General features: G+C 41.9%; 2 protein-coding genes, 1 long non-coding RNA gene and 1 other non-coding gene across 5 annotated transcripts; 2 read left to right on the forward strand and 2 right to left on the reverse strand.

Annotated features, from left to right (window-relative positions):
• The first annotated feature begins 14,993 nt into the window (after positions 1 to 14,993).
• Positions 14,994 to 15,100, forward strand: LOC119509679. The gene has a single exon (XR_005211745.1). It is a non-coding gene; the product is annotated as a U6 spliceosomal RNA (small nuclear RNA).
• Positions 15,101 to 36,472: 21,372 nt separating this feature from the next.
• Positions 36,473 to 40,025, reverse strand: RPL7 (ribosomal protein L7). Its single transcript, XM_037802899.1, has 7 exons — positions 39,978 to 40,025; positions 39,090 to 39,198; positions 38,638 to 38,804; positions 37,866 to 38,003; positions 37,620 to 37,729; positions 37,127 to 37,336; positions 36,473 to 36,821 (listed from the first exon to the last, which is right to left on the reverse strand). The coding sequence occupies exons 1-6, from the start codon at positions 39,989 to 39,991 to the stop codon at positions 37,128 to 37,130; spliced, it is 747 nt and encodes a 248-aa protein (XP_037658827.1). The 5' UTR covers positions 39,992 to 40,025; the 3' UTR covers positions 36,473 to 36,821; position 37,127.
• Positions 40,026 to 40,378: 353 nt separating this feature from the next.
• Positions 40,379 to 69,500, forward strand: RDH10 (retinol dehydrogenase 10). Of its 2 annotated transcripts, XM_037802896.1 has the most exons (7): positions 40,379 to 40,822; positions 41,597 to 41,845; positions 43,425 to 43,660; positions 63,135 to 63,233; positions 64,489 to 64,634; positions 67,205 to 67,336; positions 67,438 to 69,500. In XM_037802896.1, exons 1-7 carry the CDS (start codon positions 40,696 to 40,698, stop codon positions 67,559 to 67,561), a joined length of 1,113 nt encoding a protein of 370 aa, XP_037658824.1. In that variant the 5' UTR covers positions 40,379 to 40,695; the 3' UTR covers positions 67,562 to 69,500. The 2 variants fall into 2 exon arrangements, with proteins under 2 accessions (XP_037658824.1, XP_037658825.1); XM_037802897.1 differs by lacking the exon at positions 40,379 to 40,822 and having other exon boundaries at positions 41,427 to 41,845.
• Positions 69,501 to 72,067: 2,567 nt separating this feature from the next.
• Positions 72,068 to 120,046, reverse strand: LOC119509208. Its single transcript, XR_005211651.1, has 3 exons — positions 119,696 to 120,046; positions 72,808 to 72,903; positions 72,068 to 72,355 (listed from the first exon to the last, which is right to left on the reverse strand). It is a non-coding gene; the product is annotated as an uncharacterized LOC119509208 (long non-coding RNA).
• Positions 120,047 to 121,896: the final 1,850 nt, after the last annotated feature.

The raw sequence follows: 121,896 nt of genomic DNA on the forward strand, positions 1-121,896 counted from the left end.
CTTGGTCATGGTGTATGATTTTTTTAATGTGTCTTTGGATTCGATTTGCAAGTATTTTGTTGAGGATTTTTGCATCTATATTCATTAGGGAGATTGGCCGGTAGTTTTCCTTTTTGTAGCATCTTTGCCTGGTTTTGGTATTAGATTGATGTTAGCTTCATAAAATGAGTTAGGTAGTGTTCCATTTTCTTCAATGTTTTGAAAGAGTTTGAGTAAGATTGGTGTCAGTTCTTTCTGGAAAGTTTGGTAGAATTCCCCTGTGAAGCCATCTGGCCCTGGGCATTTATTTGTGGGAAGATTTTTGATGACTGATTGGATCTCTTTGCTTGTGATGGGTTGCTTGAGGTCTTCTATTTCTTCTCTGGTCAGTCTAGGTTGTTCATATGTTTCCAGGAAATTGTCCATTTCTTCTACATTATCCAGTTTGTTGCCATACAGTTGTTCATAATATCCTCTTATAATTTTTTTAATTTCTTCAGGATCTGCAGTTATGTCACCTTTTACATTCATTATTTTGTTTATATGGGTCTTCTCTCTTTTTGATTTTGTCAGTCTAGCTAGGGCTTGTCAATCTTGTTGATCTTCTCAAAGAACCAACTTTTGGTGATATTATCCTTTCTATTGTTTTTTTGTTTTCTATGTCATTTATTTCTGCTTTAATCCTTGTTATTTCTTTCTTGTACTTGGTTTAGGATTGGTTTGCTGTTCATTTTCTAGCTTCTTCAGTTGATCCATTAGTTCTTTGATTTTGGCTCTTTCTTCCTTTTTAATATATGCGTTTAGTGCTATAAATTTCCCCCTTAGCACTGCTTTTGCTGCATCCCATAGGTTTTGGTTGTTGTGTTCTCATTTTCATTCGTCTCTATATATTTAGCAATTTCTCTTGCTATTTCTTCTTTAACCCACTGATTGTTTAGGAGTGTGTTGTTTAACCTCCAGGTATTTGTGAATTTTCTAAGTCTCTGATGGTTATTGACTTCTAATTGTATTCCATTGTGGTCAGAGAATGTGCTTTGAATAATTTCAATCTTTTTAAATTTATTGAGGCTTGTTTTATGTCCCAGCATATGATCTATTCTGGAGAAAGTTCCGTGAGCACTAGAAAAGTATGTGTATCCTGGTGATTTGGGATGTAATGTCCTGTAGATGTCTGTTAAATCTAATTCATTTATCAGATTGTTTAGGTTTTCAATTTCCTTATTGGTCTTCTGTCTGGTTGATCTATCTATAGGAGAGAGTGATGTGTTGAAGTCTCCCACAATAATTGTGGAGAACATCAATTGCTTCCTTTAGTTTTGCCAATGTTTCTCTCATGTATTTTGTGGCACCTTGATTGGGTGCGTAGACATTTACGATTGTTTATTTCTTCTTGCTGAATTGCCCCTTTTATTAGTATGTAGTGGCCTTCTTTGTCTCTCAAAACATCCCTGCATTTGAAGTCTATTTTATCTGAGATTAATATTGCTACACCTGCTTTGTTTTGCTGTAGCTTGCATGAAATATTTTTTTCCATCCTTTCACTTTCAGTTTCTTTGTGTCCCTGTGTCTAAGATGAGTCTCTTGTATGCACATATTGATGGTTCATTTTTTTTGATCCATTCTGCGAATCTATATCTTTTAATTGGGGAGTTTAATCCATTTACATTCAACGTTAAAACCGTGAAGGCATTTCTTGAATCGGCCATCTTATCCTTTGAATTATGTTTGCCATATTTTTCCCTCTCTCTATTAATATCCTTTATTGTACCCATACCGAATCTCTTTAGTACTGAACCTTTCTCCAAGTCTCTCTGTCCTGTCTTTGTTTCTCTGTCTGTAGGGCTCCCTTTAGTATCTCCAGTAGGGCAGGTCTCTTGTTAGCAAATTCTCTCAGCATTTCTTTGTCTGTGAAAAATTTAAGCTCTCCCTCAAATTTGAAGGAGAGCTTTGCTGGATAAAGTATTCTTGGCTGGAAATTCCTCTCACTCAGAATTTTAAATATATGGTGCCCACTGCCTTCCTCGCCTCCATGGTGGCTGCTGAGTAGTCACTACTTAGTCTTATGCTGTTTCCTTGTATGTGGTGAATTGCTTTTCTCTTGCTGCTTTCAGAACTTGCTCCTTCTCTTCTATGGTTGACAGTGTGATCAGTATATGTCTCGGAGTGGGTTTTTTTGGATTTATTCTATTTGGAGTTCGCTGAGCATTTATGATTTGTGTATTTATGTTGTTTAGAAGATTTGGGAAGTTTTCCCCAACAATTTCTTTGAATACTCTTTCCTAGACCTTTACCCTTTTCTTCCCCTTCTGGGACACCAATGAGTCTTATATTCGGACGTTTCATATTATCTATCATATCCCTGAGGTCCATTTCGAGTTTTTTCAATTTTTTTTCCCCATTCTTCTTTCTTTTATGTTTTCATTTTCCATTCTGTCATCTTCCAGGTCACTGATTCGTTGTTCAACTTCCTCTAGTCTTGTACTATGAGTGTCCAGAATCTTTTAATTTGGTCAACAGTTTCTTTAATTTCCATAAGATCATCCATTTTTTATTTAGTCTTGCAATGTCTTCTTTATGCTCTTCTAGGGTCTTCTTGATTTCCTTCATATCCCGTACTAGGGTCTCATTGTTCATCTTTAGTTCTTTGAGTAGCTGCTCTAGGTGTGTCTCTTCTGGTCTTTTGATTTGGGTGCTTGGGCTTGGGTTATCCATATCGCCTGGTTTTTTCATATGCTTTATAATTTTCTGTTGTTTTTGGCCTCGTGGCATTTGCTGACCTTGATAGGGTTCTTTTAGGGTTTTGTAGACCAGTTGAAGTCCTTATCTCTAGTTTATCAGATCTACAGCTTCGTGGAGTACACTTCTCTAACTAACCAGCAGGTGGCGTCCACGAGCCACCTGTTTCTCCGCAAGCCAGATCTCCCCTGCTTAGCCTTTTTGGTGAGTGGGGGAGTGAGTCTTGTGGGGCCCAATTGGTGTCCCAGCTTGCGTGTGTAGTTGGTGTTGCCCTGCCCTGTATGTGGGGCGTGTTTCTGGGCAGTCGGGGAGGGGGGGTGGGCCCTAACAATCAATCTCCCTGATGATCCTAGAGTAGTTTAAAGCTACTGCAATAGTCTAATCCTTCAGTTCAGTCCTGCCACAGTTTGTCTCTGCCACTGACCCACAAGTCTTTGGTATTGGCGTATGGCTCCTGAGACTTGCAAGTGGGCCCCTCTTCCAGGCTGTGCACCCGGGTCCTCTGTTGAGGGATGACTGGTGCTATGTCGCAGGTGAGTGCCATCCCCCCAGGGCAGTTCTGGGCTGCTGGGCTGTGTTGGGAGGCTCCCAGTCTGCTCAAATGATGGCTGAATGGGGCTCTGTTAATTCACACTGCTCCCCCCTTCCCAGCTCTGGGACATTCAGCTGAGTTGCAGGGAAGGCTAATGTCCACGCCCAGTTTTGTGGTGTGTGCCTGTTATTTGAAGCACTTCCGTCACACTGGGTTGTCTGGGGCAGCTCTTGGGCTATGGGGCTGGCGATGGGCAGGAGTGTTTTCCTGTCCAACCAGGATGGTGGCTGTGAGCGGACACCCCCCCTTTTCTTGGGAAGTTGTGTTGTTTAGTGAATTTTCTCAGCCACTGGATTATTGCCTTTTGTCTCAGAGCTCTCTTAGTTCTGCTCTTGACTTGACGTGCCCAAATTTCAATTCTTTGAAGCTTTCTGTATTGAGCTTCTTAGAGTAATTGTTTTAGAAAAAGCAAAAAGGATTTAAAAAAAAAAAAAAAAAAAAAAAAACGGCCCTCCCTCAGAGATCTAATGGGTTATTGAAATGCTAATAGACAAAGCAACCAGGGCCATTAAGGAAAGGTGCCCAGGGCAGAGAGATCAGCCTTGCTTCGGGATTTGCATATGCGCCTCAAGGCCTGATCTCCGCCCTTCCCCTTTCTGTGTTCACCAGAAACTCCAAAATCCTCTGCTTTTATTTTGGAGTTTTTCGTGTTGTTTTTTTTCTATGCCTGTCTCCTCTCTGCTGGGCTGGCTGCTCTCAGAGTCTCTGGTGTCTGGCCTCAGTCTATCTATGGTTGGAGTTTGAATCAGTAGAATGAGTTTCCGGTAAGAGCAGCCCACTGCAATTCTCCCTTCTCCTTCCCTGGAGCTGACAGCCCCTCCTCCCCCGGGACTGAGCCTGGCAGGGAGGGGCGCGGGTCCCCTGGCCGCAAAAACTTACAGATTTCGCTGATCTCAGCAGTTCCACGTTTTCATGAGTGTTGTATGAAGTATGCCCCAAAGACAGATTGCTCTGTGGTGTCCAGTCCACGCAGTTCCTGGCTTTTTACCTACTTTCCTGGAGGAGTAACTAAAACATACAGCTCACCAGTCTGCCATCTTGCCCCGCCTCCTCCAACTGGGGTTTTAATGTTAACTGCTCAATTCAGACTGCAAATCCCCAAAAAGCAGACAGAGGCTTTTGGTGACAACTGATCTTGGAGACTCAGGGGACGTATGTGTCTCAGGACGGGGAGCCCAGAGGATCGGGTGCTATCTCTGGCCGACGGGTGAATCTGGGGGCTTTCTGTCCCTTTCTCTCTCTCTCAACCTGGGCGGCTCAGTGGAGAAAGCCTCAGCCATTTACAGCTCCTAGAGCTCTACAGTAGACAAAGCCTTAGCCATTTTAAACTCACAGCACTCTGACCCAGACAAGGGTGGAGCTAGCAGAGTCAGAGAAACAAAGAAAGTATTTATATGCAAATGACCTCTCTCTAGAGGGCATATCTTTCCAGGAGGAAAGAGGTTGGGCCCAGCTCTACTACCTGCCTTCCATTCAGAACAAGACCCCAGAGCCTGGGGGAAAACAGCCCCCGGCCACACCTCCTTACACCAGTCTGTAGTGACAGGCTGAAGGTGCCATCTGCTGGCAGAAACGCACAGGGTGTGTCAATCCCCTAAGACACACTAACAGGGAAACTGGATATTGAATATTTCCTCCTTCTGGGACCTGAGCCTGTTCTCATCTGGGAAAACCTGATTGGGGTGGCCAAGGAGGTCAGATGCCTAGACAACAGAAAACTACAACGTATACTAAAAAAAATGAAGCTATGGCCCAGTCGAAGGAACAAACTTACACTTCAACTGAGATACAGGAATTTAAAAAACTAATGCTAAATCAATTCAAAAAGTTTAGAGAAGATATGGCAAAAGAGATAAAGACTATAAAGAAAACACTGGGCGTACATAAGGCAGAAATTGAAAGTTCAAAAAAACAACTGGCAGAATCTATGGAAATGAAGGGCACAACACAAGAGATGAAAGACACAATGGAAACATACAACAGCACATCTCAAGAGGCAGAAGAAAACACTCAGGAACTGGAGAACAAGACACCTGAAAACCTACACACAAAAGGATAGAGAAAAGAATGGAAAAATACGAGCAATGTCTCTGGGAACTTAAGGACAAAATGAAATACAAGAATGTATGTATCATTGGTGTCCAGAAGAAGAGAAGGAAAAAGGGCAGAAGGAATAACAGAGAAAATAATCAATGAAAATTTACCATATCTTATGAAAGACACAAAATTACAGATCCAAGAAGCGCAGCGTACTCCAAACAGAATAGATTTGACTAGGCCTATGCCAAGACACTTAATAATCAGATTAACAAACATTAAAGACAAAGAGAGAATCCTGAAAGCAGCAAGAGAAAAGTGATCCATCACATACAAAGGAAGCTTAATAAGACTATGTGTGGATTTCTCAGCAGAAACCATGGAGGCAAGAAGGAAGTGGTGTGATATATTTAAGATACTGAAAGAGAAAAACCGCCAACCAAGAATCCTATATCCAGCAAAACTGTCCTTCAAATACGTGGGGGAGTTCAAAATATTCTCTGACAAAAAGACAATGAGAGAGTTTGTGAATAAGATACCTGCCCTACAGGAAATACTAAAGGGAGCACTACAGACAGATAAGAAAAGACAGGAGTGAGAGGTTTGGAACACAATTATGGATGATGGTAGCACAGCAATGTAAGTACACTGAACAAAGGTAACTATGAATATGGTTGAAAGAGGAAGGTTAGGAGCATGTTGGACACCAGAAGAAAAGAGGAAAGATAAAGACTGGGACTGTATAACTCAGTGAAACCTAGAGTGTTCAACAATTATGATAAAATGTACAAATATGTTTTTTTTTTTATGAAGGAGAACAAATGAATGTCAACCTTGCAAGGTGTTAAAAATAGGGAGGTATTGGGGGAAAATACAATCAACATAAACTGGAGACTATAATTAATGGAATCATTGTATTATGCTTCCTTTAATGTAACAAAGGCAATATACCAAAGTAAATGAAGATAAGAGGGGGGCATAAAGGAGGGGTGTGAGACTCCTGGCATTGGTGGTGTTGTCTGACTCTTTATTCTACTTTGATCTAAGGTTATCTTTCCTTTTGCTGCTTCCTAGCTGACATGTTTTTCCCCCCTCTTTCTTTTTTCTTTTTCTTTTGTCTCTACCTTCTTTGACTCTTCCTCCTGCTTTGTGGAAGGAATGGAGATGTCCTTATATAGATAGTGGTGAGGGTGGTGAACACATAAATATGTGACTATACAGGGAACCATTGATTGTTTACTTAGGATGGAATGTATGGCATGTGAACAAAACCATCTTAAAAAAAAAAATGGGTTGATGACGCAACCTTGAGGGTAATATACTGAGTGAAATAAGCCAGACACATAGGGACAAATATTGCAGGGTCTCACTGATATGAACTAATTTTAATATGTAAACTCATAGACATGAAATATAAGTTACCAGGATATAGATTGGGGCTAAAGAATGGGGAACAGTTGCTTCTTATGAGCAGAATGTTCAACTAGGTTGAACCTAAGTGTTTGGAAGTGGACGGAGGTGACGGTAGCACGTTATAGTGAGAATAACTAACAGTGTGCTGAATGGGGTGTGAATGTGGTGGAAAGGGGAAGCTTAGAGTCACATATGTCACCAGAAGGAAAGTTGGAGGTTAAAAGATGGGAATGTATAAAACAGTAAACCTTGTAGTGGGCAATGTCTGAAATTAACTGTACAAATATTAGAAATCTCTTTCATGAACCAGAACAAATGTATGACACTACAACTAGAAGTTAATAATAGAGGGGCATATATGGAAAAAATATATACCTATTTCAAACTGTAAACTGCAGTTAGTTCTTTCATAAAGTTCTTTCATAAAGAGTAACAAATATACTATACCAATATTATGAGTCAACAATGGAGGGGGCGTGGTTAGGGATATGGGAGGATTTGAATTTCTTTATAATTTTTTTTTCTTCTTTGTCTTTATTTCTTTTCTGGAGTAATGAAAATGTTCTGAAAATTGAACAAAAATTAATTGTGGTGATGGATGCACAGCTGTATGATGGTACTGGGGGCAACTGATTGTACACTTCGGATCTTTGGATAATTGTATGGTATGTGAACAATCACAATAAAAAAAATTAAAAAAATAGAAAAAGAAAGAAAGGGTAAATTTCAAAAGAAAAAAAAAGTTACATATGTGCCATGCAAGAGAGGGGAATAATGGTTGGAAACACAGCAGGTGCCAGATATTTTAGGGCTTTATAAGACATGATGAAGGGTTTGGATTTTATTCTAAGTGCACTGAAAATCCATCAGAAGGGTTTGAATAGGGAAGATTACATGCATACAGGGCACAGTAGAAGCAAAAAGAAGGGAATGGTTAATTCTACCTTGGAGACTCAGGAAAGGCTGCAAGGAGATGACCCTTAACTTAAGTCTTGAGAGAGAAGTACAAGTAGAGCAGGTCAGGGGAGCAGGCCAGGTCTCTCCGTGGAATGCTGTTGCTGCTCAAGCCATATGGCTTGAGTGGTGATCTCTTCCATGCTCAATCTTCAAAGAATCCTAAACCTGTATCACTAGGCCTCTCTTCTGAGCAGCAAGCATATATACATAACTGCTTACTAGGCATCTTTACTTGGATATCTCAAGGGTATCTCAAATTCAAGTGCCAAAATTAACCTCTGGCAGAAACCTGGAGGACAACACTGATACCTCTCATTTCTCCTAAATTTAGTCATTCAATTAGACCTGTTGGTCTTACCCCTAGGTATCTCTTGATCTGTCAACTCCTCTCTATCTCCACCCTATTCCAAGCTACCCTCATCTCCTGTCTGGATCACTGCATTAGGTATTTAACTGATATCCCCAAATTCATTCAAACTCCCTGTTTTGGTTTGCTAAAGCTGCAGGAATGTAATATACCAGAAATGGGTTGGCTTTTACAATGGGGATTTATTTGCTTACAAATTTTCAGTACTAAGGCCATGAAAATGTCCAAATTAAGGCATCAACAGGACAATACCTTCTCTGTAGAAAGGCCACCAACATCTGGGACACCACTGCCACATGGGAAGGCATAAGGCCGATGTTCGCTGGTCCTTCTTTCTCAGATTTTGATGCTTTCAGCATCTGGTTTCAGTGGCTTCCTCTCTCAGCTCCTCCAGGGGCTTTTTCTCTCTATGAGTTTCTCTTGGTTTCCTTTCTCTGGGTTTTTCTCTATCTTTTTTCCTCTCATAAAGGTCTCCAGTAAAAGGATTAAGACCCACCTTGAATGGGCTGGGTCATATCTCAATTGAAATAACCTAACCGAAAGTTCCCACCCACAATAGGTCTGCACCCACAAGAATGGATTAAAAGAACATAGCATTTTCTGGGGTACATACAGCTCCAAACCACCACACTCCCCTAGTTAAAAGAATTTCAAAACTCTAATGAAGGTCCTTCTCTTAGTTTGTCAGGGCTGCTATGACAAACACCACACACTGGTTAGCATAACAATAGGAATTTATTGGTTCACAGTTTGGGAGGCTAGAAGTCCAAAATCAAGGTCTCAACATGCCATGGTTTCTCCTGGAGTCTGTAGCATTCTGGAACTGCCTTGTTACAATCCTTGGGGCTCCTTGGTTTGCATCTCTTCTCCATTGCATGGTGATCTGTCACCTTGGTCTCCTCCTGTGGTTTTCTCTGACTGACTTTGTCTGAATTTCCTCTGCCTTATGACTCCAGGCATATGAATTAAGGCCCACCCTCATTCAGTTTGGCTATACCTCAAATAATAGTAACATCTTTAAAGGTCTTATTTACAAATGGGTTCACACCCACAGTAATGCAGAGTTAAGACATGAACATGTCTTGTTGGTACATGGCCTAATCCAGCATAGTACCTTAATTTTTTTTAATGACTCTTACTCTTCTCATATCTTTATTTATCTGGGGAACAGAAAGGAAATAAAGGAAGGAGAAAGGAGATGAGCCAAAACCTTTCCATCTGTTCTTGGCTCAGTTCATATGACTATGGAGTTGGCAAGCAGCCTTCTGGGCTTTTAGGAAGATGAATGGACAGCTGGATGGTTTCTTATAGAATTCTTAGATGGAAGCAATCCACGAAGCTCTTCTATCTTGGGGTAGCTTATTCAAAGTTTTTATCCCCTCAACTAGGGTGTCATCATGACAGAAAATGAGAGCCAGAGTACTAGAATTTCTATTGTAGTTGTATTCTTTGCCCAGATTAGAAAATCTATCTTCTGCTTGGGTCTGTCTACTCTTAGACCCTCAGACACATACTCTGGAAAGTACAGATGTTCTTACTCGGGTGATAATTTTCCTCTGGACACTATGCACCATGCTTAAAAACTTTTAATTTTTATCTGATGTCATCCTCAGCAATCACCTTAAGCGGTTTACATGGTGAATTTACAGGAGATGTATGTTATATATGGTTTCAATAAATACAGATAACATCTGTCTTTATGATGATCACACACAACAAGACACACTCATATAGAAAAATTTTTCCAGCATTCCTGAACCAATGGGGAAAGCCGTTGGAATCCCCCTTCTAGCTTACTCCTTCTAATTAATCCATTCTCTATACTGTTGTCGTAGTGATCCTTAAACAAAGCAAATTTCATCATGTCACTCAGCTGCACAAAACCCTTCAACAGCTTTCCATTGCTCTTGGGTTAAAAACCAAAATGCTGAACATGGCTTGGCATACAGGTACTACCTGATTTGGCTTCTGCTCTCCTCTCCACCTTCTTATCATTCCAGTCTCTCCCCTGCTTTATGGCAGCCACACCAGCCTTCCGTAATTTCATGTAGGCAGTGGTGGTACAGGCAAGCTCTTTTCTACCTCAAGGCCTTTGGACAGATTTGGACACGATCTTTTATCCTTTACTGAATTAACTCCTCATCTTTCAGACAGCAACTCAAGTGGCATTTCCTCAGGGAACCCTTACCTAATCTCTAAGAACAAGTCAGGGTTTTCTCTTATATGTTAATATCATCCTGTTGTTTTCTTCATAGCACTTATCATAGTTTGTAATCATGTATTTATGTGTGATTATTTAATATCTACCTCTGACACTGGTCTATAGGATAAAACTCCAAACTCTATTTTGTTAACTCTTTAGTATAGCATACAAAGTCCTCCAGGAACTATTTCTGACCTATCTTTGCAATCTTATCACTAGACAGCCTCCCCACCATTCCCCACCCCTCTCTATACTCTAATTCAGGAGTCAGCAAACCATAGCTCCTGGGCCAAATCCAGCCTGCCACCTGTTTTTGTAAATAAATTTGTATTGGAAAGCAGCCACACATATCCATTCATTTATATACTGTCTATGGCGGCTTTTAACCTACAACAGGAGAGTTGAGTAGGTAGAGACTCTATGGTCTATGGAGACTAAAATATTTACTATATTTTACTAAGGTTAGTCAACCCATACTCTAATTCATTCAAAAAATATCTATTGAAGCTAGAAGTAAATACCTGAAACTATCAAATGCCAACCCAGTAGCCTTGACTCTTGAAGATGATTGTATAACAATTTACCTTACAAGGAGTGACAGTGTGATTGTGAAAACCTTACAGATTGCACTCCCTTTATCCAGTGTATGGATGCATGAGTAGAAAAATGGGGACAAAAACTGAATGAAAAATAGGGTGGGATGTGGGGATGATTTGGGTGTTCTTTTTTTTTACTTTTTATTCCTATTTTTATTCTTTCTGGTGTAAGGAAAATGTTCAAAAACAGATTGGAGTGATGAATGCACAGCTATATGATGGTACTGTGAACAGCTGATTGTACACCATGGATGATTATACAATATGTGAATATATCTCAATAAAACTGAATTTAATTAAATATATATATATATTTATTGAGTACTTAGGTGTTATGCTAGGTACATGTTCTCAAATTTAAAAATATGTGTAATAAAATTTATATTTACTTCTCATCTTGGGGTTCATTCACCCTAGTTTGGAGATCAGAACTAAAACTAATAGCTCTTGAAGGATTTCATATAAGTAGTAACCCGATTAGACTTAAGGTTTAAATATATTGTTTTAGCTTTAGCAATATTGGAAGAAAGACCGGAACAAGGAGGCAAATTTGGAGACTAATACAATAGTTTAGGTGAATGGTAATAAGGGCCTAAATCAATACAGAAGCTGACTGGAAGATAAGCTGGATGGAGGTTAATAAGGTCGCATCTAGAGGACCTGGGCACTGTCTATAAGTGCTATGTTCACAACGTTAGGAAGACAGGATGAGGAACAAGTTTGAATGGAAAGGAAATTCAGTTGTGGACAAAATGAGTTGAAGGTGCCAGTGTGACATTCAGAGGGAGATGTCCTGAAGCTAGGGGTGGGTTTAGCCAAGAAATTCAGATTTGGGAGTCATTGTCATAGTTATAGCCTTGAGACTAAACAAGATTGTCCAGAGTGAGTAGAGCATATAAGTGTAAAGTTTAAAGGAATAAGAACAAATCCAAGGGCACAATATTCAAAGATAAGCAGATAATGAGTTGGCCACAGAAAAATGGAAAGGAATGGCTAAAGAGATAGAGGAGCCAAGAAAAAAAGTATCAATAGAAACCAAAGGAAAAGAGAATTTTGAGAAAAAAAGTGGTGAACAATTTCATTAGAGAGGGACATAAAGTCAAAAGAATTAGATATTTAAACATGAGAGACTCTTGTGCATGAGTATAGCTGTTGAGGATGGAAACAAATTAAGGAGAGATTGAAAACACAAAAGAGAGGGAATAATTGATTAAGCATTTTCCTGGGGGAGGTGGGAGAGATGATGATCAAAAATGCCTGCATTTTAAAATCAAAGATAGAAAATGAAAACAATGTTTCTTTTAAACAATAGTGGACAAACTAAGGAAGCACAAAACAACAACAAATATTGCAGCCAGTATAAAATATGTGTTGGAAGCCTTTTTTTTAAAAAAAAAAAGAGAAAGAAAGAAAGAAAAGAAAGAAAGAAAGAAAGAAAGAAAGAAAGAAAGAAAGAGAAAGAAAGAAAGAAAGAAAGAAAGAAAGAAAGAAAGAAAGAAAGAGAAAGAAAGGAAAGCAATGCTAGGTAAACAGACATAAATATTTATTCACCTCCCTCAAAATCAATTTCTAAAATACAAAAAAGGATAGAATAGTTATGATTGACACCTTCACAATTCCATAGCTACAGTATTATACAATAATCACTGTTGCTATTTATAGTAAGGTTTGAGGAAGAGAAAGATTCTGAAATGCCTTCTGTATCAGACAACACTAAGTTCAGTAAGGTTTTAGTATTACGTATATTTTACCATATTCTAATTTGCAAATTAGAAATTCACGGTAGCTACCTGTATCATTTTGACTTCAAATGACAGAAAAACCAAAATAACAATGGCTTAAACAAAACCGAAGATTCTCCCTCAGATAAAAGCCTGGTCAGAGATTGACTTAGCATGACAGTGCCAGGAGCTCTGCTCTCTGCTGACCTGCTCCCCAGTGAAACTGGTAAAATTTATTTTATTTTAAAGCCTCTGAAAATGGTCCTAAGGGAAAACAGCAAATGAAGAAATATCAATACAAGAAAATCTATGAAAGTTTGTTAAAAAAAGAGAGAGAGAGAGAGAGAGAGAGAGAGAGAGAGAGAGAGAGAGAGGAAGAAAGAAGAGAAGAAAGAAAAGGAAAAAGGAAAGAAAGGCCAGAGTCTGTGGTATCAGATCCAAGACCACTCCCTCCCTCCCCTCTACCAGCTCAGTGAGGTGGAGATTCCACCCCAGACTGCAGCAGCCAAGAACACAGGGCTTCCTCTCCCCTCCACCAAGCACCCAACTCCTAGAGTGGAGGAATCACTCAGAGAGGAACTTGCCATTGCTTCCATCCCCAGCTCCAGAACCCTGGCTCAGAGATTTTGCCTGAGCTTGGAAAAGCAGGCCTTAAAACAGGTATCTCCTAATCTATTTCCAAAGAAACTGGTATAATTTACAGTTCAGAATGAAGAAGTTCAAAAGTAAGGGTGCTTTCAAGAAAAATAAAAGTAGTGATGAAAAACCATTGAGAGGAGAACTGTGGCTTTAAGGAAGATACTGCCTAGACTGGTTTTCAAGAAAGAACCACGGAATAAGGCAGCTGGGAGGAGCCCTCCTGGGATCAGAACAAATTATCAAACATGATCCCAAAACTATTCCTTAAAGGAGTCACAACTGGATTATATTAATCTGTAGAGTAATTTATGCCCCAGGGTATTGCTGAAAACAGTAGAGCAATCAGCTGGCAATTAGCGGCATTTAGAAGGTGGGTGTGGTCAAGGAAAGGGAGGAAGAGAGTACCAGTACCACAGTCATCCCAGGGTGACAGTGGGCACACCCAAAGCCTTGCCTCCCTGAGGAACAACATCAGAGACTTAACACTGTGTGTGAGGGTGGGGAGTGGGGGGTAGGGGGGTGGGGGGAGTGGGAGGACAAGCCTTAGGGGAGGGAGGAACAGGACCAATACCCAAAGTTGCTACAAAATTATCTAAAATATATAGTTTCCAACAACAAGAAAATTATGAAGCATGCAAAGAAACAGGAAAGTATGACCCATACACTAGAAAAAAAAAGCAAGCAACATAAACTGCCTGTGAGTGAACAGATGTCAGATTTGACAGAAAAAAAAGACTTCAAAATAGTTTTTTAAATATGTTCACAAAACTTAAGGAAAGCATGATTAAAGAAGTAAAGGAAGGTATGATGACAATGTCATATCAAATAGAGAATATTAATAAAGAGATAGGGATTATTAAAAAGAAACAAATGGAAATTCTGGTCTTGAAAAGTACAAAACAGGAATAAACATTCACTAGAGGAACTTAACAGTAGACATGAACTGCAGGAGAAAGAATCAGTAAATTTGAAGATAGATTGTAAAAGAATTTTGCAAGCCGAGATAAGAAAGTTTGAAGGAAAATGAACAGAGCCTCAGAGAAATGTGGACCATCATCAAGCACACCAACATACATGTAACGGGAGTATCAGAAAGACAGGAGAGAGAGAAAGGATCAGAAAAAATATTTGAAGAAATAATGGTGGAAAACGTCACAAATTTATGAAAAGCAATAACCTACACACCTAGAAAGCTTGATGAACTCCAAGCAGGATAAATGCAAAGAGATCTACAAGTAAACATATACAATAAAAAAAGCTGAAAGGCAGAAAATATTGAAAGCAGCAAGAGAAAAATGAAAAGAGAAAATCTTGAAAGCAGCAAGAGAAAAACAAGTGCATCATAAGACAACCCCAATAATATTAACAGCTGACTTCTCAGCAGGAACCAGAGAGACTAGAGGCAGTGGGACAACATGTTCAAAGTGCTCAAAGAAAAAAAAAAAAACAAAAACCTGCCAATCAAGGACCCTATACCCAGCAAAACTATCTTTCAAAAATAGATAGGCAAAAGACCTTCCCAATAAACAAAACTAAGAGGATGTATTCCTAGCAGACCTGCTTTATGAGAAATACTAAAGGAAGTTCTTCAGGCTGAAAGCAAGTGACCCAGAGAGTAATTTAAAACCACATGAAAAAACAAAGAGCACTAGTAAAGGTAATTATGTAATTATAAAAAACATTACAAATATAAAGTTTTTCTCTTTTATTCCCACAACTGCCTCAGAAGCATTAGTATAAATTAATATGTATAGTGCTCACTTTGGCAGCACATATACTAAAATTGGAATGATACAGAGAAGATTAGCATGGCCCCTGCACAAGGATGACACACAAATTTGTGAAGTGTTCCATATTTTTAACAAGATTTATAAGAACAGCAAAAAAAAATTAATATGTATAGAATGTCATGTTGTGCCTATGAAATATAGAAATATATGTGCAATTTGCCAATTAACAGCAAACAGGGGGTGAGTAGGGAGCAAAACTGTATTGGGCTACCGAATTGAAAATGGATGGTGTCTTCATTTCCTAGGGCTTCTCTAACCAAGTACCACAAACTAGGTGGCTTTAAACAACAGAAATTTATTGTCTTACAGGGGTGGAGGCTAAAACTTTGAAATCAAGATGTCAGCAGGGCCATGCTCCCTATGAAACCTTTCCTTGCCTCTTTTAGCATCTGGTGATTATTGGCAATCCTTGGAATTCCTTGGCTTGCAGCTGCAGCACTTTAATCTCTCCTCCATTGTCACATGATGTTCTGCACTCTAATGTCTGTCTCTCTATCTCTGTATCCAAGTTTCCTCTTCTTACAAGGATAGCAATCATATTGGATTAGGGTCCACCCTAATCCAGTTTGGCCTCATCTTAACTAATCACATTTCCAAAGACCCTATTTCTAAATGAGGTCATGTTAATGGAACCAGGGGTTAGGACTTAAACATATATTTTTGGAGGACACAATTCAATGCATAACAAAATCATCAAATAATTATAAGAAATAAATATATTAAATATAATATTATTTAGCATACAACAGAACATATTCCATGTTCTTTTTAGAAGGTTGTCTTTTTTTATGTTTTAAAAATACAGAAGTGCGAAGAATACAAACATCTGTTTCTCTACCACTCAGTATTTTTTTTTTTATTTTTAATTCAGTTTTATTAAGATATATTCATATACCCTACAATCATCCACAGTGTATAATCAATTGTTCACAGTACCATCATATAGTTGTGCATTCATCACCAAAATCAATTTTTGAACATTTTCATTACTCCAAAGATACATTTTTATCCCCCTTTTTTTTTTTTTTTTTAAATTCAGTTTTATTGAAATATATTCACAAACCATACAATCATCCATGGTATACAATCAACTGTTCACAGTATGATCATATAGTTATGCGTTCATCACCACAATCTATTTCTGAACATTTTCCTTACATCAGAAAGAATCAGAATAAGAATAAAAAATAAAAGTGAAAAGAGAATACCCAAACCATCCCCCCATCCCACCCTATTTGTCATTTAGTTTTTACTCCCATTTTTCTACTGATTTTTTTCCAATTTTTTAACTTTGTTTATCAAAAAATTAAAAACAAACAGGCAAACAACAACCAAAAAAACCCCACAACATTTCAAACAAAGCAATGGATTAAGGAAAACAAATAACCTAAAATAACTACTTTGCTTCCAATATGTTCCTACCATACCCCAAGAAAATTAATAAACCATGTCCAAACAGAGGAGTAAGAAAAACAAATAATCTAAAATAACTACATTGCTTCCAACATGTTCCTTCCATACCCCAAGAAAATTAACAACCCCTAAGAAAACAAAGGAATAAGACAAAAAAAAAACCTAAAATAACTCTATTGCTTCCAACATGATCTTACTATATCCAAGAAAGTTTACAAACCATAATCATTCCTGAGCATTCCCATAACATTGAGATTACCCTCCATAGTTTATCTGTTCTTATTAGATTATCATTCCCCCTCCACTAATTGGTATCTCTAGGTCCCCTACATTCTACAGTATAAAACATTGTACATTTTTCACAGAATTCACATTAGTGGTAACATACAATATCTCTCTTTTTGTGCCTGGCTTATTTTGCTCAGCATTATGTCTTTTTTTTTTTTTTTTTAATCTTCATTTTATTGAGATATATTCATATACCACGCAGTCATACAAAACAAATCGTACTTTCGATTGTTCACAGTACCATTACATAGTTGTACATTCATCACCCAAATCAATCCCTGATACCTTCATTAGCACACACACAAGAATAACAAGAATAATAATTAGAGTGAAAAAGAGCAATTGAAGTAAAAAAGAATACTGGGTACCTTTGTCTGTTTCTTGCCTTCCCCTATTTTTCTACTCATCCATCCATAAACTAGACAAAGTGGAGTGTGGTCCTTATGGCTTTCCCAATCCCCTTGTCACCCCTCATAAGCTACATTTTTATACAACTGTCTTCGAGATTCATGGGTTCTGGGTTGTAGTTTGATAGTTTCAGGTATCCACCACCAGCTACCCCAATTCTTTAGAACCTAAAAAGGGTTGTCTAAAGTGTGCATAAGAGTGCCCACCAGTATGACTGCGTGGTATGTGAATATATCTCAATAAAATGAAGATTAAAAAAAAAAAAAAAAAAAAGAGTGCCCACAGAGTGACCTCTCGGCTCCTTTTGGAATCTCTCTGCCACTGAAACTTATTTCATTTCCTTTCACATCCCCCTTTTGGTCAAGATGTTCTCCATCCCACGATGCCAGGTCTACATTCCTCCCCGGGAGTCATATTCCACGTTGCCAGGGAGATTCATTCCCCTGGGTGTCTGATCCCACGCAGCGGGGAGGGCAGTGATTTCACCTTTCAAGTTGGCTTAGCCAGAGAGAGAGGGCCACATCTGAGCAACAAAGAGGCATTCGGGAGGAGGCTCTTAGGCACAACCATAGGGAGGCCTAGCCTCTCCTTTGCAGCAACCGTCTTCCCAAGGGTAAAACCCGTGGTAGAGGGCTCAACCCATCAAACCATCAGTCCCCTATGTCTGTGGTCATGTTAGCAACCATGGAGGTGGGGTAGGCGAATACCCCTGCATTCTCCACAGGCTCCTCAAGGGGGCACTACATCTTTTTTTTTTTTTCCCTTGTTTTTCTTTTTTTTTTTTTTTTTTAACTTTCCCTTCTTTTTTAAATCAACTGTATGAAAAAAAAGTTAAAAAGAAAACAAACATACAATAAAAGAACATTTCAAAGAGGCCATAACAAGGGAGTAAGAAAAAGACAACTAACCTAAGATAACTGCTTCACTTCCAACATGTTCCTATTTTACCCCAAGAAAGTTACCTAATATAGCAACATTCCTGTGAACTTGCTCCTACTATATCCATCAGAAATTAACAGACTATAGTCATTCCTGGGCATCCCCAGAACGTTAAATAGCTTATCTGTTCTTCTTGGATTATTGTTCCCCCCTCCTTAATTGCTCTCTATTGCTAGTTCCCCTACATTCTACATTATAAACCATTTGTTTTACATTTTTCAAAGTTCACATTAGTGGTAGCATATAATATTTCTCTTTTTGTGCCTGGCTTATTTCGCTCAGCATTATGCCTTCAAGGTTCATCCATATTGTCATATGTTTCACGAGATCGTTCCTTCTTACTGCCGCGTAGTATTCCATAGTGTGTATATACCACATTTTATTTATCCACTCATCTGTTGAAGGACATTTGGGTTGTTTCCATCTCTTGGCAATTGTGAATAATGCTGCTATGAACATTGGCGTGCAGATATCTGTTCGTGTCACTGCTTTCCGATCTTCCGGGTATATACCGAGAAGTGCAATTGCTGGATCGAATGGTAACTCTATATCTAGTTTTCTAAGGAACTGCCAGACTGACTTCCAGAGTGGCTGAACCATTATACAGTCCCACCAACAATGAATAAGAGTTCCAATTTCTCCACATCCCCTCCAGCATTTGTAGTTTCCTGTTTGATTAATGGCAGCCATTCTAACCGGTGTTAGATGGTATCTCATTGTGGTCTTAATTTGCATCTCTCTAATAGCTAGTGAAGCTGAACATTTTTTCATGTATTTCTTGGCCATTTGTATTTCCTCTTCAGAGAACTGTCTTTTCATATCTTTTGCCCATTTTATAATTGGGCCGACTGTACTATTGTCTTTGAGTTGTAGGATTTCTTTATATATGCAAGATATCAGTCTTTTGTCAGATACATGGTTTCCAAAAATTTTTTCCCATTGAGTTGGCTGCTTCTTTACCTTTTTGAGAAATTCCTTTGAGGTGCAGAAACTTCTAAGCTTGAGGAGTTCCCATTTATCTATTTTCTCTTTTGTTGCTTGTGCTTTGGGTGTAAAGTCTAGGAAGTGGCCGCCTAATACAAGGTCTTGAAGATGTTTTCCTACATTATCTTCTAGGAGTTTTATGGTACTTTCTTTTATATTGAGATCTTTGGTCCATTTTGAGTTAATTTTTGTGTAGGGTGTGAGGTAGGGGTCCTCTTTCATTCTTTTGGATATGGATATCCAACTCTCCCAGCCCATTTGTTGAAAAGACCATTATGACTCAGTTCAGTGACTTTGGGGGCCTTATCAAAGATCAGTCGGCCATAGATCTGAGGGTCTATCTCTGAATTCTCAATTCGATTCCATTGATCTATATGTCTATCTTTGTGCCAGTACCATGCTGTTTTGGCAACTGTGGCTTTATAATAAGCTTCAAAGTCAGGGAGTGTAAGTCCTCCCACTTCGTTTTTCTTTTTTAGAGTGTCTTTAGCAATTCGAGGCATCTTCCCTTTCCAAATAAATTTGATAACTAGCTTTTCCAAGTCTGCAAAGTAGGTTGTTGGAATTTTGATTGGGATTGCATTGAATCTGTAGATGAGTTTGGGTAGAATTGACATCTTAATGACATTTAGCCTTCCTATCCATGAACATGGAATATTTTTCCATCTTTTAAGGTCCCCTTCTATTACTTTTAGTAGAGTTATGTAGTTTTCTTTGTATAGGTCTTTTATGTCTTTGGTTAAGTTGATTCCTAGGTACTTGATTTTTTTAGTTGCTATTGAAAATGGTATCTTTTTCTTGAATGTCTCTTCAGTTTGTTCATTTCTAGCATATAGAAACATTACTGACTTATGTGCATTAATCTTGCATCTCGCTACTTTGCTAAATTTGTTTATTAGCTCTAGTAGCTGTATCGTCGATTTCTCAGGGTTTTCTAGATATAAGATCATATCATCTGCAAACAATGACAGTTTTACTTCTTCTTTTCCAATTTGGATGCCTTTTATTTCTTTGTCTTGCCGGATTGCCCTGGCTAGCATTTCCAGCACAATGTTGAATAACAGTGGTGACAGCGGGCATCCTTGTCTTGTTCCTGATCTTAGAGGGAAGGCTTTCAGTCTCTCACCATTGAGTACTATGCTGGCTGTGGGTTTTTCATATATGCTCTTTATCATGTTGAGGAAGTTTCCTTCAGTTCCTACCTTTTGAAGTGTTTTTATCAAAAACGGATGTTGGATTTTGTCAAATGCTTTTTCAGCATCTATTGAGATGATCAATTGATTTTTCCCTTTTGACTTGTTAATGTGTTGTAATACATTGATTGATTTTCTTATGTTGAACCATCCTTGCATGCCTGGAATAAACCCCACTTGGTCATGGTGTATGATTTTTTTAATGTGTCTTTGGATTCGATTTGCAAGTATTTTGTTGAGGATTTTTGCATCTATATTCATTAGGGAGATTGGCCGGTAGTTTTCCTTTTTTGTAGCATCTTTGCCTGGTTTTGGTATTAGATTGATGTTAGCTTCATAAAATGAGTTAGGTAGTGTTCCATTTTTTTCAATGTTTTGAAAGAGTTTGAGTAAGATTGGTGTCAGTTCTTTCTGGAAAGTTTGGTAGAATTTCCCTGTGAAGCCATCTGGCCCTGGGCATTTATTTGTGGGAAGATTTTTAATGACTGATTGGATCTCTTTGCTTGTGATGGGTTGGTTGAGGTCTTCTATTTCTTCTCTGGTCAGCCTAGGTTGTTCATATGTTTCCAGGAAATTGTCCATTTCCTCTACATTATCCAGTTTGTTGCCATACAGTTGTTCATAGTATCCTCTTATAATTTTTTTAATTTCTTCAGGATCTGCAGTTATGTCACCTTTTTCATTCATTATTTTGTTTATATGGGTCTTCTCTCTTTTTGATTTTGTCAGTTTAGCTAGGGGCTTGTCAATCTTGTTGATCTTCTCAAAGAACCAACTTTTGGTGATATTTATCCTCTCTATTGTTTTTTTGTTCTCTATGTCATTTATTTCTGCTTTAATCCTTGTTATTTCTTTTCTTCTACTTGGTTTAGGATTGGTTTGTTGTTCACTTTCTAGCTTCTTCAGTTGATCCATTAGTTCTTTGATTTTGGCTCTTTCTTCCTTTTTAATATATGTGTTTAGTGCTATAAATTTCCCCCTCAGCACTGCTTTTGCTGCATCCCATAGGTTTTGGTATGTTGTGTTCTCATTTTCATTCGTCTCTATATATTTAGCAATTTCTCTTGCTATTTCTTCTTTAACCCACTGATTGTTTAGGAGTGTGTTGTTTAACCTCCAGGTATTTGTGAATTTTCTAAGTCTCTGATGGTTATTGACTTCTAATTGTATTCCATTGTGGTCAGAGAATGTGCTTTGAATAATTTCAATCTTTTTAAATTTATTGAGGCTTGTTTTATGTCCCAGCATATGATCTATTCTGGAGAAAGTTCCATGAGCACTAGAAAAGTATGTGTATCCTGGTGATTTGGGATGTAATGTCCTGTATATGTCTGTTAAATCTAATTCATTTATCAGATTGTTTAGGTTTTCAGTTTCCTTATTGGTCTTCTGTCTGGTTGATCTATCTATAGGAGAGAGTGATGTGTTGAAGTCTCCCACAATTATTGTGGAAACATCAGTTGCTTCCTTTAGTTTTGCCAGTGTTTCTCTCATGTATTTTGTGGCACCTTGATTGGGTGCATAGACATTTACGACTGTTATTTCTTCTTGCTGAATTGCCCCTTTTATTAGTATGTAGTGGCCTTCTTTGTCTCTCAAAACATCCCTGCATTTGAAGTCTATTTTATCTGAGATTAATCTTGCTACACCTGCTTTCTTTTGGCTGTAGCTTGCATGAAATATTTTTTTCCATCCTTTCACTTTCAGTTTCTTTGTGTCCCTGTGTCTAAGATGAGTCTCTTGTATGCAACATATTGATGGTTCATTTTTTTTGATCCATTCTGCAAATCTATATCTTTTAATTGGGGAGTTTAATCCATTTACATTCAACGTTATAACCGTGAAGGCATTTCTTGAATCAGCCATCTTATCCTTTGGTTTATGTTTGTCATATTTTTCCCCTCTGTCTATTAATATCCTTTATTGTACCCATACCGAATCTCTTTAGTACTGAACCTTTCTCCAAGTCTCTCTGTCCTTCCTTTGTTTCTCTGTCTGTAGGGCTCCCTGTAGTATCTCCAGTAGGGCAGGTCTTTGTTAGCAAATTCTCTCAGCATTTGTGTGTCTGTGAAAAATTTAAGCTCTCCCTCAAATTTGAAGGAGAGCTTTGCTGGATAAAGTATTCTTGGCTGGAAATTTTTCTCACTCAGAATTTTAAATATATCGTGCCACTGCCTTCTTGCCTCCATGGTGGCTGCTGAGTAGTCACTACTTAGTCTTATGCTGTTTCCTTTGTATGTGGTGAATTGCTTTTCTCTTGCTGCTTTCAGAACTTGCTCCTTCTCTTCTGTGTTTGACAGTGTGATCAGTATATGTCTCGGACTGGGTTTATTTGGATTTATTCTATTTGGAGTTCGCTGAGCATTTATGATTTGTGTATTTATGTTGTTTAGAAGATTTGGGAAGTTTTCCCCAACAATTTCTTTGAATACTCTTCCTAGACCTTTACCCTTCTCTTCCCCTTCTGGGACACCAATGAGTCTTATATTCGGACGTTTCATATTATCTATCATATCCCTGAGGTCCATTTCCATTTTTTCAATTTTTTTCCCCATTCTTTCTTTTATGCTTTCATTTTCCATTCTGTCATCTTCGAGGTCACTGATTCGTTGTTCAACTTCCTCTAGTCTTGTACTATGAGTGTCCAGAATCTTTTTAATTTGGTCAAGTTTCTTTAATTTCCATAAGATCATCCATTTTTTTATTTAGTCTTGCAATGTTTTCTTTATGTTCTTCTAGGGTCTTCTTGATTTCCTTTGTCTCCCGTACTATGGTCTCATTGTTCATCTTTAGTTCTTTGAGTAGCTGTTCTAGGTGCTGTGTCTCTTCTGATCTTTTGATTTGGGTGCTTGGGCTTGGGTTATCCATATCGTCTGGTTTTTTCATATGCTTTATAATTTTCTGTTGTTTTTGGCCTCGTGGCATTTGCTGAACTTGATAGGGTTCTTTTAGGATTTGTAGACCAATTGAAGTCCTTATCTCTAATTTATCAGATCTACAGCTTCGTGGAGTACACTTTCTCTAACTAACCAGCAGGTGGCGTCCACGAGCCACCTGTTCTCCACAAGCCAGTTCTCCCCTGTTTAGCCTTTTTGGTGAGTGGGGGAGTGAGTCTTGTGGGGTCCAATTGGTGTACCAAGCTTGCGTGTGTAGTTGGTGTTGCCTGCCCTGTATATGGGGCGTGTTTCTGGGCAGTCAGGGAGGGGGGGTGGCCTTAACAATCAAATCTCCCTGGTGATCCTAGAGTTTTAAAGCTGCTGCAATAGTCTAATCCTTCAGTTCAGTCCTGCCACAGTTTGTCTCTGCCACTGACCCACAAGTCCTTGGTATTGGCGTATGGCTCCTGAGACTTGCAAGTGGGCCCCTCTTCCAGGCTGTGCACCCCGGGTCCTCTGTTGAGGGATGACTGTGCTATGTCACAGGTGAGTGCCGTCCCCCCAGGGCAGTTCTGGGCTGCTGGGCTGTGTAGGGAGGCTCCCAGTCTGCTGAAATGATGGCTGAATGGGGCTTTGTTAATTCACACTGCTCTACCTTCCCAACTCTGGGGCAATCAGCTGAGGTTGCAGGGAAGGCTAATGTCCACGCCCAGTTTTGTGGTGTGTGCGTGTTATTTGAAGCACTTCCATCACACTGGGTTGTCTGGGGCAGCTCTGGGCTATGGGGCTGGCGATGGGCAGGAGTGTTTCCTGTCCACCAGGATGATGGCTGTGAGCAGACACCCCCCTTTTCTTGGGAAGTTGTGGTGTTTAGTGAATTTTCTCAGCCACTGGATTATTGCGTTTTGTCTCAGAGGTCTCTTAGTTCTGCTCTTGACTTGACCTGCCCAAATTGCAAGTCTTTGAAGCTTTCTGTATTGGGCTTCTTAGAGTAATTGTTTTAGAAAAAGAAAAAAGGATTAAAAAAAAAAAAAAAAAAAAGGGCCCTCCTCAGAGATCTAATGGGTTATTGAAATGCTAATAGACAAAGCAACCAGGGCCATTAAGGAAAGGTCCACAGGGCAGAGAGATCAGCTTTTCTTCGGGATTTGCATATGCGCCTCAGGGCCTGAGCTCGGGCCTGAGCTCTGCCCTTCCCCTTTCTAAGTTCACCAGAACTCCAAAAATCCTCCGCTTTTATTTTGGAGTTTTTCGTGTTGTTTTTTTTCTCTATGCCTGTCTCCTCTCTGCTGGGCTGGCTGCTCTCAGATTCTCTGGTGTCTGGTCTCCGTCTATCTATGGTTGGAGTTTGGATCAGTAGAATGAGTTTCCGATAAGGGCTGCCACTGCAGTTCTCCCTTCTCCTTCCCGGAGCTGACAGCCCCTCCTCCCACGGGACTGAGCCGGGCAGGGAGGGGCGCGGGTCCCCTGGCCGCAAAAACTTACAGATTTCGCTGATCTCAGCAGTTCCACGTTTTCATGAGTGTTGTATGAAGTATGCCCAAAGTTAGATTGCTCTGTGGTGTCCAGTCCACGCAGTTCCTGGCTTTCTACCTACTTTCCTGGAGGAGTAACTAAAACATACAGCTCACCAGTCTGCCATCTTGCCCCACCTCTGCCGAGATTAGGTCATATTTGTGCATATAGATCTAGTTTGTTCATTTTAACTGCTGTTTACATTATTTAAAATATATTACGGGGTGGCTATTTATCCATTCTCCCACAGTTGGTCATATGAATTATTTCTAATGTTCCAATATTACAAACAATGCCACAGTTAATATCCTTGTATATGACTCCTTATACATTTTGTAGGTGTGTCTCTAGGGTATATTCCTAGAATTGGATTCACTGGGTCTTAAGATGTGCAGATTTTTAACCTTCCATGATATTACTAAATTGTTCTCCAGTGTCCTAATAAGTTTGCTTTGCAACTTATTTACACTGAATAAGTAAATTTACATTGAATAAGTAGGTATATCAACTCATACATGGATAAGAGTTTTTTAAACCCACATTCTTATGTACTCTTGTAATGATTAAGCCATTTTCATTTTTGCTAGTTTTTGGATGTAAAATAGTACCTCATTGTTAAATTAATTTTTATTTTCCTGAAAATCAGTTTATTGGCCACTTAGATTTCCTCTTTTGTGAATTGCCTATTCCTATGCTTTGCCCATTTTTGTACAGGGTTTGGTCTTATTCACTAAGTACTAATTCTTTAGGTGCTATGTATATTGTAAATATCTTCTCCTACTATTAGCTTATTTTTAACTTGTTTATAGTGTCTTTTATCCTACCAAAAGCTTTTAATTTTGGTATGGTCAAGTTTGTCAATTTCTTTCTGTAGGAAATTTAAGTAATCCTTTCCTACTCTAAGATATAAAAAAAAAATGTCAAGATCCCCTAAATACTCGAATCTGATTCTGAGCCCTTTTTCCCTGATTTTATTGACCATCCCTGAGGTAATATCATACTACTGTAATTTCTAAAAGTTATATTTATGTATATGTGTGTGTACAAGTTTTCTTGTTCTTGGTTTACTCCCTTGTTTTTGTGAAGCTTTCTGAGAAAGGGAGCATAGAAAGTAAAAATTTTGAGATCATACCTGTCTGAAAATTTTCTATATTTCACTCCCATACTTAATTGATAGCTTGGGCTGTAAATCGAATTCCATGTAAGAAACATTTTTTCCAAAAATTTTTAAAGTACTGTTCCATCATCTACATGTTTCCAGTGTTACTATTGAGAAGTCTGATACCATTCTGATTCCACCTTCCAAAATTCTGATTTTCTCTCTCCTATTATTCAAAGTCCTTATGAATATATGCCATTTTACTTCGTTTATTCCTTTAACTATTATTTCAATAGGATTTTAGGAGTACTGAGTTAATGAATGTGTTCAATCACTATCTTTAACCAGAAGTAATCTGAGTTATTTGTAATTCTTTTTTTACTCTCTACTGGTGAGTTTCTCAACCCAAACACTCTTGGCATATTGGGTGGGATGATTCTTTGTTATGCCAAAGTATCCCACATATTACAAGACATTTTTCCAATCCTCCTGGTTCTTTTTCAGACTGTCTTGTTCTTGCCTTTAGTTTCCATTCCTTCATCTCCTTCAACACTATAAATTTATTTAAAGTTATTTTCCATATTGTTGTTATTTTTAGTTTTTGAGATGCAAACCTCCCATCTGTTGCATCTCCTAAGTCTCCTTCCTTGCAGTTAATTCCCTTATATAATTTGTAATCTTTGCAGGCTCACCTTTAGAGAGATAGCTACCCATAGGAGTCTAGTGTTCCCTGAGCTATGGAACCTTTGCTTTCCATTGGTCTCTGCTGGTCTTGGGTTTCAGAGGCATCAGATTAGTTAACAAGTCAATTTCTTGAATTGTCATCCTAGAACCATAAGAATTCAGACTCTAGACTTAAGGAGGTACAGGGTATGAAGTGCTAACCTCTAGTAGCTGATTCTAGGCCAAGGTGTGACATTTTTCTAGTTATTTCAGGGTGAAGGTACTTGTGCCAGTTTGTATATATCATGTCCCCCAGAAAAAGCCATATTCTTTAATACAACCTTGTAGGGGCAGATGCATTAGCGTGGATTAGGTTGGAACCTACTGGTTCAGTATTTCCATGGAGGTGTGGCCACTCCCACTCAGCGTGGGCCTTGATTAGTTTACTAGAGCCTTGTATAAGCTCAGACAGGAGCTCACAGCGAGCTGGAGCTGAGACAGACATTTTGAAGACGGCCATTGGAAGCTGATGCAGACACTTTGGAGAACGCCATTTTGATATGGAACCTGGGAGCAAGCAGACGCCAGCCATGTGCCTTCCCAGCAACAGACGTTTTCTGGATGCCAATGGCCTTTCTCCAGTGACGGTACCCTTTGTTGATGGATACTTTATGGCCTTAAGACTGTAACTGTGTAACCAAATAAACCCCCTTTTATAAAAGCCAATCCATTTCTGGTGTTTTGCATTCTGGCAGCATTAGCAAACTAGAACAGTACTTCTGGCAGACTGTATTTTTCAAAGATTGATCACATGAATACATATCCCATCCCACATGTTCTTACAATGTGATGCTGACTCTCCTCCATGAAGAGGTGAGGTCTATGTTCCCTTCCCTGAAATTAACTGAGCAGAACTTTGCAACTGCTTCAACCAATAAAACGTGGTGGAATGGACACTGTGTGATTTCTAAGGCTAGGTCATAAAGTAATATGACTACCACCTGGTGTGCTCTCTTTCGTGACACTCCCTTTGGAATCCAGCTACCATTTTGTGAAGAAGCCTGGTGACATGGAGAGGCTATGCATAGAGGTTCCAGCTGACATCTGCAGCTAGGGTTGCAGATGAACAGCCAGAATCAACCACCAGACATGTGAGTGAAAGCCTACTGATGACTGCAGCCTTCTAGCTGAGCCCTCCACATGGTGAAGCAGAGCCAAACAAACCATTCCTGCTGTCCACTATCCAAATGCCTGGCCCACAAAAGCCAGGACCACAGTAAATGTTGTTTCACATCACTAAGTTTTGGAGAAATTTGTTACGCAGTCACAGTAACAGTATTCTTTGTGGCTCCCAATTTTCGGCAGATAGCTCGACAGCAGATTGTTACGTGAACATTCCTAAATTCACACAGCCTATGTCCTTGGCTTCTTTCCTTTTAAGAGACAATACCCCAGCTTGCAGCCATTAAGGCCTAAGTCTGATTAGGTTACGTTAGTCATTTTTGCTTCAGTTGCCACTAATTGTGCTATCCTTGCATAAGCTTTTCATTTCTACCCCTGGGGATTTCCTTCTCTTGGTTCCTAGCTTAACCACATATCCATAAATTATGTTTTACCCAGCATTTGAAATATATTGAAGCAGGACAGGGACCCTTCCATGTCAAGTTACTCTGTCACATTGCAAATGATGATAAAGAACTGAAATTTAAATCTTTTATATATAAACAAATGTAAATCAAAAAGGAAAAGAAAAATAATCTATAGAGAATGGATTTATCAAAGAACAGGTTCTTACAGAAAAAATACAAATGCCCAATAAAAAGTTCATCCTCATTAGTACTCAAATAAGAGCAAAACAATAAAATAAGCAACTACTTTCCCAATCAAAATGGCAGAGATTTTTAATATTAATAATACACAGTGTAAAATGGGGTTCAAGGTAATAGGCATTCTCATAGGATCTCAGTGGGAGCATGTATTGGTAATGTATTGGTATAGTACTTTCAAAAGGCAATTTACCAATATATGTATTATTTTATATTCTTTTATATATTTGTATTTTATAATCTTATATACTTTTAATTTCATATACTTTTGACCCAGCAATTCTACTTCCAAGAAATTTCTTAAAGTAATAATCATTGAAGCATACATACAAATGTTTATCTTCAAGGATGTCAAATTCTGTTTTTCATAATAGAAAACAAAACAAAACAAAGGCTGAAATAACCCAAACATCAATGAGTAAGAGATAGTTAGATCATCTTTAGCTTTGTTTGAACCATAATCATTATCAACTGAACATAAAGAAAGATGAGTTATACCTTCATTCAGAAAACTTCACAATGCCAAGCACTGTGCTAGGAGATGTAATAGAAAAAACGATTAGGATACAGAAGCATAAGGTCTAGTGGGAGGAACAAAGTAAAACAACTAAGTTCATTATGACAAATATTAATGACAAAACCATTCAAGTTCTGTGGTACAACAGAAACCTTGCTAATCTAGCCAGACTAGGCAAGTCAGAGTGTTTTGTTTTTGTTTTCTGAACAAGTGATGCTCAAGCTAAGTCCCAGAGGTTTGGGTAAGTAAATCAACCTTGGTAGAGAATGCTAAATTTCACTAAAATTCTTGCTGCCCCTCCAGAAAAGTTATTCCTGGCAAGTGATTGCCTCCCTGTGATTAAAATATGAGTAAACATATTGGGTAACACTTCCCACGAAAAGCTTTTAAGATGCCATTTTGCTTTCTCAGAACTTTCTCCTTCCCCCTCTGCTGGCTGGATTTTGATAACTGTGAAGCACTAATGGATGGCGGAGCCTGGGTCCTTCTATCAAGTGGAAGAAAGCTGCCTGCTGACTAGGAACACCTGCCTTGGAATTGTTATGTGAGCAAGAAATACATTTCTATATGTTAAATCACTAAAATGTTGGGACCAGTTTGTCAGTATTCCCAAGAATGAATTTATTAGCTCATTTACTCAAATATATTCACTAAGCATGTACTATATTCAAATCAACGTGCTATGAGATAAGAAATACAAAGATAAATTAAATGGAGATTCTGCCTTCACAGAATTTCTGGTCCAGAAGGAAAAACAATAGCCACTTGACAACTATAAGGAAGAGTATGAAATTAATGCCTTAGGAGAGATATATACATAAAGTATTAGACGAGTTAGGAGGAAGGTATTACTTTCAACTGGAGGTTCAAAAAAGACATCGAAGAAACTAGTAAATGACATCTGAATAGGATTTAGATAAACAGAAATGGGATGGGGCATTCCAGGGAAAGATACAGATGTGAGAATGGAAGGCGAGGTATTCTAGTTTGGAAAGAGGGGTTCAGATAAAGGCTTTGTGAGAAATAATGGAATGAGAAGATAGGGGTGAGATCACAGACAAATGTGAATGCTGGGCAAAGTGGTTTGTACTTATTTTTCACTTTCTTTTAGAGCAGTGGGGAGCCACTGAAGGTTTCTGAACAGGGGTGGGGCATACTCACAGCTATGCTCTAGGAATAATCTGGCAGAGACTGGTGCCAAAGAGAAGAGTTAAAAGGTTACCGTAATAGTCCAGAGTGCTTAAATTATGGTAATAGTAGTGTGAATACCAGACTGTCAACTGACTAAATGTGAGGAGTTTGGCAAAGGTGACTGTGAACTGGGATGACTAAGAGAATTATGGAACCGTTACTTAAATTCAAAGAGAAAGTGCTAGTCTGAGAATGGGGGCAACGGGGAGTTCAGTTTTAGATTAAATGAGTTTGAAATATGTAGTAAAGATACACAACCCAGATCCAAGTAGCAGGAATCAAGGACTATAAGTTTGGTTTGGAGAGAAAAATTTAAGTTACCTGTTAAAGATAAGAATTGAGGCCAGAGACTGGATGAAAGCTGGCACAGGAGATTTTAGAGAGAGAAGAAAGCCAGTGATTTCCTTAAAATACAGGCAAGGTAGGAAGATGAAGAAAAGGCAGAGGAGTGATTGGAGAGGCAGATGAGCCAGAGGAACCAGCCTATGATGCTGGTAACACCAAATACATGATCTCTTACTCTTCAGACAACCCAATGAAACCTACTTCTCAGTGAATGACTAAGCAGCAATTCAAAAGAACCCTGGCATTGGAGTAAAATGAACCTGGATTCTAATCTTGGCTGCCATTCTATAGCTGATAACCACAGGGTTGTGAAGAAAATAATAGTGCCTCCAATTCTCATAGGGTGAGGATTAAATTTTTAAATGCATGTCAAGTGTTCAGCACAGTGCCTGACATGTAATAAATATTCAGTAAGTGGATGCTACTATTTTAATTATAAAATTAAAAGAAACCCAGGTTTGTCTCACCACAAGTCTGTGGAAGGGAATGTAAATTGGTAAAGATCTTTTTGAAGGCAAGACTCTACCAAAATTTCTAAATGTACATACAGTACCCTGACCCAGCAATTCTGCTCCCAGGAAGTCATTCTATAGAACTGTTCCCATGGGTAAGAATGTTCATTGTTGCATTGTTTGTAATAAGGAAAAACTGGAACTGATCTTAATGAAGAATGGTACATAAATTATAATACATCTATACTATGAAATATTCAATGTAGACCTAAATAAGCTGACATAGAAAGGTATTCTCTATATTCTGCAAAATGAAAAAAAATTCTCAAAAGAATTCATGTATGACCCCATTTATGATCCCTCCCAAAACAAGAAAAAGAAAAAAGAAGGGAGGAAAAAACAACACTTTAGGGAGTAGGAGTAGAAAGTAAAGAAGGTTTCACTTCTAACTGTATGTATTTCTGCACTGTTTGAATGAAAAATATTAATATAATGTAATGTAATTATGGTGTAATTTCAAAATGTAAGGAGGAACTTCAAATTGCATTTCCTCAGGGAGGCTGCCCAGTTTTCATGATGCCTATGATCCCCCCAAAATTGTAGAGGAAAATCAGTACATCATACAAATCCTTTCTAGTGTTTTTAACCTCTTGTGAAAACACACACAAATTATAGGTAAATCAGAAAGGGTACAAGGCAAAATTGGCAATAAAAACGGGGTTAGAAAAATTGAATTAACATGATCAGTGTCCCAAGGTCCCAAGTCCTGGTCCACATAGCTGGGTGCAAGTGTGGTAGGAGAATACAGTGGCAAAAAAGAAAACACACTCTTCCCTCTTAAGCTGAAACATGGGAGGGCGGGGAAGAGAAACTTAAGGGTGTGTCCACTTAAGGGATGTAGCTGTGTGTGCTTGTTTGTCCCAGTGTGTGAGGGGTGCGTAAAGGAAATACTAATCTGGCGGGCAGGCCCTCTTCCTCCGGTTTCATGCCCATTTCTCACCCTCACCCGACCCGTCACAAGAGCCTTGCCAGGCCTTCCCGCCAACTCCTCTCAGTGCTACAAAAGAATCCCTGGAATGACCTATTGGCCTCTCTTCGACTGTTTCTTCGTCAAGGCTGGGGGCCGCAGCAGATGACCTCCGGGGCCCGTCCTCCCCTCCAGCCCTATCCTGACACGATCCTCGGCCCTCCCACTGCTCTCGGGCCGAGGCTCTTCCCGGAGACCCGCGCGGCCGCTCGCACTCACAGTCCCCGCAGCTCCACCGAGGTGGGGGGCTTCTTGGGGTTCGTGGCCCGTCGCGCCTCGGTCGGAGGCTCCTGCAGCGGGGGCAGCGGGTAGCGCGTGAGCAGGCAGCGACCCGGCACCGACCCGACCGCGGGCCCCCGCCAGGCCGTGCCGCGGGGCTGGCCCGGGCGGCGGGGTGCAGCGGGTGGGCGCGCGCTCGCAGGGGCGCCGCATACGGGACGAGCATGCTCGGGGGCCGACAGCCCGGCGACGCTCGAGACCCAGCACGGCTCTCGGTCCGCCTGGCCGGGCCCAGCCCCGAGCCCCGCCCTCCCGGCGCGCGCCCGTTGCTAGGCGCCCGGGCCTTGTTCGACAAGTTCTGTAGGGCACTGCCTTCGGGGCACTGCCACCGGAAAGCCAGGATCGAGGCTGGGTTGCTGCTAGCCCCCTACGCTCTCACCCCCAAGTAAACGGGGGCCAGTCGTGACGCGAGGTGAGTGGGGCTCGAAGGTACAAAGCGCCAAGGCAGTATGGCGGGGTGGTTGGCAGTTGCAGCTAAGTTTTCTAAGTAGTTTGCACCCCAATTTATCAAAAACTTACCAGAATCTAAATAATCGGGCTGATTAGTCTGGACCCTCCAGATATTACCCCAGCAATACCTGTTTAATCCACCTAATTTTAGTGGCAAGGTTATTCTCATGTTCTCTCACCCAGACTGCCCAGATTCCGTATTTCTGACTCCTTAATTGAGGCCATTGGTAAAAGCTTAGGTTTGAATCCCATCCCTAGTTTGGGAGCCTAGGACCCTACCTGCACACAGGATTTTAGCATCCATACCTTTTTGCCAAGTTAAATGTTCTAAACCCTCTGCCCTGGTGATAAGATTTCAGATCCCAGGAAAACTCCTCAAACTGCCTAAGTTTGACCACTTTTCTCAGTTCTCATTCCCAACTTGCCTAAATTTGATATTAACCCTTTCTATCTCCTCTGGTTAAGAAAACTAACTCAATGCTGGCCCCACCACTTACTAGTTGTAGGACCTTAAGCAGGGGCAAATTAACCCTTCATTTAAAAACTGGGGATTACCATTATACTTACCCTAATAGGACAGTATGCTACACATTAAAAATGACACGCAGAACTGGGGCCCATTCCAAAATCAATTAAAGCCTCAGTTCAGGGGTTGCAAAATGGAGAACCACCAACCTGGTGGACTGGGTGATACACTGGCACTCAGTTAAGTGACTGCATGTTTCAATATTAAATGGCCTCCAACAATTACCTTTTGAGTGTTGCTGTCACATTTTGCTTTAACCCATTTATTTTTTTCTTATTCCCATGCCTTTGCTCATGGTGTTCTATCACTAGGTGTCCAAGTTCTACCTCCTTTCTAAAACTTCCCATTCTTCACAGCATGAACCAGCAACTCTGTTCCCCTAGCATTGTTTTTATTTCTTATGCTTATATTTGAATTACTTGGTTATAAATTAGGCATTTTTACAATGGGCACTCAGGATGGTGTCTCTCCCTTCCTTTAAGACTTTTACAGAGCACCTCTAATTCTGCTTAAAGACACTTCTATCTCTAATTGCCTACACAGACACAATTTTCTGTTACAAAAAAAAAAAAAAAAATTCCATAATCTCACATTCTAGTCCCCACTTCTCACCATTCCCCACCATCTAATACCCAAGCAGTACAAGCTGCCAGAAACTGGAGATGCAAAATTTTTAAATGGCTCTTTGTCCTAGGGAGGATAGAGTCACTTAGTCGAAAAACAGAAGACATGTATAATATACCAGGCATTATGCTAGAACACAGAGGAATAAGACTCAAACCGTATATTGGGGAAGGAATGGAAAAAGCAACAAATAAACAACTGGAAAAAAATTTTCAGATAGTCAGAAATACTCTGAAGAAAACCAGGGTTATATGGAAGAGATGTTAGGAAAGATAAGAGATGAAACCAGAATGAGAAAGAGGCCAAGTACACCTACTTGGGGGCTGAGTTTTCCAGACAAAAGATGACACCCTAAAACAGAAGCTTGGCATTTTTGAAGAATAAAAAACATAGCTGGGGAGCCAGAAATGAAGTATCAAAGATGTAGGCAGGGATGGGATGATGGCTTTGCATTACCGTATATTCAGGTATGACAGAAAGCCACTGGGGGGATAAAGGGGATTTATGCAGGGAAGATCATAGGTGCTTTCTGAAAAGATCACTGACTGCTATGGAGAATGGGAAGACAAGTAAGAGAAACCAGACACTGCACAAGTCTAAGTAAGAAATGATGTTCTGGACTACGGTGGAAGACAGAGATAAAAACAAATTGTCATATTGGCAAATATATATTCATGTGGTAAAAAAAACAATAATCTATGTGGGAGGACTACTTTGGGGGTAGCCCACATCCTAAATCCTAATCCCTGAAACCTGTGAATGGTACTTTACATGGCAAAGGGCATTTTGCAGATGTGTTTTAAATAAGGATTATTCTAGATTATTCATGTGGGCCCAGTGTAACCACAAGGGAGAAGCAGGAGCATCCAAGCCAGAGAGAGATGTAAGGATGGAAGCAGAGGTTAGACTGATGATGCACTCTGAAGATGGAGGAAGGGGCCATGAACCAAGATTTAGAAAGGCAGCTTCTAGAAACTGGGCAAGGCAAGGAAATGGATTCTCCCTAGAGCCTCCAAAAGGAACCCAGGGCTGCCGATACCTTGATTTTAGCCCAGTGAAACCAATTTTGGATTTCTGACCTCCAAAATCATAGAAATTTGTGTTAAGTCACTTAAGTTTGTGGTTAATTTGCAGCAATAGGAAACTAATACATTAACTTATCAAGTATTGAGTGATTACTATATGCTCAGTACTGAGCCAGATACACTCATCTCACTACATTTGTTCCATGTCTGTCTTGCCCATTACTGATACATGAAAGGGGAGAAGCTATTCACTATTGTTTGCACACCCGTGCTTAACATTACATAGTAAGTAGCATTTATTTCGCATTTAGTTTGTGTTATGCCCTGATCTAAGCATTTTACATGACCTGACACATTTAACCTTTACTGCAATCCTGTGAAATTCAGCACTATTTTCTCTATTATGCTAATAGGAAAACTGAGTCAAAGAGCTTAACTTACTAGCCCAAGCTAAGTGGAAGCTGGATATGAACCCAAAGCAATCAGGCTTCAGGGCCGGCTCTCCTAACGCAGCCTTACCGGGAATGATCCCTCGAGACAAGTAATACTAGGTAACACTGGCTAAAAGGTCAATGAGTGAAACACACAATATGCACTACAATGAGGAAGACTGGTTCTAACAGAGAAAGCCAGAACTTTGAAGGGTACAAGTGGAAATAAACATATGGGAGGTTAATTTTTGTATCAGAACCCAGTGTTCAGTAACTAGGAAGACTGTTTGGGCTTTCTAACAGTCACTTGTCAGCAATGAAACTACTTTTAGGAGAAGTGGATTTCCTAAGTAAAAAGAGGCTTTCATTTCCATTTAAATGGGTCCTGAGAATTCACAAAACATTTTCATACCCAATAACTTTGGTTTTCACAACCTTGCTGTGTTAAAAAGACTACCCCACTTTACTCCCTAGGGAACTGAGGGATGAATTTGTCACCTGACTGCACAAACATAGATTTTCCTATTTATCCTTGCTCTCTGAAACTGCCTAAGTTCCTTAAATCTCCTGTCAAGGGCTTCAGAGCTCACTACAGCAATCCTGGATCTCTGCAACTCCTCCCTGCTCCCTACCCCCCCCCCCCCATTTCCTTACCCTCTTGGTCTCAGGCCACACTTCAAGTGATTTATTTGGAAAAGAGCTGAGCTGAATTTCCAGGACTGAAAGCAAAAGTGTGTCTGCAGAGGGTATGTACAGCCAATGTAATTTGTCCATTTCTTTAATCTAGACATCCCTACATAATCTTTCTATTCCTAAACAGCTCAAAAAGCTTTGCTAAACACCCCCACCCTCTATGTAGAAGGCCACTTCTATATTATAACTGGCCCAATCAGAACATCTTTCCATCGAATTCCTATAGCATTTAGTTCAAACAGCCATGCCTAAGTTTAGCAATATGCCATTTATACTTTATTTTGATAACTAGATATTCTTAATTCTGATGCATAAAAGCCACTGATGGACATCACTATTCCTCTAAAACCTAGTATCTTCTGAGCCCTTCCTATCTTTCATGACACTGGATACCCAACCACCCCAAAAATAACCTGGACTAGGAAGTAACTTCACTATTTTCCTTCAGAGACTGAGGACTGCACTCTGAATTTACAAAGCCAGTAAAAACAAAATCACAGGAAATGTCAAAACTTAAACTCTTTGGCTCCACCTAGAGATTAATGTATGTATACATTTTTTTTTTTTACATCAACCCAACAGTTCACTAAGACACTAACCGAAAAAGGTAAATAACACATTCACATAGCACCATATACAGCAAACCAAAGCCTGAGAAATGGAATTAGAGCAATAGAATCTTATGTGTAAATGAACTTTTATTACCTACAAATCATGCACAAATGCCTCTGAAATAGTTCTTGAAATAAACTAGACCCATTCTGGCTTATTCTGTTGGCATAATTCAAAGGTCAAAATTAAGGTCTTTTTATATTAAGCCAAGATGTTTCCTGTGAGATACAAACTAAACCCTAGTTTTGCATACAGCAGGCTATTGACTTAGGTTAATTTTATCATAAGACTTGTCATTACAGTTAAAGGAAGGCAGAGGCACACTAACAAGAAGTCACCAACAGAATACATTTTAATTTGAAAGCAATCACTGTTTATTAACTGACCAGATTATAAAAGTAATCATAGTAGACACCTGAAAGGGGGAAAAAAAAAACCCATTAAAGATATCACCTTAACAGCTATGAATTAACATAAATCTGACAAATATAAAGCAGTACCAACCCAGCTGACATTTTTAAGTAGTCTCCATTTATAAATTTAATGGGCTTTTCTTCCACCCAGAAATGTCCTCAAAAGGAGTAATGCAAACCATCCTCTAAGATTTAATTTTTTCTACAAAAGTACTAATTAAAACCCAGCCAACCCTCAATATTTAATGGAATAAAATATTCAGCACTTTAGTATTAAATAAACCTCTCTTGGGATGCAGTGTCTCACCTTAGTTCATCCTTCTAATAAGCCTATTGATCTGGTCTTCCCTGTTGCCAGCATCTCCCCCTTCTACAAAATGGGTGGTCTTTTTCTTCATCCCCCCTCTGGGAGATGATAATTTGAAGGGCCACAGGAAGTTGTTTGCTTCTTTGAAGCGTTTCCCAACAGTATAGATCTCATGAATCAGGTCTTCCATGCAGATGATGCCATATTTACCTGAAATATTAAAGGTTAAATTTAGTAACTTTTAAGGCATCCAACAAATGCCAAGTACAGATTGTAACAGTTAAATCGTAAGTAAAGCAATAAAGGGGGAAACACATAGCTTTATTTACAAAGAGGGTTCATACCAATGAAAACACACCTTCCATTTTCCTTAGACTTAATCAAGCATTGTAGGGAATACATGGTAGTAACAGTGGGAAATGCAGGGCCACAAGATTCCAGAAAATACCACTTTAAACTACCGTCAAATGGTTCCTAAATTTGCAGCACCTACCAAGCGATCGTGCAATCAAAGAGTTATCTGTCAAGGCAATCCGCTTCTTATTGATTTTGCCGTAACCACGCTTATAGATTAGTTCGTTTACTGACTTCAGGTTCGGGTACCTGAAATGTGGAAAGCAGACACAAATCAAAGAATAAGGTTATCACTGCTAAAACACATAAAATGCACCTAGCTATGTATGAAGCACATTTTATTTACTAATAAGTCACTACGAAAGAAACAAAGGGAAAGAATTACCCCCATGCAATATATGGTTCCACAATCCTCAGCATGTTAATTGAGGCCTTGTTGAGCTTAACAAAGGTGCCATTGAAGATTTGGCGAAGGCGAAGAAGTTGCAACACTTTTCGGACCTTTGGGCTCACACCATTGATACTGCAGTGAAAAGGGAGAAGAAAAGCATTGGGCTTTTAATCATAATTTTTACTAATAAAGGGTAGGGCACTAACCATTATAATTTTGAACAAAAAGTCTCACCCAAACCCTTCATGTTACAAAGACCACTGGCTGTTTCCCTTTAGTTACGTGAATTATGCTATCACTCCCCCTAAATTCTGTTCAACTTGCCTCCTCCTCTAACTTCTTTTGGAACATATCTTTGACATTTAAAACTTTCCCCTGAACCCTTTCCTCCTCCTAGTTTTGCATACCTCTGTTAGAGACCTTATGAAACTGTACTTTAACTACTTTAACTAATCTCCATCAAACTTGAACTCAAACACTCCATCAAACTTGAACTCAAACACTCAGTTAGAAAATGCTCAAACACTCCATCAAACTTGAACTCAAACACTCAGTTAGAAAATGCTTTAATTAGAGAAACTATGGGCAAAGGGCTTGCAACTGAACCATTAAAATATTAACTTCTTGTTTTATATATCCCCAAAAGGTATTTATCCCAATGTTTCAGAACCAGGACCCCAAGAATAGCGGTATGAAATTTTACTGGAGTTGTCCTACCATTCCTTTAAAACCAGAATACCTTTCAAAAAGTAAAAACTGAACTCACCCTCTGATCCTGATGACAAATGCTAATTTGGGTTCCGCAGGTACATAGAAGTTGCCAGCTTTTCTTGCCATTCTAGCCATTCGAATCTCAGTTCTGTACATTTGCCTATATTCCTTATGATAGTGCTTGGCTTTTTCATAGATAAGCTTCCTCCTTGCCTTTCGGAGCTGAAAACAAGTATTGATCATTCATCAATTTTTAGCTTCCACACACAACAGCAATACCAGTTGACTTACGGTCTTCCTTTGAAAGCTTTTTCTTGCCACAGTGTGCAATAATATTCCAAAAGACAGATAATATCTTTCATTTGGGAAGGCCACACGAAAAGATTATTTCCTTGCTCCGCACAGGAGTGAAGTAAAACAAGTTGTGCTAAGAATACCCACCTACTTTCAATCCTGGCCCTTAGGACTCTTCTTACACCCTACGGTGCATCGAAAAAATTTACTCACCATCTTTTGGGCAAACTTCTTTCTCAAGCGCTTGATCTTCAGTTCGGCAAAATTCCTTCGCTTTTTCTTGAGGGTTTCCGGCACAGCCGGCACCTTCTTCTTCTTCTCTCTAACATAAAGACGATATTAATAGTTCAAAAAGCTCATGCATTTTATTGCTCCCATTCTGTACTGTCTCCTTCTTCCATTAACAGAACCATGTCACTGGCTCTAACCACTACTATCTGTCTGCTCTGGTATGCTGTAGTATAAAATGTAAACGTTTTTATGACAACAACCGTCACATTTCACACGGGCCATGTTACTAAAAGAGCAATCACAAACATGACAATAACAAACTTCCACCTAATCCAGGTTCAGGTCCTGGCCTCTAACGGCTAATAAAAACAGTCCAGAGCAAGATAATAAGACGTACTAGACTCAAGGCTTGCTACAAATGCTGGCTGGTCCCTAGATCCTTTAACAAGGGCCTAGAATTGTCAAAAAGCAAATGGCCCTGGTTCAAGTCTTGTAGATCCACATGCTGAAAGCAGAGGCCTGACTCCAGCGACTCCTGGGCAAAACACCAGGATCAAGACGAAAGAAATTGAGAGGTTTTCCATTTCCCTCAAAACTCCTCTACAGAGAACCGGTCCTCCCCGCCCCCCAACCGGCCGGTTCCGCACATATTCAGCCTTAGCATCTCGTTACCCAGCACCTCCAATACCTTCGCCCCAAGGCCGCCCGCATCCCGCCCCAACCTGGCACTCCAGTAGTGTCATACGGCGTCACAAATACACAGAGAAAAGGGAAAAGGAACAGGCTGAAGTCGGATTGGGGGAAAGTGGGGCAAAAAGTCTCTGGTTTCGAGGATGGAGAAAGATTCTCGAGAGAACAGGAGCAACTCACTCGACACCCTCCATGGTTCCAGCCGGAAAAGAGGAAGTTAGCGCATGCGCACCGCCCACTTAAAGAGGGCAAGAGGGAAGCCTCAAGAGTCATAGGTGTCCCGGAATAAGCCAGAAAAGAACCCACAACTGAGAATACGCCTGCAAAGTTAAGAACTGCCTGATTCAACGACTTCCGATCAAGTTTCGGGTAAAATTTGTATGGGAAAAATATATGCACTGGTTATCCTCTTTAATCAATATGACATGAGCAAGGTGTCAGCACTTCGCTCGAGGGTCCTACTCTCTAGGCTGCGTTGACTGCGATAGGCTGGAGTTCCACCTCGTGATACACACAAATGACACGCCAAACGGTGCGAACTACAAATCCCGGCATGCATCACCTCCATTGCATTGCCGGCGGGAGGGCAACGCCTGCCTGGGACTGTGAGCAACAGTGACCGCGGTGGGGGCTCTAGCCAGGGAAGATGAGAGCCTTTTGGCCCGCGTTCCGAACGGCTGGCCGCAATTCGGAGTGGTTCCCGAGGCCCGGCTTTCTGCCAGTTCTAGTCTCAGACCTCAGAACCTCCGTGCTGCCCTGCCGAGGACCTTCTCTTCGTTCCTCCAGCTGCAGGGCTGTCTTTCTCAGCGCCTGATCGCAGGCGGAGCCAAGCTCGGAGTCCCCTGGTTAACGAAAGTGGCGGGTCCGGGATGAGCGAGGACCCGACGTTGGGAGAAGGATGGCCACAGCGGCCGGGTCTCTCCCGACCGCTGAGTCCGGCAGGCGGAAGCACGGACACCCCACAGTAGGGGTCGTGAGCTGCGAAGGGAGGTGCGAAGAGGGCTGGAGGCTGCGGCCACGGCCATGTGAGAGGGGCTGCCCCGCCGCTGCTCCGCGGATGGCGGGCGGGCGGGGGGCTGGGCCGGGGGCGGGGTGCGCCCGGGGGCGGGGAGGGCCGAGCGGAGGGAGGGCCGATGCCGCCGCCGGCTCTTCCAGGTCGTGGGTTATATAGCGCGGAGCGTGGAGCCCGCTCAGAGCGGGTCGGGAGCGCTCCGAGTTGCAGGCGGCGCTTTGTGGCGGAGCCCGGTGCCCGAGTGACAGCCGCCGGGAGTGCAGGGCAGGGGGACACGAGACCGCAGGGACAGCTGCAAGCCGTAGGGCAGCGCTTGCCTGCACCCAGCGAGTCGCCCCTTCGCGGCGTTCCCTCTGCCCCGCACCCCACTCTCCCACCCTTTCGCAACTTGGGTCAAGTTGACAACTCCCGCGGCGGCCGGTTGGCCCGTGCGGTCTCCGCTGCGCTCCCCTCCCCCGGGGCGAGAGGGTGCCGCGGCTCCGGGGACGCTCGGGCGGCGGCGGCTTAGCCATGAGGGCAGCGCGCGCCGCCTAACTCGCGCCTGTCACCGCCGCTGCGGCGGGACCGGCCGGAGGGCGCTCCGGGACGCGCGGTGCCGCGCACTCCAGCCGGGCGGGCACCTCGGGGACGGGCGCGGGGCGCAGCCTTCTCGCCCCGGCGGCTCTGACAAGCGCCCCGGGCGGGGCTGCCCGGCGGGGTTGGGTACGGACGTGGCCGCCGGGTTCGTGCGGGGGCCCGGGCGTCGCGATGAACATCGTGGTGGAGTTCTTCGTGGTCACTTTCAAAGTGCTCTGGGCGTTCGTGCTGGCCGCGGCGCGCTGGCTGGTGCGGCCCAAGGAGAAGAGCGTGGCGGGCCAGGTGTGCCTCATCACGGGCGCCGGCAGCGGCCTGGGCCGCCTCTTCGCGCTCGAGTTCGCCCGGCGTCGGGCGCTGCTAGTGCTCTGGGACATCAACACGCAGAGCAACGAGGAGACGGCGGGCATGGTGCGCCACATCTACCGCGACCTGGAGGCGGCGGACGCCGCCGCTCTGCAAGGTAACTCGGACCCGCGTCCAAGCATTGTTGGGTCAAGCCTCTTTCTCTCCCGCGCCCTACCCGGGGGGGCTCCTGGAATCCCACAGTCGCGGTTAGCCTGGTCCTCGAGGTAAAGAACACCCCATCGGTCTTCTGGAAGGCGAATGGAATTTGCCCCGAACATGGTCACCGGTGTATTGAGAAGAGGGAAATTGTGCCAAACCTATGTTTCTTTGGAGACCACGGGGGCGGGGAGGTCCTAAGCCCACTGAGGATAGGGGAGGCAGGGGGAGCTTTTTACTACGGGTTTGCATAATAAATTTGTCGCATTTGCGACGGGAAGCTAAAGTGCCTCGGTAGTTGGGCTCACACTCTTGCATGTACCTGGTTGGACTGGGGTAGCATTGATGATTTCACTATAACTTTAGCCGCAGGAAAACAATTACATTGTCTCGCCAGAGATAACTAAGTGCTTTAGTTACAGACAGCCTGACTGAAAGATACCCTGCCTCTTAAGGCAATATACCCTTGAAGGATTTAAGATTTCTTATAAATCCATGTTTTTTTGGTAACCCCAGGAAATCTGCATTTCTGTATATTTAACTAACCGGAATCTGAGACTTTTTTTAAAAAAAGCCAAAGTGGAGACCATAACCAATCATAAATCTTGGCCCAGGAGACTTGATAATGAACTCACTTTTTTGACAAAATTTTTCATTTCCAGGGAGAAGTGAACTATGCTAAGATGATTAACTTGGGCACGCACACACCCCCCCCAAATAGATCATTTGTTACAGAAATTGGCAGCTGCATTTTAGATAGGAAAATCTAAGGTTGAAAATGTGAAGTTCCAGTGGTAATGGGGTAGGAAATAAAGATTTCTGTGCTCCCTACCAAAGCTTAAAAGATAGGAGAATTCATTTTCCAGTAAAAAGATTTTGGGTTTTTTGATTGTGAGCATGAGTAAAATGTGGTAAAATGCATGCTTACCTGTAAACTTCCTTTATATAAGGCACTTCTTAGACAAGTCAGCTACTCCAGTTAGAACACACTGTTGACCCCCTGCGTTTCCATGAAAAACTTTACATTCATTTCTTGGCTGCCAAGGAATTCAGATTATTTATTGTAGTTTTGATTTCTGAGCCTTGATGTGAGCTTCCATTTTGAGGGTGCTCATACTGAAGAGCATACTGAAGCTGCTGGCCACTGCTCCCCCCAAGAGATGAGTGTGCAGTGTATGTGTTGGGGGTGGGGGCTGTTACTCTCTGGGCTGAGATCAGTTCTTTCCAGGTGTCTGTAGATCCAGGAAGCTGATCCCAAGTGGTCTGACTTGCACTAGGCTTGTCACAATTACGTGGCTTTCCCCTAAGCAAAGTTATCCAGTAAATTGCTGTAATTCCCCAAGACTTTTGGTGGGGGTGGGGGTGGGGGGAATGCAGCTGTAACTTCAGTCTTTGGCAAGCCTTCTGGTGTGAGAAATTTGACGCTCACTGTAGTATTTTTGTTTTGTGTGATCTTTGTTCTATTGATTGCCATGTGACTCACTTTCTGTACCCCCTTCTCTGTTCCATTTCTTTTCTCATCTGGACTCTGAGGACAGCTGGGAATGGTGAGGAAGAAATTCTGCCCCACTGTAACTTGCAGGTTTTTACCTACACCTGTGATGTGGGGAAGCGGGAGAATGTCTACCTGACAGCTGAAAGGGTCCGCAAAGAGGTTGGCGAGGTCTCCGTCCTTGTCAATAATGCCGGCGTGGTGTCCGGACATCACCTTCTGGAATGTCCTGATGAGCTCATTGAGAGAACCATGATGGTCAATTGCCATGCACACTTCTGGGTAAATATAAACATCCTTGTTTTTTTATTACTGGTTCCACCTCAGAGAGAAGGTTGGGAAGGAGGAAGACTTCAGTGCCAGCCTGAAAGCCACCTGTCCAGCTTCCTTCACATGAGCTCCCTGCACCCACCCATCCATGGTGAATTACAGCATATGCCAGTTACTGTAAAATAGTTGTTTTCTTTTTTCCCCCAATTCATTATTTTTTGAGAGGGTAAAGGACTGAACGTTTTGAGCTAGTTTGAAAAACTGCCATAAAAATAACAAGAGGGCGCATAAAATCCTGGGTTTGTTTATTTTACTTTTTGTAGAGTTTGTAAAACATTGGTTATACTTATGAATTCCTAAAGCCAGGGCTTAGGCTTCCAAATTACTGCTCAGCCACATTTTAGAAAGTGCCAAAGATTCTGAGATCAGCATTTGTGGTCCATTGGGAGTGATCAGGCCACACTGGCAGTCACTGAACATCCACTGACCGTCCAGCAGGGCCCCTGGCACTGACCTGTTTCAGGGCATCTCCCAGGCCTTCGTGGCTTAGATGGCGCCTTGCGATGAGAACAGAAACCCCCCAATAGGAACCACAGAATTGCTATATGGGGGAGGGGGGTTGGGCATATGAGACCTCAGCTGCTAAACTTCAGAACTCACAGCATAAGGACTACTTTGGAGTCAAAACCAGCCACCGCGTTTTCAGCTGAACTTAACTTGCAATGAGGATAGGTTTGAGTTTCCCCTTCCCCGCCCTGCCCCCAAATCTGTACACTTTTGACCCACATTGTGCTTTTCTTCCTTGTAGTATTTCCCCTTTATTTTTGTAAGCAGGAGGGATGCTGTATAGAAAAGGTAAGGAGATAGGGTTTTATTTTTTTTCCATAGGCAGATTAGCCTTCTAATAGAACACAACAAAGAACTGTTTCTCCTAAATAGGTCACATTAAACCTCATTAATTTTTTAGCAACTGCTTAAAAGCTTAATCTGGCTCTAGAAGTACTTATTCTAATGTTGTCCGTTGAACATCAAACCTTTTTTCTGATCCTCGAACAAGTTTATTTTAATATCTTATTGTTTTGTTTTTAAACATGAGCTTTGTTTTATTCATTTCCAAACCTCTAGAGATGAACCTATAAATGCCTGAGCTAACTGCTACCTATGTTTTAAATTAGTAAGATGACCAACTATGGTTTGAGAGGGGGTGTAAGTGTGCTCATGTGTGTTACATGTGTGCATGTAGGTGTGTGTTTATTGTGTGCAGTGGGGGTGGGGAACTGAGGCTGTGGAGGCCACAAAGACAGCCAGCCAACGGCAATGGAAATGAGGATGGCTTAGGTGAGTAAGGACCAGCACAGCCAAATCAGCCCAGCAGTATACTTTATCGAGAATCGTGTGTGTTTAAAATTCTGAGTCAAACAAATTTGGTATACCAATTTGGGTTAAGCAACTACCATTTGGAATAAGATATATATAAGTTTCAGGTAAACTGTAGTTTTCCTGCTTGAAGAATGGTAAAGATGAAGCTGTCATGAAGACTCCAGTTGATTTTGGACTACTCAAGTTACAAACTCCTATCCCTGAGATTGCTTTTCCCAGTAACGTTTGACTGAGGTGATGCAAGATTTCCTAACTAGAAACTTTTACCTACACAAAATACTCTGTACTTTAGCCATCTCGCTTTGAACTTGAGCCATCTTACTTTGCGTGATTATTTTGCTGAATTGTAAAGTTTCAAATGTAACCAGATTGTTAAAGAAACCCTATCCAATCTGCAGTTTGAACACTTACAACAGGAAAGCAGTTTATCTTCTCCGGACATCCTATAATATGAGCCCTAATTTAGAGTGTGTTAAGAGCAGAAAATTCACAGCCTTCGTCTTAAGATTGCACATACATTGATACACAGTATTTATGTTAGGCTGCTTTCTAACATAAGGAAGCAATTAAATCAAATCTCTAATAGAAAAATTATTCTTGAACTGCATCTGTATACCAAGGAAGAACATACTACCTTCCTAGAGTTCTCACTGTGCTTTGAGATGTTGCTTAACCACAGTTTTGGGAGTTCTTGGAAGCTTTGTCAGTTATGACGTCACTACATATTAAAATATGGGAGGCTCCTGAATTCTCCAGCTGTTTTTCCCCTAAGCATCTAAACTTAAGAATTTATTTTCAATATTGAGTCAGAAAACTCATTTTAGAGTTGGAATTTCTGACTTCTTGCTGAGACTTAGAAACCTTTTGAGTAGTTGAGATCTAGCAACTAAAATTTAAAAGAATACTTAATATAATTTTTACAGTGGTTTGTTTTGTTTTTGTTTTAATGCGTATCTTAAGAACCACCCAAATTCAGCTTCCATTAGAAGAACTTTCCCTCTTAGGCAAAAATGTTAGTGGTAATTTTCAAAGATGTATTGGCATGTCCTGTTTTCTTTCCAGAATAACAAGTGCATCTTTTTACTGTATCTGAGTGGGGAAAAGAAGTTGCCCCATACATATGAAGAAGCAGGTCAGCTGAGCAAAGACTTGTTCAATCATTTGAACAGATCATCTTGAGCCTGACTTTTAAGTAGCAGTTGATGCCTATTTTCATCGAATAATAGATAATGTGTTGATCCTGACTCAGAATTAAAGTTATATACAGTGCAATAGAAATTCATGTGGACTGGTCTGCTCATCTTCCACTCAAGAGCTGTGTGTGCTCCTCCTTCTGCACCATTTCTCCCATTATTTCCTCCCTTCTAGAATGCCCTCTTCCCCTCTTCCTCTACTCCATAGGCCGTTTTAAAAAGGCCTAGCGCAAGTTCTCAGTATAACCTGCCCTCCCCACTCCTGCCTTTTCCTGCCATTTTTGGAAATTAGACCTGCAAGGAACAAGAAATCATCCCCTCCAGACTCTTGTTTTCAGATGAAGCTGCACCAAAATGACTTTTCTAAGGCTTTTCTTTTTTCTCCATTAGTCTCTTACAGCATTTGTAGTCATTCTCATCATTTGCTGCTTAGCATATGCTTTTTCATTTAACTTTTTACTCATTGTGCCCCTGTATTGCAAGGTAGATGGCGAGCCGTCTGAAGGCAGTTTGTTAGATACGTCTGCTTGTTTTCCCTTGCCTGGAACAGAACTCTACTTGGAAATCACTCAATAAATGTTTGATAATATGGGCTAGACTTCTGCTTAAATATTTGGAAGATAACCTATTCAGAGAATGTTCACATAGGTCCATGTTCTGGGATTTCAAAAGGTAAGCATTATGTTGGACTAACTCAAGCTGTGTAAGATTGTTCTCCTTCAAAGTGGGGCTGGCTCATGTTCATTACTGCAATTACTGCATCTCTTTTTCCATTACCACACAGTTTTTCCCTTTCCCCAGCCCTACCTGTATGTTTGTTTTTACTGTAGTAGGTTAACTCTGCTCATTGGTGTCAGGGTAGCAACTTTGAGAAAGCTGGTTTTGGTATACCAATTTGAATTAAACTCAAATTGAACACATGGCAACCATCCAAATTGTGCAATAACCAGGCTCCAACGGAGAGAATCCCTAGAGCAATTCCTTCCTTGCTTCTTAGCCATTTACCATGTCCATATATTTTGCAAGCTTTTACAACATGTGGCAATATTCTCCACAGTCCCTGTGTCCGCTATGGCTCTTTCCATCTTCCCGTGTTCTGCTCTCACCAGCACCTCTCCCAGGAGCCTGCTCTTGGTCACTGGTCAAGAAATGATAGATGTGGGGTAGGTTCTAGTTTATCTGTAGATCCCTTTTGACTAAAGAGCTATATCTGGCCTCTATATGTGAGCAGCAAATTGATCCCTGATTAACCAAAGGGGGAAGCAAAAGCATTTGACTCTAGGCCTTTTATGTTCTGAAGAAATTTTAGCATGGTGAAGGACTAAATCTGTCAAATAGCTAGTAGGTAATTTACTTCTATTGATATGGTAGTCAGACAAGATAATTGGTAGTTAATTAATAGACCACTTAACTTAAAAGGTTTCACAGTTTTAAAATACTAATTACTGAATTAGGCATTTATCTATATCCAAATGTCTAAAGTCTATTGAGTTAAAATCCATCTAGAAAAAGTAAAAGCCTACCAGTTGGATCTGAGTAATGTAGCACTTAAAAACATTAGTGCTATGGTCATACCTAACATTGCATGAATGGTCCCTGACCATTAATGTTTAAGTTCTTGTGTGATTTACTGGTTTTTAATCTCAGATACTGTATTCCTCTGTTCTCTGGTCAGGGAAGCCTCGTTTTGTTCAAGGCCTCATAGATATAGAATTTTTTAAAAAGTCTCTGAAGTAGTCAGACAGAACTATTTGGCCAATATTTCTTCCTCCATGCCATAATATTAAAATTGAAAAGCTGAATATTTTGTAGAGTATTGCATTGCATATTTTAGGGTAGCTACTGGAAACTTGGGATTCATGGCCTATTTTTGAAAGTCTGCACTAGAACTAGTTTTTGCTGTTAAATAAATGTTATATGTAAAAATAAAATGTTTGAGCTTCAGAAGGAAGAACTCTCTTATGTCTTGATCTGAATTGTAAATTGAAATTGGACAAGTGTACTTCATCTTATTAATTCTTGTTCAAGGTACCGATGTAGTCACAGTCAAAAACTCAGCAAAACATCTCTTTTGATGCAACTGCTTGCGTATGTGGACTGTATACAAAACAGGGTCATTTCAAAGCTTTCTTCCCTAACACAAAATAAGATCACTTGCTCATTGAACTTTGAATTCCTATATTTGGTATGTTACGTGCTGAGCCGAAATCTATTGCTACTAGATATCAAAGTCTATGACATGATGAAGTTTCACTTTTTGTAACGGGTGTGAGCAGGGAACTAGACACTGCATCCTACAGAAAGCTTCTCAGCATCTTGGATGTATGTCCTAATCTGTATCTGGTTATCTCAGTTTTTAGAAAATATTGCTAAGTAACCAATGTCATAATTTCTATATGATATGAAAAGATCACAGTGATTCCCTAATTGCCACAGCCAGTGTGCAGCTTGATCTTTCTACAGAATGTGATCCTGTTGACCATTTCCTTGAACTTCTAGTCCTTTGTCTTCCAAACTAAGCATACTTTCTCCTGCTTCTTTTCCTGCCTTCCCAACCCCTCTCACCTTCCCTGCCTTTGAAACGTGAAATTCTTTCGGATTTTGTGCTCAAACCTTTTCTCACTGTGCACCTCAAACCAGGTAATCTATTTATTTCAGCAGTTTCAACTGTGATTTTTAAGACAGTTCCCAAGTTCATGCAACTGTCTTAACTGTTCCACGAATTCCCTAAAAGCCACAATCTGAAAACTGAACTGGCTCCTCTTTGCTCCTTCCTGCTTTCTCCAGTGTGGCTAGTTGCCAGGCTTGGAAACACCAGCATTCTCTCTTAATTCTTCCGTCCTCCACACATGGGTCACCAAGTCCCGACTGTCCTGTTGGCCACCATATGCTTTGATCCCTCCTTTCCATTCCCACCTCCTAGTGAGTGCCATCGTCACCTCTTGCCTGGACTCTTGAAAGAGCCTCCAAACTTCTTTTCCATTTCCAGTCTTTGCTCTCCAACCTAGGATTACATAAGCCAGATTTCATGTGCCTGCTTCAAGCCCTTGCATGACCATATTGTTCACAGCGTGAACTCCAGACTCTAGCATGGCATCTGAGGCCTTCCAAACCTGCTGTCCACCTGACTTGTGGCTCATCACCTATCACATCCCCTGGTGTACCCCACACCGCCACCAGGCTGGACTCCTTTCTGCTCTGGAGGAGCCCTGCACTCTGATGCTTCACACAAGAGCCTCTGCTGGGCTCTTCTGCCTTAGCTCCTGTCTCAATAGGGGACAAAAGAAGTTGAATAGTTCAGTCAAAGTGGACCACTACTGCCAAGAAAAAAAAAAACAAACAAAATATTTTCCTGTTACTTCACAGTATCTTTATATGTTAAGAGTGGCAGTCCCTGTAGAATAGTCATCAGACTCTTTGTTCCTTTCTTGTTTGATCAGTTGTGAGATGTGCTACTTATTCCTGGAAGTAAAGTTGGTATTTGTTCTTTTCTCCCTCCTTGTTTCTACATCCGGAGCTTTATCCATTATCTGCCCAAGTAGAAATTAATCTATAGGAATGTCAAAGCGGAAGCATTCTTTAACCTGTGCTAATGCTAACGCTGACTGAATAGCTTTTCTGGAAAGACTGAATGGATGGAGCGTTCTCAGCACAGACTTAGCCATTCATGGCAGGATTGGGTCACTGGGGCCAAGAGAAGAGCCCAAACCCCGGTAGTTAAATACTTACCCGATCACAATCGCTCCATTTATTCTCTTCCCTTAAGTTTGTTTCCACACTAATCATTTTTCAGATTTTCAAGGTCTCTGGCAAATTCCGGTGAATTGATTTTAGTAACTTGAATATATGTGGCAATCAGAGAAAACTCTTTTCAAGCAGTTTAATAACCATTTGGGAGTTAGAAAAGTAGGAAACCTCTTTAATTTTTTTTCTTGAGTTAAGGAATGCTAGTATCAGATTCATATAAAATTTCTGTTCTCTCAGGAACTAAAATTAAGCCTGTTTAAATTATGCCAGGTAGCCAATTTGTCTCTCTCTATATCTGCGTATATGCATAAATATACAGATGACACGTTTTGTTTGCTTGCTTGCTTGTTTTGGTATGCTCAAGAACCCCTAAGTTGTACTACATTGAAATTCCACTAGGGGGTGTGCTGGCAGGGTGGATTTGGTCTTATTTCCTTCTACACACGTAACCAATGTTTTCTTAAGAGAAGGGGCCTTTTCTAGCTAATCTTTGAAGTATTAAAAAAAAAAAATCTAATAGTCTTTAAGAAATAGGATCTTATTCCCTACCTTACCTGAATGGGTTAAATCCAGTGTTTAGAACTTGTAACTCCGGGAATCAGATTAAGATGCATCACTTTCTCTTGGTTTAATTGGTGATTTCTTATCTCAGAAGTTAGTATAATAGTTACCTATTCAGAGGACACTCTGCCTCCTAACCCCCTTCTTAAAGTTTCTGTTAACTGACCTAGATGCTGCTTTCAGGTTGAGAACCCTTATAACCGTAATTGAAAAATAACTCAGAGGACAGAGCCTCTTAATTCTTTCTTTGAAAATATTTAAATACACACTATTAGTAGGTAAAGCATCCAGCTGGTAGCTACACCAGGGTAGCCTTAGAAAACTTCTCTGTATTGTTAACCTGACACCCTGTTAAGATATTGTTGAAGAGTGTGGCCTTAGGATTGCAGCCAGTTCACCTCAACCTACTTGGCCACCAGTTTCACCCACCTGGTCCTTACCACTGGAACACGTTCTTCCCTAGGTTTCTGCAGCCTTCCATCATCTCGGCACCACCAGGGGAGACCTTTTCATTGGAAGGAAAGCTCACCTCTTTTATTTGATGATCTTCCCCTGGATGCCCCATTCTTGAGTTTCTTTTTCTTTTTTTCCTTTATTTGTCAATTCTCTTAAAACTCAAGTTCACACCTGTCAGAGACCATTTTCCTAAATGCTCTGAAACTAAAATTAAGTGAACCCAGGGAAAAAAAATTGAATATCCTCTCATAATGATCATAAAACTTTCAACACTGCAGCAAGGGCTGCCAGAATATTTAATAAGTAAGGGCAATTACTGCCGCCACCTCGAGTGCTGTCACGTTAACCCAACTGACAAGTCACTTGCAATGAATTCACATTTGGAAACAAAACATTACTCGTTCTGTGAAATTTTCAAAGATACTCGAATGTGTGAAAAGTGGCAACGATGTGAACACTGCACTTTTTGGTTTGAGGAAACCAGTTTCTCTCCTTTGATGCTCGCATAAAATGAGTTTCTTGCCCTTCCTTCAAAAGCTTAAGTATTGTAGATTTTGAATATTAACAGGGTTCGGATTCATAGTGTTATTCTAAACAATGGGGCTCAAAATAACCCTTCCCAAATCAGTGTAACTGGGAAAATACTTGTGGTGTAACTTACGTAAGCACATGGGTATTTTGAGGACAAGTGAAACTTAAAATTCAAATCCTGAATTTTCCCACCTGCAAATTGTAATTAACATACTGCCCCCTACTGATTTCTCAAGGATTTAAAAAATGGGGTTAGTTCTGTGCTTTCTTGAGAAATAGAAACATACTGTGTAATAAATTATTTTTAAATAATGCTCTACCAATTTTTAGTATTGTATGTTTTCTGGACTCTTCTTCTTCAGGCGTTATAGTTTATATTTAAAACAGTTGTTTTCTGCCCTTAGTTAAATAGGATTGAAGAAAAGGATTAGAAAAGGGGTACTGCGGGAAAGTGGGGTTTTTTTGTTTCCCAGCATCATCTAGGATTTTGGATGAAAGGGGCTAGGCAGCTGCAGCGACAGCTAACATCTGTTTTTGAGGCAGCTTCTAGTGGTCAGGTATTGGTTTTAGCAGGAAGTGGTCAGGCACTGAGGACCAGGAATTGTAGCAACTCAGAAGGAATAACATAGCCAAAAATAGATAGCACTTATTACCAAACTAGCCTATAAATATATGCTTAATGAGCCTTGTGTGCATTTACTGTGCTTTTAAATAGCGCTTAAGTTTTACAAAGCCTTTTCATAAATACTCTTCTCTCATTTAGAGCCTCACAGCAACTCTGATTTAAGTAGGGTCATTATCCCCATTTTTATGGATAAGGAAACAAACAGAGAACTTGTGGGATTTGCCTAAGGTTACCACTAGGAAGGAAGAAGCTAAGACCCAGACCCTCATCCTAGGGCTCTCGGTTGGGGCCTGCCTGCACAAATACTTACCTGGACTTTAGAGCTTCCGGTACCGTAGATTTCCCTATGAGTCACTCATGCTTTTGCCCTGTGTTGTAAGAATTAATCTTTGTGTTTATTATTATTATTATTATTAGCATGGTTAGTTTAGCAATGACTGATTAGCCCTAGCTTAGTACCTCCAGAAAGTTTGTTCCATAAATTAGATACAACTCTAAAATTCTAGAATTTTATTACCAAAGTCCAGTTCATCTGCTTTTCTGTGCCTCTTCTCTAGTTTTCCAGGGTCCCTATCAGAGGTGGTTATGTCATTGAGAATAGTATAGTGCATCTGTAGTCACCTAGCTTAATTCTCTTCCTCATTTTGCATGTGAACATTGACAAACTGGAAAAGAAAAGGTAGGAAATGAAAAGGGCTTTTTTACAAGGACTAACTGAAGAAAGTACTGTAAATACTTGGTACCAAAGTTTCCATTCAGTGTGGTTTTTAGCTTATCTCCTGGAAAATGTAAAACTTTTAATTCTCTTATATAAATAATCTTGTGGGATCAGAATTCCAAATAGCTCCATAAGCTTTGCCTTTGGAAATAGTTAATCATGGATTTTCAGAATTGTCCAGTTTTGCCAACTGGCTGATGATGTGCCCAAACTATGGCCCAAGCATCTGATTTTGAATGGAGTAATTTTATTTTTTTTTCCCCAAGTAGGGTTTTCTCATAGGCTTACAGAAGCAAGAAAGCTTCTGTTCTGTAGTTCGCTCAGTAGTTCACTTGTCTAAAGTAAAGGTATTAAAAAAAAAAAAAAGGTAAATGCTGTGGCTAAACATGTCTAAATTTCTTGTCTTGAAAGCTAAGCCTTCAAAGCCTCTGTGGATGAGGCTTTTAGTTCTCTTTTTCAGAGCTTGTTCTAATGGGGGCGGGGGGTTTGCTAGTCCCAAGGCAGTCCCTAAACACTGTAATCGTCCACACCGAGCTCTGGAGACTCTCGGTGTTGATTTGAACCAACCTTCATCTGATAAACATTTGGAGGATGGGATTGGAGAATGATCTTCCCAACCTTCAGTAGCCTGGTTCAAAGCATATGGGTGGGAATAGAGGGGGAAGAGGTTAGTCTGTCTATTTTGCTGAATTCCTGGGAGAAGTTAACCTGAAGCTGCTTCAGTGTGGAGGAGGCAGGCTCCCCAGGCTGTCCTCCACGGTTGGTCTGGAGCAGCAGCCTGGCACCGCCAGGCATCTTAGAAAGGCAGACTCTCGGCCCCTCCCAGAGCTGCCGAATCAATCTGCCTTTCATTCATTTTCCCAGGTAATTCCTATGCACATGAAAGTTTGAGAAGAAACTGTTCTTGAACAGTTATTTACCTTCCCACTTTCTCAGAATTCTCCCCTTTTCCCCCCTGTGCTAACTAGCTCTTGAGAAATCTTCCAGACTAGGAAAATGCCAGACAATGCACTCTGGCAAATTAAAAAATTATTATTTTTTAATTTGGATTCAAATCCTGTGTCTGAAAGGATCAGTTAGGGCGTTCAGTATTCCTCCTGGTTGCTGTGCCTAGGGTGGAGCTCCCACAGCCGTAAACATCCTGGCAGAAAGTTGGAGCCCTGCCTTGAAGATCTGTGTTCCTCCTGCCCAAATGGCTCTCTGGAAATAGGTTCCTGGAGGCCAGCAGCAAAAGGGGACTTCCACAGGGACCCCGACTGTCCTGTTGTATGCCCGAGCCCCAAAAGCCCAGCACTGGCATGTTGTTGGCATTCGATATTGTTGGATATTGAATGAATGAAACAAATGAATAGTGTCTCACATATCCTTGCTATACTTGAAAGAACATTTTATTTTTTAGACCTCACAATTTAATAATAATGTTTTGAGTGGTTTAGCCAGAATTGTGATTGATAATTGGTTAGTGCTGACTTTGTTATTGTCCTTCAGAGATATTTTTTAATTTAGTAGTGGAATGGTAGTTTGAAAGTATTGACATACAAACCACAAATGGTAAGCTTTTGAGCCCAAATTTTTGTGTGTGTGTGTGTGTGTTTTAAATCCCAGAATGTAATCCAAACCTGGAAAAATGTCATTACCAATCTGAGAATTAGAATTTAGGAGAAAATCGTCACTGGACTATGTGGAACTTACTTTGCTGAAGTGAATGTTATTTCTAAAGAATGGTTCTCATGGGGGCGATTTCCATCCTAAGGAACATTTTGGAGCCATTTTGGCTGGTCTCAACTAGTGGGGTTGCCACTGGCATGTAGTGAGTAGAGGCCAGGGATGCTGCTAGTCATCCTCCAATGCACCATGAGGTAAAATCACCTGGCCCCCTGGCCCAAAACATCAGTGGTGCCAAGATGGAGAATCTTTTAGAGCACTGGTTCTCAAATGTGGTAATGTGTTGGAATCACCTGGGGGATATTGTATGTAGTACCTGATCCCTTCCATAGAGTGTCGGATGTAAGTGGTGAGGAATGTGGCCTGGGCATCAGGAGGTTTGAAAGCTGCCCAGGTGATTCTAAATGTAGCAGGAACACCACTGATTTATAGAAAAGTTGGTGTCTACAATCCTTTTAAGAGGTTCACAAAGCTTGCTTGCTTGCTTGATTGATTTTTGACAAACCTAAGATGGTCTAGACACCTCATGGGCTCTCATGTATATTGAGTGAATTCTAAGTTGCTATAGAATTGTGAATTCACTTATGTGAATTCTAAGTGAATTCTAAGTTGCATGTTTAAGAAGAAACAAGTCTTCAGGAATACCTCTTGATTATATCTATCCTTCATCCAGGTAAAGAATTTAATTTTTTTTAAAGAGCCCACAGTAAGCAAAATAGGAAGCAAGGAAGAACTTGAAGTTTTACACTTATGGAATGAAATGGATGCTGGAAGATGGTCATGAGGGCTTTCCTGGGCTGTGCTGGAGCCGAGGCCAGGGGATTCCACAGCTCAGACGACCTGAGCAGGGCTGAGCCTGTGTGCAAGTGTTCATGCCTCATGGAGGTGGTTACTGGTCGCTAGAGCAGAACCAAAGCCTCTGCCTTTCGGAAGATGTGTCTTGATTACAGTTTCTGAGATGTGATTTTGGTTTGAGGCAAAGCAAAGGGATTAATGATAACCTTGCTTGGCAGGTTGCAAGCAATTTTGGCTGCAATTTTGTGGGTTATTTTCATGATTCCATTAAGAGTTATTAAATAGGGGAAGGGGCCTGAGCTTGAGGGAGATCATCTAACACTCCTTTGATCATCTAGGACCCAGTCAGGGGAATGATCAGGGAAAACAGGATTTCAGAAATAGTGTTCAGCATCCATAGTTTCTTTTACCATGTTGAGCTTCCATGGCCTCAAGAAAACACAGGAAAATGATGGTTGTTTCACACAGATAATTTGTGATTTTTAAAATTAGTAAAAGGATTGAGTTCAAGTTACATTATTATTTTTTTTTTTTTAAAGAAGAAGGATATTTATTATCTCATGTGGCAAAATATATGCAGCTAGGGTGGTTCCAGGGTTGGTTAATTGAGCATCTTTTTTTTTTTTTTTTTAATTAAATTCAGTTAAGTTACATTATTTTTAAAGGCACAGTCCTGACAACTTGTAAATACTTAATGAATAGATACTTTTACTGATCTCCAGATGCTGCCATCTGCATCAGTGGGGTTGGTACCTTATGGAATTACTTACAAGAGTCTTACAAAAGTCCTACCTCAGTGTTACAACTTGTATTTTGAACATATGGTAGAAATGGAAGAAAGAATTGTTGAATATAGAATTGTAACATTGTAGAGCTAAGAAACCTTGGAGGATCTCTTCTTTTTAAGTCAATATTCAGAGAAGTCAAGTAATATAAGGAAGGTTAAGTAGTTGGCAAGTCAGGATTGTGTGGGTCTCTAGCCTCCAAAGCCAGCGCACTTGCCACAGTCCCATCCTGGAACTCACAGAAGTATTGGCATATCTGAGTTTTACATCTTGTAGCAAAGCCCTAGGGAATGTCAATATCCGAGTTGCTACCTCAGGGTAGATTCCAACCTTTCAGCAGTGGGAAGACAAGTGAATAATGCATTTATTCTTGCTGAATAACTAATGGTGTCATCATCCAGATGTTCATCTGGAAAGGCCGGCTCTTTGATTAGCCTCTTGGTTGCAGGGTACCTGTGGGAGCATTCGTTGTGTATTACCTGCTGATGCAGTTCACGTGCCTCAAAATAATAATAATAATAATGTAGATGTAACATTGGTACAAATTTGACTATTATGACATATCATTTAGTGTCTCTATATCCAAAGAGACAATGTTTTATCTCAATTTGAGAGAAATTAAGATGAGCATTTGTAAATTCTGAGAGAGTCTTGGGGCTCTGTGCACAATCGGGCAGGAGACCCATCTGTCCCTGCAGACATACCTAAATTTGGGAGGGGGAGGAGGTCATGGCCATGGGAACGCTATCATTCAACGATACGTATTTCAGAATCTGCTGTCAACTGCAACTAAAATATTTAAGTAATATATTGCTAGCAAGTATAGATTTAGGTTTTACTTCCTAATTAAAGATAATTTTTAATGAAGAAAATTTCTTTTTCAAGTAACGCTTTCTACAAAGTAAAATTTACAAAGTTCAGTTAGTATATTGATAGCAGATACCTCTAAATCTGCAAAATTGAGTATTTATTTAACCATATGTTCCTTACCCATTAAAAATGTCACTGTTTTGAATCTTTGAACACATTATTTATACTACTAGCCCTTTTAACACAAGCTCACTGTATTTCTAGCACCTTAGTTAGTGCTGTTGAATCATTGTTTATCAGGAGCAGTGACTGAGTTCCTGGAGGAGAGTGCCACCAGATGTCATTTTAGCCTTGTAAATAAGCATGAGAATTTTCCTTCGTGATTCTGATAAAGATAAGTTACTTTGGTGGTCACACTGGTAGAAGCTCCAAAATGAGGGATAGTTATTTAACCATTTGGAAGGGCTCCATAGGATTTCTAGTTAGATCTTTCTTTGGCCAGTGAAGTTCTAATTGTATTGGATTTTTTCTTCAAACTGTCCATAATGTTGTTTTTTGCAGATTCTTAAAACCCTTAAACATACACCAGAAAACTGTACTATACATATATTGATGGTGTTAATGTTTTCCTCTCATAATATAATTGTGTGGTCCTCTTTAGATGAATATCTACTCTATTTCTTGAATGTTCTTGGACATTGAAGTGATAAACACTTCAAAAGATTCTTTTAAAAAGATGCCTTTTCTTGAATTGATCACAGGATGGTTGTGCAAATGAATTATGAAAATGTGGCAAGAGGCCTTCTCCTACTGTGAAAAATTAGTTTTGCTTTTCCCTTAGTATCTGTTAACCTGGACTTGCTTCCAAACATGGAAAACCACATTTCTGGGTGTTTTCCCTATACCTTTAAAATGTCATCATTCTCAAAAATTTCAAAAGTCAGGCTCTGCCGGATACCACCTTTCTTCACATACTCTCTTGTTTAACTTCAGGCTAATTTGTCCTGACACTGCAGCTGCAGAGCTCTATGCTCCATGGTCTGTCATTAAGCCCAGCAAGAATGAACTGGAGGGTTGGGACTGTTAGAAGTTAATGTGGCGTAAACCTAACTTTCAAAGATTTCTAGAGATATGACATGGCATGTCTGTGTCCAGTTACACTGATTTTAAGAAGTTCCTGTTTATAGTATAAATGTGGCCTTTTCAGTTATCTTTTGGGGTGCCCAATGCTTTAAAGAGGAAACCCCAAGGAGCTAAGGAGGTAGTAGACTTGTTTGGCACATTTCACAGGAATGTCGGTGTCCATTTGAATGTCCCTTTTCCTTCTTTTTTGTCTTTTTAAGTTACATAGCAACCCTGTCAGCTGGTGGCAGATTATGGTATTAGAGTCTTATGATAAAATTAATCACAGGTAATCAAAGTTCTCTCTCCATACTTTATAGCCAGAATCATCAATTATTCAGAGTCTACTATTTTACAGATAAGATGATCCCTCGGTCGCCTCCAATGCTACATTCTCTAAGCCCTTGTTCAAATGAGGCAGAGGGGTGTGTATGGGTTACTGACTTTGAGACTGCTCAGATGAAGGGTCAACCGTGTTTTCCTGCTGAGGATCTAGATGTCCTATTCTGTTTCTCAGACATTTGAATAAGAGGACATAGTGATGGAGTATAGTTCTCTGACTTGAGTTTAGCATCTGGCCAAACTTGCCAACCACCATGGGAAGCCACTAACTCTGGAGAACAGTAAAGTGTACTTCCTTTAGAGATCCATTTACTACCTGGTAACTCCTGACCAAGATCTTCCTACCTTAGAGTTGACATAACACAGCACTTCAGTTGTTCAGTGAATTACTTGAGTTGTCCTCTCAGATTGGCCGACGGCAGCACATACAGGAATTTATACATAAGCCATTTGGGTATGCATTTCAGGTTTGCCCTTTATGTTCGTCTAATGACTCTTAGAAACAAAGTTAAAGATCACGAACCTTAGCTTGAACTGACTGGTGTCATGGCAACTAGCACTTCACCTTTTGCTGGTCCCTTCATACATGCTACAATATTTGTGCACATTAATAATTCATTACAAAGTGCCAGATCTCTTTGTGCTGTCAAACCGTGTCAAGGACCGAATATGCTGTGCTATCTCACGTGTCATCAACCAGACTGTAGAGGGCAAGAGTAATCAGAAAGGAAAACCAGTCAGTTTACTTGGGAAAAATTCCTGAAAATGTAATGCTTTCTAGCCACCATTTATAGCATTTTTCTTGTACAGTAAGAAATGGAATTAGTGTTGATCAAAGTTTGTTAGATAATGTGCCCCAGACATAAGGCAGGAGTTTGGTTGTAGAAATAAGCCGTAAGCAGTAATTGCTCACCTCCTTTCAAGCCACGAAGCAAATGATTAACAGCCTTAGTGCTCAGTCACATGTATGAGGCTCCGGTGTGAAACTTGAGCACAGGTTTCAGAAGAAGCATGAGCCTTCCTGAGGTGAATGCTCTTCTCCCAGGCTTGCGTTCGGTCAGACCTGAGTACAGGCTTGGCGCGTGCTAGGAGAGGAAGCACTGTGGGTTCCAAGGCCAGTTGTATGGCCCTGGGTAGCTGACTCCACCTTTCTGATTCTTCAACAACTTGTTTGTTGTCATCAACATTGTTAGGAATCTTGGTAGTCGCTGTAGCATTACCTGTAATTGGTGAGCCTTTATAAATAACAGCAAGGGCCTTTGCCTTGGAATATAGTAAATGTGAAGACACTGAATTTCATTTATACAGATGGCCAGATTTGCCCTTGATTAGGGAAGAAAGCATATATTTTTCCCCACCACTTCCTGGTTTTTTTGTTTTTTGGCTAACCTTTTCTTTTCAAAAGAAAACTTCATATTAAAACAAACAAACCTGTTTCAAATTTTACTGGCTACTTAAAGTGAAGCATATTTCTCTAAAAAAATATATGTGCTTACAACCCACAATTGGAAAAAATTTTAATCACATAGCCATATCTGGATTCTTATGTTGCCTTTTTTTTTTTTTTTCTTTTAAAAACAAAACCAATAAACTAACTGTCCCCCTAATCCACTTTGGTAGTGGGGAGAGTGCAAAACAGCCCCAAGTCACATTTTGTAGTATATGCAGCCACAGTACCGTGCTTACGTGGAGGATAAGCTAGAACTGTTTTATATTTGTTATACTGATTTAACACAGTTCCGTGCTGGTGAGGATAAATTCTGCTTAGAGACAGGAAGGGAACCAGCCTGTTTGACCCATCTTCGTATGGCCAGGTCATAGTGCATTGCCTGCATGTAGCAGGTGTTCAAGAAGTATTTGTTGAATGAATATATTAACACGACCAGACTAATTTCAGATGGGTAATCAGTTTCAGAACCTTCCAGCAAATTAAAGATAACAGGAACTTGTTAATCTTCTATTACCTATCTATATATGGTACTGGAGATCTAGATTAGTCATTGAAGCTACAGGACAAGAACATTACACATGAATATGTGGAAGTCATTAGAGCTGATGCACTGTGTGTTCAGACAGAGTTGGAGGGGACACTAGCCATTTAAACAAGGATGTTCATCTGATGTGATTGAGATTTGTCAGGTAACCAAGTAGTAAATTCTTACTGGTACTTTATATTGTAATTTCTTAGGATTTAACACCGAGTCCTTACATGTTTTAAGAAAATAACTCAAACCCTTCATATGAAATTTATCCCTTTCTTCTATGACTAGGAAAACTTTTAATATTTAGAAATGATCTCTGGTTAATATCAAGAAGAACTTTATACTTTTAAACTAATCTGGGAACAGTTAATCATAACCAGATACAGGCATACCTCGTTTTATTGCGCTTTGTTGCGCTTTGCAGATACTGCATTTTTTGCAAATTGAAGGCAACCCTCTGTCAAGCAAGTCTATGGGCGCCATTTTTCCAACAGCATGTGCTCACTTTGTATCTCTGTGTCATATTTTAATGAAGATATGTACATTGTTTCTTTAGACATAGTGCCATTGCACACTTAATAGACTATAGTATAGTGTAAACATAACTTTTATATGTGCTGGGAAACCAAAAAATTTGTGTGACTCACTTTATTGTGATATTTGCTTTATTGCAGTGGTCTAGAACCAAACCTGCAATATCTCCAAGGTATGCCTGTACTTCAAAGAATACTCATAGACTTGATTAATTAAGGATTTATTTTTTTGTTTAGATTGGAATTTATATCTTTTTTGGTGATTTTTTTAAATTGCAATTCTGTGATAAAATGGCCATATATAATCAATAGAACCTAAAGTTGAATCTATAATGACCCAAAGTACCAATTCTCAACTTTTTTGGCTGTCAAGCATGTCGAAATAATAATTACTATCATAATTACCTTGACCATTCCTGCTACCACTCTTAAAAAAAAAAATAAAATCAGCCTGTATCTAATCATCCATCCAGCAGTGTGCCAGGTTTGTGAAGTTCCTGAGAAGTCTCCATAAATTTTGAAAGAATCACCTGTGTCTTCCAGCTTCGTCTAGGGCAGCCAGACAAATAAGTATAAAACAATCAAACCCAAACACTGTAAAACAAATAATATATGTTAAAGTGAATGGGACAGACTCTATGTCTTAAAGAAATATAAACAAAGTCAGGGTTGTCTAGAATAATGTTAGACAAAGGCTTAATACCCGAACTACCTTCCACAAAGAATTATTGGGACACTGGTGATATAATTAATATAAAGCCCTTTGAAAAACAAAATGCCATGTAAATGTGTGGTTAATACTACACTTGGAGTTTGAGGGGTTAGAGGTAGATTTTCATGTCAGGGAAGAACTCCAGGGTAAAAACTCAACGGTGAGAATAAGCCTGACATGTGGGAACAGTCAGGAGATTCAGACAAACAGGGTGGAGGTGGTGGTCCGGGTTTGCGTGATTATCCAGGGGTCAGGCTGGGGAGGACCTTGGGATACTTCCCCAGGATTAATCTGGCAAGTGTTTGCATCATCGATTGGAGCTTAGAAAAACTTCAGAGTTAATAGAATCACTGTTTTTGATCTTGTGCATAGAAAAATTATAGCAAATTAGATATTTATATATAAAAGAAAAACTCAGTGATACCTCAGCCAGGAAACCTTCTGAGAAGGGAATGCAAGTATTCTTTAAGTCTGCTGTGTGGTGCTTCCCCCTAACCCCCATTTCATAAATCATGGGAAGCTATGTTGGCAGCAGGATATAACTCAACAGTAGACAGGTTGCTGTTTGCTGCTTTCTTTTAAGAAGCAGGTTATAAAACTGTTGGGAGCCTGGTAGAGTAGTTAATAGATCATCGTAAGCAATTTGAAGTCATTTATTATTATTTTTTTAATACAGCCTTGCATTTTGAAGGCCAGAGAGCTGGGAGAGGGGAAGGAGGTTTAGTGCCTAAGAAATCAGTGCTGCCTCTGAGCCTGCCGCCCTGGAGCTTCTGCCACCTGCGTTAGCTGCACAGAGTAGCTAGTCACCTGTGCCTGCAGGAGACTCACTCCCCAGCAGACCCCACAGCGGACAGTGGAGTGAGGGCATTCAGGAAACCAACTTCGTCAACCCAGGGTTAGCATTAGGACACATTTGTCCTTTCAAATGATTCTGTACTTTTACCCTGTCTTTTACATCCTAAAATACTTTCTTACACCTCTTGCTAGTATATTTTGGTAATAAAGTATTGGATCCTGGGGAATGGAATGGCATGATGCATTCCTGGGTCTATTACTGTTTAGATGCAGCCATCTGGTAATCATTAATACAAGCACCTCTTTGTGGTGGGGTCCCTCACACACCATGAGATCACTGCCGAAGTGTCATAAGCATCAAAAGATCTCTGTCCTGAAATGATTGACTGTCAGGGGAATAATTTAGATTAGCAGGTGATGGTCGCTTGAAAGGTGATAAAAAGCATTTTGCTAATAGCTTTCTTTTCATATCTGGACATCATCTCCAAAAGCTCTTACGTTGCCTTCTTGCTGCTTTTGTCTTGTAATATACCTGCCATGCCAGTGATACATACTGAGTGAACCAACACTTAAAGGACCCTCTCTCTTTTTGATAAATACAAAATATTTTTAAATGAATTGGGAATTGAGACATTTTCTGGGTAAGTTTGCTTTGTAATCTTGGATTGGGTTTTAGATGAAACTCATGATGTCAGTTCTAAAGTTTGACTCTTACTTTTTTTTTTCCCCCCCAGACCACTAAGGCTTTTCTTCCTACAATGCTGGAGATCAATCATGGTCATATTGTAACAGTTGCAAGTTCCTTGGGATTGTTCAGTACTGCTGGAGTTGAGGTTTGTTGGATATAAAGCGTCCCTTTCATTCAATGGGTTTATCTTGTGATAAATACACCAAAATCCTAAGAAAAGCACCTGCTGACCACGCGGTTCATGGAAGTCCATGGAAGCATCCTCCCTGTGTGCTGCTCGTCCTATGTTCTGTGGTAACCCAGGGTGGAATATTGGACCCAGTGACAGCTGTTGAAGTGGAATGCTGCACTAAAGCCTTACAATCACTTAACATTCGTTTGACAAAGAGGCAAATGCAAAGAAGTAGATGGGCCAGTCCTTAGGAGGCCCATTTTCGTGAGCATTTCACTTGCTGGGGGTGGGGGTGGGGATGACTCAGGGTCGGGAGTGGAGCGGTGGAGGGTGGTGGCACTGCTGTGGGCAGCAGGTAAACGAGGTTGACGTTTTGTTTGGGTAAGCTTGCTAGAAGAGAACTGTCTTGTGTTAGCTCGTCAGATGAGATGATTGTGGCAGATGTGAGGTGTTCTGCCTTGTAAGTTTGTGGAAATAAACCTTAAAAGAACTGGGTTTAATCAAATCCCGTTCTTCACCATATTCAAGCTATAAAGCATGTGCGTGCGTACAGTTCTGGGCTCTTTGTCCTGTGGAGGCCTGTAGCATAAAATTGAAAACATTACTCTGTGCAAATGCGCAAAAGAACATGGACTAGAAAGCTGCTCCATTCAGGTGATTTATATTTCTATTCCTGAATTTAAAGTTGGGTAATGGAGAAGAACTTATATTCTATACCATGTGTCCTTGGGTTAAGTTCTAGTTAAGTTGTTTCATTTTTGCTTCACCCTAGAAATAGGGTCAGATCATAACAACTTACAATGTAAGCTAGACTTGCCTTTGTTCTTCTAGCATTAATTGAAACAAACTGGTTTTTCAGTTCCTTTTCCTGAACAGGAGGCCATTTGTAAATTTTCCAGACACTTCAAAGTGAACCTCTCTCCATTTTTAACTTCAGCTTGTTAGTTTTCACAGAATCCTTTGTGGTAATTTCCCCAAAGTAATATGATACTTAGTTGATGTGGCAAAAAGTGTTCATCTGTTTCTGCTGTTGCTTTAAAAATATTATTTCTGCACTGAACCACATCAGATATCTGTCTTTTAGAATGGTTTCCTTTTCTTTGCTTAGTCACCTGTGACTTTTTGTATCAAACATCTAAGCAAAGCAGTAGGACCAGGGAAACTTCAGTTTGGTCAGGGGCTTAGTGAACATACTCAGTATTTCTGTTCTCTCTCTCCTCTAACTCAGGATTATTGTGCCAGTAAATTTGGAGTGGTGGGTTTTCACGAATCCCTGAGCCACGAGCTAAAGGCTGCTGAAAAGGATGGAATTAAAACAACCTTGGTTTGCCCTTACCTTGTAGACACCGGCATGTTCAGAGGCTGCCGAATCAGGTCAGTGAGAACCAATCTTTCCTCTGATAAAAAGCTGTTTAAAAAATCATCTTTCCATACAGGGAGAATATCTGGAATTGGATCTTCAGACATAGGCAGTCTTGTATTTTGACTATCATTTGACAATTAACATGTAGTTTTCATTGGTCAAGGTTTGTAAAATTGGGATACATAGGATGACAAGTAAGGGGCTGAGGCCACGTTGATATAAACTTGCAGAAGCTGATCTAGAAGCATCAGAAAGGAGGTGGGTTCTCTGCACCTTCAAGGAGAAAAAGTAAATCTGCAGGATTTTCCTTAGGAGCTACTGCTTTAGGAGATGTTTCTAATATATTAATGTTTCTATTATATTAGTGTAAAAAGACTTCTGAATATTACTCTCCAGATTTGGGAACCTCCTTTTTGCAGAAAGTGTATGTAGCTTGATTCACTCTGACAGAATGAGAAAAACCATTTATATTTACTAAAAATGAAATAAAATGCCCACACACTTTGAAAGGAGGCAGGTGGGAGTATAAATGTCAAGTTACATCTGACTTGAGCTAAGCAGAATAAACAAAACTGTGACTCATTAAGAGGATACTTGTGAAGACATGCTTACTTTGAGATCTTTGCTTGGATAAATATGAAAGGCAAAGGAAGATAACTGAACCAGTTCCCTGTTGGTAAGGGGCCTTTGTTTTTTTGTTGGTTTGTTTGTTTTTATTGTGAACTTTAACATATATACATAACAGTGATAACTTTCAAAGTACATTTTAACAAGTAGTTAGCAAAGTTCAAAGAATGTCATGGGTCACAGTTCCATAACTTCAGCTATTTCTATCATTGTAGAGTATAACATACAATACAGAAAGGTATTAACTTTCGATGTACAGCTCAACAAGCAGTTATGTAGGTAATTTCAAAATTTGTTATGGTTACAGTTCCACGGTTTCAGTTCTTTACTTATTATGCAATACAGAAAGGTGAAGAACTTCAAAAAATAATTCAGTGAGTAGCCACAAAGCAAATTTCAAGGGATGCTATAGGTTACAGTTCCAGGATGTCATTTACCTCCTTCCAGCTATTCCAACAGCCCCACATCTAAAATATAGATATATAATAAATATATGTAAATATATATATTTATATAAAATTTCAGTATATTCATAGACCTCCATTAAATCTTATCTTGTTTGTTGCTACCCCTTCCTCTCACTTAATCCCTTTCTCCATCTTCAGGGGTATCTAGGCAGTGAGCACCCTAAATTGTTCATATTGAAAGGGGGTGTTGGCAGTATGGGAAGGGGCTGCATCTGATTGTTGTTCTTAAAGAGGCTATTGCCTCTGGGTTTTAGGACTCGTCTGGCATAGGAACACTGGTGGATTTAAGTTTCTGAAACATAAAACTTAGTGAATCTTTTATAGAATCTCAGGTAAGGACCTAGGTATTTGGGGACTATTTTGGGTAAGGGCGTGGCATACTGTGGCCATTTGGGATGTCTAGCTGGAGCCTGCATAAGAGAAACCTCCCGGATAGTGTCTCGACTCTATTTGGGATCTCTCAGCCACTGTGACCTCACCTTGTTACCTTTCTTTTTTCCCCCTTTTGGTCAAGTAGGCATTTTCAATCCCTCACTGCCAGGGCCAGGCTCATTCCTGGGAATCATGTTCCTTATTGCCAGGGAGATTCATTCCCCTGGGAGTGATGTCCTGGGGGTGAGGGTGGGGGGTTTAATGAATTTACTTGCCGAGTTGGGCTTAAAGAGAGAAAGGAGGGGCCTTTCTTAACATACATTGAACCTGAATATCCAGTGAAATAGGTGGAGGGTGACTTATCGCCTCCACTCTTGAAATGGAAACCCTGGAGTTGAGTAATTCCAACCTCAACCAGCCCTGAGCATGGACAGGTATGGGTGTGGGTTGGGGGTGGGAGGTTGTTCGGTTTTGTTTTTTTATTTCTTATGGTGGTTTGGCTTTTATCTCATAAACGTAGGAACCAGTTACTGAGGGTCTTGAGTCCTGTTTGTTCTCTAGCAGAGTGGCAGGTGCAGATGTCCAAAGCAGTGGCAGCACAATGAAAAGTAAACAGAATAAGTTGTATTAAGTTATTTCAACATGTAACTTAAACTGAAGGTTTATTTATAAGCACCTCATTTTAGAGACCCCTAGAGAAAATACCTTAGCTTTCCCTATTCAGGCATTCTGGACACTTCTCTAGCTTAGCATCTTTTTCAGGTTTACTGTTTGTTATGCCAAACACCCTACCCTTTTTCTATCGAAAAACACAAATAGAAAAAGAATCTGTCATACAATTTGATGCATTTTTTAAAATGGCTTATTCGTTTTATGGGAATGCAGAGAAATCGATTTTGCTTCTTTTTTCCATAACTTGTGTTCCATTCTGTGCAAATAAAATGTGTTCTTAGTAGGAAAATTTGGAAAATACAGAAAAGCACAATGAAGAAAATAAAATGGGCCCAAAGCCGCATCACTTAGATAACGTCACTATTAACGTTTTGATGTATATTTGCAGTCTTCCCTATTTTGTGTTAATTGGTAATCTCATTTTTTGGGTATCTAACTTCCAGAAAAGAAATTGAGCCTTTCCTGCCACCCCTGAAGCCCGATTACTGTGTGAAGCAGGCCATGAAGGCCATCCTCACCGACCAGCCCATGATCTGCACCCCCCGGCTCATGTACATCGTGACCTTCATGAAGAGGTAACGAGGGATCCCCTCCTTGGCTGGGTGCCTCCATACCTGCCCCGCTAACTTAACATGGGGCTTCTTGTTTGCTAACAGGCGTGACTTTCCTTTTTCAGCATCCTCCCTTTTGAAGCAGTCGTGTGCATGTATCGGTTCCTAGGAGCGGACAAGTGTATGTACCCCTTTATCGCTCAAAGAAAACAAGCCACAAATAATAATGAAGCAAAAAATGGAATCTAAGAATCTTTTTGTATGGAATATCATTTGTATCAGAAGACGATCAAAATGTTTCAATCCAGTGCCCATCAGCATAACTGACATTCTCTGGATACTAAATCCACATTGACTTTTTTTTTAATCAACTTAAAAAGAAAAAATAAAGTGTAAATTAACTGGCTATAGTATTTGGAAAATGTGTTCAGCCAATGTGAGCTTAGGTTGTTGCCCTTGGGGTCCTTTTAGAACCCTAAAACCATCAGATCTTTAGACATGCACTGTGTGATATCTTCAGACTACCATTATTACTATTTTTTTAATGAACAGAAAGTCTAGAGATAATAACTACAGTGTTTCATGTGTGTGATTTTTCTTAGTTCCTATAGAGTTTATTAATTTTTGTAATTAAACTCTAGCCAATTGACAGTCTTGCTATATTTTCTCATGTTTTCTAAGTTACAGTTTTGCAAAGCCTGTGTGGCTTTTTCATGATATTTTTATGTTCAGCTCTTTTAAAAAGTGATTTTGAAATCTCCATCAATTCAAAGTTATTAGTGTTTGGGTAAAGGTGATCAGATCTCTTTCTTAAAGTCATAATGGCTAAAGTATTAGCTGAATTTTTAGTTTTATCTTTGAAATATTTCTCTAAGTATCTACCACTCTGGAGACCTAGTTATCCCAGAACACCATACATTTTCTACCTATGAATTTTGCTGCATACAGAAAGTGCCCTTTCCTCAGGAAGTTGCTGTTTCATTTCTTTGTATGGACTCTTTATCTAGAATACATTACAGCTCTGCAAAGAAACAGTTTCTAAAAATGGGAACTTCTACTTAGAAAAGTCCCCATTTTTGTGCCAACTTTGAATAGTGAGGGGAAAAAATCTTATCCTATGGAGTATGTATGGAAGGGTGTAAAGATTCTTTTGAAAGTTTTATTCACATTGTAGAACAGCAAATGACATTTTTACAGTATTTTTTTGTAAAGCAAACTATTTTGTGCCTTGAATTTGGTATATGTGTATTAGTGAAACATTGTAAAAGTGAACTTCTACCTCTGTATCTAAATGTATACCATCCACTTGTAAATTACTATGATCTATTACGTGATTGCTTTTTTTGTTGTTTGTTTTTTTAGAATGTCTTGTTTAGTGACCAATGTTTAAGGCTATTAAAATAAGCCAACTTTTACTAATTAATTTGGAAATTTTATAAAGACTGATTAAATTTAAAGAATTAACTTGCATACAACTGACTATGTGACCATTAGTTGTCAGCACTGTTATAAAAAAAAAATCTTTGTGTAGTTTTTTTCCCATGACATATCCTGCCTTACTTAGGGAAAAATGTTTGAATGGGATAGTGTTTGGGAACAGGGATGTTAAAAGCTTAGGGTGCCTATACACTCAAAGTTCCAGTGTTAACATCTATTTAGACACTGTTGTGGGCTCATTTACGTCGAAAGTGGAGAACTAGAAAGGATCCACTACCTGTGGGTTGGTTTGGCTATACATGCATCCGCAGGTAGCAAAGATCCTGGCTTGCTGCTAGTGTCCCCCAAAGCTGGTCTTAAGGAATAGCTCTTCAGTTGCACATCTGTGTTTCTCTTTTATAAACAACCAAACCTGAAGCCATTAACCATTGAGGCCCTGGCTGCCCGTTAATTTTCAATTATGGATTTAAATACAGACTTTGAAATAGTCTCATAACCACATGGGGTGGAAACAGATATTCTCAGAGGTTATCCAGGACCATCCACCAGTTAGCCGGGAGCACACTCAAGCCGCCCTAGACAAAGCTGTTCTAATGTAATGTCCCATCTAGCAACCTTAAAACTAAGGAAAGTCAGCTTTACATTTAATTTTATTCTCGTGTTTTGTAATTTAAGCCTATTTCTATTTTTGTTTGTTATTACCTTTATGAGGTTGTTCATCTCTTAAGTTCAATAAACCTAATTCATTTAACTTTTTTGTAGAAGTCTTCAATTCCCTTGTCACAGCCCTGTTTAATTACTTCTGTGGCTCTCCCTTGAATGCCGTCCAAATTCTTTTTTCCATCTTCAGCTGTTGAGTTAATGCACATTTAGGACTGCAGGATTCCTACGTACCATTTTTCTTGATCTCAGTACCACATTCAGTATAATGCTACATTGCAAATTATTGGGGCTTTTTTCAAAAATGTGAACCATCTTCTAGTCAAGCCTGTGTACGTGTGGTGACCACTTACGTAACTGCCAAGGTTACTTTTCTTACTGATTGTTCACCTACCCCTTGCCCCCACCTTGACGTTAATGCAGACGTTGCATATGTTCTCTTTGCTGTCACCTGGCCCATTCATGCAAACGTTCAGGGCCACTGGGCTCGAGGCCGACTCCCTGCGGAGCACCTCTCTGTCCCCCGGCTGGTACTGACCTCCTCTCTCTAACCTTTCAACCAACTTAATGATAATCATATTGAGTGGGACCCAGGAATCAAAAGTTTTGAAGCCAGGCAAAGATGAATTCCAGCCATTGTTTCCCTCCTTGGTTTACCAGGTCTGCTGTTCTGTCACAAAAGATTAGACTAGCTTGACAGGATTGAGCTACATAAAGCCAGGCTGGGTTTTTTGTTTTGTTATGTTTGTTTTTAACAGTATCCTCTTTCCTTGAAAGGCTATAGCTTTCAAATTTTGCCCAAGTTAAAAAAAAAAAAAAAAAAAAGTCAAATGTCATTTTCAAAGTTTACTTTTCCATCTGGCAGAAAGAAGGCTAAAGTGATATTGACCTGAATCTTGACAATTTGCTTTTGTCTCCAATGAAATATAAAATCACTGGGGCTGGGGGACATTCTTTCCATGCCTGTGCTTGATTACAAAGAGGAGTAGGGAAAGCAGAGTTGTAATGGGCCAGAAGCAGCTGGGACTTGGAGCCAGGATGCCACCGCTTGTGGCAGTGGTGTGCTCGGGAGGCTGTATCAGCATCCGTCCTCGTGCAGCTTAGCAAATACACTGGGCATCTGTTAGGCCCAGGGCTGATACCAGGGATCCAGTGGCTTGCAGTTAACTCACAAGTACAGATGCGTGCCTTTATGTGCACGTGCCACAAAGGACGCCTCAGAGTGGGATGGGGTCCCAGTGAGTTAGGGAGGGGAAGGTAGCAGTCGAGATGGGCCTTGAAGGCTGGTGATGCAGCAGGTGGAAATGGGAATGGGAATTTGGGCATCCCAGGGGACAGATTATCAGGAAAGGCACAGAGGTTGAAAAAGGAAGATTATGCTCATTTTGGCTGAAACACAGGCCATGCAAAGAGAATGGCATGCATTCCCTAGAAGGCCCCGTCTTGAAAATACTCTTTGTTCCAGGATGAGGAATTGGTGCCTCATCTGATAGGGAAGAAGGAAGCCTAGGAAGATTTTTGGCAGGAGAGATGTGAGTTAATAGAATCCATTGGGCTGCTGTAAAGGATTTCCAGGGAGACCAGTTAGGAGGGAACTGTTGCACTTGTCCAGCTGAGAAGTGGTCAGGGCCTGTGAGAGAGAAGTGGCAGGGAGACGGGAAAGGAAGAGGCAAGTGTGAGAGTTTGTGGACGGAGAACCCGTGAGGCTTAGCTGCTGAATGCACGGGAGATTTAACTTTAAAGCTTGCATGACTGAAGACTAGAGAATTCAAGATGAGCTGGGTTGTTTTTAGTGGGAGCAGCAGAACAAACAGTGAATCTGTTTTTAGAAACATTGCATTTGGGATGCTGGGTGACAATGACTGACAAATGGGCATCTGGACCCGGTCCTCAGGAAAGAGGTTGGTGCTGGGACTCCAGAGCCATCTGTGTAGAAGCCAGGGAGTGAACGAAGCTGGGAATGGAAAGAGGTCCAGGGAGGAGACCTTGGAGAACGTGATGGAAGAGCAGAAACAGGAAAGTCATAAAAAGTGACGTTGGGGCAACATTAGGAGGAAAACGTCCTCATCCCAAGGAGAAACGAGACTAGAAACAATTATCTCCGCTGCCTGGGTCTAATCCCCAGGCTGAGTCACACTTAAGAAACCTCAGTCTGGCTCAAGAAAAAGAGTCTGTGTGGCCAGCCCTGGGGCAGAGGCCCAAAAGGTGAAGGACAGTGTTAACAGATAGCACATGGAGTCTTTAACCGTGCACTCAGGCTTCTAGTAACTGAATCCATTGTTAAAACGACCGAAGGAAAAGTTCCTCTGAAGTGAAACCTGGAAACTGTTGTACTTTGGCAATTTTGTTTGCTTGGCCTCAGAAGCATGACTTGCTTAAATGCGCAGGCAAGGTTTCATGAGAACCCCGGGGAAATACAAATTGCATTTCAAGTATCACCAAATGGATACATTAGTTCAAATGAACCATTTTTATGTGCCAAAAAGATGTGACAGGACCAGCTTCTATCAGTCTGCACCTTGAGATCGGTTCCTATCTGGTTGCCTCCAGTCGCTAACCTCGAGGCGGCTTGCCAACAACAGCTCGGGGCCAGGTCCCTGGGCCAGGATTTACCTGCCATTGCCCCCCCCCCCCGCCCCCCGCTGGCCTAGTAAATGTCAAGGCAGAGGAGCATGTGACCACAGTCGTTAGTACTATTTGTTATGACTCTTCCTGGGGCTTACATTTCCTACATTACGATTGCTATCTCAAAGCACATACAACTTTCCACCACCATCTCTCTCCATGGGAAAGCCCTGAAAATGCGCAGCCACGTTCTCCAGAATCCTGCTCACCGAGCAGTCATTTCTCATCGAATTCACCCTCCTTCTTTAGAGAACTTGCACAGTGTTGTCCAGGAGCTTCTGACCAGCATTTTAGCTGTGGCTGTTGGAACCTCTCTTACCACTAGCCAAAAGAAAGAGAATTAATTGATTAGCAAGAAAAACAAAGCATTTTCATCCCAGATTCCAGGTTTGAGGCTCTCCTGTCAAGATGATTTAAACCATGCTGCAGAGGGAGCCGTGTCTGCAGAGTGGCCATGACGAATGCCCCCTTGCCTTGCCCACGTGTTCTGAGTGGTCCACCCAGATGCCGCTCGGGAGGCCTCCCCTCCCCCACGGCCTTTCCAGCCCAGTCCTCCTCTCTGTCCACCGCTCAGCATCGTGGGTCCTACAGGTGTCAGCAGCACCCAGCACCCTGAGGAGCCCAGGTCTGCTGTCAGTCGGATCTCAGACCTAGCTCTGCCCCTCACTAGTCAGACATCCTGGACCTTTTCTTAACCTCCGTGAGTCAGTCTCCCTGTGTAAACTGGGTTTACTATTTCAGGAGTATGGTGGGACATACCCGAGAGGACTCACCTAAAGCACTTAGTGCTGCGCTTACTGCACTGCATACACGTTCAATAGCCTTGAGGTCGAATCGTGTGAAATTGCTGGAACATAATTGTTTTTCACCTACAAAAAAGGAAATTTGAGATGAGTCAGACTTACCATAATGTGGCTGGTGGCAGCAGTGCAGATAGCAAAATCCCTGTTTACCATACTTACCATGTTGCAACGAGTTCTCTCACACCTGTGGGAAAGGGCCCTGTTTTATTCATCTCAGTAGTCCTGGCCCCTCACACAGAGCCTGGCACGTAGTAGGTGCTCAGTAAATGTCAGCCTGGATGACATGCTGTGTTCTTCAAATATCACCTGGTAGGTGTCACAACTGGGAAATAGGAATATATTATCTTCTGCCTTACCCAGGAAAGGGACTTTTAAATCTTCTGTGCACTAAAAGATTTTTTTCTAGTTCTTTTGCTTCTAATGGAGTTATGAAGACAAAGGAACTTTTTTTAAGGATTTTTTTTTATTATGGTAAAATATATAACAAAATCTACCCTTTTAATTAAGTGGTCAATTCAGTGCACAATTGCAGTTTTATGCAACCATTGTCACTGTCTATTTCCAAAATTTTTCATCACCCAAACATAAAATTTGTGCCATTAAGCAATAACTTTCCATTCCCCCTCCCCCTGGGCCCCTGGTAACCTCTAAACTACTTTCTGTGTCTATAAATTTGCCTATACTAGATATTTCATATAAGTGGACTCATATCATACTTGTCCTTTTAGCAATTTTCTATTTACATGCCCTTCAACCCTTTGCTCTGATCAACTTCACCTTGTATGCAAAAGTTTCCTGAAGACCAGAAAAGTCTGTAAGGCACTGCCATAGATGCTGCTTCTGCCAAAACACCAATGGGAGAGTCCTCTCAATCCCTCATAATTTCGGGCAACTCTTGGAAAGTTACGGGAGTTAAATATAAGTTAGCCTAGGTTTTACCCTTGGGAAGACGGTTGCTGTAAAGGAGAGGCTAGGCCTCCCTATGGTTGTGCCTAAGAGCCTCCTCCCGAATGCCTCTTTGTTGCTCAGATGTGGCCCTGTCTCTCTAGCTAAGCCAACTTGAAAGGTGAAATCACTGCCCTCCCCCCTACGTGGGATCAGACACCCAGGGGAGTGAATCTCCCTGGCAACGTGGAATATGACTCCCAGGGAGGAATGTAGACCTGGCATCGTGGGACGGAGAACATCTTCTTGACCAAAAGGGGGATGTGAAAGGAAATGAAATAAGCTTCAGTGGCAGAGAGATTCCAAAACGAGCCAGAGGTCACTCAGGTGGGCACTCTTACGCACACTTCAGACAACCCTTTTTAGGTTCTAAAGAATTGGGGTAGCTGGTGGTGGATACCTGAAACTATCAAACTACAACCCAGAACCCATGAATCTCGAAGACAGTTGTATAAAAATGTAGCTTATGAGGGGTGACAATGGGATTGGGAAAGCCATAAGGACCACACTCCACTTTGTCTAGTTTATGGATGGATGAGTAGAAAAATAGGGGAAGGAAACAAACAGACAAAGGTACCCAGTGTTCTTTTTTACTTCAATTGCTCTTTTTCACTCTAATTATTATTCTTGTTATCTTTGTGTGTGTGCTAATGAAGGTGTCAGGGATTGATTTGGGTGATGAATGTACCACTATGTAATGGTACTGTAAACAATCGAAAGTATGATTTGTTTTGTATGACTGCGTGGTATGTGAATATATCTCAATAAAATGAAGATAATATATATATATATATTATATATGTATATAAGTTAGCCATGTTCTGAGAGGCACAGCACTGAGGCAGATGAAAATAAAGAGAACTTTAATCTGACCCCCAGAAACATTGTCTTCTTCTGGCTCAACATGACAATGGAAAGCTTATCCTTTTGGAAGAAAGAAAAAAAATAAATAGAAGTCTCAATTTTTCCAGGAGCTGCATTTTATTTTCCAAATAAATTTCTCTGACTCTGGCAACAGCTTGGCATCGTCATGTTTTCTGGGATTTACCCCAGGATGCTGAAGCATCCTTGCGACATCTCTGGAAGTGGACCTAAGATGCTTTGCTTGTGACAGACTCCTAAACCCAATCTGCTGCCCCAGAAATTGTGAAGTGGAGGCCCTTGAGGACTGAGAGCTGGGAAATGCAGAACCCGGCCAGGGAGTGAAGAAATGAATACGGCTGTCACGGAAGGAACTAGATGGAGCAAAAGCTGCAGCCTCGGGGGGATTCCCGAACCACAGTTCCTCCAGCTGCGCCGACTTCCTGCTCCGCCACCGCCTGGAGTCTGTCCCTGAAGACATTCCCACAGCCAGCTGACAGCCGAGGAGCCATTTCTCCTTACCTGCTACAGATGCAGTAGAGAACTCTAGTATATTCTGGGGAAGAGATCAGCCAGATTCCCCTCTTTAGGACTGAGCTTTTGGAAACGAGTTTCATCTGTGCCTCTAGGTTTTAGTTCAGTGACCACAGAATAAGACGTTTGCGCAATTTGGGTGCTTCCCGCTTATTCTCAAAGAAGAAATACCACTTTGAGATGATTTATTTTAAAAGGAAAGAAGTGGTGTTTTATGCATGGGGGAAATAAAAAGACATCAAATAACTTCAAAGATCAGTGAAATGCCAGCTAAAGAGGAAAGGATGGGGTTATGGTGGGCTAGAGAAAAATGCACAAAATCCCAGGATTCCCCAGGCCATTCTGTTTTGCCCTCTCTGGCAATGGAGGCTTGCAAGCTGAGGCAGACTGGGTACTTCTTAATCAGCCTTAGGGACTCCAGTATTTTCCCATTGATCAGACCCTTAAAATCAGATTCATTTGCAATCAAATCAGTCACAAACTGGAAGATCTGGGAGGAGGGAAGGTTAAAAAAAGAAAAGGAAAAGAAAAAGATCCTGTATTTCCAACTACAAATGAAACCTTTTTAAGGGACATGCTTCAGTCTTAAAAGAACAGTTATTTTATGGATGGAGAGCCAGAGAAGGCAGCTCTCCATCCATAAGGCCTCAGCAGATGGTCTCCCTGCCCAGAAGTCATCCTCACCCGTGATGAGACACATGCCGGACATTGAAGACACAAGGTTGACCAGAACCCCATCCTGTTCGCAAGGAACACTAGCTAAAACATTTGGATGAAATTATTTGTTCATGAACAGTACCAAGACATGTGCCATGTAGACATTCTAAGCAACGAAACAGTACCAGCTATGGTTCCCAGTGGCTTCTCTGGCTCCCCTAAACCACCCCCAGACTGCGTCACTACATAGTGTTGAGCATGGACACAAGGCGGTACTGCACCATTTCTCCAGGTGTGTTCCCTGGAACATTAGTCTCTTGAGATGCTACTAGAGAAAAGTGTTCTATGGCCAAAGATTTTCCCCAATAACGCCATTTACAGCCCCTCAGTACTGTTCTGAGCTACCCTGGGAAATGTGGCTGTTATTTATCCTTCCCTATGGGTATGATCGTTGTTGAGCAGGTGGTCTCCTTGAATCAAGGTTGAATCTTGCTTTTATCCCTCCTCCAGAGGGCCTTTGCACCCAGTATGCATTCAGGGGACATGAGCTATTGCACTTACACGCTTGCTCTTCTGCAAAAACTAAGGAAGGAGTTCACCCAATAGGGAACTGGCTCTCTGAATAGCCTGGAATGGAAAGTAATGGGAGCCAGAATGACTGTTCCCAAAATGTCTTCCATTCCTTCACCTCAGGAATTGGATGATTGGAGGTGTGACAGGAAACCACGGGGCCGAGGTGCTGCTGGGGAAGTTCAGCTCACAGGCAGCCGTCAAAGCCGGCTACAGCTCCAGAAACACCAAGGAGCAGTCCCAGATGGCCGGAGGTCAGGCTACCAAATGTCCCAGGCTCTGCTAACCCACCTAGCTGCCACCATGGCCCCTACCTAGTAGGGAAGCAGGCCACCTCTGAGGTCTTCAGGCTGTTTTTTCTCAGGCCACAGTCAGACACCTGAGAAATCACAGTCCAATCTCAAATTGATCCAACCCCATTGTGGCTGCGTCTATGGGCAAGCTTGAAGAGATTGCTACAGAGGTTCCAGACCCTTACAATCACCAAGGGAAACTTTCCGTTCATCCTTTTTTTACTCTGTAGCTTACCTGGTCAATTTTGAATTGTGTCTCATCTCATCATGCATTTTCTCCCACATCCACACATGACAGTCTCCTGGGTTCACAACTCCCTAGGGATCCTGGGCTCTGGCCAGCCCATTCCTACTGTTTTCCCACCTCCAAAATCGGCTCCCAAGTTCACTCAGCCCCCAATTCCCTGGGCCCAGCTCAGGACTTATTCCTTCTGTGGGGTCCCTAAAATTCCCTCCTGGTAGGCTAACTCCACCCCTCCAAGGAACTCTTGACGGCAGGGTCCCTTGCTGGGGGCACCCGGTTTTCACATGACTGCCAAAAACAGCTGTTCACCTTTGCAGTTCCTCCTCCCAGGTGCCACTGCACACAATTTGTGCTCAGAAAATATTGATTGAAAGCCTAAATGAATTTTGTGTTTAACAGACTTTTAACATTCACATCTTAGCATGCATGTCATGCAATACCCCAAAGGTCAGGGACACATGTTAATGTAAAATTTAACTGAGACTCAGTTTGAACCCCACCCCCAAGAGGCTGGCATGCCGGAAGGAGTCACTGGCATGAGAAGAAAACTCGATGCCATACAGAGTGTTAGTGCTCTTTATACATTCATTAAGATAAAAGGGAAGTGATAGAAACTCTAATGTCACTTTGTTTCTTTGGGAAAAAAGTGGTTCTGCGTGGAAAAAGCTATAGAGTCAAAAGGTAAGAAAAGTGATGCTATCCACTAATTTAAAAGTTCCATAAAAGTTTCTGAGTTTGGTAAAAAAAAAAAAAAAGAAGAGTCTTTTGAGTTTCCCTAGGAAATATGGCAAATCTAGGGTATTGAGAATCCTGGCTTTTTGAGAGGAGAAGTCACCATGCATCTAGAGGCAGAATCTCTGGCCTTGCAGAGGCTTCAACCTAGTGTTAGTACCCGAAAAAAGCACATGGACTAGAGATAAAGGCTTTCCACACAGGTACTGGGCCTTCAGGGCCAAGGCCCAGCCCTTCCCAGGCAAATGACACTCATGAGGTTGGTTAAGGATGCCCAGGGGAGTGACCCTTTGCTGGTGAGGACTGTGCAGGGCTGATCAAGTGAGAATTGACTGAGGGTGCAGTGATTTTGGCAATGGCCAATGGATCTTCTTGCAGCTACAGGCAACCACTGTGTAGATAAGGAATGTATTTGTTTCCTAGAGCTGCCATAAGAAGCTACTGCAAACTGGGTGGCTTAAAAAACAAATGTATTGTCCTACATTTCTGGAGGCCAGAAGTCCAAAATAAAGGTGTCAGCAGAGTCCTGCTCCTGAAGGCTCTGGGAGAGAATCCTTCTTGCCTCTTCTAGCTTCTGGTGGCCTCCAGCAAGCCTCGGAGCTCCTCGAGCTGTGGCTGCATCACTCCCATCTCTGCCTCCCTCGTCACAGGGCCATCTTCTCTCTTTGTGGGTCTGTGTCTCCACATGGCTTCCTTGTAAGGACACCAGCCATGGGATGTAAGACCCACCCTCATCCAGTTTGACCTCATGCTAACTAATCACATCTGCAAAGCCTCTGTTGCCAAATAAGGTCACATTCTAAGGTTCCAAGAGGATATGAACTTTGGGGGGGTGGGGGTGGGTGGGGGACAAGATTCAGCCCAGTACACAGAACAACAGAACAAGTATTCTTTCTTTGTATGGGTTTTGAAACTATTTGATTCTGTCCATTCCTGTATCCCTCCTCCCCAATCCCAATAGGGCAGCTAGTCCCCTGCTTATAACCTCAGGGGAGGAAGGCCACAGACTTAGAAATCCTTGCAGTAAAGGGTCAATGAACAAATGCTCGGCCTCACTGGTAATCAGAAAAATGGGATTTAAAATCACAAAGAGACACTATTTCACACCCATCAGATTAGCAAAAGTGAAAAAATATTTGACAGCATGAGTGGTTGTCCAGGGTGTGGGACAACAGGGACTGTCATATGCTGCTGGGGAGCGTATACAAGCACTGCCACCCAGCAAAGCTGGTAACGCACATGACCCAGCAACCCCACCCCTAGACAGGAGGCTCAAGAGGACACGAGCAAGAATGCTCATTGTAGTGTGTTTAGATAAACAAAACTGGGAAACAAACTAAATATCCAACCATAGGAGAATGGATACATTAGTATATGTTCATTCAATGGGTTTTTACAAAGCAGTAAAGAAAAAGGAACAAACTCTTGCTGTATGCATCAGTATAGATAACTCTCAAAATGTATTGTTGAACATAGTAAATTGCAGAAGGATACATTGTATGATGCCTTTCATTAAAGTTCAAAAGTATGCAAACTTATTTCATATTTCCTTATAATGCACATGGTTGATAAATGTATAAAAGCATACGTGAATGCTAAGCAATGAATTCTTGATAGTGCTCACTCAGGGGAGGGAAAGGAGGTAGGATCAGATGAGAGCAAGTATATGGGGGCTCCCACTGTAAAATGTCTTAATTTTTTAAGTATATATATGTCCGTGTGTGTGTTGTATTTGAAGCAAATATATTTGAAACAAATATGGCAAAATGCTAAACTTTTGCAGACTGGGTGGTAACTGGGTGTTCTTTATATTGCTCTTTATTCTTTTTGGCATGCTTGAAATACTTCATAGTTTTTTAAAAGTCAAAAGAAATCTGTCAATCTCTTCCTGTGTTTGCCTTTTAAAACCCCAAGAACTTCTAAAATTCCCTAAGGACATAGTATTTGGGATCAGGAGTTAAAGAAAGGAAAAGTGATCCCATGTACCCTCACATGGGAAAAATACTCCCAGGGCTGGAAGAGGTGGAGAAGAAAGACGGAGAAGAAGCCAGGCAAGAAAATATAGATTCTTTGGGTCTGGATAAAGAGTCTCTCCCATGCAGAGTCCTAGGAAGGTGGCCACAACCAGGTCAGTGCTTTGGGATTTGACCCTTTGTAGATGAAACCTGTGTCCATCTTCCAGGGATATAGTGTGGGCTATCTACGTGGATTCCGGTCCCAATCAGTCTTCAGCTTGACTTTTGGGTTGTGAGTGCAGAGCTAGACAGAGTCATTAGAAGAATGCAGAAGCCAACTGGCATCATTAAGTGGCTTTAAGAACCGTGGTTTACCAGACAGATAGAATATATATATATACAGAACCAGGCAGGATATAGATAAAAAGAAGCAACCTGGGTGCAGGGTGTTGCAGACTCAGATCAGACAGGAGACTTCAGGAAGGTATACCTTGAATTCTGGAGGTCCCACCCCCACCCACCACCCCTCACCACCCACCAGGCCTGGGGTCCCTGTCACTGTAGTTCAGCTAGTTCCTGAATGTCATGGGGAAAATGGGAGCCTATGTTCACAGCAAAACCTGTTTGCTGTATCACCTCAGCCACAGATGGGAGACGGTAACTGCAAATTGCTTAGTTCAACTTACTTGTTCCCTCAATGAGAAAGTGTCTGTTGACCTTGGGAAGGTTTCAAAGTAAGTATTAATACTTTTCTATTAGGTTCAGTAACGATTTGTGTCCATTTGGCATTTTGAGTGTTCCTAATGTCTAAGAGGATTTGGCACTAAAAAATCTAATATGACTCCAATGTGTAATTGAGTAATTGTTTGGATTAGTGCTTTTACTGGGTTTGTAAACAATATTGGAATGTTTATGAGAACCTAAGATACGCTATAATTATGTTTACTTTATTATACTTATTAGAACTGTTTAAGTACTTGGGAATGTTCTGCTTGTTAGGTATTTGAAGTGCTTATAAAGAAAATCAAATATATTAAATTTACAAATAGAGTTTAAGATATATGAGGGGAGTTAATTAACTAAGATATAAAAATCCCCTTTGCTAGTGATTGTTAAAATTTACTGTATTTATAAATAAAATAATAAGAGTAGTCAGTTGAAGTAAAAGCTTAAGGAAGATTAGGGTTTTTTCAATGTATTATCAAAATAATTGAACACAATTTCTTTTTTAAAGTAACCACAAATGATCTCTTCTACACACAAAAGCTCCCCTCAAGGACAGTATAAAAAACAACTCACACTAACAATAGCACTTTACTGAAGCGGCAGAGGGGTGTCCAGGGGCTCGAGCAGGGAGAACAGCCCATGCAGGGCACCAGGCAAGATCAAATGTTCTTCTCTCTCGTCCCTGTCACTGCATAAGCACATAAACCCTCTGGGATTTCTTTTTCAACCTTTTATTATGAAAAATTTCAAATGGACAATAAGTTGAAAAACATATAGTACAATGAACATCCATATTCCTACCACCTAGATTCAACAGTTCTCAACTTTTTGTCATATTCACTTTATTTACCTTTATCTAGCTAGATCTGTCTATCTATCAATCATCTATGTACCATCTATCTGTCTCTTTATCAATCTTTTATCTATCTACAGAGGCATTTCAAAGTAATTCACAGATGTCATGACACTTTAAACAAAAACACTTCAGTATAAATCTCCTAAAACTGAAGATTTTTAAAATATAACCATAATAGCATATCACACCTGACAATGGAACAATGATTTCCCAAGTCCCACTCCATATTCAAATGTCCCCAAATGCATGTCCAAATTATTTTTTTAAAAACTACAATCTAACCAAGAATCATGAATTGCATGTCTTTTTATAATATTTTAACCTAGAGCAACCCTTCACATTTATAATAATTTTCTTGAAGCTAGTGCATTTCCAATGGCTGGACCAATTGTCTTGAAGAATGTCCCAGATTCTGAATTTGTCTATTTTTAATTCGTGCATTGTTTTAACCTGTTTCTCCATCTCTCGTTCTCTTGTAAACTTGATGTTAGGCCAAAAGGCTTGCTTAGGTTCTGGTGAAGTATTTTTGGCAGGAATATTGTATCGCATCAGGAAACAAGTCTTATCAGATTGTCCCCCTCAAAGTGATACTAACTTTTATCACTTGGTTAAGGTGGCAATGTGCTTGGTAAGTGCCAGGAACACAAAGCAAACATGAAGTAAATATTGTCAACTATTAGCCCCATTTTACATTAGAGGAAACTGGGACTCCCACACTTTCAGCCAAGTCTCCAGACAACCCAGCTGGTGAGTGACAGGGCTGGGACTCAAACCCAGGTCCTCTGCTTTCTGAATCCAGTCTTCCTTCCATTCACCATCCAAAATCCCAGCCTCTTAGAGCTAGAAGGCACCTTAAAGGTCATTCATTTACTTATTTATTCATCAGCAAATATTTAATGAAAGCTTACGTTGAGTTAGGCACTGTCCCAGGCACCAGGGATGCCTCAGTGACAGAACAGATCCACATGGAGCTCACGTTGTGGTGGGGTCAGTCAATAAACATGAAAAACAAGTAAAATTATAGAAGATGCTACATGACTTGGAAGAAAAAAAGCAGGATTAGGAGGATGGGGTGGGCTTCACTGAGAAGGTGACTTTTGAGCAAAGACTTATAGGAGGTGTAAGCACGAGCCAAAGGGAAATCCTGGGGGAGAGTGTTCCAAGCAGAAGACACAGCCAGTACAAATGCCCTGAGGCAGGTGCACCGCAGGCATAGGAGAGGAACACTGAGGGGTCCCACCAGTCTCAACCCTTAGCCTGTCCAACAGAGGAGCCCCATCACAGCTGATAGATGATAGACAGGTAGGTAGGAGATGATGATGGTGGTGTTGATGATGATGATAATGGATGATAGATAAATAGATAGATGTGTAGATATATGAAGAAGAAGACCATTGCTTTTTTAGGAGTCCGTGCATGGGTCCCCAATCACAAAGCCACAGGTACATTTGTGTGTCCCTTTTGCCAGTCTGTGCATAGGGTCCTCCATGAGGCCCATTCACAGCACATGATTCTCCCACACAGCATACCCCTACAAATAGATTTTGGCCAAAGAGAAAAGGAATGAAAAGAACACTGCATCCCAAAGGAGATGTGCACAGATGTACAGGTTAAGTGCATCCATGTCAGAGCTGTGGGGCCAATGTATATAGGAGCTGGGCCACCATCATCTCCCTTCCCCCTCTCTGAGGCTTTGCACTCCCCAAAGCCCCCACACTGAGCAAGGGCCTTGATATTCCCCAAATCATCTGGCAGGATCTGTTATTGGTAATTCCCGATAGGCAACATGAGAGCGGTGACTAATGGGGCTGAGCAATCCACTAGTGTTAAACAATTAGTTAGAGCTGAGGCCTAGTGGAGGAACTTGAATTTGATGTGTGGGAAACTTGGGTTACAACTTCACAGTGAACCCCACCCATGATTTACCAAACTGGAGATGAGTAGACTCTGCTCTTGAATTCCTCAGAGAAGATGAGTAGGGAGCCTCATGCACGTTTGGGGCCTGACCTGGAAGTGCCCAGACATCTTCAGTCCTGGGCTCTGGTTCTTCCAGCCTGGATTTCCACACACGTCTGTTGGCTTGAGTGCACACACCAGGATCTGCATGAGGATGGCTGGCTGCAGAGCCTTGCGCTCAGGGCTGCTGGAGTTCCTCTATGGTTAACCGCCCTGCAACCTGCCCCATAATAACCAAGAACTGCTGCTTCCAAGTCCCCAAAGGCAGCTAAAACCAGAACTATGGCTTTTAGGCTTGGGACATTGCCACAGATGGCTCTTCCTGCACTGCCTGCTCAGAGACCAGCCAGGACCCAGGTTCTTCTCCCCGGCAAGAAGCTTCTCCATCATGTAAAACAATTTTTGCTCCTTGTAGCTAGAAAACAGTTATAAAAGCCATAGCTCAAGTAGAAGTTCAAGGTAACTTTCTTCTCTTTCCCCAAAGAGTTTTCTGCCCAAGGCCTGAAACCTGAGGAAGCTAAAGGAATCACAGCTGGGACAAGAGGAAGCCATTTTTAGGAAAGGTTCAAGATGGACATCTTAGAAGGACTTTCTGGGTTAGGTTGGCCAAGCCACATGCTGAAGTGACTGAGGGCTGGATTCAGAGAAGAAGCAGGGAGGCCCAAGCCCAAAGGGGAGGTGAGTTTTCCTCTGCCCACAGCACACAGGTAGCTCGGGTCTGGGGGACTAAACTGGTTTTTCAAATTCTGCCTCTTCCATTCTGTGTTCCTGGATCTGTGTCTGATGATCAGAGATGTACAGCTTTTACAGGGTTTCATCAAAGCCCTGCTCAGATACCAGATGCGCTATTAAATGACACCACACTCCTTTTGCTTTGAAGGCTGATACAGACAATAACACATGCGAGCTCTTATGAAGTTCAAGTGAAAGGTGGTCCATGAAGAACTCAGAGGAGGCCGGTGAGCAAGCAGAACAAACACCAGCTCGACAGCCCATGCCCAGCTGTAGCCCAAACACAAAACGCCCAGGATAAAAATAGCAGCTCCTTACTGAGTGCTGGCTTTTATACATTCACTCACCGAATCGTCACAACAACCCTGGAAGGCAGATACTATTATTAAACCCAATTACAGACAACAAACTGAGGCATAAGGAAATTAACTCCTTTTCCCAAGGTCACAAAGTTAGATGGTGTAGGAGCCAGTATTTGAACACCACTAATTTGGTTTCAGAATCTGCTCTCTTAACTACACCCCCATCTCATTGCCTCACTCTGAGTCGAGTTCTACCTTCCCTGCGTAACAGAGGAGGGGGTCTCCACTTCTTGCACCCTGCCTGGAGGTAAGACGGAACCCAGGCGCCATCCCAAGCCCCATGGTGCGGGGAGAACCACGGGGAAGAGTCCCATTCTCCAAAGACATCTCCCTGTGTCCAGGACAACTTCAGACAAATCAATCAAACCCAGCCCTGCTTGTTTGCAAACAAGGTGTAGAAGAGGGGAGAAACGTAACTAGCCTCCATTCTTCTGAAAACTTAAGCCCTTTTGCTGAGCGTGGCTGACACCACCATGAGAGAGAGGTGAGAGGCAAGGGCCAGAGCCTGTACCATTGAAGAGGGCAGAGCTGAGGTTTGAACCCACGCAGCCTACTCTCGAGTTCATGCCCTTACACCAGACAACTCCACTTTTCTACAGTAAGAAGAACGATGTTCACAGGCACAAGAGCTGACATTTTATGGGTGCTGATTGCGTGTCGGTCATGGGCTAAGCCTTGTATTCACACACTTGTTCCACAAAGGTTTACTGAGTGTCCACTCGGTGCAGGCTGCTTCTCTGGGCACTGAGGTACGTCGGTGAAGGAGACACACCAGCTCCCGGGGCTCCCGAAGCTGACATTCCAGGAGGGAGAGGCAATACTCAAATAAATGTGAACATAGAGTCGGAGAGATGTCATGGCCAAGCCAGAAAGCAGGGCGAGGGGACAGGGAGTGGCCAGGCGGGCAGCAGGGGAACTGGTTGAAAAGAGGGGGATTTGGGGAGAGCACTTGGAGGAGGGGACACTTGGGCAGAGATCTGAACAAAAATGAGGGAAAAAGATTTGCAAAGACGTGGAGGAAGAACAGCCCAGGCCAAGGAACGGGCAAATGCACAGGCCGGGAGACAGAAACAAGCCTGGAGGAGCGGCAGGCAGTCCCGTGTGAGGGCGGTGGGGGCTGGAGGGCACGACAGATCGGAGGTCGGGGTCCTGTGCAAAAGTCAGAGCTCAGAGCACATGGGGATTCATTGGCCTTGATGACAACTTCAAAATTTATTGTGTTTGATGAGAAGCCATGTAGCATCTCAATTAACACTCATAAACAACTCTATGAGGCATGTCCTATTATTATCCCTGTTTTACAGAAGACTCTGAAGCTCGGAGTGCCTAAGTAACACGTTCATGATTCCACAGTCAGAACCCAAGACCTTAGACAAACAAACAAACAAAAACCTGGCTACAGATCTTTTTTAAAATGTCAGCTCAGCCTCTGGCTGCGCTAGTTCAAGCTTTCGGTAGGAGCCCACAGACTGTCTACACCCTGCATCTTAATCAGAACATTGAGGAACTAGGAGATGCCCAGAGGAAAATGAGGATAACCAGGTGAGCTTTGTGCATCTACGATCTCAGCTTAATCCTCATGCCACCCCCAGAGCTTGGTATGATCAGTGGCCCTATTTCACCAAGGAGGAAAATGGGGACACAGACGGTTTAGCTGCCAGAGGTCATGGGGGATAGGGTGGCAGAGCTGGAATTAAGACCCAACCAGACTCATTGCTGAGCTGAGGTGTTATCCACAAGGCCACATTCCTTTGTCACAGATCCCCAAGGCTTTCAACCAGTAATCGCAGGCCTCTTGAACAGAGAATATTGGCCCCTTTCTGCACAACTTCTGCTCCTGGGGTTGGGGGTTACGACCATCCAACCACTCTGCTTTGCCCTCTTGCTAACCTTGGCTAGGACAGGCCTTCCCTCTTCCCAGTTCAGGTGAAATCCTCAGAGCTTTCCTCACCCCATTGCCAAATCCTGCCGGGCTGCCTCGCATCATTCATTCCCTCTGCTCCACACCCATTGTCCCATTTACTCTTCAATGGCTCCCTCACAACCCGGGACTGCAGGGCAGGAAGAGGTGAGTAGACCATTTGTATATGGTGAATAAGTTCATGGGAAAAGAAGGCACAGAGCTACGCCCAGAAGGGGTGGGGACATAAAGGAAACCCGAGGACATCAGGGAAGGACAGGGCAGTCAGAACAATAGATGCTAGCCGGGCAAGGGGCCGGGTCATTCTCAGCTCTCTGCAGCTCAGCTCTGTACACAATCTGTCCTCCCACGCTGTTCCCTCGAGAAGCCTGTGCCCTGCACGCTGTCTCACCCACAACTAGTATTCAGGCGGTAATTAGAAGAGCACAAAGCAAGTGCTTTCTACTTTGACAGACCTGAGTTCAAATCCCCATTCTGGCAGGAACTTGCAGCCTTCCTTTCCCCAGCTGTGAAATAGTGAAATAATGATAATAATAGCTATTGTGTGTGGTCGTTGGAAGACTTAGCAATAACACCGTGAACCTGGCACGTGGCAGTTATTTAAAAGACAGTTGCCTTTACTAGTGTGGTGTATAGAATGGTGCTATACATTTCCCCCTCAAATCTCAAATTCTTTAAGAAGTTGCCTGAGGAGGCGGGGCAAGATGGCAGACTGGTGAGCTGTATGTTTTAGTTACTCCTCCAGGAAAGTAGGTAGAAAGCCAGGAACTGCGTGGACTGGACACCACAGAGCAATCTGACTTTGGGCATACTTCATACAACACTCATGAAAACGTGGAACTGCTGAGATCAGCGAAATCTGTAAGTTTTTGCGGCCAGGGGACCCACGCCCCTCCCTGCCAGGCTCAGTCCCGTGGGAGGAGGGGCTGTCAGCTCCAGGAAGGAGAAGGGAGAACTGCAGTGGCAGCCCTTATCGGAAACTCATTCTACTGATCCAAACTCCAACCATAGATAGACGGAGACCAGACACCAGAGAATCTGAGAGCAGCCAGCCCAGCAGAGAGGAGACAGACATAGAAAAAAAAACAGCACGAAAAACTCCAAAATAAAAGCGGAGGATTTTTGGAGTTCTGGAGAACACAGAAAGGGGAAGGGCGGAGCTCAGGCCTTGAGGCGCATATGCAAATCCCAAAGAAAAGCTGATCTCTCTGCCCTGTGGACCTTTCCTTAATGGCCCTGGTTGCTTTGTCTATTAGCATTTCAATAACCCATTAGATCTCTGAGGAGGGCCCTTTTTTTTTTTTTAATCCTTTTTTCTTTTTCTAAAACAATTACTCTAAGAAGCCCAATACAGAAAGCTTCAAAGACTTGCAATTTGGGCACGTCAAGTCAAGAGCAGAACTAAGAGAGCTCTGAGACAAAAGGCAATAATCCAGTGGCTGAGAAAATTCACTAAACACCACAACTTCCCAAGAAAAGGGGGGTGTCCGCTCACAGCCACCATCCTGGTGGACAGGAAACACTCCTGCCCATCGCCAGCCCCATAGCCCAGAGCTGCCCCAGACAACCCAGTGTGATGGAAGTGCTTCAAATAACAGGCACACACCACAAAACTGGGCGTGGACATTAGCCTTCCCTGCAACCTCAGCTGATTGTCCCAGAGTTGGGAAGGTGGAGCAGTGTGAATTAAGAAAGCCCCACTCAGCCATCATTTCAGCAGACTGGGAGCCTCCCTACACAGCCCAGCAGCCCAGAACTGCCCTGGGGGGACGGCACTCACCTGTGACATAGCACAGTCATCCCTCAACAGAGGACCCGGGGTGCACAGCCTGGAAGAGGGGCCCACTTGCAAGTCTCAGGAGCCATACGCCAATACCAAGGACTTGTGGGTCAGTGGCAGAGACAAACTGTGGCAGGACTGAACTGAAGGATTAGACTATTGCAGTAGCTTTAAAACTTTAGGATCACCAAGGAGATTTGATTGTTAAGGCCACCCCCCCTCCCCGACCGCCCAGAAACACGCCCCACATACAGGGCAGGCAACACCAACTACACACGCAAGCTTGGTACACCAATTGGGCCCCACAAGACTCACTCCCCCACTCACCAAAAAGGCTAAGCAGGGGAGAACTGGCTTGTGGAGAACAGGTGGCTCGTGGACGCCACCTGCTGGTTAGTTAGAGAAAGTGTACTCCACGAAGCTGTAGATCTGATAAATTAGAGATAAGGACTTCAATAGGTCTACAAACCCTAAAAGAACCCTATCAAGTTCAGCAAATGCCACGAGGCCAAAAACAACAGAAAATTATAAAGCATATGAAAAAACCAGACGATATGGATAACCCAAGCCCAAGCAGCCAAATCAAAAGACCAGAAGAGACACAGCACCTAGAGCAGCTACTCAAAGAACTAAAGATGAATAATGAGACCATAGTATGGGATATAAAGGAAATCAAGAAGACTCTAGAAGAGCATAAAGAAGACATTGCAAGACTAAATAAAAAAATGGATGATCTTATGGAAATTAAAGAAACTGTTGACCAAATTAAAAAGATTCTGGACACTCATAGTACAAGACTAGAGGAAGTTGAACAACGAATCAGTGACCTCAAAGATGACAGAATGGAAAATGAAAGCATAAAAGAAAGAATGGGGAAAAAATTGAAAAAATCGAAATGGACCTCAGGGATATGATAGATAATATGAAACGTCCAAATATAAGACTCATTGGTGTCCCAGAAGGGGAAGAAAAAGGTAAAGGTCTAGGAAGAGTATTCAAAGAAATTGTTGGGGAAAACTTCCCAAATCTTCTAAACAACATGAATACACAAATCATAAATGCTCAGCGAACTCCAAATAGAATAAATCCAAATAAACCCACTCCGAGACATATACTGATCACACTGTCAAACACAGAAGAGAAGGAGCAAGTTCTGAAAGCAGCAAGAGAAAAGCAATTCACCACATACAAAGGAAACAGCATAAGACTAAGTAGTGACTACTCAGCAGCCACCATGGAGGCAAGAAGGCAGTGGCACGATATATTTAAAATTCTGAGTCAGAAAAATTTCCAGCCAAGAATACTTTATCCAGCAAAGCTCTCCTTCAAATTTGAGGGAGAGCTTAAATTTTTCACAGACAAACAAATGCTGAGAGAATTTGCTAACAAGAGACCTGCCCTACTGGAGATACTAAAGGGAGCCCTACAGACAGAGAAACAAAGACAGGACAGAGAGACTTGGAGAAAGGTTCAGTACTAAAGAGATTCGGTATGGGTACAATAAAGGATATTAATAGAGAGAGGGAAAAATATGGCAAACATAAACCAAAGGATAAGATGGCCGATTCAAGAAATGCCTTCACGGTTTTAACGTTGAATGTAAATGGATTAAACTCCCCAATTAAAAGATATAGATTCGCAGAATGGATCAAAAAAAATGAACCATCAATACGTTGCATACAAGAGACTCATCTTAGACACAGGGACACAAAGAAACTGAAAGTGAAAGGATGGAAAAAAATATTTCATGCAAGCTACAGCCAAAAGAAAGCAGGTGTAGCAATATTAATCTCAGATAAAATAGACTTCAAATGCAGGGATGTTTTGAGAGACAAAGAAGGCCACTACGTACTAATAAAAGGGGCAATTCAGCAAGAAGAAATAACAATCCTAAATGTCTATGCACCCAACCAAGGTGCCACAAAATACATGAGAGAAACACTGGCAAAACTAAAGGAAGCAATTGATGTTTCCACAACAATTGTGGGAGACTTCAACACATCACTCTCTCCTATAGATAGATCAACCAGACAGAAGACCAATAAGGAAATTGAAAACCTAAACTATCTGATAAATGAATTAGATTTAACAGACATATACAGGACATTACATCCCAAATCACCAGGATACACATACTTTTCTAGTGCTCACGGAACTTTCTCCAGAATAGATCATATGCTGGGACATAAAACAAGCCTCAATAAATTTAAAAAGATTGAAATTATTCAAAGCACATTCTCTGACCACAATGGAATACAATTAGAAGTCAATAACCATCAGAGACTTAGAAAATTCACAAATACCTGGAGGTTAAACAACACACTCCTAAACAATCAGTGGGTTAAAGAAGAAATAGCAAGAGAAATTGCTAAATATATAGAGACGAATGAAAATGAGAACACAACATACCAAAACCTATGGGATGCAGCAAAAGCAGTGCTGAGGGGGAAATTTATAGCACTAAACGCATATATTAAAAAGGAAGAAAGAGCCAAAATCAAAGAATAATGGATCAACTGAAGAAGCTAGAAAATGAACAACAAACCAATCCTAAACCAAGTAGAAGAAAAGAAATAACAAGGATTAAAGCAGAAATAAATGACATAGAGAACAAAAAAACAATAGAGAGGATAAATATCACCAAAAGTTGGTTCTTTGAGAAGATCAACAAGATTGACAAGCCCCTAGCTAGACTGACAAAATCAAAAAGAGAGAAGACCCATATAAACAAAATAATGAATGAAAAAGGTGACATAACTGCAGATCCTGAAGAAATTAAAAAAAATATAAGAGGATATTATGAACAACTGTAGGGCAACAAACTGGATAATGTAGAAGAAATGGACAATTTCCTGGAAACATATGAACAACCTAGACTGACCAGAGAAGAAATAGAAGACCTCAAGCAACCCATCACAAGCAAAGAGATCCAATCAGTCATCAAAAATCTTCCCAGAAATAAATGCCCAGGGCCAGATGGCTTCACAGGGGAATTCTACCAAACTTTCCAGAAAGAACTGACACCAATCTTACTCAAACTCTTTCAAAACATTGAAGAAAATGGAACACTACCTAACTCATTTTATGAAGCTAACATCAATCTAATACCAAAACCAGGCAAAGATGCTACAAAAAAGGAAAACTACCTGCCAATCTCCCTAATGAATATAGATGCAAAAATCCTCAACAAAATACTTGCAAATCGAATCCAAAGACACATTAAAAAAATCATACACCATGACCAAGTGGGGTTCATTCCAGGCATGCAAGGATGGTTCAACATAAGAAAAACAATCAATGTATTACAACACATTAAAAACTCGAAAGGGAAAAATCAATTGATCATCTCAATAGATGCTGAAAAAGCATTTGACACAATCCAACATCCCTTTTTGATAAAAACACTTCAAAAGGTAGGAATTGAAGGAAACTTCCTCAACATGATAAAGAGCATATATGAAAAACCCACAGCCAGCATAGTACTCAATGGTGAGAGACTGAAAGCCTTCCCTTTAAGATCAGGAACAAGACAAGGATGCCCGCTGTCACCACTGTTATTCAACATTGTGCTGGAAGTGCTAGCCAGGGCAATCCGGCAAGACAAAGAAATAAAAGGCATCCAAATTGGAAAAGAAGAAGTAAAACTGTCATTGTTTGCAGATGATATGATCTTATATCTAGAAAACCCTGAGAAATCAACGATACACCTACTAGAGCTAATAAACAAATTTAGCAAAGTAGCGGGATACAAGATTAATGCACATAAGTCAGTAATGTTTCTATATGCTAGAAATGAACAAACTGAAGTGACACTCAAGAAAAAGATACCATTTTCAATAGCAACTAAAAAAATCAAGTACCTAGGAATAAACTTAACCAAAGATGTAAAAGACCTATACAAAGAAAACTACATAACTCTACTAAAAGAAATAGAAGGGGACCTTAAAAGATGGAAAAATATTCCATGTTCATGGATAGGAAGGCTAAATGTCATTAAGATGTCAATTCTACCCAAACTCATCTACAGATTCAATGCAATCCCAATCAAAATTCCAACAACCTACTTTGCAGACTTAGAAAAGCTAGTTATCAAATTTATTTGGAAAGGGAAGATGCCTCGAATTGCTAAAGACACTCTAAAAAAGAAAAACGAAGTGGGAGGACTTACACTCCCTGACTTTGAAGCTTATTATAAAGCCACAATTGCCAAAACAGCATGGTACTGGCACAAAGATAGACATATAGATCAATGGAATCGAATTGAGAATTCAGAGATAGACCCTCAGATCTATGGCCGACTGATCTTTGATAAGGCCCCCAAAGTCACTGAACTGAGCCATAATGGTCTTTTCAACAAATGGGGCTGGGAGAGTTGGATATCCATATCCAAAAGAATGAAAGAGGACCCCTACCTCACCCCCTACACAAAAATTAACTCAAAATGGACCAAAGATCTCAATAGAAAAGAAAGTACCATAAAACTCCTAGAAGATAATGTAGGAAAACATCTTCAAGACCTTGTATTAGGCGGCCACTTCCTAGACTTTACACCCAAAGCACAAGCAACAAAAGAGAAAATAGATAAATGGGAACTCCTCAAGCTTAGAAGTTTCTGCACCTCAAAGGAATTTCTCAAAAAGGTAAAGAGGCAGCCAATTCAATGGGAAAAAACTTTTGGAAACCATGTATCTGACAAAAGACTGATATCTTGCATATACAAAGAAATCCTACAACTCAATGACAATAGTACAGACAGCCCAATTATAAAATGGGCAAAAGATATGAAAAGACAGTTCTCTGAAGAGGAAATACAAATGGCCAAGAAACACATGAAAAAATGTTCAGCTTCACTAGCTATTAGAGAGATGCAAATTAAAACCACAATGAGATACCATCTAACACCGGTTAGAATGGCTGCCATTAAACAAACAGGAAACTACAAATGCTGGAGGGGATGTGGAGAAATTGGAATTCTTATTCATTGTTGGTGGGACTGTATAATGGTTCAGCCACTCTGGAAGTCAGTCTGGCAGTTCCTTAGAAAACTAGATATAGAGCTACCATTCGATCCAGCGATTGCACTTCTCGGTATATACCCGGAAGATCGGAAAGCAGTGACACGAACAGATATCTGCACGCCAATGTTCATAGCAGCATTATTCACAATTGCCAAGAGATGGAAACAACCCAAATGTCCTTCAACAGATGAGTGGATAAATAAAATGTGGTATATACACACGATGGAATACTACGCGGCAGTAAGAAGGAACAATCTCGTGAAACATATGACAACATGGATGAACCTTGAAGACATAATGCTGAGCGAAATAAGCCAGGCACAAAAAGAGAAATATTATATGCTACCACTAATGTGAACTTTGAAAAATGTAAAACAAATGGTTTATAATGTAGAATGTAGGGGAACTAGCAGTAGAGAGCAATTAAGGAAGGGGGAACAATAATCCAAGAAGAACAGATAAGCTATTTAACGTTCTGGGGATGCCCAGGAATGACTATGGTCTGTTAAATTCTGATGGATATAGTAGGAACAAGTTCACAGAAATGTTGCTATATTAGGTAACTTTCTTGGGGTAAAGTAGGAACATGTTGGAAGTTAAGCAGTTATCTTAGGTTAGTTGTCTTTTTCTTACCCCCTCGTTATGGTCTCTTTGAAATGTTCTTTTATTGTATGTTTGTTTTCTTTTTAACTTTTTTTTTCATACAGTTGATTTAAAAAAGAAGGGAAAGTTAAAAAAAAAAAAAAAAGAAAGAAAAACAAGGAAAAAAAAAAAAAGATGTAGTGCCCCCTTGAGGAGCCTGTGGAGAGTGCAGGGGTATTCGCCTAACCCACCTCCATGGTTGCTAACATGACCACAGACATAGGGGACTGGTGGTTTGATGGGTTGAGCCCTCTACCATAAGTTTTACCCTTGGGAAGACGGTTGCTGCAAAGGAGAGGCTAGGCCTCCGTATATTTGTGCCTAAGAGTCTCCTCCTGAATGCCTCTTTGTTGCTCAGATGTGGCCCTCTCTCTCTGGCTAAGCCAACTTGAAAGGTGAAATCACTGCCCTCCCCCCTACGTGGGATCAGACACCCAGGGGAGTGAATCTCCCTGGCAACGTAGAATATGACTCCCGGGGAGGAATGTAGACCCGGCATCGTGGGACGGAGAACATCTTCTTGACCAAAAGGGGGATGTGAAAGGAAATGAAATAAGCTTCAGTGGCAGAGAGATTCCAAAACGAGCCGAGAGGTCACTCTGGAGGGCACTCTTACGCACACTTCAGACAACCCTTTTTAGGTTCTAAAGAATTGGGGTAGCTGGTGGTGGATACCTGAAACTATCAAACTACAACCCAGAACCCATGAATCTCGAAGACAGTTGTATAAAAATGTAGCTTATGAGGGGTGACAATGGGATTGGGAAAGCCATAAGGACCACACTCCACTTTGTCTAGTTTATGGATGGATGAGTAGAAAAATAGGGGAAGGAAACAAACAAACAAACAGACAAAGGTACCCAGTGTTCTTTTTTACTTCAATTGCTCTTTTTCACTCTAATTATTATTCTTGTTATTTTTGTGTGTGTGCTAGTGAAGGTGTCAGGGATTTATTTGGGTGATGAATGTACCACTATGTAATGGTACTGTAAACAATCGAAAGTACGATTTGTTTTGTATGACTGCGTGGTATGTGAATATATCTCAATAAAATGATGAAAAAAAAAAAAAAAAAAAGAAAAGCCTCTATTGGAAAGTGGTTATGAGGGTTGGAAGTAGTTTTTCTGTAACTAGATGACAAGAGAGGGAAACAGGAAACACAGGTCTGGACAGCAGTGAAAAGTACCCCAAGGGAAATCCATGGACTGTAGGAAGAGTACTGTTTATGATATTAGAAATCTTTAAAAAAAAAAAAAAAAAAAAAAAAACACCTTGAAGGTAACCCATTGATGCAAACTTGAGCAATGGGGAAAGAAAGTGGTAACTGCAGATTACTTGCCTTTCTGAAACTGTGCTTCGCTTTGTTAGAAAGTGGTGATCATTGATGTTTGGGTGTTTTTGCAGTTTATAGACAAAATATATAAGGAATTTGATACAGTGTAAGAAAGAAAAATTCAACTTCTCATGGAAAAAGTAATCACGATGGGGGCACAATAATCATCGGCACACCTCTCCTAAAACTCATCAACTCAGTTTCATCAGGAAGAGACTCTGAAAAAAAAAAACAATTTGGGCAATGTATTTTCTAAAGGATGGTTCAGCAGCTTTCCAATTTACCCAGCTGAAGGAATTAATTGATACATATTCAGATGAAAGAGAAAAGTATACCTGATAAAGAAATGCAATGTTTGATACGAGACTGGACAGTATCTTTGTTTTTTTCCCTTCTATATTTCTAACATGATTGCTCCTGTTAACATTTTGTTTGTTCTATAGGTCATGACTGGGTAATTGTTGAGGTGTGGACCAGGTCCCTAGGCGACATATTTGTACTATGACCAGGTAAATTTAAAGATTGTGGCAATGTTCCTGTGAATCCATAAGACAACGCCTCTGTTGTGAAGGGAAATGCAACAAGAATAATTAAAGAAATTGACTTTAAAAAAAAAAAAAAAAAAAAAGTTGCCTGAGATTCAAGACTTGAAATTAATATCTCCTCCTCCAAACCCCTGTAGCATTTCTATTAGAGCACACCTCAAAGTCGGCCTTGAATTAGTGAACTATGGCCTTTCTGTATCTCCCCTCGATACTCTCTCAGCTGTGTGTGTGTGTGTGTGTGTGTGTGTGTGTGTGTGTGTTTACAAACTCATTTAGTCTTCCCAATAATCTTTTGGGGTAAGTATTCTTTCCATCACTAATTCTATATTCCTATATTTAGAAATAGGAGAAACACATTTTAATATTTTCTAAAGAATGTGAACAATGATTTGGAATGCAAAATTATGATAATAGGATGAAAAATATAGATCACAATAAAACTCTTGAGGCAAAAAGAAAGTCATTTTCACCATCATGGAAAAACAACTAAATGGACATTAGAAATGGAACATACATAGCATTTGTAGGCTACACAGAGTTATCACAATAACTCCCTGACCCTACCAATGGTGCTCATGTCTTTTCTTTTACAACTTAGATCTTCAAATGCTTTGCCTTAATCAATGGTGTGAATGGGGGAAGGATAAACCACATTTAACTATCTAAAAATAAATTCTCAGACCATTTATTGATTTTCAAAATTGAGAAGGTTGCCAGATGTATGTGACGCTCTGCCTCTGCAGAATGCATTACAAAAACTGAGACGTGCAAGCAAAAGGAAATTACTATTCATGGAGTCATAGGCTGGAGGTAAGGATGAACAGTTTGGCCTGGAAGAGGTCCTGGACAGGAGTGTCTGGTCTTAGAAGGATTACTTAGAAGAGGTATAGCCTGTAGTAGGCAGCCTCCTCTAAACTATGATTTGAGAGCTACAAGAAAAATCTCTTGGCTCATAAATCTTTCTCACCATTAGCCACAACTCCTAAAAATCCACTTTCAGTCATTCTTTCCTTTGGGTCTTTTTTTTTTTTAAATAATTCAATTTATTGAGATATATTCACATACCATGCAGTCATAAAAGCATGCATTCAATTGTTCACAGTATCACCATATAGTTGTGTGTCTATCACCAAAATTAATTTTTGAAAATTTTCATTACCACACACACAAAAGTAATAAGAATAAAAATTAAAGTGAAAAAGAACAATTAAAGTAAAAAAGAACACTGGGTGCTTTTTTTTTTTTTGGCCCCCATTTTTCTACTCATCCATCCATGCAATGGACAAAGGGGAGTGTGATCCACAAGGATTTCACAATCACACTGTAACCCCTTGTAAGCTACATTGCTATACAATCATCTTCAAAAGTCCCGCCTACTGGGTTGCAGTTTGATAGTTTCAGGTATTTACTGCTGGCTATTCCAATACATTAGAACCTAAAAGGGGTTGTCTATATTGTGTGTAAGAGTGCCCACCAGAGTGACCTCTCGGCTCCTTTTGGAATCTCTCAGTCACTGAAACTTATTTCATTTCATTTCACAACCCCTTTTTGGTCAAGAAGATGTTCTCCATCCCATGATGCCGGGTCCAGATTCCTCCCCGGGAGTCATATTCCACCTTGCCAGGGGTATTTATACCCCTGGGTGTCAGATCCCACATGGGGGGAGGGCAGTGATTTCACCTGCCAAGTTGGCTTAGCTAGAGAGAGAGGGCCACATCTGAGCAACAAAGAGGCATTCGGGAGGAAGCTCTTAGGCACAATTATAAGCAGGTCTAGCCTCTCCTTTGCAGCAACAGTCTTCCCAAGGGCAAATCCCTTGATTAAGGGCTCAGCCCATCAAACCACCAGCCCCCAATGTCTGTGAGCACATCAGCAATCATCGAGGTGGGAAAGCCCAACACCCCTGCATTCTCCCCCAGCAATGTTCCCATTAGTGGTAGCATATAATATTTCTCTTTTTGTGCCTGGCTTATTTCACTCAGCATTATGTCTTCAAGGTTCATCATCTATTTTGAAAACTGTACGTATTTCTAAAAATATAGGGAGACTAGAAAACAGTCTGAAAGAAGAATATCTCCAGTATGCAGAGGTTATTTATGCATACTTCCTAATGTTTCTGCTGTAAAATGAAATTAGTTTTGTATTCCACATGGGCACTAAGTGTCCTGGCCATTGGATGATCAGGGATCCTGCCTCCCTTGGTCAGTGAACGCCAGTGCCAGACAGACCACCATCGGGCTTTCCTGGGATCAGTTACCTGGCCCCACTGATACATGAGTCTAAAGCAAACAGCAGAGAGACTCTTTTCAGACCAGACCAGATCCAGCAGGGTCGGTGGCCTTTCCCTGCTCTTGTCTATGAGAGAAGAGGGAGAGTTGGCACGCCTCACATGCAGGGTTTGTGAGGACAGAGGTGGGGGCTGTCCACCACAGCCCTGCTCTGGAGTCAGGGGTCACACACTCAGATGAGCAGTCCGTGCAGCTCAAGGTCCTACTCTGAGAGGGGAGGAAGGAATGTAAGAAGTTCCCTCCCCCTGGGGAGGCACCAAGTCAAGACGTGATTGTCATGACCAGTCATTACAATGTCAGGTTTCTCCAGGCTCAGATAGGAGAAACCCGAGAGGGGCTTGGGTATTACTGATTGTCAGCCAGCCAGCTGAGAGTCCCTCCCCACCCTAGAGCAGCAGGGTCCCAGGGAAGCTGGCTCCGGGCACCAGCTGGTATTTAAAAGTAAGCCGTTGGGGGCTGAGGTTGCCCCAGGCTGCAGCAGAGCAGCTCTGGATGAATGGAGAGGTAATCTGAACAGGGTTTAAAGAAAAAGACATGAGAGTCCCTAGAGATGCCCAACTCAAACCCTAGGTCCTCCAGGAAGTCCCTCCTTCCCTAAGAGTCCTTGAGAACTTTTTCTTCTATTGTTCATTGGACAGTTAACATGCCTTTTCATGCATTTCCAGGCATTTTATGTCTTGCCTCCTGTAGTAGATTGACCATGTCCTGAGGGAAGAGTCAATTTCACAGGTCTCCTTACCCACCCCCCCAGCCCTTCAGTACCAAGCACAGTGACTTGTGCAATGAAATCATCCCTTCAACACATAGTTACTGAGGGTCTACTGTGTGCCAGGCACGGTTATAAGGATTGGAGAATCTGTAGAGAGCAAGGCTGATGGGATTTCTAAGTCAGAGAATATACACTCTAGTAGGTGAACAATGAACAACATACAAATGAAGAGAATATGACACTAAATCCCCATTTAATTTTACATAATTTTGACATTTCTTCAACAATGTAAGAGAAAAATAATTTCAACAAGGCACATAATTCCACCTGCCATTCCACTCAGTGAGCCCAAATCCAGAGAGAACCCGAGGTGAGAGTGATAAATCGGTTGTTCCCTCCTGAGCGTTTCGTTGTGCTGAATGGGATTCTGATGTTAAGGCATTTTTTTTTTCTTCAAGCATTGCCCTTAAATAAAAGCCAACTGCTTCATCTGGTATCCGACCAAAGGAAACAGTGTTCTGTTCCAAGTTGGAGGATAAATACTTCTGTCAAAGTTACTGAGTGATGGGATGCGGTTTTTCAACATGGCGTCTCCCTGGGGAGGTTTCAGGGGTTATATTGATTACATGTGATTTCCATGATATGTGTGGATTTTAGAGACAAATCCCTTCAAAAAAATTTTACTCCCCTGCATAAAATTGGTTCATGTATGCTCTGCACCATCTCAATACCATTTTTATGAAGTCCCTACTGTGTATCAGTAGCTATTCTATGCACTGAAGCTAGAGACATGAATAAAAGAAAACATTGCTCTCAAAGAGTGAACAATATCTGATATTTGTGTGATGTTTTGCACGTACAAAGTATTTTGTAATACAGATCTTTTTTTTTTTTTTTTTTTTCTGCCCAGCATCTCCCCTCTGTTTTCTGGGAATTATATCTCTTGTGTCTTATATCTTTCTACTTGTAGAAAATGCAACTTCCCACACTGCAACCCTGTGTTTTAAATGGGAGCTACTAACTTTTTCCAGGTGCTCCTTCACTGGTCATATTTAATTGGCTGAATAGGGGCCACAACACCAAGTTGAGCTGACCATAGTATCTTACCCCCTGGCAACAATTGATTAGTCAGTGGAAAAGTACCCAGCTTCAAAGTGGTCAAAGTTCCTTCAAAGATTTTTCAAGCCAAAAGAAGAGATATGGACTCTTCCAGTGGTAAAGCTGTGAGATCTGAGATGCAGGTGTGGCCAGTTGCCATGCAGAAGATGACGGATCTGAAGGAATGTCGCCAATGTTCAGATGGGATCAAAAATGAGAGCTATGGAGAAAGTGCCTCCCAGCAGCCCCCTGTTCCTGCTGCTCTGAGAATCACCACATCCCTGCCTTTCCCCCAGCAACATGAGATTTACTATAACTTCTTTCTGCCTAAGCTAGTTCAAGATGACTTTCTGTCACTTGCAACCAAAGCACTCTGTTTTAGACATCTGATTACATGGTCCTCACCATGAGGAAGGAAACTGAGCTAAGAGATGTTAAGTGAGCTGTCCAATCACTTTAAAAAAGGTTTCTTTGCCTCTCATCTCGTCCCCTCTCTCATCCGTTTTCCACACTCTCGGGGGTGTCTTTTCCACCACACAAAGCTGCATATGGCATGTCTATGCCTCTTGGAGACTCACTGTCACATAAGAGAGCCCTCCTCCACGCTGCTCACAGGCCCTCGGTGAGTTAGCTCCTACCCACCTTCCCAACACGCTTGCCTTCCCACACTGGGCTCCAGGTGCAACTCCCTGAATGAGTCACGCTCTGTGAACATGCTGCTCCCTCTGCTCGGAGTGCCCCTGCCTGCCACCTTGGAGATCTGGCGTCCTCCCTGAGACACCACCCCCACCTTCAACCGTGACGCCTGCCCTGCCACCCACCACCCCAGGCAGAGCCGGAACCTCCTTCCTGTGAGCCTCCCTCAGACCCACCTCAGATTCATCTCTAACAGGGCACTTGGCTCATTGTTTCCTAATTCGTGTTCTCTGCCTTCCAGAATAGAGGTTCATGGGTCAGGGACTGTAACTCACCTGTCAGTGGCTCCTGGCCCAATGCCTGGCACATAGTAGGTGCTCAAGCTTGGTGAGGAGACAAACAAGGGCATCATGAGTATGAACGGCGAGGCAAACATCAAGCTTTCAAATTTCTTTAATAATCAGCATCAGTTTGAGGGTCAACTTCTGTAACGCTTTGAAGCCAGTGATAGCTGAACAGGCAAATCTGAAATACCTTTCCAAAGATTCATCTTCACTCCCTGTACCCAATTAACGCTGCCGAGCCATTAGTTCTTTCTGAAGCTGCCAGGATCTATTAAGCCATTTAACTTATCCGCAGACACTTCGGAATCAGTCCCAAGGGCATTTTTTTCAGGCCAGGGCCGCCAAAGCTTAAATGACTTAAGTGGTGAGCTTTCTATCACTCACTGGGAAGCCGTCCCACTGAAGCAAAGCTTTAATGGATCTAAGCACAGTGAAGTGAGAAAGCTCGGACTGGAATCAGCCTCAACCCTTAAAGAAATACTGGTCTCTCACGTTCCTCAGGGCTGACTTTCTGAGTAGCTGGAATGGGAAACCACCCTCTGTGGGGCTACTGGAATGTTCCAGGAAAGAACCCAAGCTCAACTACATCTCTCTGCAATTCACTCAGTACCTGAAATTTCCCCCATTAATTATGTAACAAGAATTTGTTGAGCACCTACCAGGTGCCAAGCACCTGGGGATTCAGACACGAATCATGAGCTCAAAAGTAAATGTCCCTTTGAGCTGACTCCCAGGGGCGTAAATCTCCCTGGCAACACAGGATATGACTCCTGGGGAGGAATCCAGACCCAGCATTGTGGGATTGAGAACATCTTCTTGACCAAAAGGGGGATGTGAAATGAAACAAAATAAAGCTTTAGTGGCTGAGAGATTCAAAACGCAGTCAAGAGGTCACTCTGGTGGACATTCTTACACACTATGTAGATAACCCTGTTTAGGATTTATGTATTGGAATAGCTAGAAGTAAATACCTGAAACTACCAAACTCCAACCCAGTAGCCTTGACTCTTGAAGACGATTGTATAACAATGTAGATTACAAGGGGTAACAATATGATTGTGAAAACCTTGTGGATCGCACCGCCTTTATCCAGTGTATGGATGGATGAGCAGAAAAATGGGGACAAAAATTAAATGAAAAATAGGGTGGGATGGAGGAATAATTTGGGTGTTCTTTTTTACTTTTACTTTTTATTCCTATTTTTATTCTTTCTGGTGTAAGGAAAATGTTCAAAAACAGACTGGAGTGATGAATGCACAACTATATGATGGTACTGTGAACAGTTGATTGTACACCATGGATGATTGTATGATATATGAATATATCTCAATAAAACTGAATTTTAAAAAAGTAAATGTCCCTTTGAGAGTAACCCACTAAGCATTATCAATCATGAATACAATCCTTTCCGAGGACACTGTTACTAAAGAGCATAGCTCCAAGGATATGGGTCTGGGGGCAGATAGGGATACAAGTTGCTAGGGAAAAAGATGAGGGTGAACCATGTGCAGTGTAGACTGTGTCTAGATGAGTGACCTTGTGGACCAGATTAGCCAATTACATCCCCCTATCACTGCAGCCCTCCAGAGCTGCAAGCAGAGCGGGCTTATCAGATATATCTTATTTATGGGGTTAGCTTGTGTTTCACAGCTGGTTCTGCTTCTAAGTCTATCAAGAAACGCCCTGTATTTGCATTTGCAGTGTGGAAGCAGATCCTAGTTCTGGCAATTATTCTTCCTTTCTTCATGAACTTAGAGCCCAGTTGCTTCCAGATGTACCAGTAATGGTCCAGACTCCAGGCCACAGTGCCCACCTGTGAAGTGTGTCCAGGCGCCGAGGTGACCTTCCCCTCACAGACCTTCTGGCTCACCTTAGACCCTCTTTGGATGGTCACAGGCCCAGCCCACAACCCTCCTCCCTTCTTAGGAATCGTGGTATCTACAGGGTTGATGTTGAGCCTACAGCTTTCCAGACTTCTTTCCCATTCACTCAGGATTCTGCTTTCTAAGCTTTCATGTACCTGAGAAACCAATTCATGTGTTACCTTTCCCAGGCATTCAAACTAAAAATTAATTGAAAGACATTAAAAATTATAGGGAAGTTTTCAACATTTAAAAGGTAGAGAGAAGGATATAATGAATTCCACATACTCATCACCTAGTTTCAACAATAATCAACATTTTTCAATCTTGTTTCATCTATTCTTTTCATCATGCTTTTTTACTCTGAAGCATTTTAAAGCAAATTTCAGGTGACATGTGATTTCACCCATAAATACTTGGGTATGAGTCCCTCACAGGTTAACACATTTTTAAAAACATAACCATAATGCCATTATTATACCTAACAAAATAAACAATAATCCTTTATTATTATCAAATACCGAGACCCAGTGTTCAAATTTCCCAGATTGACTCAAAAATGTCTTTTTACAACTGGCTGTTCAGGGATCAAACAAAATTCACATACTTCATTTGGTGGTTTTATCTCTTTTAATCTAAAGCTATCCCTCCTTAGTATTCTAAGACCATTTTTTTTGTTGAAGAAACTAAGTCATTTGTCCAGTAGAATGCCCCCACATTCTGGATTTGCTTGATTGTTTCCTCTTGGTGTTGTTTAATTAGCCCCTCTAATGTTTCTGTAAACTGTATTTCTGTAAACTGTTACAGTGATGTCCAATAGAAATATAATGCAAGTCACAGATGTAATTTTAAATGTTCTAGCAGCTGAATTTAAAAAAGGTTAAAAAAAAGCAAGTGGAATTATTTTTAAAAATGTATTTTACTTAACCTCAAATATCCAAAATACTCTCATTTCAACATGCAATCAATATAAAAATGTGAGATATTTTATATTATTTTTTATACTAAGTCCTCAAAATCAGTTGCGTACTGTACTCATATCAATTCAGACTAGCCACATTTCAGCATTCCAGTGTCATATGGGGATATCAAATTAGAGTGAGCAGATCTAGAGGCTCAATTTGATTCAGTTGAATTTTGTGTGTGTGTGTCAAGATTACTGCAAAGGTGTTGCTATTTCCTATTTTAAAGTTGCTTGTCAACTTTCATCAAATAGTTTTAGCATCCATTGATTATCATTTCCAAATTTGGTATTTTATTAGAGTTTCAAAATCATCATTTTCTAATTCTATTATTCCTTCTGCATTTCATAGGAAGAATTCTCACATAAAGATGGATTTTACCTCATCAGCTATTTGAGTACTCTGAAATATAGTTCAAACAGGAAAGGCGGGATAAATGCTTACTTTTCCCTCTATCAATTTTTAGAGAAATAAGTTGGTACCCAAAAAATCCCTCTTGGTGACAAATGTTTTTATCACTATGAATTCATGGATTTTTATATTTGATGTCTTCCAATAGGTATTTAAGCTTTCTGATGTTAAAAGTTTCCCATCTTAGGCCAGTAAGACTCTCCAGTTTGCCCCAGGGCCACTTTTTTTTTTAATGCCATTTATTGAGATATTCACACACCATACAATCATCCAAAGTGTACAATCAGTTGTTCACAGTACCATCATATAGTTGTGCATTCATCACCACAATCAATTTTTTTAACATTTTCATTACTCTGAAAAATAAAACTAAAAATAAGAATAAAAATAAAAATAAAAGTAAAAAGAAACACCCATAACATCTCATACTCCTTTTCCCCCCTATTATTCCTTTACTTTTTGTCCCTTTTTCTATTCATTTGTCCATACACTGGATAAAGGGAGTGTGAGCCATGAGGTTTACACAATCACACAGTCACACTGTATAAACTATATAGTTATACTATCGTCTTCAAGAATAAAGGATACTGGGCTGCAGTTGAATAGTTTCAGGTATTTCCTTCTAGCTATTCCAATACACTAAAAACTAAAAAGTGATATCTATATAATGCATAAGAATAACCTCCAGAATGACCTCTCAACTCCATTTGAAATCTCTCAGCCACTGAAACTTTACTTTGTGTCATTTCTCTTCCCCTTTTTGGTCAGGAAGCCTTTCTCAATCCCATGATGCCGGGTCCAGGCTCATCCCTGAGAGTCATGTTCCATGTTGCCAGGGAGATTTATACCCCTGGGAGTCATGTCCAGTGAGTTCACCTGCCAAGTGGGCTTAGAGAGAGACAGGTCCGGGGCTGCTTTTTGATAGCTTCCCTGCTTTCTGGCTCAACCCCATGTCTCAGGCTCATCTTGGACATTTCCTGCCCCGACTAGAAATCAGCTATTTCAACAAAAAGCTCCGGTTCCTTTTGGCCTTCCAGGCATCTTTAAAGGATTCCACTGGGTATGCTACCATAACCCAGAGGAACTGAATAAAAGCAATCGGAAGCACTCAGATGAGTCAATAGAAGAAAGTCTGTCTTCCTTTTGGATTGAGAAGGGCAGGATGGGAGGAGACAGGAAGATTCCAGAGGTCCTCACATGGCTCCACCTGGGTGGGCACCGACTCTGCCCTGCTCATCCCTTATCCAAATATCTGCTCTCCATCCTCTCTACTCCTAGGACAGGAACTTCCACAGCTATTAAGGGCAGGTGAAAGTTCAGCCAAGGGCAATCCAGGGGGCCCACCTTGCCTCCCAGGTCATTTGGTAGACGCCTGGAGGCTTCCTAAAGAGCCAAGAGTCTTTGTACACATTTGCATCACTTCCCACCCAGCCCTTCCTGAGCCAACTCCCTGATGTCTCCGGGAGAACACAGTTGGCTTCATCAGGATGACATCAGGGAAACTCCTATTTCCAGCAGTTTCTTCTTCAGCTGCAAAAACGTACAGCAGTAGACAGGGTGTGCACTTTCAAAGTCTCTGCAGGGAGCACAGTTGTTTTCTAAGCACCACATCTGAGCGTGTTTCCTAAACGGGGCTGACTTGGAGAGCTGCAGGAGCTGAGTGCAGAGCCCTCCCCTCCCCTGTCCCCGACCCCCTCCACATCCATATCTGGGCCCTGGGAAGGTCAGATCCCGTGCCACATGGCTGGTGTTGAGGAAGATGGGCCAATGGCAGGGAGGGGGAAAAGATCATGGAGGCTGGTAAGGGGAATGCCTGATGCCCCTCCTGGTTTTCCCTGCCCCCTGCTCAAAAGGGCAATGAATATCACTGCACTTCAACTTAAATAAGCTTAAAGGATCCCCCAACTGCCTACCACACTTGCACCAGTGTGTCCGTGAATCTAGAATGGTTATTTTATATCGTTGTTGAGAAGACAAGGAAAGAAGCAGAGCCAGCTTAAGAACACTGAGACGCCCATTAGCCCCAACAGCTCAGAGATGGGCACATCAGCTGTGCTTTGACTTAATTCTTTTCAATAGCCCTGGGGAAAGATAATTATCCCATTGTACACTTGAAGAAGTTGAGGATCCCAAGAGGTGGAGTCGTTTGGCCAGGGTCACATGGTCAGCAAGGGGCAGAGCCATGGTGTGAAGCTCGGGTCAGGTCTGCCCATCCCCGGGGCCAGGCTCTGTGTCACTCCCGTGGCTTCTCCTTCCCCAAGGCCGCGGCTGCAGGCACACTTAGGGAGCCCCATGATCTGTGAATCCTGTTACTTGGAACTAGGGCATCTGTATTGTGGGATCTCCTTTGCCTTCTAGGAACAGGAAGTTGTATAGTTATCATGGCCACTTTAAACCCACATACTTTCTCTTTAGACCTAGAGAAATAGACACTGGTTCAGTGATATGGTTAATACAAATTGCACAACGCTGAGCAAGTCAGAGCATGACTCTCGTGTGCTCAAAGACCCTCAAATATCTTCCCATCTCCGAGTAGGAGCCAAAGTCCTTTCAGCGACTTTCAAGGCCCTGCACTACCTCCTCCCAGCTCTCATCTGCCTGGCTCATCTTGACCAGCTCTGGGGAAATCATTCCCATTGTGTTCTATTTGAATGAACCACGTAAGACGCAGCAACCAGCTCACCGCTTTCCACCCGTGTGCTCCATCCACTCCAGCTCCATCAGCCTCCTTGCTACCCCAGACACTCCCGCCACACTCTGGGCCTTTGCACTTGCTCCTAGTGCTGGCACATAGTGGAGGATGCACACTGGGTGGGGGTTGATGGCCATGCCCTGCACCCTGGCACTACGCTGCCTTTTCACATTCAAAGAAGGGTTTTACGTTAGACCTCAACCTTTCCCTTTTCAGGAGGGATGCTCAATATTTCATCTTATTTTCTTTTTTTAAAAATGTTTATTGTGGTAACATATATTCAACATAATATTTCTCATCTTAACCACTTTCACGTACAACTCAGTGGTGTTAATTACATTCACAATGTTATGGTACCATCACCACTATCCATTATCAAAACTTATCTATCAACCCAAAGAGAACCTCTGCCTCCATTAATCATTAGCTCCCCATTTTCCACCCCTACCCCCAGTACCCTATAATCTACTTTCTGTCTCTTTGCAGTTATAAATATTAGGTATTTCATACAAGTGGAATCACATAACATCTGTCCTTTTGTATTTGGCGAATTTTACTCAACATGATGTCTTCAAGGTTCACCCATGTTGTTGCATGTATCAGAAATTCCTTTCTCGTTATGTCTGAATAATATTCCATTATATGTGTATATCACATTTTGTTTATCCATTCTTCTGTTGATGGACACTTGAGTCTCTTCCACCTTTTGGCTATTGTGAATACTGCTGCTATGCACATTGGTATAGAACTAGCTGTCCGAGTGTCTGCTTTCAATTCTTTTGGGTATATACTTAGAAGTGGGATTGTCGGTCATATGGTAATTCTACACTTTCTGAGGAACTGACAAATTGTTTTCCACAATACCTCCACCATTTTATATTCCCACCAACAATGTGTAAGTGTTCATTTTTTTCTGCATCCTCACCAGCACTTGCTATTTTTCATTTTTTAAAAATAGTAGCCATTCTAGTGAGGATGAGTTGGTATCTCACTGTGGTTTTGATTTGTATTTCCTTTATGACTAACAATGTTGAACATCTTTTCATGTGCCTACTGGCCATTAGTATATCTTCCTCAGAGAAATGTCTATTCAAGTCCTTTGCCCATTTTTAAGTCAGGTTGTTTGTCTTTTTGTTGTTGAGTTGTCACATTGTTTTCCAATCTCTAAATCATCTGTTGGTTCTACCATGAGATACAAGAGCCAAAGATATCAGAGCAGCTACTCTGGCTGCTTCTCCAATAATCAAAGGAAGCTCCAATAATCAATGCCTTTCAGATACCTCCTAAAAAGTTCATGGTCATATTTCATTTTCTTATCTTAAACCTTAAGGAGCTTGACCATCCCAATTACTTGAAGCCTCTTTCAAAGGCTGTTGATTTTGTATTTAGTCTTGAGAAGGCCCTGCTGGCACAGCACACCCTACCCTGCCGTCTGCCAGGACCCAACCCCAGTGGGTGATTGTCCCATCTGAACTTGCCTTGAAAGTCCTGCTGGTTGTCATTGGGACACCTTCTCTCAACCAGGCACTCTGGATCTATTATCTCATTTAATCTTTGCTCCAATTAATAAAGTGGCTGTTGCTATCTCCCCTTTGCAGATGAGGAACTTTGTCTAATGTCACTAAGATTTGTACCTAGACCTGATTCCAATGCCCATAGGTTTTCCATTAAGCTGCTCTGCCTTTCATTAAGTAGATAACTTCTCCACCCCACTCAACTTCCAGTTTCTAGATCTGTGAGAGACAACATAAAAATGCAACAACAAATGGCAGTATCACCATTCTTAACAGGAATTGGTCTTTGTTAGCCTTAGAAGACACCCAACAGAAGGCTGGAGCCTGGAATACGATATATCGTAGCCCAGTATTTATGAAAGTATACCCCTGACCATGCCTCCAGGGGTACAATGTTAGGTGATATGTAACATTTTAATATGCTTTAGAAAAAATATAACTAGCACACCACGTTACTTAAGGTATTAATAAAGATGAAACTATGTTTTTGTTAAAAAAAAAAAACAAAGTTATTAAAAAAATAAGGGGCCTTGCAAGACACTGCTGCCAGCTGCTGCAGTCTCCCACCTGCAGTCATGGTCAACCCCACCGTGTTCTTCAACATCAATGGCGAGCCCTTGGGCCACATCTCCTTTGAGCTGTTTGCAGACGAAGTTCTAAAGACAGAAGAAAATGTTTGTGCCCTGAGCACTGGGGAGAAAGGAATTGGTTATAAGGGTTCCTGCTTTCACAGAATTATTCCTGGGTTTATCTGCCAGGGTAGTGACTTCACACGTCATAATGGCACTGGTGGCAAGTCCATCTACAGACAATGAGAACTTCATCCTGAAGCATACAGGTCCTAGCATGCTGGACCCAACACAAATGGTTCCCAGTGCTTCACCTGCACTGCTAAGTCTGAGCGGTTGGAAGGAAGTACATGGTCTTTGGCAAGGTGAAAGAGGGCACGAACACCGTGGAAGCCATCGAGTGCTTTGGGTCCAGGCATGGCAAAACCAGAAAGAAGATCACCATTGCCGACTGTGGAGAAGTCTAATAAATTTGATTTGTGTTTTGTCTTAACCACCAGACCATTCCTTCTGTAGCTCAGGAGAGTGTCCCACCACCCCTGGTCTGCTCTCAGTGTCCTATCAACTTTGTGCTCTCACTGCAGTTCTTTGAGTTCTACATTATCCTCCCCCTTCCAAGTTTAGCTGGATTGCACAGTTAAGTTTATGATTATGAAATACAAACTTAAACAACAACAACAAAAAGGAACTAGTAGTAAAAATGGTCCACAGATGTGGCAAAAATTAAGACTGTCAACGACAAGTTTGAGAAACTAGTCTACTCTGATGTGTAGTGAACAAACAGACCTTTCCTTTCCATACCTCTTTTTGGAAGATCAAAGATAATGTTTATAAAACAGCATTGGGTTCTCCGGCTAGCATTATCTTTTGACTGCTTCCACCCCTATCTAAAAGTGGGACTATGGTTACCTTTTTCTCTGGCACATTAAAAGTAAAATTTAAAAAAAAAAAAAAAAAAACCTATGAAATAACATCTTTTCCCTTTCATGTAGACGTCTCATGAGATTTACTGAAAAATCTACCTGTGAATGCTTCAAGACTCTTATGGGAAACAAGTCATCTGCCCCGAGAATAAAACAGTACACGGGATGACAGTTTTCTAGGAAGTGTTGTGTCTGACTGCAGCGGCAGCAGCAGTGAGCCAAGGAAGGTTTTTTAGCAGCCTGGGAAGGATCGTTGAGAACTGTGATTAAGAAAGCATTCATCCGCTTATCTCCGTGGGAGTGGGGCCGTGCCTGTGAAGTATGAGGGTGCCCACATTATCTGGGGATTTCCTTTGGCATGACAGAAAATGATGCAGGGATGCCTCCTTTCCCCGGAATGCGGGGTGAGACGCCAGCCTGGGTGGAGACTGTGGGGTCAGGATACTCACTTGTGGTCAGTCCTGCTTACATTGGCTCAGAAACCAGGGGAAGCAAGTCATCCACTGCCCCAGCTGGGCTCGGAGGGCAACCGGAAGTGACGTGGCTAAGAGAAACGCACTCCTTCCTAAGTAAAGGCCATGGTGAGAAAGCGCCATGGGCACTGCCACCTCTTTAAAAACAAGGCTGCTCGGTGTGCACAAGATACTTAGACACAAATGTTCATTGTAGCACTGTTTGCAACAGCAAAAATTTGGAGACAACTACATTGTCCACGAGTGGCAGAATGGCTTCACACATTATGGTAGGTCCATATGATGAAATACAACGCAGCTGTTTTCAAAAGATTACGGCAGATCTGTGTGCATCAACAGTGAAAGATGTCCAGTATGGTTAAATGCATAAGGTAAGCCACAGAGCAATATGTAGAATAAGATCCCATTATTGTGTTTTACATATATATGTATGTATATGTATGTGTGTGTGTGTATATTTATATAATTGCAGAGAAAAAGAAAGGGCTGGGAGAAAAATTTCCCAATTGTTGACTTGGTAACTCCTGGAAGGGGATCAGGACTCTAGGGGGGTGGAGGGGGGAGGGAAGGAGACTTGCTTTTTTATTCCATAATACTTTGGTTCTGTTTGAATTGTTCACTTTTGTGGGTTTTAATGTTTCTGCATTACAGCCTAGGATTCCTTCCTGAGGCTCCCCAGCGCTAGCTAACCACAGAGGAGGCTGAGGCTCTCCTGGAACCCACAGCCGGAGATGGGTCTCAAAGCCAGAGGCCCCCCAGGAAAATGCCCTTTACTGGGCTTCCCACCCTGAGGGTCGGTAAAGGGAGAAAGGCAGCCGTGGACTGAGAGAGGCCCCCCACCTTTCAGGGCGTGAGCTGTCCACCTACCTGCACCTGGACCCACTCTTGGGAGGTGGGGCTGTGGGGAGCCCCCAGGGGCTGGGCTGCCGACAGCCACCAAGGCCCTTCCCCGTTGCCTCAGGTGCCACCATCGCTGCCTCCCTGACAGCAGAAACAACTCAGCTCAGCAAACACTTATGGCACCCCTGCTTCATGCACTTGAGGGGTGGGGATTGAGAGAACAGCACCTCGATGTGGCCTCTCCTTTCACAATGTACTGATCTATAAGAGGTGAGGCAGCACTCAACTGAACAGGATGGAAGGAGTGGGCAACTAAAATTGTTCCCAGGCTTTTGGGGGAAAACCTACTCTTTTGCCCTTTTCCAGGACTGGGGAAAATCAGGCCCTTAGAAGCTGCTAGGGGGCCTCACCCATTGTCTGTGGAGGTGGCCAGACACCCTGTGCCCTGAGGGCAGGGCCAGGCTGCAACCGACGGGACAGGGCCCCCTCCACCCGTCCCTCCTGGGACAGACATTTCCTCTTCCCCCTCCACCGAGTTCACATCCCACTTCCTGCCCTTGACTTCCCAGGCCTGGCCTCTGCTTTCCAGGGCAGTCTCTCTGGGCATCTCCCTAAACTCCAGGGCTTTCCCTTCCTTTTTCCTTTAGCCTATCAAGCCTCATCCCTCAGAGAAAGTTCTGCTCTCTGGAAGGGGAATCAGTAAACAAATTTCAGGTTTCTCTGCCAGACAACACATTTGCATTTTAACAGGGAAAATCCTTACCCGGAACAGGTCCATTCATTCTTTCAACAGGTGGCTGTGATCGCCTACTTGAGGCCAGACTTGGGGAGCGGCTGGTAAACCCTAACAGAGGACAGGCAGCAGGGGCAGGGCTGGTGAGGGCGGTTGGGTGCAAAGGATGATATGGGGGTAGTGAATTTCCTCACTATGGTCAAATCAGGCCAAGCAGGCACCACCCTGGCATTTGTAGGTAGACTAACCACTGCAAATAGCAAGCAGAGGTAGAAAGAGCTGAACTTAGGGCTAGTAGAAGAATTGGGTTCGAATCTTGTCTCTCCCACGGACCACTGGGTGATCTTGGGCAAATCAAGCCACTCAAATTCTCAATATCCTCCGGTAAAAGTAAGGCTGAAAACAGTCACTGTTTCCAAACCCATGGGATTCTTGCCACCTAAAGGAGGATGTTGCAATTCACTTTCCACGTCACTAAGTCCCAGATGAATGCCGTTAGGATGCTTATTATCTCTTCCCAAGGGGGCCCACATGGCTGGTGCTTCCCCTGCCGCCAAGGACTGGCCCCCTGACATGGCAGCTTGGCCGAGTGGTCAAGTGCACAGACTCTGAAGTCAGGAGGCTCTGGTCCAGCTCTGCGACCTTGGGCAGGTCACTTAACTTCTCAGGACCCCATTTCCTCCTTTTAAAGTGGAGACGATAAAAGAATCCAGTCCATAGGCCTGTTGTGGAGATTAAATTCATGTACAAGCTCATCCACAGGGCCTGACCCGTAAGTCCTGGGTGGGCTGTGAGCAGGGACGACTGAAGAGGGGAGAAGCAGCCGTTCTCTCCCAGGAGTGTGCAGAGTCACGGCCTCGGTGATGACTAAGGCGGTGGGAGCGTGCCAAGCACTGTGATGAGAGAATCCGGCTTCATTTCCTAGCAGGAGAGTGCCGTGGAGCAGCAATGCAGGCCTGGGAGCCCCCTATTAAGCTGCTTCTCTGATTATAGCCTTAGTCACAGATAAAAATGTGTCAAGCCCCAGGATGAGAAGTTTGAGATTTTTTTCTGGAACAAGAATGCGGCCTAAATAATAAAACAAAGAATAGGCTATTTAAAGAGGAGCAAAGATAGGAATTTCTACAGCCAATTTTCAGGATAAATAAAAGCCAACAGAAGTCTCAACTATTTTACAATGAATGAATTTTATGAAGTTGTCGAATTCTGAAAAACTGAGTGCCTTCCTGCTGACTGGAGGGTTCCAGGAACATCAGGGGCTTTCGGTGTCATTCAAATAGCACTGAATTCACATTACAAGTGTGGGTCCTAGACACAGATGCGGGATGTGCCGAGGAAACAACTGGTGGTCATTTACTTTCCAGCAGCAGTGAGAAGGTGTGTGTCAAATGCCCAGAAGGGGTACAGCAAAAAAAAAAAAAAAGCCTTTGAGATTTTAAAGGAGGGCTTCATGTTTGAGGCCTGCGGTGATTGGGGAATGATCCAAGGAAGAGGTTGTCCCTGAGTCAAGAGGATGAGGAGAAAGGAGGCTTCCTCCTAGGAGAGATGTTTGGTACCAAACAAGGATCCATTTTAAGCTTCTTTGAGATGGCCTGAGATGGGCTGGAAAGGAGAGAAAAGAATTTTCTAGAAATTTCTAGAAAGGGATTAGACTGGCAGAGGATTAGACTGTTGGTGTGGAACCAGAATCTAAGCATTGGCCCCCACTTCCTGGAAATCTGGAGAGCTCAGAACTCAGACCATCATGCCCATAGTTAAAGTCACAGATTTCAACAAAGAGTTACAGGGTTAAATGTGCCTTCTAGATGAGGACTATGTTTATTTTCCAAAAATAATTCACTGATGTTCCAGCCCCATAATACGTCCTATAGATTTGGGGGCAGTTCAAAACATTCACCAAAACTCCTGTGTGGTATATTGTGTGATCAGTAGAAGAGAGCATTATAACCAGACTGTGACACAGCCTCATAGGGTTTGAGCTTTGCTGGTTTCATCTGGTCAAAACTAAGTGAGGTTGTGCATTTCTAGCACCCAAGGAGAGACTCTATCTAATAGCAAAGTGTAGGGCCTTAACCTCTAGCTCTGCAGTCGTAAGTCTGGCCATGACTCTGGGAGACAGAACCCAACCCCAAGCAGGGCAGGGGCAGGGCACCAGTGGTTCCTTATTCAAAACAGGCCTGAAGTTTAATCAGCAGGTGATTTTTCTGTTCACTGTCATGGAAGGGCTCAAAAAAAGAAAAGAAAAGAAACCCAACTGGGGTAGCACTGCTTGCAGAATCAGTCATTTACCATGAATCTGGTGGGTCAAATGGTGGCTTCCACCTGGAACAAATGAATGTGACCTTATTTGGACACAGGGTCTTTGTAGATGTGATTAAGTTAAGGATCTCAAGATGTGATCATCCAGGATTAGGGTGGGCCCTAAACCCAGTGACAAGAGAGGAGGAGATTATACATAGAAGGAGCAGAGATTGGAGGGAGAGATCTACAAGCCAAGGAGTGCAAGGATTGCTGGCACCACCTGAAGTTTGGAGGGCTGTAAAGAAGGATTCTCCCCTGAAGCTTTCAGAGAGAACATTGCTGACACCTCGGTTTTGGACTTCTAACCTCCAGAACTGTGAAGAGAATAAAACTTTTGTAATTATAAAGCTGTCTAGTTTATGGTAATTTGTTAAGGTAGCCTCAAAAAACAAATAAAAAGCCCTTGGTTTTTCTTGATTTGAAATCCAACAGAATATGTTAATTCAAAAGGGGACCTTTTGTTTTTAAAGGAAGCCCCTCACCCTGTTTCACTTAAATTGGCCATGTACCAATGTCAGCCCTGGGCCAAGGGGTGGGGTGTGGGGGTCAGAGTAGAAAGTGGATGGAGTTGGAGTCAGAGCTGACTCATGGGCTGCACACCCTGAGGGGTTACTCATCCTCTCACTCACCTATCAGATGGGAATATCATGGAGAAAAGCACACTGAATACATCATGGGAAAACACCATGTCGAAATAAAGGTTGGTTGCCCACCAGCCTTACATCAACCTCACCTTTGGGGGGTGCTACGAGAAAGAGCCCCCCACACCCCCCACTGAAGCTGTAGATCCAATGGCTGTTCTCCTGGGGGGGGGGGGGGGACACAGAGGAAGCTCTGTAGTCAGACTGCCTGTTCTCTGTGTCTTAGCAGCTTTGTGATCTTGGCACATTCTTTCATGGACTTTTGGCTCCTCATCCACGCCACGAAAACAATAATAAAAATATCTAGCCAGTAGCATTGATCGTAGATTGGTTGTAAGGATCAAGGAACTTAATACATGGAAGGCAAATGATGAGCATAGTGCTTGGGCCACAATAAGCACCCAAAAAAGTTGTCCATTTTCATTGGCATCATTATTTAGCTCTGGTAATGAAGGCTCCAAGTATGAGGTCCTGGTGCTATGAAGCATCCAACTCAACCTCAGGCCTTCCTGGCTCCCTTGCTGTCCTCTTTACCCATCACAACTTGTTAGAACCTTGACAAGGTAAAAATAATAATCCCACAACTGGAATTTGGAGTTGGGGGTGGGGAAGCAGGAGGCAGGGAAAGTGGCACAAACTTCACCAACACTTATTACAGGGTTTAGTTGCTACAGACAAAAGTTGAGAAACGTATCACAAGGAGTCCAATACGTTCATTGTTGTTATTATTTTTTTTAATGTTGGGGAGTTTTTTCAGAGTTGCTAGTTTTGTGGTAAAGAATCACTTATCTAAAGCTTGGTAATACCTTCAGTTACTTTTACTCCTGTTAAATTCAAGAAAAAAATAAAAATTAATTTTTAACTAGAAAAAATGCAGGTATTGATAATCTCATTTTTTAGTTGTTATCTGTCTGACTGTGTATTTTTATTCCTATGGTTCTATATTTGCATAAAAAGGTGTCTGGGATGTTGTTCAGCAAATGTTGACAATGGTAGGCTATGATTTTTTTTGTTTTGTTTTTCTTTGCACTTTTCTGTGTTCCTAGAGCATGTATAAAAAACATGTATTATTTTCTCAAAAGACAATAAAGTTATTGCAAAAGCTTCTCTGCTGTGTTTCCCATTCCTTGGACCACTGTGCCAGTAGATGCCTAGATAGCCAATATGGTGGGCTGGCCTGGCAATGGGCTCACTTCTCCAGTCCAGTATTTGCATAAATGGAGCCTCAATGGCTTAAACCTAAGAAGAGACTAATGCAGGGGTTTCAGAATCTTAGTCAGGGTTCAAGGAAGAAAAATCTGCTAAATAACTTTGCATGAAGGAGAGAGGGGTGAGGTCGAAGAGAATCTTGCCTCTTGTCTTTGAAAGCTCAGGAGGTAGATGGTGGCTTTCCTTTCCTTTTCCTTTGTAAAACTGACCAAGAAGTTCTGTATCTTGGGGCTGCTTTGGATTCTTTTGCTTTATATCCTCCCATCCAACTAAGTGTCTCCATGCTTGGCCCAGTGATCCAATAACCAATTCCAAGTTTATGTCTATTTGTCTAACCTGGAGCATGTCATCTTCCATGGAGTTGCTGTCCTGTTACTGCCCACACACTCTCCCTCTAAGGAGGTCAGATGGATCAGCAAATCACAAAATCATGGGCTGGAGACAGAGAACTCAGTCCCCACCTCCAGCCTGTCAATTCCAAGCCCCTTGGAATCTTTGTTGTACATTGCTGCTATGGCAACTGCTGGGGAAAAAACCTGGCTGAGTGGGAGCCTGCCAAAGCCCCCTGTAGCAACAGCAAGGGATGAAGAGGGTATTTCCGGGACAGTCAGTGAGGAATTAGAAACCAAGGGGCCAGATATTATCCAGCCAGCCCTAACAGTCTGGAAGTGTTTGACCCAGAGTTTAAACCACAGAGGCTGAAAATATAATTTTTTAAAAAATCAATATAATTGCTTTTGTAAGCGCTAAATACCTATGGATTGTTTCTACATTACTTTCTGATTCTTTATTCCGGGGCATGATGACCAATAAGAACGTTGGCCTCCGTTCCTGGCATTTCATGGGGTTTATAATCACAGCAGATCTGCAGAGAGCTCCCAAACATTCTGGCCCAGCAGGCAGAGACCAGCATTTGCACACAGCTCTTGAAGAGAGCAATGTCTGCAGACACTAAAGCATGTTCTCATATTAGTGTCTTGCCCACAAGTACTGCCCTAGACTGTTAACACAGACACAGGAGTCAAAGTGATTTTTCTGTGTGTGTTTCTCCTCTCCACTGCCTTTTTTTTTTGGGGGGGGGGGATGGAGTTTTAAATTTCACATTCTGTGATCTAACTTCCCATTTCCCACTCACAAACAAATGACATCTGGCCACTCTCAACAATAAACTTGGAAAGATGAGACATTTCCTGTTAGTTCTCCATGTAACCCCTGCTTAAACTTTCAAATTCCTGAAAGAATTGCCTGAAAAATAAATGGATCATTAAAAAGTAAGGAATAGGGGGAGATGGGGGAACCTCCCACAAGAGCCCTTGGACATTTATAGTTTTTACCAGTATTTCAGCATTTTAAAAAATCACGCTTTGAGCACTGAAAGATCAAAACAGATTTGTTATTCTGCACAATCACCTCATGTAAATTGCAATTGGGAAAACCTTCCGCTAGGTTGCTGGATCCAACGTCATAGCTAATTGCCCAATTCCTTTTAATGGCAGTATAAAACATTATTTTAAAGTGCTCATCTATTTTTAAACCTTATCTATCCACTTAATTCCTAAGAAATTGCCTATGGTCTGAAATGCAAGAGTTACACAACACAGTTATCTTTCAAATCTACACTTCCAAGCCTGAATTTTCTTCATCTTCAGCTGCCAGCTAGACATTTCTTCTTGGAAGCCATACCCTAATCTTACTTTCATCATGACTAAGGCTGGTTACTCCTTACCAAGCTCTTGAAGCCAGCTCCTTTCTTCACACTTCCTCTTCCATTCAATGATGGCAGCTTTCTTGACGACCCAGGCTTAAACTGTATCTGCTACATAGAGGGACCTGATTATCCCCCGACTCAGCCCACAGAGTCAGTGCCCCATCCTATCACATCACACGTATGCTTTCTTCCCATAGCTACAACCGTCAAACTTCTCTGTGCACTTTTTACCACATGGACTCGTCCAGGGACTTCCCAATAGGTATCCTGGCCTCTGCTTCGTGCTCCTGTCAATCCAGACAGCACCCAACAGCTCATCTTTCTAAAACCCCTCTCTAATCCAGCATTTTCCTGCTCAAAATCCTTCAACACATCCTCAATATTCAACACGTGGTGAACTTCATCGGTGTGTGGTGCTCAGGAGTCTGCCCTTAGTTAAATGCTCTGCTGTGCTGTCTTGAAATTATTAATTTTTTAAGAAGGGGCCCCACATTTTCATTTTGCAATGGGCCCCGCAAATTGTGTAAAGGGCGCTGTTTACACACTAAGTCCAGATCTGTGGCATCAAGAACTGTCACAATTTGGCTGGAACCTCTCTCTAGATAATGATTAGATCCGGATTCTACCATGTGGGTCCCGTTTTCTGACCAGCCGCCATGCTCGTTTCTGCTTCCACTTCTTTGTTCACTCAATTCCTCCTTCCAAACATACCCGCCTCCCCAATCTCTTACTTCAATCCTACTCATATTTCAGTATCCTCTCCCCCCATCATCTCTCTCCACACTCTGTTCCTCTGGCAATTATGGTCAGCCTTACTTGGCTTTTGTATGATTATTTTTCTATTACTCTCTTTTTTTATTTCCTGAGCTTTGTCATCCCCCTAAAACAGACTGTAATTCCTTGGGTTCAGGGAACCCCATAATGCCTTGCATGGTGCTATTGTACTCTAAGCAACACATGAGAAACTAGTACAGTGGTTTTGAGCACCAATTCAGCAGCCAAATTCCCAGCTCCACCCCTTACGAGCCATGTGATTTTGTACAAGCTACCTAGCCTCTCTGCACCTTAGTTTTTCCATCTGAAAAAATGTGGACAATAATAGCCTACCTCACAAGATTGTTTTAAGGATGAAATGCACTAATATTTGTAAAGAGCTTAGAACAATGCCTGGCACATAGTGAAGTTTGTTAAATAGATAAGCGTAAGGGCAAAACTAATCATCATAATTTCCAGGTACTATTTCCAAACATTGAGCCATCCCACTTACCTAAGCCCTGAAATCACAAGATTTTGACCTCTTTCATTTTTGCTACAGTCTATGTTGATCCCACCTTTTCCGGAATTTCTGTCCTGCATGGTTTAGCAGTTGGCACTGTTGTGCCTCTGTCACCTGTACTTGTTTGAGGAATGTTAGTCCTGTCTACTCAAGCAGTGGCAAGACTTTGAAGGTGGGGATCTGGCCTGTACGTCTCTTGCATCCCACATTGCCTAACAGTGCTGGCCCCACAGCCATCAATAACCTAACAAATATCTTTCAGTAGATCCTCTGACTACAGTTCCACATTTGTCTTATGAGACACACATAAGTAACACGTAGTCTTTCCACGGCTTATTTATTCATTCATTTGTAGTGAGTTGTGTGTCTTGCTCTGTACATTCGGTTATGAAAGAAAATAATTTTATTGTCCTATAGCAGATCCAAATTTCTCTTGCAAAACCCCTCTCACTGGGTAGGAGTTCCCCCTTCATTTCCCCAGGATTGCATCTAAGGGCTGGGGGCTTCCACAACACTCAGACAAGGAAGGTTGGGTGGAGATCTGGTTCTAGACATCATCTAACCTCATGAAAGACCCTGCTGGGATGTTCTGGGCTTCTACGGCTGTTGGTTCACCCTGGTCACGGCTGAGTCTTCCCTTTTTTTCCCAACCTCAAGTTCTCTGCGTGCCTGTTGGCTTTCTGTGCCATGCAGGAGCCACAGACGGGCCCTCCGGTGGTTCTGCTGCTGGGCCCACAGAGGAGGGTGCCTTTCATTTTGCACCACCCTCAGGCTTCTGGGGAACGTCCCACAGCTCCCACACAAGGCCATCCCCAGCCTTTCCGCCCAGACGCCCAACACAGCCATGTCTGCGCTGGGGTCCTGGTACCCTCCTCTCCTGGGCTCAGTCACAGGCCAGGGCTCAGGTCTCCTCTCTCTCCTGTTCCTCAAGCGTTTCTGGGGTTCCACCGTCGTCTCCCCACCTCAGCTGTGCCTTCCAGGCAAGGAGGGAACTCACCTGTACTCACCTTGCTCCCCTACGTATTCTCCACTTCCTCCAAGTCAGGAAATCTAATTTATCAGGTATTTGTCCAAATCAGTTGTTTCTGTCCCGAGAGTTCCCTCAAAAGCGCCTCCTCGTCCAGTCATTCGCTCCTTGAGGGGATGAGTCCCTCTCAGGGGCTGCCTGTTTGGGGTGGAGCAAGGGCAACGGGCAGAAGGACACGCCACGAGAGCACTGGTTAATATTTTTAAATTTAGAATGGCTCCCACTCATCCGCTTAGCAAATACGAAGTAAGCAGCCTTCCCCGCGGGAGGCCCTGTGCCGGGCCCTGGGCGAAGGGCGACAGACAAAATGGCGGCGGCGCCCGGTCGGGCAGTTGGCGGCGCACCGCGGGGCTCCCGCGCGGGAAGGAGTCGCAGGCGCCGCCGAGCGGAGGAGCGGCCAGTTCGCAGCCAACTGCTGTCCCCGAGGGAACTGTCTTCCTGGAGAAAGCGCATGATCCTTTTTATTATAAATAGAGCTAGAAAGAAAAGATAGCTCCTGGGGAAGCACAAAAGCACTGCGTGGGCCACACACACACACACACACACACACACACACACACACACACAGGCCCTTGCTCACACACAAATACGTGGCAAATAAAACTCCACGATTTCTTCTTCCTTACAGCTCTGTACTGGCGTTCACTGCACTTCAAGCTTTGGAAAGGAATGTGGGGACTTTTGCTTCCCTGGTGCCCTTTTTGGGAGGGAATGGATGAGAGAAGGGGGTTCCTGGAGGCCCAGACACAGGCAGGCGTTGTTCGGGCTGCTGGGGGGTCCAGGCCCGAGGGCTGCCAGGGCGGCCGGGTGCCAGCCGCGAGGGGAGCGCAGCCTGCGCGCGGGGGAGGGAGGGAGCCAGGCGGGCAGCTCCGGGGCTGCAGTCCCGGGGTCCTGGCCGGGCACTGCGCAGAAACACTGTGCCCCGAGGTGCAGGAGCCACCAAGGCAGGAGGCAAGCCACATTCTGAGAAAAGGGGAAAAGAGAATTGTGAAACTCCCTGATAACCCATTCCAGAAAGAGGGATTTGCTTCTCTAATGCCACAGACTCACATCCAGAAAATACTAATTTTTTAATTCAGATTTATGATTCCAAAGGAAAGGCATGATGTGATTCCTGGTTCTCTGGGGGAAGTGCTGGGATTTTTTTTTTTTTTTTTAATAATCTGTCATTATTTAAGCTATTCATAGGAAAATAAATATTTTGTAATACTTATTTATTTTTCTTTTTAAATTGATAGGGGCATTCTTACATTGTTCATTGTTTGTTAAATACCCATATTATCCTGGGCATTGCTAGGCACCGGGGACAAAGGTGGGTAAGACATGGCCTGAGTCATCAAGGAACTTATATCTCAGAGCACAAGAAATATAAATACTCAGATGGAGAGCCATGAACAAAAGAAAAAAGTGTGTGGGGAAGGAGGAAGAGATGGCTAAATTCCTAGAATAGCTTGCATAGTTTGACCTGGCTCAAAACTCTCCAAAAAACGCCCCCATCTTGCTCTGAGTTAAAGCCAAAAATCCTTACAGGAGTCTCCAAGGCCTTACTCCATCTGCCCGGGCCCCTTTCCCTGGCCTCGTTTCTCAGTCATCTCTCCCTCCTTTACTGCAGCCGCACTGGCCTTCTCCATGGCCACACCGGCCTCAGGGGCTTTGAACTGGCTGTTATCAGCCACCCATGGGGAGGGCTTCCTCTGTCAGCTATTACTTTGCCAGGAGGCCTCTCTCCACCCCAACACACTCCATTATCCTTCCCTGTGTCACATTCACCACCACCTAATTATTATATATGTTCCTTGTTCATTTTGTTTATTGTCTACATCCCTGCACTGGAATGTAAGCTCTGTGAGGGCTTGGAATTTTGCCTGTTTTGCCCTCTGCTTTATTCCCAGCCCTTAGACTCGGGTTTGGATGGAACATGGTCAGTGCCCAATAAATATATGTTGAATGGAGAATGTTGAAATTGAAACGGGACAGACTGTAAGGGAACTTTTACGACTTTCTGACCAGTTTGGACCATGTTCTGAAGGCTAGGGGGAGCGATTTGTTCACCCACTCACAAACTCATTTATGATATTAACTAACAATTATTGAGCATCAGGCCTTGGGAGAAGCTCTTTACTTGGATTACGATAGAATTTAAGAGGTCATGATTGCAAAATGCTCCATTATTTTGTGCTG

Source organism: Choloepus didactylus, chromosome 14 (genome assembly GCF_015220235.1).
Source record: "Choloepus didactylus isolate mChoDid1 chromosome 14, mChoDid1.pri, whole genome shotgun sequence".
NCBI classification, from domain to species: Eukaryota; Metazoa; Chordata; class Mammalia; order Pilosa; family Megalonychidae; genus Choloepus; species Choloepus didactylus.

What these genes read in the sequence shown, in the direction of transcription:
- RPL7 (XM_037802899.1), bottom strand. An exon ending in TTTGTCATCAGGATCAGAGG is followed by an intron (nt 38,004 to 38,637) that starts GTGAGTTCAGTT and finishes TTTTCACTGCAG; the next exon opens with TATCAATGGTGTGAGCCCAA. An exon ending in TTTGATTGCACGATCGCTTG is followed by an intron (nt 37,337 to 37,619) that starts GTAGGTGCTGCA and finishes TTAATATTTCAG; the next exon opens with GTAAATATGGCATCATCTGC.
- RDH10 (XM_037802896.1), top strand. Translation starts at nt 40,696, where the DNA reads ATGGCCACAGCGGCCGGGTCTCTCCCGACCGCTGAGTCCGGCAGGCGG. An exon ending in GAGGCTGCGGCCACGGCCAT is followed by an intron (nt 40,823 to 41,596) that starts GTGAGAGGGGCT and finishes TCACTTTCAAAG; the next exon opens with TGCTCTGGGCGTTCGTGCTG. An exon ending in ATTGCCATGCACACTTCTGG is followed by an intron (nt 43,661 to 63,134) that starts GTAAATATAAAC and finishes TTTCCCCCCCAG; the next exon opens with ACCACTAAGGCTTTTCTTCC.